This window comes from Cajanus cajan, chromosome 7 (assembly GCF_000230855.2).
Source record: "Cajanus cajan strain Asha chromosome 7, NIPB_CcT2T_4, whole genome shotgun sequence".
Lineage (NCBI taxonomy): Eukaryota > Viridiplantae > Streptophyta > Magnoliopsida > Fabales > Fabaceae > Cajanus > Cajanus cajan.
Window position 1 is genome coordinate 7,463,925 of NC_138523.1, and position 114,430 is coordinate 7,578,354.

At 32.2% G+C, this 114,430-nt stretch overlaps 7 protein-coding genes and 1 pseudogene across 17 annotated transcripts; 3 read left to right on the top strand and 5 right to left on the bottom strand.

The window, feature by feature from the left end:
* Positions 1-2,044: 2,044 nt before the first annotated feature.
* On the top strand, positions 2,045-4,536 carry LOC109808585 (F-box/kelch-repeat protein At3g23880). Its single transcript, XM_020371636.3, has 2 exons — positions 2,045-3,286; positions 4,190-4,536. The coding sequence occupies exon 1, from the start codon at positions 2,106-2,108 to the stop codon at positions 3,237-3,239; it is 1,134 nt and encodes a 377-aa protein (XP_020227225.1). The 5' UTR covers positions 2,045-2,105; the 3' UTR covers positions 3,240-3,286; positions 4,190-4,536.
* Positions 4,537-39,785: 35,249 nt separating this feature from the next.
* On the top strand, positions 39,786-47,570 carry LOC109807489 (protein RADIALIS-like 1). Of its 8 annotated transcripts, none has more exons than XR_014428133.1 (7): positions 40,585-41,446; positions 41,689-42,568; positions 43,056-43,271; positions 43,771-43,843; positions 44,621-44,803; positions 45,783-45,969; positions 46,091-46,761. XR_014428133.1 is itself a non-coding variant. In XM_020370017.3 (3 exons), the coding sequence occupies exons 2-3, from the start codon at positions 40,304-40,306 to the stop codon at positions 41,711-41,713; spliced, it is 285 nt and encodes a 94-aa protein (XP_020225606.1). In that variant the 5' UTR covers positions 39,786-39,850; positions 40,279-40,303; the 3' UTR covers positions 41,714-41,870. The 8 variants fall into 8 exon arrangements, 2 of the variants coding, with proteins under 2 accessions (XP_020225606.1, XP_082916654.1); XR_014428131.1 differs by adding an exon at positions 46,879-47,570 and having other exon boundaries at positions 40,598-41,446; positions 43,056-43,843; positions 46,091-46,164; XR_014428128.1 differs by having other exon boundaries at positions 40,598-41,446; positions 43,056-43,843.
* On the bottom strand, positions 46,915-47,643 carry LOC145949790 (protein DETOXIFICATION 18 pseudogene; annotated as a pseudogene).
* Positions 47,644-49,524: 1,881 nt separating this feature from the next.
* On the top strand, positions 49,525-55,176 carry LOC109789341 (uncharacterized). 2 transcript variants are annotated; one of them, XM_083061171.1, is made up of 11 exons: positions 49,525-49,849; positions 52,751-52,918; positions 53,008-53,416; positions 53,518-53,621; positions 53,704-53,791; positions 53,879-53,983; positions 54,073-54,162; positions 54,273-54,410; positions 54,492-54,601; positions 54,701-54,773; positions 54,883-55,176. In XM_083061171.1, exons 2-11 carry the CDS (start codon positions 52,797-52,799, stop codon positions 55,003-55,005), a joined length of 1,362 nt encoding a protein of 453 aa, XP_082917297.1. In that variant the 5' UTR covers positions 49,525-49,849; positions 52,751-52,796; the 3' UTR covers positions 55,006-55,176. The 2 variants fall into 2 exon arrangements, with proteins under 2 accessions (XP_082917297.1, XP_029125254.1); XM_029269421.2 differs by lacking the exon at positions 49,525-49,849 and having other exon boundaries at positions 52,779-52,918; positions 53,070-53,416.
* An 8,222-nt stretch (positions 55,177-63,398) lies between these two features.
* LOC109794992 (AP-3 complex subunit mu) lies at positions 63,399-64,594 on the bottom strand. 2 transcript variants are annotated; one of them, XM_083060533.1, is made up of 4 exons: positions 64,259-64,594; positions 64,042-64,141; positions 63,839-63,949; positions 63,399-63,763 (listed from the first exon to the last, which is right to left on the bottom strand). In XM_083060533.1, exons 1-4 carry the CDS (start codon positions 64,291-64,293, stop codon positions 63,755-63,757), a joined length of 255 nt encoding a protein of 84 aa, XP_082916659.1. In that variant the 5' UTR covers positions 64,294-64,594; the 3' UTR covers positions 63,399-63,754. The 2 variants fall into 2 exon arrangements, with proteins under 2 accessions (XP_082916659.1, XP_082916658.1); XM_083060532.1 differs by having other exon boundaries at positions 63,399-63,754; positions 64,259-64,586.
* A 542-nt stretch (positions 64,595-65,136) lies between these two features.
* LOC145949717 (uncharacterized) lies at positions 65,137-67,933 on the bottom strand. The gene is made up of 3 exons (XM_083060529.1): positions 67,703-67,933; positions 66,145-66,271; positions 65,137-65,524 (listed from the first exon to the last, which is right to left on the bottom strand). Exons 1-3 carry the CDS (start codon positions 67,916-67,918, stop codon positions 65,436-65,438), a joined length of 432 nt encoding a protein of 143 aa, XP_082916655.1. The 5' UTR covers positions 67,919-67,933; the 3' UTR covers positions 65,137-65,435.
* A 467-nt stretch (positions 67,934-68,400) lies between these two features.
* LOC145949718 (protein RADIALIS-like 1) lies at positions 68,401-70,228 on the bottom strand. The gene is made up of 2 exons (XM_083060530.1): positions 69,708-70,228; positions 68,401-68,582 (listed from the first exon to the last, which is right to left on the bottom strand). The coding sequence occupies exons 1-2, from the start codon at positions 69,965-69,967 to the stop codon at positions 68,558-68,560; spliced, it is 285 nt and encodes a 94-aa protein (XP_082916656.1). The 5' UTR covers positions 69,968-70,228; the 3' UTR covers positions 68,401-68,557.
* A 23,092-nt stretch (positions 70,229-93,320) lies between these two features.
* Positions 93,321-107,276, bottom strand: LOC109806737 (DNA binding protein). 2 transcript variants are annotated; one of them, XM_020369238.3, is made up of 14 exons: positions 107,078-107,276; positions 106,698-106,805; positions 106,438-106,572; positions 104,280-104,660; positions 103,851-104,004; positions 102,947-103,288; positions 101,806-102,288; positions 100,003-100,769; positions 99,555-99,640; positions 99,255-99,473; positions 98,311-98,439; positions 97,225-97,596; positions 96,819-96,934; positions 93,321-93,655 (listed from the first exon to the last, which is right to left on the bottom strand). In XM_020369238.3, exons 1-14 carry the CDS (start codon positions 107,198-107,200, stop codon positions 93,543-93,545), a joined length of 3,528 nt encoding a protein of 1,175 aa, XP_020224827.1. In that variant the 5' UTR covers positions 107,201-107,276; the 3' UTR covers positions 93,321-93,542. The 2 variants fall into 2 exon arrangements, with proteins under 2 accessions (XP_020224827.1, XP_020224826.1); XM_020369237.3 differs by having other exon boundaries at positions 101,806-102,291; positions 107,078-107,275.
* Between the last annotated feature and the right edge of the window lie 7,154 nt (positions 107,277-114,430).

Genomic DNA, 114,430 nt, shown 5'->3' on the forward strand with positions numbered 1-114,430 from the left:
ATGGTGGTCTCGTCGAATGGAAAAAACCAACATTCCCACATATGCAACAAAATTGATATATATCTTATTTGGTTGATTACATCAAAAAGAGGTTGACTTTATTTACTTTTTTAATCATTTACGTATTTATTAGTAAAATTTATTTACAAATTATATTAACCTCTTGCAGTTTCTATGGATGTCATATCAGAAACCTCAAATACAATGCTTAATTAATTTTGAGGTTTCTCCTATTGCCCATGTAAGGGTACCTCTTATATGTTTTGCAATTGTAAAATAGCATCCAGACAAGGTATTGATACAATTTAGATTATAACAAAATATTCCATAAGACCCATCAAACTTGGATCAACTCCATAAAATTGATATGTGCAGTAAAACAGACAAATATTGGCTAGACTATCATCGTCATTGGATTGAAATATGGAATGATCGAAATAATCATTTTGAAGAAGGTGAACAACATAGAGGTTTTTTATCTAAAAAGTCTAAATACATGCAATGGTTTATACTAAGAACTAGACATTATATATCACGTTTGGAGTCACCACCAACATCAAATGATGTACATTTACATATATATATATATATATATATATATATATATATATATATATATTTAGTATATTTTTTTGCATAACATATTATTGTCTTTGAACCCATTAGACTTATTTTTTTTAGGATGAACAACCACATGCAGAACACAATTCTTTCGATTATCATGCACAATCTAGATCTAGTGATCAACTAGCTGTAATTTTTGAATATATGTCCCAATATCAAGAATCACTTCCACAATTTACTTATCAATCAACGGGGTTTTCTGACTATATGCCCCTACATGGTGAACAAGATTTTCAACCACAAGGATTCTCTGCATATATGTCTCAATATTCATTTAATTCAATTCCATTCACATCAAATACCTCTATGTTATAATCACAAATGTTTGCAACTTCTTTCAACACACTGTCTACATTACCCTCGCAAATATTGTGACTTCTTTTAACACATTGTCATTTGCATACAACTCAACACCATCAATGGTGTATTGTTATCGTCCCATACTACCTATTGAAATGCGTAACATGGGTGATGATGATGAGGATAAGGATGAGAATGATGATGATACTAACAATGTTAGTGATGATGATAATGATGATGAAGATGGTTGTGAAGTTCATCAACATCTTGTGAACTCACTAGAGGGCATACAAGTCAAGTGCAACAACAAAGTGATCTTAGATTTAGAGAAAGAAGAGTAAGACCACAACGTGAGCAAAAAAGACCTCCATGTGGGATAAGATCCCACTATTCATTTCTTTTTTAATTGGTAATGTACGTATAAATATATTGTATATTAAAATTTTATCATGGATTGACATTATGATTGTAGTATTTTAAAAAAAAAGTAAAAAGATTATTTAAAATTATTTTAAATATAAAAAATATTAATTTAAAAGTTATTAAATTAAATTAAATTAAATATTATAAAATTAAATTACTATTATATATAAATATTTAGATTTTTTAATAGTAGTTTTAGAAAAATTATTTTATTTTTTTTAAAAAGTATACGTTTAGAGTTTAGAAAATTTATTAATAACAATGAAGTAAACAGTTTTTTACAAAATTTATTTTAATTTATAAAAATAGAAAAATAAAAAATAAAAAAAAACAAAAAGGAGACAAGGGAGTCGTGTTTTCTATCACGACTCCCATTTTTTTTATAAAAAAAAATCATAATATTAAACATGACTTCACTATTTTTTTTTGTAAAAAATTAAAAAATATATAATTAAAAGTTGTGTTTCAAAATCATATATTTTTTTAATTATACGATAAAATAATATTATTTTAATGTATCTATTATCTCAATCTCCTGCCCCTAGATCACTAGGAAATTGATTCAGAATTATCATATAGTATGCAAATTAAATTATTATTTTTAAATAAAAAATTAAATTAAGAAATTAAAAATATAAAATTAGTAAGTAAAAGGAATAAAAATATAAAATTGAAAATTCAAAACAGGTTGACATGCCTAGTTTATCTTAGTTTCCAACATGATGTAGGAATATTCAGAGTAGACCGAAAACAGCAAAATGAAGGAAGACAGAGACCAAGCATCAAGGTCAAGGGTAACGAAGAAGACAATGACTCTACCTTGGGAATTGATAATTGAAATTCTGTTGAGGTTGCCGGTGAAGACTCTTGTCCGATTCAAGTGTGTTTGTAAGTCATGGCTTCTTCTCCTATCCGATCCACACTTTGCAACATCACATTTTGAACTAGCTTCTTCACGCACGCACAGACACAGACTCGTGTTAATTGCACCTTCTTCTGTTCCTCAAATACTTTCCATAGATTTCAATGAATCGCTTCACAGTGATTCTGATTCCACTTCCTTAGGCCTCAACTTTCTACCTCCCGGCTCTTATCATAACCTTCAAATCATAGGCTCCTGTAGAGGCTTTTTGCTTCTCAACTCTTGTCAAACTCTTTGGGTATGGAATCCTTCAACAGGTGTTCACAAAAAGGTATTTTCCTCACCTGTTGAATCAAATATGAATGCCATGTTTTTCACCTTGTTCTATGGTTTCGGCTATGACCCATCAAAAGATGATTATTTGGTTGTTAAAGCCTCCTGCAACCCATTCTCGGGATGTAATGCTACCTGGGTGCAGTTTTTCTCGCTCAGAGATAGCACGTGGCGAGATATTGAGGCCTCCCATTTGTCTTATAATTTACTCTCCTCAGAGTGTTTCAGTAAAGGGTTGTTTTTGAACGGTGCTATTCATTGGTTGGGGTTTCCTAATGGTGTATCAATGAATGATGTTGTTGCCTTTGATGTAACAGAAAGGAGTTTTTCAGAGATACCTTTGAGGGTTGATTTTGAGGGTGACATTGGATATTGTGATTTGGGAGTATTTGGAGAATTGCTCAGTGTATATTGTGGGGTGGGGCGGGGCCATTCGGTGGAAATATGGGTGATGAAAGAATATAAAGTAGAATCATCTTGGACTAAGACTATTGTTGTGTCTTGTGAAGACATTCCTACTGGGTACTTCTTCCTGATTTCCTCTACAAAAGATGGTGACATTGTAGGGACTGATGGCAATTGTGGATTGGCAAAATGTAATGGCAAGGGGGAGCTGCTAGAGTATCGATCCTATTGGAACAATCCGTGCGGATCCCAGATGGTTGCGCATGCAGAGTCTCTGCTTTCACTCACGTGACAGGGAGCTGAATGAGATTACTAACTATAGTGAAAGAGAAGGACTAGGTTGTGAAATATTTTCTAGTATCTGTCCTATTATCTTGATACTTACTGTGTGTAATACCTAGAATGGTGAAATTACTATTTCATACTAAGTCTGTTTGCATTCAATCTTAGAAGTGTTTTTGAAAACTTCTCTAGTGAGAAATACTCTTTATTTCCAGTAGAAAAGCTTTCAAAAGTGCTTTTGTTTAGGATTCGAGCAAGCTCATTATGTTTTGTTTTATGGTTACTAGTGAGGTTAAGACATTCTGTGTCTTTATATTATTTATTATTTAATAAAAATGTTTAAGAATTACTAATATTTATTAGATGACCGGGTGTTGTGCATGCTTCTCAAACCTCAATATCTTGATTGAGTCTTGAATTTGTAAGAGTAGTTATTTTTTATTATTTAAAAATTTAAGGGTAAAATCTTCTAAAATAATATATATACCAAATTAGACTATTGTCTTTATATATATAGAATAGAATAGATATAGATTTCACCATAATGTTATTACTGTGTTATTGTTTAGTTCGACTCTTTCACTGCAATTTTAGCTTAGCCTTGCATTGTTAGCATGATATGTGGCCAAGTTTTGAATTGGGACAATGAGTTAATAGTTGACACTATTGATATAAACCGATACAACGCTTCTATTAATTTTGATGTCCAATTTAGTCTAGGCAACATGACAAGATGCTGTGATGTCAATATTATCAATCTTGCCTTCCAGGCTTGATTGAAGGTGTCTTAAGGCTTAGTGAAAGCATACTACTATGTGGATTCTAATCTCGTATCAATTTCAATGGCACCAATATGGAGGTTGGGCTTCAGCTAGCTCTCCTCTCACCATTTATTTTTTATTTAAAACTTATGAATTGATGAACTCAGTTTTCTCACTATTTCTTCCATGAATAATGCAGTGGGAGTATCAGCTAGGTATTGAAGTTGGTGATCATATATGATATTTAATACACATGCTTTAGGTAATTCAGTCACCTACTTCTGGCTATTAGTATAGTTTTGGAGCATTTGATACTGCAAGATCCATCTTTTAAAGAACCAATGCTACAGCAGCTAAATAATTAATAGGTTTCTGGTTCTGTATTATATCTTTTTCCTGGCTTTGGTTATTGTGAGGTTTTTATTATGTGTATTTTCAAGAAGTTGATTTGTACTAAGCTTGATATGCTGTTAATTGTGTGTTACCTGATAATGCACACCATTTTCCTGAAGTAGTAATATAATGGTCAACAAATAGTTATCTGTATCTCTTCCTTGACTCCTTCCACTTGTTCCACGGGATTTTAAGTTAAAAGGTGGAACAAAATACACATAAAACAAATCCTTTCTCTTTGCATCTTTTTTATACATTTCTTATTATTCTTAAGTCTTTCTTAGTTTTAAGATCCAAAAGTTATTTCTACATTGTTTAAAACAATTGTATGAGGCTGAGCAGGTGGATTGTTAATGATCTTGTGTAAACGAAGTTTTGTGTTGGTTGTTTTGTGAGTTCTTGCCCAATTCTGTTTCTTCTAAGTAAGCATGTAACTTCTTCCTGTATTCTGACTGATAATCACACTTAACAAGTTGGTGTTGTTCTCTAGGTTGATCCAAATCAAATAGTTACAACGATTACTATTTGAATGTGATGATTGATTTTCTTTTCAACAATAGTTACACTAAAGTTTTATGCCTTTCCCGTGATGCCACACCAATATCAGTTTTTTCAACTTTCCTTTAACTTGAATCATGATAGGTTGAGTCTTGGTAACTTATTTAATCAGCAAGTTGTTAAACTTTGCACCGTTCGTGAATTGACAAGGTAAGGAATTGACCTTGGTTGTACCTACGCATGACAATCTAACCCGCTCCCTAAGGTCCGGCTGAACCCGTCTTGATTTGGATGAGAAAAACTCGTGTTTATTGGGTTTGAGTTCGGGTTTGAGCTTTTCCCAATTGATAAAGTCGGGGGCGGGGGCGGGGGCGGGATGTTAATACCCACCCGTCCTCGCCCCCGCCACCGCCCCCCGCCCTCGCCCCCGCCTTGCTTAATAATAATTAAAAAATTATTTTTATATATATATAAACCAAAATTATAAATATTTATATGTAAAAATTTATATTATTTTACTTTTTTTTTTATTTTCTTTAAAATTATTCATATTTATCTAAAATAAAAAAAGAAGAAAAAAAGGAGCGAGGACGGGGCGGGGAAACCTTAACCCTGCCGGAGACGGGGATGAAACTCAGATTTTATCCCCAATAAGTATCGGAAGTGGGGGTAAGGGCGGTTTAAATTTGCAGGAGCGGGGGCGGGGAACGTAAAACCCGCCCCCACCCCCGTTGCCATGCCTAGTTGTACCGCACAATTGCATGAGTGTTTAGTGGGTAATTTTCGTCATCACCGGGAACACATTGGTGTTTATGGAGAAGGAAAAGTAAATGAGAAACGTTTGACCTGAAAGCATGACACAACTAACATTAATGCTTTGTTTGCTTTGGCTTTTTTACATATTCGGTATAAATTTTTTAAAAATTCCAAAATGGGTACTTTTATAATAAATAAAAAAAATTCCTGAATTGAGGTAAGTTGTGTTTCAGAAACACGACTTTGTTTTTTTTAATCTTTTCAAAGTGGTAAGTCGAGTCTCAAATTGAGACAGTGTATTTTATTTTTATTTTGTTAACGTTAAAATCATTATTTTTGTGTTAAAATAATATTTTTATGTAAATTATTTGTGAAAAAACTAGTTATGTTCCGTTTTATTTGATTTTCTTGAAACAAATAATAGCCGGTGTTTGGGAAACCGACTTTCACAAACACGACTTACACTAATTTCAGAATTTCTTAAAAAGTTACCCATTTTGAGTTTTAAAGAAAAAATTACAGCATGTGGATAAAAAAACCGTTTGATTTATGTAAGACCGGGGAGAAAAGTTAGATAAAGATAAAATAGAGTAGAAAATGAAATGATTATTTGATGTTAGTTGGACATGAGAAAAAATTGAAATGATTATTAAAAAACTAACTTAATTTTATAAAATTATAAAAATAATTTTAAGATAAAAATTGTTCTTTATGTATATATATTATTATAATTTTTATTCTTTGTTAATGTGGAATTTTTAATATATATTTTAAATATTTTAAATGTGAAATTTATAATGTTGGACATTGGTAAGTAATTTAATAATAGTTTGATAGCGGATAGATTGATAACTCTAACAATACTTGCTAGGACAATCATCAATATGAGTTGATACATGTAGATTAAAAGTTTAATTTAATTTTATAAAATCAAATATAAATAAAAAAATTTCTTTAAAAGACGGTCTGTAAATTATACGCAACGTGGTAAACTACGAATATTTCTTTTATGTACTAGAATAAAAAGTTGTTTATTTATAAATTATGGTAGTGAAAAGAATAATGATAATAATTATTGAAGGAAAAAAAATCCAGATAAATGTGGTGCAATTTACTAAATAACACGAGGAGAGTGTTTTTGTCATATCAATTACTTGTCGGCTCTCGGTTCCTTTCTTCTCAATATGGGAGGATTTTTTTTTTTTCTTTTTCGTGAAACTCCATTTATTTTCTTTCATAATTAATTGCGGTTCATGTGAGACCGAGAGAAAGTAGAAGTTTGATTGGATTAATTTCTTTATAAAGTATGAACACTTGTTCACATGTGTACCGGGGGATTTCTTTTCCATATATCTCCACATTAGTACAATATTATTTATTTAGATCTAAGTTTATTTTTAGTTATTTTCTAAAAGACTTCATATTAATAAGGCATGTTTATACTTTATAAATCTAAAACTCTTTTCTTTTTCAAATAATATGAGACTTTAATTACACATTTCAATAACAAATAAAAAAAGCCTAAGTCTCCCAAAAAATTTATGAAATATATCTTTTTATTAAAAAAAATTGAATTAGATATAATACTGATGCATTATTTTAATTAAAATAATAGTTTAATCATTAGATTTTGTAATTAATAAAATAATATCTTCTTGATAAGTCTTAAACTCTAAACTCTAAACATATTATTATTTAAAAGAATTTGATTTTAGCTTCATACCTGAGCAGCAACCATTCAGTTGCCTTGCGCATCATGTGTGGGATAAGGTTTTAGTTATTTAAAATTTCTTTTACATAGTTTTGGTAGAGAAAAGAAAGACACACTTTAGGTAGTTGAATAATGTTAATAAAAAATTTAACACATTTTTTTGAAACAATAAAGTAGTATCTAAAGTCTTACGAGTGCAATCAAAGAGTTAAGAAAATAGAGCATATAATATTTTTATATTAATTCATTTTAACCACCGACCAATTTTTAATCAACCCGATTAAGTTCAACTATTTTTTACAACGATACAAGTATGTTTTCATAAGTCACTTTTAGCTTAACCTAAGTGTTCTTTGACTTGTCTCTTTAAGTAACTATCTAAGTATTCTTTAGACACAAAGCCTCTCAAGACTTCAATAACTAAGTAAGATTTTATAGTTAAGTCTCTTTAGGCTTAAAGCAATAATGCAAACTTAAAGTTGAGAAATCACTTTGTTATTTCATCTTATTATCAAGATGTGATACAACTAGTTAAATCCAAGACTTTTTATAGAAAGAATACATATAAGAGTTTTTTACAATTAATGTTCTTTTTTCTTTATGAATCTTCAAGATTCTTTATATAGGTACTTCATGAAGATGACCGTCACAAATCCTTAAGAATTTCTCACAAGCTTGTTTCATCTGTCTTCATCTTCACTCCTTGTGGAGAAAAGAGTTCATTAGTGCAATAAATGTGAACACTAATGTGTTTCACCAATTTGTCACTTCTTATTTGATCAAGGAAACTACTTATCACCTTTAAGGTACCAAACGAAAGGAACTATTGTGTGTATCAATTAAAGACAAATTTTCTAAGACTTCGCATGCTTTGAGAGATTTATTGTTAACATGCATGTTTTTTTTTGTAGTGCGAGTATAGTAGAAGTTTTTTATTTTGTTCGATCTATTAAGGAATAACTAGACAAATATGATGGTTATCAAATAACATAAATGATATATATGAAATATTTTTTCTTTACAAGCAAAGTAATTCGTTTTAAAAACTTAATGTTAATATAATCAATCATCTATCACAATTAGTCTTATAGTATGATCTAAAAAATTACAAATTTATTGAGTTGTACATTTTCAGCCTACAATGTTTTAACCTCAAGTGGTTCATTGATTGTGGCTTTGTGTTGAGAATTTGAATATCTTTAGTAGGATCTAATAGATCATTCTTGAGTTTTTCATGTTTTATTTGGAACAATTGCAATTTTCTTCAAATTTTTGTACTCAAGAGTGACTATGTGAGAGTTTTCTAGAGAAGTTTCATATTACATTTCCTCTTCATCAAAACTATCAAAAGAACATGGGCTAGAGTCAGATTCTACCTTCAATCTCGTCTTGTCTACATCTACCATGAGACAGATGTTAGCCTCTTAATTGTCTAAACTGCTACTTCTATTGTCCAAATCTTCCCAAGTGGCCATCAGACACTTTTTGGCCTTCTTCTTACTAGTCCATTGCTTATTGAATGTTGTACATTCAACCTTCATGTGATCGAGATTTTTACACTCATAGCATAAGACATATTGATTTTCTCCTTGGATAGGTCTCTTGAACCTATCTTTCTTTTTGTGGAAGCTCCTCAACCTTCCTTTCTTTTTAAGCATGTTTTTAAACTTCTTTTACATGAGAGATATTTCATCATTCATACTATGCTTAGAATCAACTTTCAAAGCTTTGCCCTTATCCTTCTTCTTGTTAGTTTCACAAGTCCTCAAAGCAACAACATATTTAACTTTCAAATGATCCCTATTGTTCATATGGACTTCATGAACTCTCAAGGCTCCTAAGAGCTCGTCTAATGTAAGATTTTTAAGGTCATGAGTTTTTGATATAGTGGTGCCCTTTGGTTCCCAAATATTTAGAAGATTATCCAAGATCTTGAAATTGTTTTGATCTTTGGAGAACTCAGTTCCCATGGATTTTAGTCCTTTTAGAATAGTTTAGAAGCCTCCAAATATCTTTTCTATGGTTTTTTTTCTCCTTCATAGATAACAACACATAATGTCTCTAAAGAGTAGTAGATCGTCTGAGCCTTACATCTTCAATGCTCTCGAGAGTTACCTTGATGGCTTCCAACATTTCTTTGGTAGTTTTGCAGCTGCAAAACTTGTTTCTAGAGAAAAGAGAGATATAAAAAGGGGGTTTAGCAGTATTAATAAAAAAAACTCACTTTTTTGAAACAAAAAAGTAGTATCATTACAATAAGGGATGTAGACAAAGATATAAGAATATAAACGCAAGATATTTTTATATTGGTCTGTCTTAACCATCGACACTACATCCAATTTTTAATCCAACTTGATTAAGTTTCACTATCTTATACAAACCCAAGTATTCTTTAACTTTCCTTTTCAAGCAACTACCTAAGTTTTTCAACATAGAGCCTACCTAGGCTTAAACAATCAAGTATTGTTACAAACAAGCCTCTTCAGAATCAAAGCAAGAACACTAAGTTATAAATGGGTAAGATAATAATGTTGTTTTGTCTTACTCTCAACGTGCTACAACCAATATAATACAAATTTGATTTACATAAAGAATGTATATGAATACATTTAATAATGGTTGTTCTTCTTTATGAATAATCATGCTTCCTTATATAGGTTCTTCAATGAAGATAACTGTTGCAAATTCTTGAGCATTTTTCATAAGCTTGCCTTGTCTATCTTCATCTTCGCTTCTTATGGAGAGGAGTGTCCATTGGTGCATTAAATGTTTGCGTATTTGCATTTCACCAAATTGTCACTTCTTATATGATCAAGAAAATTACTTATCATCTTTTAGGTACCAAACAAGTGGAACCATGTGTATGTCAAGTCAGAGTGGTTTTGAACAACTTTATCAGGCACTTTTAGTGATTCTGAGAATCTGCTTGTCTTTTTATAGTGCAAAGCATGTCTTTTGCTCCTTTTTAGTTGAATATGAGTACCAAGAAAGTTTTTTCATTCTATTTGTTAAGGAATCATACAGACACAAGCAATTTTGTTATTATAAAATCATAAATGATATGAAATCAAAATGTGTGTCTTTTAGACTATGTACTTCGTCTGGCTAGATAACTTAATCGTCTTAGTGCCTTATCTGTCCTAGTGTTTTACTTGCAAAACTTTTCTCTAGGAAAATGTCTATGTTTGTTAACCTTAAAACTTGGAATCTTGAGAGGTGTAAGATCATCTTTTGACCTAACATTGTTGTACTTCATTCTTGACAAAGAGCAACCTTAGATATATCTTTCCTTTGTGTTGAGTTGTAGAGTGTTGTAGTCATCCTTTCTATTTTGGTTACTACAACATCACTTGTGATGATCTTTTAGAGACGATATTGGGTGGACTTGGTGAACATCTTCATCTTGTCCCTCCAGCATGGGTAATCTTCTCCATTAAAGGTTGGTGGCTTTGTGAGAAGCACCTTTAAGCAGGTACTAACTTTTACTACTTCTATTCTTAGGACCTTTTTCTTTAGCACTGTTAGATGGTCAACCCTATCAAAGAATGAGATAAACACACTAGAAGAGAGTGAATTGAATAGTGTTACTTGAAAACTCAACACTTTTTCAAAATAGTGAAGTAGTATCCAAAGCCTTATGAGTATCAATGAAGAGTTAAGAGAAAAGAACATACTATTTTTATATTGGTTTGTCTAAACCACCGAAACTACGACCTATTCTTGATTAACTCGATTAAATTTCACTATCTTTTACAAAGATATAAGTATTCTTTCACAAGTCACTGTGAACTCAACCTAAGTTTAATTATATTTAAAAGTTGTATAAATAGACACTTTCAAATATATAAATTATATTTTAGATTTATAATAAATAATTTAAATTGTAACACAACATTATTTTTATTTATTGATAATTTATATTAAAAATATTAAAATTTAATTCATAAATGATAATGATATATAAAAATCAAATTAGATAAGAAATCCAAAAAATATCTAGAAACCTTTTCATCAAAGAAATGCCCTTAAAAATGCTATCGCATAAGATAAATGTTCATGTTAAATATACGTAGGTTGATATGTTTTAAAACATCTATTTATAAAAATTTTAAATATAATATCTATATTCAAATATTGTATGTATATATATCTATATTCATATATTGTATGTATGTGTGTGTATAATTTAGAAGTGAAATTGACAAATAAAAAAAAATAGATTTGAAATATAGTGGTACAATTTAGCCTTGGTGACAAATTAAAATAACATATAATATTCTTGATGATTAAAAAAATGGTCATATGATACAAAATATATTACAACTTATTAATTTAGTCGCTAATTCGATCTCTAATAAGTTCTATTCTTGAAATAATTTAGCAACCGAACTTTTGTGTTTCAATATCGAGTGTAAAACACTTGGTTGTAATAACCAACTAAAATATTCCGTTGCTAAATGGAAATGAAGACATGAATGGCTACTGAAACATATTGATTGCTATATCATATAGAACAAGTGAAATATATCGATCACTAAGTCAGTCACAAAATTTCAACTAAATTAAACATAAAAAATCAATATTCAACATTGATTTTAACGATCAATTGCTAATTTGGTCCCAAAAACGTTTTTCTTACTAACTTTTTCAAAAACTTTAAATTAGTCACAAGATTTATCACTATCAATAACAAACTCAATTCGATCGCTATTTTGCCTTTTCTTGGTAATGAAGAACCTTCACTATTCAATATGAAACATTTAAGCTTATATATATGAAGTTAACCTTCTTGGATGAATACGTCTCAAAAGCATCTCTCAAGATAAGAATAATCAGACTTATCTTCAAATGCAACGATTTGCAATGGTGGAAGTATGATGTAAATTCCAATAGATATGATTTGCATAAGACCTATTTTAGAAACTCATACGATAAATTTTATGCAATAGATAATATTGGAGAAAGGATTAATTTATTGCACAACTAATTGTACTTAGTTAAAGAAAAAATACATACATGATGTAGAAAAATGTCATCAGTGAACAAATTCTACTGATGACTAAATTAGCAACAAACCAGTAATCATCCCGATATGAATAAAGCTTTTTCCTTACATGATCTTATCATTGAAATGTTCACATACAAGTTGTTTGTGAGCAAGATCCTACAACATCTTTCACATTTAACAACATTTAAAAAATGTTACCAAATTAAGAAAAATGTTACCAATCATAATTAGCAACACTTTTACAAATGTAGTATAAAGCTCATGTTGCTAAAAGGTTTTAGCAACATTTTAACATACCAATTGTAACATTTTATAAATGTTACAAATTGACATCTTTTGTAACATTTTAGCATATCACTTGTAACATTTTATAAATGTTGCTAATTGACACCTTTTGCCACATTTATCAAATGTTACAAATTTATTTTAAACATCTAAATTATAATATCTTTGAATCCATTGTTTCCTTATTAACTTCAAATAGTGAATTGAAAACTTACTATATTGTAACACTTGAAAGCATGAAGTTATGCATTTAATGAATTAAAATAAATATAAACTTCTTATTTAAATCCTTTTTGTCCATCATGGTATCATTCAAAAGGCAACACTAATTTGTTCTTTGTCAAAGATAAAACCAAAATCATCAAAGTTATTACATTTTTCTGTGAATTCTCATTTTGAGTTGTATAACTTCCATATCAAATAGTAAGATGTCTTCAATATACACACAATCTAAATTGCCACAACCACCACCACCACCATATTCACTCTAAAACCTGCAACATAAACAAAATAAAGGTATAAAAAATTAAGAACAAGTATAAAAAAATGGCTATTAAATATTGTCCTAAACTCTTAACTCATTCCTTAGAAATTAGAATTGGTAAATAAAGTTAATATTCTACATTTGCTATGACTTGTTCATAGAAAAATAAGGCTTAGACTTACCTCATTAGTCATGGACTTCCATGTTTTAACAGCCATTTTATTAACCTATATTTTTCAAAATAAATATTAATTGGTTTACAGCTAAATAAAAGTAAAAGTAATTATATCAATTTAATAACTTTCACTTACCCTTTCAACATTTTCTTAATCAAGATTTTCTTCATTGTAAAGGTTTTTAAATTTTTTCCTGTAATAAAACTTATTACTAAATAAAACAATAAAAAAAAATAGAAAAATACTTTAGAGAAAGAAGATTACGAGAAAAAGGGAAAAGACATATTGAGTAGACACTCAAGCATATTAAGATCTTTTTCAACGGCAGTTTTTTTAGCCTTTTCTTCATTTGATGTGTTGTATAAAAATAACAACATATGAACCCTAAACTCTAAACCCTAAACCCTAAACCCTAAACCCTAAACCCTAAACCATAATATATAAAAAAATCAGACAAAAAAAATATAAATAAACAATTTAAAGACTTAAGCAAGTGAGGTGAATTCACCTTTTGACTAACTTCTCAACTTCAGCTAGATTTTCCACAATTTGAATGAATTTCTAAATTAAGCAAGATAAGAAAAAAGTAAAATAAATCAATTTTATATTTTGTGACTAAAGAATAAATAATTTACTTTGTAATCAAGGAGAAAATGAAGAACAATAACTGCAAGCCTTTAAATAAGTGAAATAAATGCATAAATAAAATAAAATTATAAAAGATAATTCATTGTTCAACTCATCTAATGAATAAGAAAAACATAAATCATATTTCACTAATTTTTTATCAGCAAATAAAGGTATATTAAAAGAGGTACAAGGATATCTTAACACATATATAGATAGTTTTATCAAATTACCGAGTGACCCTTGTTTACATTCTTTTATAATTTTCACAACCTAGGATAAAATGAACCTCCTGTCATCAAATGAACCTCCTGTCAAACTTGCTGCATACTACACCCAACAAAACATCATTAAAATAAACACAAGCTAGCTAGGAAGTTCATCTAGCTTAAACTAGGATACAAGGCATACTTCAGAAGGCACACACAATCGCTCAAGAAGCTTATCAAGCTCCTCAATGAGAGATTTGTTATTTACCGATTGCATTTCCAGGTTATTATTGCGGGTTTCTATCTGAACATAAGAAAAGTTGATGAGACAAAATAAAGTAAGAGATTGTTGTTTTAAGAACTCCTACATTTGAAATTATATCACCTAGTTAATCTAGAAAAGTAAACAAAATTGAAATCTCATACAACAGAAAGCAACCTCCATGGCACCACAAAAATGGTCACTTTGTAGAAATAGTTGTGACCATAACCCAGCTTTTTAAAGGTAAAATCCTTATTTAGATTAATATCATTTTAAACTCAAGGAAGCTATTTGGAATGAACAACTCGGAAGATATTTGGCATGAACTAACTGTCCCAAAAGTTTAAGCTACTAGATGAAGGAAAACACTTTATTAGAAGAATGGGATGACAAGGATAGAACACTAGAGCATTTGGTCTCAAGCGACCTTGATATCATGTCATGAATCAAACATCTCAAAAACATAAGCTATAAGGTGAAAGCACATAAATGACATTATAGTATATCTCCAATAATTTTAAAAGGGAAAAGAAACCTGTTTTAGATATGTATTATTTTTAGAGAAAATATGAAATCTTATGAAAGAGAAGACAGTAAGTATAATGGGAGGAGGTTAAACTATACTCCGTGACTAATTAAGAGATAGGGCAGGGGAGGGCAAGAGAGAACATGAAGTTTAGTAGTACAATAAAGCTCTTCCATCCCTTTCTCCATCGAAACCCCTGATGGAGGCTATAGGACAAACCAAAGAGATTCCATATATACACTTGTATCTACATAACAGATCAAGAGGTAGCTAATATCTTTAAAGCACAATAATTTCTCATCCATCAATGTGGGACTAAACACATCTCTCGAGGTTGCAATTAAGGCAACTTGGAGAGGTTGCAATTGAGGCAAACCAAGGGTAACCACAACTTCCAACAAAAGGTCAGCTTGGAGAACAGAAATACCTCATCCATCAAAAGTTCACTTTCTAAAATAGAATGCACATTTGCTGCTTCTAGATCCTGGAGCTCTCTCTTCAACCTTTCAGAAAATTCCTCTGCTTCACCAATACTCATGACATAACATAACTGACGATCCAAAAAAGCAAAAAACCATTTATTTGTTCAAGACATAGTGAAGTAAGATATGATTAAGCAGAAGTGAATTATACATGTATCTAACCAACATAATTGTTTTCATTTGAGCTTTGAAAATATGTTACAATCATTATGTACAATACTTTCTAATAATTTATGCATTCCCTGTATCAATGTGTATCATAAAATGTGGCCAACAATGTTGAGGAGAGACTCTGTTTGACCCTATGATTTAAAGAACTCAATCCCGCAATTTACCAAAACATAGGTCATTACTTCAAGTACATTCCGACTCATCATAAATATATAACCTCAGCACCATTTCAAATAAAGAATAGCAACTACGTTCCCAAAAAGAGCCTCCATGTCCTCTTCCTCTGCCTGTGAGACCAGTTCCTTTTCAACATTGACTTTCAATTTTGTCTCTGTCATCAATATTGCACATTGTCCATTGAGGAGGAGCCACACTCTGGCTTCTAAGGTTAACAAATCCCTGGAAGATACACATGCATCAGCCTAACAAGCAAATGACTGAGAAGACAAAAAAAAACAAAAACAAAAACAAAAAACTCCAAAGCAAGGAATGGTTGGTTGCTTTTCATATTGCTAATGTGCTAGAAACTAAGGGTGTGTTTGTATTATTGTCACGTTCCATTCAACGCCAAAGCATTGTGAGAGAGAAGTTTTGTTCAACGTGTTTTGAAATTCGGGAATCGAATAAAACAAACATGCACTAAGAACAACATATCTAGAACCAAAACATAGAGATCTCTTCCATAATGGAAAATTACCAGAGTAAATGTACATCCACTGGGATCATTTGTTACAACTTCCACTTTTGAGAGATGCTCTAGCTTGTATAGTTTTGCAGGCCGCAACCACAAAAGTTTAACAAAGTTGGAAACACTAAACAGGAGGGAGAAGAAATTCCATAAAAAAAAACACGTGGCAATAAACAACAGCTAAAGAGGAATCTTTAACTACTCAGTGCATTTAATTTGTAAGGGGAGTGGGGGATCATGAGCTGAAACCCAAACCCAAACCCAAACATATCCCAAATAAATGAAAAAAATACAAATTACTTCAAGAACTCCTCCAGTAGAATACTTCAAAACTCGAAGAAAATCCATTGTCTGCTAACCCTTCGATTTCGCTGCAGGAAACACCACGTCGTCACCAACAACTACACAAATGTAGAGTTTAAAAACCATTAAAACAGCAACACAAGCTGAAGAAACCACACGCAATCACTCTCACCTCAAGATCAATAGACGATCCAATCCAACTAGCTATAAAGCATGTATCACAAAAAAGCACACCAAACGAAGCAAGCATTACTGCATAAGCCACAACTAAACCTAACACGACATTCGAGCGGAAGCTTCAAAGTGTTGTAACAAAAAAAACAATGTTCACATCAGAGTAGTTAATTCAATTTCATCCAAAATACCTGTAGAGGCATCCAAACGCTAAATTATCGCGATTGTTGGACGTTGGCCTTCGAATTCGTCCAAACTTAAATGCGTGGCTTCCTCGATCTGAAATCGTCGAATCTGCCTCTCTTTACTGATGATATATCCAAGCTCAATCGTGCCAGTGAAGAATTTAATTCGAGAAGAAGAATTTTGAAAAAAGTTTGAGAGAAAGAGAATCGTGAGTGCCCTAAGAATAAGAACAAGTTTTTTATTTTTATTCTTTTAAAAATAACAAAAATATATTTTTTAATTAAGGTGGCCACATGTGACATACAGGTATTTAAAGATTTCGATAGTTTTAAAACGCCAAAAATGTAACTTTTTTCTAGCAGTTAAAATAAACCAAAATTATAATATTTTGTGGTTCGAGAAACCGTAAAAAAAAAAATCCCTACTACTTACCTACTTTTTGTAGTGTAAAGACTATAATTCAAATTAATTACCTACCTTTTGTAGTGGAAAGAGTATGATTCAAATTACTTAGTAACATTTATTGTTAAAAATGTTACAAAAATATATAGTTAAGAAAAATTAGTAACATTTTGTTACATGTTGGCACATAAATGTTGCTAAATGTGGTATATGTAGTAGTGAAGTAACAATACCTCTATTGGAGTAAGCATCTTCTTGTACAAGAAATTTATAGGAAGTTACAGATCCAAAGGAATATTGTTACTTGTTTAACATTAGCTAAAATGCATAAGAATCTTTTAAATATAAACTATATTAAAGATATGAAAATTCTAGTATAATATGTTATCCATATGGCACGTACCAACAAAAATATGATAATCTTATAGGGAAATATGGTAGCATTGTAGACATTATCATTGTGTCCCTAAAATACATGAATACCATAGATCATTGGTATGCCCAATCTACTTTCCAAAGCTCCTTTCTTAAATTCATATACCATATTAACCTAATATTAGCAGTAGCTCGTGGAAGGGGTTCATTACCACCACCACTCAATACACTCCCTACATACAATTAAAAGAACCGGTTAATTGATAGTCTCTTAAAAATGTCATAATCTCCTTTGATTTCCTATTCTTAATTCAAAATTTCATCAATTACTTTTTCTTGGTTTTTTCCAATTTCCTATTTAGCTAATAAAGATCTTATGACTAAAAAAGATCCAAAATCTTATCAAGTCATTAAAAATAGTAAGACTCAAACATGAACAAAGAGGAAGACATGACAACAATAGAGTATGAGGGAGATAAAGAAACTCAAATTGAAGCCAAGGAAAAGATAACCCAAAGGTGGCAACTTTTCCCTCATTCTCAAGGATTCCTTAACCATGTGTTTTATTGTTCATATTTACAATATATAAATGCAATAAGCACAAATTAAAATGTAGATTAAGACTTAATATTAAATTACTTTTAAGAAATAGAAAAATTATGTTTATGTGGCAGAATTTTGGCCTTCTATCATCCACCATTGACAATCTTGGTTAGGATTCAAGGTGATGTCCATGGAAACCCTATGGTAACAGTGATAAAATATGTAAAAGAAATATAAATCAAATTTTGATACAAATCTTTTAACTAAAGATGGAAGGAATGCTAGTAAGCAAGCATTATCCCTCTCAAACATTTTTGCTAACACCTGTTTAAACCCATCAACTAAACCCAATTAACTTAGTATACATATCCATCAGTGAGTTACACACTTGACCACAAACATTTTCCATTTCCTTTACAAAACAAACCTAATATCAAGAAAAGTAGGGACAAACATTTTTGTACCTCATTTTTGTCCCACGTGGTTGTCAGTTTCTTTATCCTCATGGTCATTGGGTTTTCTAATCGAGTTTGTTGAAGAAAATGAATGTAGGTTTCATTGAAGAGAGGAAACACAAATAGGTTCATAGAAATTGATTGAGTTCGAGTGATGTCCTAGAGTGTTTGGGTTTCGGTTCATAGAAATTGATGGCTTTGGTCACGTGTAAAGGAGAATGATTAGGGCATAATTAAAGAGAACTTGGGAGAATGTAGAGGGTTTGGTTGCGCAAAGGACAATGTTCAAAGCATGAGGAGAACATAAGTAGAGATTTGGGATAAAGGGTTAGGGTTTGGCCATACAAGATTTTTTCCAAGCGAGACTACATCAGTCCCCCAAAAAAACAATATAACACAATATATTTACATTGTTTCCCTTTAAAATTGATGTAAATATGCTAACATTTTACATTTATTTACAAAAAGGCCACCACATTTTATTTCTACATCATTTTTATGTCAAATGATGTAGAACAATACTTTTGTAGTAGTGTGTGTTGATGAGAAGATGCTTGAATTTTTATTTTATGTTGAATTGTGAGAATTTTACTATAAGGATTGAAATCTTGAATTGAGATACTTTTTAGATTAAAATTTCTTGATGTTTACTATTGCATTCTTAATTTTTTTTGTGATTCATTGATCTTTATTCCATTAAAATCCCCTTTCAAATATTGTGTGATAATTTCTAATTCAATTGATTTTTGTTTCCAAGAAGAATGACCTAGGTTAGTTTCTATATTGCAAATTTAAGGGGAATTTAGTTGTTTTTAATAGTGACTTGGTAATGCTATCACCTATCTCCCCCAAAGCTCCTAGAAGTCATACCAACTTCCCTTAGTCAAGATTGTTGTCTACTTATTCCCTTTTAAAAACATGACACCTTATAGGTTGTCACACTTATCACTGAGAAGCTAAAACTAATGACCTCTCTTTAATGGAAATTCGATAGAGTTTCTTTTATGCCGTGACACATGTGACAACACCTTTCTACGGTAAATCATAATAATTAAAGATTTTCAAAAATCAACAGAAAATAAATTAAAAATATTATAAAACATTTAAACTAAACTCTTGTAGTAAAAGGGTTCACAATAGTTTAATTTAAAAACTCTTAATCCAAGACATAAATAAACCTTAACATGAATTCAAAACAAGGAACAAACTACCTATTTACACAAAGCTCCAATAGAAAACATAACATGCCATAAAATAAATTAAACTATATCCATAACTAAGGAAAACATAAATCTCTCTATAAATTCGATGTCATATTATTAGAGCAAGATCCTAGAATAACCATCAAAATACTAGGTCTCGCCTCCATCAAAAACTCATTTTCTTGTACCTGGTTTGTCCCTATAATGGTGATAAACCCAAAAAAAATACAACAACAAACATAGGGAGTGAAAATATATTTCATCTATGTAAAATATGTATAAGGTATAAGGATAATACTAAAAGACATTCATCGTAGTTAAACTTAACTCATACATTTACATTCATATCCAACATCCAAAGCAACACTCATCTCAACGACACCAAACACTCTACATCATTCATAATCAACAATAACTATTCATGTAATTCGATCAATCTCAATTATAATATAAAGATTTGTGCATATGCATGCGCTTAACTTTACATGTATGTAGCATCAATCTCCTCATTATCACCAGCTCAAGATAGTCTAAGAGCCATGGACCAAATCACCACACAGTAGGTGACCTTCTCAATCCACTCTCAATCAGGGGATATCTACCAAGATCTAGTCAAAATGTTATAATCGACCATGGTTACACACACATCTATTAGAGGTTCCCTACCATAACACTCTCAAGGTCATGGTAGATGAACATAGGGACCCTTTTTGCAGGGATTCACACTACCTTGCAAAAAAACATGTATGTATGGACTCTATCCACAACAAGACCACACCACAACACATGTCTAGTTTCTATATTCTCTTATTTTTAATTCTAACATTAATCACTCCTCATAGGCTCCTCCCCTACTAAATTATCCATATAAACATAATAAGTTTGAAAATGGTGTAGCACATGGCAAGACAAGGCTCACGCCTAGCATGGAAGGATCAGAGGTCATATTCATGTCTAGTTTGGTAGTGTCAACACCTATCATGAAGAGGTCAAGGACCTTTGTGTATGAATTGTTCATGACGTGGATTCCTCCATGCCCGGTGTTGAGGAGTCAAGGACCCCTCTAGAACAAAATCACTTAGCATGATCTAGGTCATGCTCCATGTCATCCATTCTCAAAAACTTTGTCAAAACGATGCTAGATAAGACACCTTTTGCCCAACACAGAGAAGTCAAGGACCTCTCTAACATCCTTGTGCCCAATGAGGCTCTCTCCACGTCTAGAGCAGAAAATTGGGTTCCTTGCACTTGGTGCCACAAAGATGCCCCCAACACTATTGCGAATTCTACACTTTGCAAAATTCGAGCAACATGATACCTAGACCTACAAACCCATACATATCCACCAACTTGTCATTTTTGCTCAAGCATATGGTAAGAACATCATATATCATTCATTCAACATCCGTAGAGTACCGATTCATTCAAATCATTCAATCAGATCAAAATAGTGTTTTAAAGAAAATATTACTAGAACTTCTCATAATCTTGATGTTTCAAATTTTTATACAAAGTATCTTATTATTATTAGTATATGTTTTTAATTAATGCCAATATTAACTATTTAAATTCCAGTATAGAAAAAAAATGACAACTCCAAGACTTAATAGTTTTATTTGTTAGGAAATCAACAATGTAAGTGATTTCCTTTATGCATGTTTCTGCAATAAATTAAGTTCCTTCCCACAAAGAATGAGTTTGATTTGATCACATGTCATTTTGATAGTTTAAGAAATTTAAAACGAAGTTAAGATATGTTTAGGTAAATTTTTCAAAAGCATTTATAGGAAAGAAAAATGAGATAATTTTCTCAAGAAACTAAAATTATCTTATATATAAGCTAATTTGTAAAAGTTCTCCCTTATTATATACTAAAAAAGAGCTCTCTCTTATTAACTTTTGTCAAATCTTATTTTAACTCGTAGATGAGTTAATTTTAACTTATAAAAATATTTATTAAAATTTTTCTTCCTTTTTTTTCTTTAATATATTTCTAGAGAAATTTACTCAAATAAACTTTTCAAATATAAAATCCATGTACCTTAGGAAATTTCCATAACATCTAGTTGAACTGTATTAAGTATTAGAGAATATCCAATTGGTTGCTTCTATAAAAGACTTCGGCTCATAATTGTACTCTCCTTTTCTTAGAGAATATCGTTATGGTATCCTAAAGATTTTCATCGAATTATATGAAAATGATTCCAACAAGCTATATATGCTAGATAAACAATAGTTGCATAGGGCGGGGACAGTCTACACCAATACAAGTTGCAACCTATATTTAGCCGTAGTATATTTATTTAACCATTTATTTGATTTTTCTTTTTTTAGTTTTATTCCAGAATCTAGATACACCAAAGTATATTTATTTTGCTGTATTTTTTTAACAACTGTAAATGTGGCACACGTAACATCTTGTGTTCATGTTCTCAGGCCAAATGCAAGTTGCAACAACTTTATACATTGGCACCAAGTATGGAGCTATCAAACCGAAGAAAAATAGATCATTATAAAATAAAATAGGGATGACACACAATTAATGTCTCTAAAAGTATACGACGATAACACGTATTAGTTCCTGAAAGCAAGGAAATCCAAAATAAAATAAAATAAAAAATAGTTTCTCAACTTTCAAGGTTTTAATTATTTCAGTTAAGTTCATAAAGTAATTTTATTTTAATTATTAAATATAATTTAATATTAACATTTAAGTCACAATTAATTTTTAAATTTTTAACTAAAGTGATTATTTTAAGGACTTCTCTTAAAAAAAATTTATACTTTCATGATCAAAAATGTCAGTGACATACATTTTTAAAGTATTTTACCTAAAAAAATAATGTCACGAAAATGAATCAATATAATTAAGTCAAATAATTCAATATTTGTATTCTTTAAAAAAAATTGAGGTTCAATCTCATTTGTACATGGAAAAAGTTATATCTACCTAATTTAAAAAGTATATAGAAAGGGAAAATGCATAATACCTCGCCACCAAATTGTGCAAGAAGGATGCTAGGGACAAACATACGTTGATTAGAAATAGAATAATACGACATTTAAGTTAAACCATTAGTCGAAGGATGCTTAGCTTCAATATAATAAAAATTGATGAAGATAGTATTCGGGAAAAACATGGAAAATACTGTCTTTTTAATTACTCATTTTCATGCGTAAGATTTTCATCTACATTTATAATGTCAAAAGGTTCTCTTTTTATTATAATTTTTTTTTAAAAAAATAATGTATATCTTGAGTAATACTATTGTTAAGGTCACTCGAAAACCATGTAACTCGAAAAGGGTATTTGTGAAAGCTACTCGAAACAAAAGATAAAAGTCAACACCTACCAGGATCGGATTAAGAGGCTAATTTGTTCGCACTTGAGATGTGGTCGAATAGAAATGATCGAATCAAACTAAGGAGTGCTCGAAAAAATAAATAAAGGAGGTTACTGGAGGTTTCCCAAATGGCTGAGTAGTTATACCAGAGCGGTTAAGGAAAAATAGGTCGAAGAGATAAAAAACACGTGGGAAGAACGGTTACGAGAAGTTGTATTCTAGACCACGTAATGATAGCTTAGTGGATGACAGTTACCTTCCAATAACGCACGTACATAATTAATCGCCCTCGATTAACTTTATAAATACGCAAGGCATAGTGATTTACAGGGTCGGAAATTTCACACTTGCATATTGTAAGCACTCTTTGCCTGCGTATATGGCTTCCGTGCGCGCGTTTGCTGGGTACTAATTTCTTGACCACATTTCTTTTCTTTTTTTTTTCTTTTAGTATTAGGATTAGTTTAGCCTTCTTTCTTCTTTTAATCACAGTTTTAAAATTACTCAAACTCTGAGAATGTTGTAATGATTGAATATTATGAACTATGATCTGTATTGGGAATATATTTATTGTTCATTCTGTTCATCTAAGTATTTATGTGCATGAACGTTACTTCTTGGTAATCATTGATGAACATTTGGAAACTAGTAACTATTAAATCTTTCTACTCCGTCTTTTGTTCTCCGTAAGGTTATAAACGCGCTAAATACCTAAATTGAAACACTCTTTGTGCTAGTCCGAATATAAAGAATCCTTAAACGAATTCCACAGTAAACAAATTGGCACGCCCGGTGGGACACGTTTAATTCCAAACATAATTGAACTAGTTTTAGGTATGCATGTTGTATGAGACTTAGGAGTTGAAGAACCATGTCTACGTCTAATAGTAGGAGAGAAACAAACAATGATAATCAAGTAGATGTAGAACAAGGAAATCTCAACCCTGATAATGTGACAAGGGGGGCAACGTCTTCTCCTGTTGTGCTCGAAAATGTGGCTAGACAAACTAATGTGTCACAAGAACTAGCAAATGTCACTAGGGAATATCCTTGGGGTATGCCACAGAATTGGCGAAATACCCAACTTGTACATGTCGAGATGCCAATACCTTATTTAGGGCCAAATTCACAAATGCACGTGTCTCCGCAAGGATATAATCCTGGACCAAATGGTTTGGGTTTTGTTATGCAAGACCCATATCAACATGTAGGGACGAGTCATGAAGGTTCCCTGATTCGACAGGGTAGTTATGTACCCACTAGTATTAGTAATCAAGCCATGATGGCTCTTCGACAACAGATTGTCAACTCAAATGCATAACATAATGACTCCTTTGTATGAATTGATAAACAAAATAGGAGACAAATTAGCAGATGTTCCGCCTTCGAGAGCTATGAGTGCGAATTTGAACGATATGGAAAACCTCGGAGGAAATGTAGTGTTTCCACAAAACGTAGGTCGACCTCATAGGAACCCTGAAGACAACCTAGATCAAATTGTAGAAAGGGTACTAAACAAGCATGGTTTCGAGGTAGGTCGAAATGAACACCCTTATTTTGTGTCAGCCTTTCCAGATTACATAACTCAAGTAGAATTGCCTAGGGGGGCAAAGGTCCCAAAATTTTCAAAATTCGCGGGAGAATTAAATGAGTCTACGGTCGAACATATAGCTAGGTATCTAGTCGAATGTGGGGATTTAGCGAATAATGAGTATTTAAAAATGAAGTATTTTCCGAGTTTGCTAACTAAGCACGCTTTTACATGGTTCACAACCTTACCTCCTAATTCGATAAACACTTGGGTTCAATTGGAAGGTAGTTTTCATGAACATTTCTTCAGAGGAGAAACTAAAGTCAGTATAGTCGATCTAATGAACGTTAAGAGACAAAGCCATGAAACGTTAGATGACTATTTAAATAGGTTCGGGCAATTAAAATCTCGATGTTATACTAATATACCTGAACATGAATTAGTTAAGATTGCAGCAACAGGGTTAGATTTCTCAATACGTAAAAAATTGGTAAATGAATAGTTGAGAGATATGGCTCAGTTAGCAGAAAAAGTAAGAAGGATCGAACAAATTAAGTTAGAAAAGGAAAGATTAAGAAAGTTTGATAGGTTTGTTCGAAAAGAAAAGGTAGCATATTTAGGAAACGCAAAGGTAGGTGATGATGCTACTTGTGAGATCTCGAGTGAGGATTTTGAGGTTAACATAGCAGAGTTATGTCCTGGTCCTACTTATCAATGTCAAATGTTAAAACTAGGAGATAATATGGAAGGGAGTTTTTTGACTAAGAAATATAGTTTTGACGTGACTAAGGCAGATAAAATATTCGATATTTTATTAAAAGATAAGCAAATTGCACTCCCAGAAAATCATAAAATTTCGCCATTCAAGCAAAGAAAAGGGAAAAAATTTTGTAAATACCATAATATGTATGGTCATTGGACTAATAATTGTGTGTGTTTCAGGGATATGATCGAGAAAGCGATTACTGATGGTCACTTGGCTTTTGAAGAAAAGGACATGAAAGTGGAAACTGATCCATTTGCAGCTCACACTGGATATGTGGAGCCAGTCTCGATGGGAATCAATATGGTTGAAGTTAATATCGAGGATGATGAAAATATTGAGCCTATTTCTGACGAAAAACTCGAAGAGTTGATGGATGACTTTGCTAAGGAAGAAGAACCTATCTATCCAAAAGAGGAAGATAGTTTGGTCGAATTTCTGTCGAAGAAGAAGGAGGTTGATAGAGAGGTTATGTTGTGTCCTCGATGCAGTGTTGTATTCGACAGAGTTGCTGCTAAGGCTTTCGAGGAGTCAGAAATCATGAAGAGCTACAAAGCTGAAAAACTTAGAGAAAAGGCTAAGCCTAATACTAGTTCGAATACTGGGTTAACCATGAGGCAGGTACATATGCCCTAGTATAATGCTCCTATGGGTAAGATGGAAATGCATAACTCATCAAAATTCGGTAATACTTTTGTGTCGAGTGCTAATGTCCCAGTAGGTAAATGGAATGCCCCACCAAGACAACTGATTGGAATGGGTCGAGGGAAGCAAGTTATGAATTATGCTGGGCCTACATTCCAAGGGATCCCTGGGAAATTCTCGAATGTACCTTCAGGACCTGGCAAATTCTCGACTGGAAGTTATGGGCGTGGTTTTCGATAGCCCTTTAATAATCTGACCAAAACCCAGTGGAGAAGGCAACAAAGAATGAGGAAAGCTACCTTTGAAGGTTTCAGGGGAAACCGTTTTTTCGATCCCAGTACCACAAAAGGGTGAGTCCTCCCGGAAATTCATGGAAGATGATGAGGATCTGATAACTGATTATTTTGAGAGTGGCTTCGATGACTCTCTGGAGGATATTTGTGGGATAGTGTCAATTCTGCCTTCTGAGTATGCTAGAGCTATGGAATCTGTTAATGAGCAGGAAGATATCCATCGAGAAGATTTTTTCGATGATCCCAACTATGAGTCTAAGATTGTTTGGGTCAATCAAATCTCGAGGGTTATTCCCAAATTTAACTATGCTGTGTTTGATTCCCCCATTGAAGAAATGAAGGGTCACCTTAAACCTTTTCTGTTAACCTTGATGATCGAAGGGCACGAGGTGAATAAGGTTTTGGTTGACGGAGGTGCAGCTGTCAATATACTGCCAAGGACAATATTGAAGAGGTTTAGGAAATCCACGGCCGACTTGAAGCCCCATAACATATTGATCTCAGACTATGCAGGAAAGTCATCACACCCTGAAGGCATGATTTTGCTTGATGTTCAGATCGGAAGCGTGAAGAGAACTACTATTTTTATAGTAACTCCATCGAAGGCAAATTTTAATGTCTTATTGGGGCGTGAATGGATTCATGGGGTAGGAGTTGTCCCTTCGACGGTGCACCAAAAGATTTTCTTTTGGAATGATGATGAAGGTTTGGAAATGCTCGATGCGGATCAGAAATAATATGAGGTAGGTATGTATTTCGCAGATCAGTAATTAACTGCATTTTCGAAAACAAGGCCTTTTTATGCCCATAGTGTTGGGGTTATGGATGAAGAAGAGGATGTTAAGAAAATATTTTGCTAGGATGTGAAGAGAGGTTTTGTGATTCGAGCTGAGAAAGACTCGGCTCCAGTGGAAGAATGAAGGGTCAAGATCCTTATTCGAGCTTTTTAGCCCGAATGTCGGCCTACATGGCCGATCGAACGGCCAACGTGGCTGAAGGATGTCGAGACGAGGAGGTAATGTCGAACAAATTTAAAGTTGATGAAAGTAGCACGGCCATTGTGGCCGAAGAAAAACAAAAACAAAGAAAGAGCGAATGGACCGCGAGGTCAAAAAGAAGGAACAAAAACAAAAAACAAAGAAAGAGCGAATGGACCGCGAGGTCTAAAAAAATGAAGAAAAAGAGGTCCAAAGAAAAATGAAAATCAAAAAACAGAAAAAGATAAATTGGACCAAAAGGTCGAGACTACAAAAGAAGATGGGGAGCAAGAGTTAGAGCTCAAGTTAGATTGTATTTTCGATGATTCACCATTGGGATTCGAAAGAATGACCAGTGAATAGCATAAGTTAGAATCTCAGGACCCACTCGAAGAGATCAATTTGGGAACTGTCGAAAATAAAAAGGTTACTTATATTAGCAAGCTCTTGCAAGGAGAACTGAAGGAGGAATTAATTCGAGTATTGCATGAATATAAAGACTGCTTTGCATGGGATTACAATGAGATGCCGGGATTGGATCGAGGATTGGTAGAGCATAGGCTACCCATGATTCCTGGAAAGAAACCTGTTAAGAAGAGTCCTCGAAGGTTCGCTCCTGAAGTAATCGAAAAGATAAAAGAAGAAATCGAAAGATTACTGAAAGCAAAGTTCATCAGAGCCTCAAGGTATGCTGAGTGGATATCGAATGTCGTGCTTGTTATAAAAAAGAATGGAAAACTCAAGGTATGCATTGATTTTCGAGATCTCAACACAGCAACCCCCAAGGATGAGTATCCTATGCCTATTGCTGAGACTATGATAGATGCCGTTGCAGGTAATGAAATTATGAGTTTACTTGATGGTTATTCTGGATATAACCAAATTTATATTGCAGCTAATGATGTATCGAAAACTGCTTTTCGTTGTCCAGGTGCTTTAGGCGTCTATGAATGGGTGATGATGCCATTTGGATTGAAAAACGCAGGTGCTACTTATCAGAGGGCAATGAATTTAATATTCCATGATTTAATTGGTAAGTTTGTACAAGTGTATAATGATGATATAATTGTTAGGTCAAAACGAAAGGAGGACCACTTATGCCATTTAAAATTATCTTTCGAGAGAATGAGGAAACATGGTCTAAAAATGAATCCACTAAAATGTGCTTTTGGTGTTACAGCAGGAGAGTTTCTGGGATTTGTCATACACCAGAAAGGGATCGAAGTGGATAGAAACAAGACTAAAGCTATCATGGAAACTAGACCTCCATCGAACAAGAAAGAACTTTAGTCTCTCCTAGGTAAAGTAAACTTTCTAAGAAGATTTATATCGAATTTATCTGGCAAAACTAAAGTATTTTCTCCTCTTTTGCGTCTGAAAAAGGAGGAAGAATTTCGATGGAATGAAGGACACCAGAAAGCGTTCGATAAAATCAAGGCTTATTTGGCTCATCCTCCGGTGTTTGCACCACTCTCTAAAGGAAAGCAACTGAAGTTGTACATTTCAGCTAGCGATTCGACTGTTGCGGGCATGTTGGCGCAAGATGATGATAATGGCATCGAGAGAGTCATTTATTATTTAAGTCGAATGCTAGTAGGAGCTAAGATTAGATATACTCCTTTAGAGAAGTTATGTTTAAGTCTTTATGTTGCTTGTACAAAGTTTAAGTATTACCTTAGACCCTGTGATGTTGTAATATTTTGTCGAAGTAATGCGATTAAGTATATGTTGTGTAAACCTGTCTTACATTCTCGAATTGGCAAATGGGCACTTGCGTTAACTAAATATTCATTAACTTTCGAGCCATTAAAAGCAACTAAGGGACAAGTAATTGCAGATTTTCTTGCATACCACTCAAAAGAAACTGAAGAAATCGATTACTTAACCACTAAGCCTTGGGAGTTATTTTTCGATGGCTCAAAACATGAGTTAGGCACTGGGAAAGGTTTGTTAACCATTTCCCCCGAAGGGATCCCGACTAAACTATCATTAAAAACGAAAAAAGGATACTCGAATAATAAAACTGAGTACCAGGCACTCATAACTGGACTCGAGATGCTCAGAGAGTTAGGTGCTAAAAATGTGTTAATTCAAGGAGATTCACAACTTGTCATTAAACAATTGACTCAAGAGTATAAGTTTTTAAATGGAAAACTGCTTGAATTCAAAACTCGAGCTGTACAACTACTAAATACGTTTGATGAGGTTGAGTTACAACATGTTTCTCGACATGCGAATACAATTGCAAATGAGCTGGCTCAGGTGGCGTCAGGGTACAAAGTAAGTAAAGAGTGTCTCGAATCTTTCATTCATACACAAAATGAATTGATATGCCAGCTAGAGACTCTAAGTGTTAGCTCCTCGAATCAACAAGATTGGAGAAGCAAATTGGTTGAATACTTGCAAAATCCAAATTAATTGAAAGTCCAAAGAAAAATTAAACTCCAAGCCCTCAATTATGTCTTGCTAAATAATGAATTATACAAAAGAGGTTTCGATGGAGTTTTGTTCAAGTGCCTCGGGAGTCATGAAAGTTATATAGTTATGGCAGAAATATATGAAGGTATCTGTGGAGCACATCAAGCAGGTGAAAAGATGAAATGGACCTTGTCGAGAAAAGGTTTCTATTGGCCAACCATGATTAAAGATTGTATCGAATTCGCAAAGAGTTGTGAGGAATGTCAAAGACATGGGTCAATACAAAGGGTACCTGCAAGTGAATTGCATTCGATCATTAAACCCTGGCCATTTCGAGGTTGGGCAATTGACATAATAGGGCAAATACATCCACCCTCCTCGAAAAATCATAAATATATATTGGTTGCCATAGATTATTTCACAAAATGGGTTGAGGCAATTCCCTTGAAGGAGGTTGAGCAAAAAGATATAATTGATTTTGTCGAGGATCATATTATAACGAGGTTTGAAATTCCCCAAACAATTACTACTGATCAAGGCACAATGTTTACGGGTCAAAAAGTTGCTCAACATGTTGAATCACGGGGAATTAAGTTGATAACTTCGACACCATACTATGCACAAGAAAAAGGACAAGTAGAAGCCGCTAACAAACTTATTATTAGTTTGATTAAGAAGAATATCTCGAGCAAGCCTCGAAATTGGCACGAAACACTTGTTCAAATTTTATGGGCTTATAGAAATTCTCCTAAGGATGCCATGAAGACCACTCCATATAAACTGGTATATAGGCATGAGGTTATTCTTCCTATAGATATTAATTTACAATCAATTCATATACAAAAACAGGATGATTTACCCATTGAGGATTATTGGAATTTAATGTATGACGAGTTGATATCTTTGGAGGAAGAATGGTTGTTGGCATTACAAAATATGGTTCAACAAAAAGTAAGAATCGAGAAGACAAATAACAAGAAAGTCAAAGCACGTCGTTTTCGAGTTGGGGACTTAGTATTGAAAGTCATACTTCCCATGGATCAAAAATATCGACATTTAGGCAAGTGGTCTTTTAATTGGGAAGGACCCTTTATAATTGAGTAAGTATATTCGAAAAACGCATACGTGATTAAAGAAATAGATTCGAATGTGAGCAAAGTAATGAATGGAAAATACTTGAAATGCTTTTATGAAAGAGCAGAATATTAAAATATTTGTCCAATACAAAGAGAAATGTAAAAATCAATGTTCAGAAATTTAATTATTACAAAACTTGGACTTGAAATCTTTAAAAGCATTATAAGCTTCATCCAAGTTCTGTCTTCGAGTGGCACATTGACTCTCCAAGTGTTTCTTGTGCTCCAAAGTCTTTGCGAGTTTTGAAGAAATCACTTTGCCTTCATCCTTCAAGCCCTTTTGATGTTGAACGACCTCTTGGCTTTGGGCTTTTAGAGTAGCCTGTTTCAAACGGAGGTTATTCAACTCATGCTTCAAGGCTTCGATTGATACTGTGCAATCCGCTTCCTCCTGTTGTAATTTCTTTAAAGCGGGGATCATCTCCTCAGTGGCTTTCCGGATGGAGAGCAACTCTTCACGAAGCTTCTCGAGTTTAGCGCGATCGCCTTCGCTCTCAACTTCAATCTGAGCTACCTCTTAAAAAGCGTTAGACCACTTCGATCGGAGGTCCCAAACAAGAGTGAAAGACTTGATAAACTCTTGTAGCTCAACATGGATAGCAGGAGGAAGGTCAGAATAAGCAAGCAAATCTTCGACCATCTGTCCAACTTCAACCTTGAATTCTGGGTCGAGGAAGGCCTGATCCAGGTCATCTACGTAGGCCTTTAACCTAAAGGATTCGAGCAAAGATTGAAAAGACGGGGTTGTCTCAAAAACTTGTTCAATAATTTTTTCTTTTTCTTTTTCCGAACCAGAAGGACCACTCGTCCAGTTGTCAAGAACATCAAAAATATTGTTGATATCATCATCCTCTTCATTGAAAAAACTCATCAAGTCTAAGTCAGTTGAAGGGATTGAGAAAAGTGCTTGTACAGAGGATTTGACACCACCTTGGGTCGAAGGAGAAGCGGTGAAAGGTTTAGGAGACTCAGTCGAATCTATACAAATGAGACAAACAAGAGGTGTAAGAAAGACAGTTTCGTTAAGAATCATGATAAAAGTTTAAAGTTAAAAGAGATATACCCTTGTTCGGACTCAAGGGAGGTTTGAGAAGAAGGAGCTTCACCTTGCGAAGACTGATGGAGAGTTTCCAAATTCACCAAAGGTTCCGATTGGGGAACCTTTCCCTCCTCAACTCGAGGGGGAATCTTTATTGAAGCCATAATCGAGGCCATCTCGACAACATTTAGTTGAGGAATAGTCAACTGCAAAGTTGGAGAAGTTTAAAGAAGGAACTAAGGGAAGATATAGACAAGTGAAAGCCGAAGAAAATCGAACCTGCTGAGATGCCCCAGTAGAAATAGGAGTGTCCTTTGACATCTCCCGAGAAGAGTCAAGTTGAATTATCTCGACATCCTGTAATCAATGAAGAAGCTTTCGCAAATCGAAGAAATATGAAAATGGAAATGGGAAACCAAGTGTAAAAGATAAAATAATACCTTCGGGACAGATTTCATAGCATCCTTGAGAAGCTTCTCAATAGGAGGTTTTTGAGTCTTCTTGGGATGAGGAATCACTAGCTTCCCCTTCCCTTTGTCCTGTTTCTTCATGGTCGAAACCTGAAATGAAAATAGTTAGGGTCGAGACATAAAGGAAATGTACAACTAAGAATGAATTACTTACAGTTTTAGTACTTGATGAATCAGCCTTTTGATTTTTAGAGGTTTCGAGGCTCTGATAATACAACAAGTATTAGGAAAAGAATGCGAATGCGCGAATCCAAAAGTCAATCAAAAGGAAAGATCGAAAAGAATGGTACCTTGGAGCGCAATGAAACCTTGTCAGAAGCAGTCTTCCTCTTTCAACTTTTCAATGAAGACCCCTTATCCTCATCTTCATCGCTTTCCCAATTGGGAGTCTCTTCAGCATGTTGAGGAACCCGTTGAGGGATGTCGCAACCCGAAAATTTCCGATCTTGCGACCTATGGTTTAGACATCCTTTTAAAGATCTCATCAATTAAGGAATGCCCAAACACCAGACTAATCCTTAATTAATGGTTTTGAAAATAGGTTCATGGAGTCGCCACCAATATTTTACTCAAAACATTGGAAAAAGAAAAGGTTTTTAAAAGTCCAATAATGGCCTTGATAACCAGAATTGGGTTCGAGGGTCGGTTACGTGTAAGGAAGGTATTAAGCACCCCTACAACGCCCTTAATCGGTACCCTGTGACGAAGTTTAACATTATAAATAATAATAATATAAATATTAAATCCCCTTTTATTGATGACTATTTACATGCTTGAAATTTAAATTAAACAATTGACTCTAAAATATCTACATGATTATTTTTATTATAACAATGTAAAATAAAAGAAGAGAAAGATAAAACAAGAGATTGATGAGTAATACCTCGTAACAAGCTTTATTGGATCTTCAACTATGGGGATTTTAGGTGCTTTGTGGCAACCTTTCACACTACAATAAGCCTCACAAAACTCAAGAAGTACAATAGGAGAGAGAGAAAAAAAAAAAAGGGAGAAATTTCGAGCTCTATGGAGCTTTGGACGAAATTTTGGAGCCCTGGAAAAATGAGCCCCAGCTGTCTATTTATAGACTTCGGGGAAGGGGTCCAGAACGGGCCGTTCCAAAATTGGAACGGCCGTTCTGGATATGGCCGTTGTGCCTTAATTTGGACCCTGGAACGGCCCGTTCTGAAACCAGAACGGCCCGTTCCGGGGAACCAGAACGGCCCGTTCTGGTTTCAGAACGGCCCGTTCTGGTTTCAGAACGGCCCGTTCTGGGGTACTGGTTTAGCCCATTTTTAGGGGCCGTTCCAGTTTACAAAATACAGGCCTTTTAAAATCCTTGGAACGGCCGGTTCCAATTCGAGAACGGCCCGTTCCAGTCTTGGGAACGGCCCGTTCCGATTTTGGAACGGCCCGTTCCGGGACATTGAAAATGTCTGATTTGGGCTTCTGGGTCCCCTAATGTCCTATCTTGTCGCTTGCACTCTTCGGAAGCTCCTTCCCTTCATGACAGAGATCCATGTCCTTGTTTGTGTGCCCCCGGACGAAATTGGGTGTCTACAAGGGATAGTAGCTACATAATACAAATCAAGGATGAGATGAGTGTCAAATGGAATTCGAGAAACTTTCTCAGTTAAGATTATTTACCAGGGGGGGGATTGGTGTTATCGACCCAACACAATGGTCACCATCTCCTTCGAGGAAAATCGTACACGGAACATCTCACATAAGTAACTCGATTCTTTACGAGAATCTCTTTATGCTCAAGGTAAAACGGATCGAGTGTCTTCACCCAAGGAGGGCGAGATAAATGTTTAACTAAACCAAAAAGAGAAATTGGAAGAGGGGGCATATTTTTAGGACAAAATTTTTCGAAATCAGTTTTTCCTCGAGAATTGATTACCTTTTTCGCGCAGATGTTCCTTTGTACCATTTTCGATAAGGAGACGGACGCATCAAAGATAGTTCGACCAATATTTTCAGGTCGATAACAAACTTTAAAAAATTGCTCGAATTGATAAATAATAGTTTGGTTCTTGTAAGTTCCTGATTGTTTCAGGCCCTGCGAAGAAAGAGGAGAATTAATCAGCTTTTTCAAAAAAGCATCAAAATTGAGAAGTTTATCTACATAATAATTACAACACCATCGAAGATAGCACTTCGAAACTAAGAAGGAAGGAGAGAAATTGCATGGGGAGAGCTTAAGTTCTTTGTCGGGACGTAAAATAAACTCCAAAACTTCCTCATAATTCCCAGTCTCAACACAAATATCAGCGTCAATGCTTTCCTTTTGTCGAAGAGGAATGGGCTTCATCTGACACAGACCAAATTGTCGAGAGAAAAGCTGTGGTTGATAAGGATAGATCCTAACATCCTTTTGTCTCATCCCGGAGATTATTACGTCCCAGGAAAGGAATCCAAACCCCATCTCACTCGAGTCTGGGGTTATGTTTCCAACTTGGTTATTTTGACGAAGCCAAGGTGGACCCATCAAAGTAGTTCGAATGAAAGGGGCTAAATCTTCATTAAATTCAGTGAAGCTGAGAATAACGTCAATGTATGTTGCAAAGTTATTAATCGAACGTTTCCGAGGAGTGAGAGTTGTCAAATGGGCTCCCTCGAGTTCACATGCTGGAATAAAGGTTGAAGTTAGAGAAAACTTCTTTTCGAGAATCGCATTGAGCCACAATTGAAGTAACCAGAGTGGTCCAGAGAGGTTCTGAGGTCCAGTCTCGCGGAAAAGGCTTTCCGAAGCTTCATCGAGACAAGTATATAGGGAGGCCAACAGAAGTTACTTAAGCAAATTTTCTTTTTCGAATGAAGAGCTTGAGCCAACATGTAATAGTATTTGGGAACTTGGAGTGAAGGAGTACAGAAAACGCAAGTGGACAACCAATACATCAGAAAGGCAATGTGCTCTGAGGTCGAAACAGGAGTACCCGATGTTCCCATGTGAGCATTGATGAAGGCTAAGTACGTCTTCTTATCCCAAGATATCGAGGTCTCCTTAATCGAAACCTCCTCCTCGAAAACATCGGGATAAAACCTATCCCCAATAGGTGCCAAACCCGTGATGGCAGCAATGTCGAGAAGGGTAGGGCAAACAAAGCCACAAGGGAATTCGAAGGCTCAAGTTTCTCTATTCCAAAAGAATATAGCGGAAAGAAGCATTTGAGGATCGAATAAATGTAAATCAAACTTAGCTAGTTGGATAAATTCAGAGATACCAATCTCTTTCCATAGGGAATGCATCGAACTTTCCACACGCGCTAACCAGGATGAATGTCTATCTTTAATAGGAGGGAATGCCCTAAAAATTTTAGTGGTGTCTCTGAAAAGGGCTAAGTCTATTTTCGTAGAATGAATGAAAGGAAGTGTGGAGGGGTCTTCAGGTAGCAAAGAATTCCCAAATTTTTTCTTATTTTGACCAATGAAAGGGCCTAAGAAAGAATGAACAGAACCATTCTCTAAAGAGAAGGGAAGAAGTACCTGGGATTGAAAAATTTTCAGACTTGCCTCTTCCATGCCTGGAATAGGAACGAAAGTATCGTCTCCGTCTTTGACATTGCAAACTTGGGCATTGGCCATCAGTAAAGGAGCAGTCTGAGTAGAGGTTGCAGTAGCCATGGTAGTTGCAGTGGCCATGATAGGAGACGTTGCAGTGGCCAGGATAGGAGATGATGCAGCGGCAGTAGTAGGATAAATTGCTTATGCTACGGCGGCAGAGGTTGATGCAGTAGAGGAGGCCATGACAAACGAAGGTAGAGAGCTCGTGAATGAAAAATGGGGAGGTGCAAGATTGCCGGAGAAGAGAACCAAGAAAACAGAGCAAGAGAAGACAAGAAAACGTAGGCGCCAAGGAAGAAAGTGGTGAAAGTAATTTTCACCTTAGGGTAAAAAGAGTTTTAATGGGCTTGAGATGAAACGGGCCCATAAATTAATTTAAATTTCAAATCAAAATGATAAAAACGGCCGCCAAAACGTCTTGGATAGGTAACATTTACGAAAAAACGCAAGCATGCGCCGCTAGAGCCATCAATGTCATATCACCAAAACGGTCATTTGCATTAAATAGGAGGCCAGATTAGGTTTTCATCGAAGGAAGATAAGTTATTCATTAGTTAAGAAGACCGATGAAGAATTGAAAATAATACTCGATAGGAATTCAAATCTCTCTCATCGCAGTGTGCTCATCAAGACTGAATTCCTAGGGGGGCATTTGTTAAGGTCACTCGAAAACCATGTAACTCGAAAAGGGTATTTGTGAAAGCTACTCGAAACGAAAGATAAAAGTCAACACCTACCAGGATCGGATTAAGAGCCTAATTTGTTCGCACTTGAGATGTGGTCGAATAGAAATGATCGAATCGAACAAAGGAGTGCTCGAAAAAATAAATAAAGGAGGTTACTGGAGGTTTCCCAAATGGATGAGTAGTTATACCAGAGCGGTTAAGGAAAAATGGGTCGAAGAGATAAAAAACACGTGGGAAGAACGGTTACGAGAAGTTGTATTCTAGACCACGTAATGACAGCTTAGTGGATGACGGTTACCTTCCAATAACGCACGTACATAATTAACCGCCCTCGATTAACTTTATAAATATGCAAGGCATAGTGATTTATGGGGTCAGAAATTTCACACTTGCATATTGTAAGCACTCTCTGCCTGCGTATATGGCTTCCGTGCGCGCGTTTGCTGGGTACTAATTTCTTGACCACATTTCTTTTCTTTTTTTTTATTTTAGTATTAGGATTAGTTTAGCCTTCTTTCTTCTTTTAATCACAGTTTTAAAATTACTCAAACTCTGAGAATGTTGTAATGATTGAATATTATGAACTATAATCTGCATTGGGAATATATTTATTGTTCATTCTGTTCATCTAAGTATTTATGTGCATGAATGTTACTTCTTGGTAATCATTGATGAACATTTGGAAACTAGTAACTATTAAATCTTTCTACTCCATCTTTTGTTCTCCGTAAGGTTATAAACGCGCTAAATACCTAAATTGAAACACTCTTTGTGCTAGTTCAAATATAAAGAATCCTTAAACGAATTTCACAGTAAACAACTATTATTAAGTGTTTAAGGATCAAGATGGCAGTAATCAATTGAATTTAAAGACTTAGGATTTAACAACTGATATTTTAGTATACTTGTTTAAAATTTCGTTAGTTTTGAGAATTAAGGGACATTAGGTTACACGTTTTTGGATAGCCTTAGAGTAGTTTCATTCCAGGGAGAAGTACCAATGATAACGCAATAGTGCTTCAAGAAGTGGTTTATCATATGGGTAAGTCTAAAAGTAAGAATGGGGATTTGATAGTCAAGTTGGATCTTGAGAAAATTTATGACAGGGTTGACTTGACTAGGATTTTCTGAGACAAACTCTTAGGTTGTTTGGTTCCTTGAGAAAATGGTCACCTGATCATGCATATGGTATTTCTTCTTCTAATATATCTCTATCACGGAATGGGATAATAAGTGTGTAGATGCCCTAGCTTGGATGGGGACCTAGAGAGATGCGAGTGTTGTTATGATTTATGAGCAACTTGTGTCTCTTGGAGAACTTTTGTTAGATGACTCTTTGGACAAGACCTTCGAGAGAGAGTAGTTAATTTGTTTTTATGTTCTTGCTTTTGTTTTTCTTTTTGTTTACAAAAAGGCAATTATAAGATTAAAACTATTAATTAAAATGTGATAAGATAGTCAAGTTTAAGTTTTTTTTTTAATATTTTTACAAGAATCATGCTTAGGTGTTATGATATTGATAGTTAAACATTAATTTATCTAATACAATTTAATTTTACAAATATTTTTTATTACGTTAAATAATTTAATTAATCTTTTTTTAGAATCTGAATTTGAACTTAAATCAATTCTATAAAACTGATTTCTCTAAAATTAACTTGTAACATTAGAATTGTCCTCAAATTATATATATATATATATATATATATATATATATATATATATATATATATATATATATTGTTTTGATTTTATTATTGAATATCCAATATTTTTTTAGTGATATATATAAATAAGTATATGTAATATTATGTATGTGTTTTTTTTTCTTTTCATATTCACTGCTCGTATGTGTGGCTGACTGTTGGCAAAATAATTACATGGATATAATTAAAAGAAAAAGAAAATAACATTATACATTAGCTTTCTAAGTTAGTTATATTCACAACTTATGTAAAAAGCATATCAAGTTTTATCAAAAACAATCACTTCCTATATTAGTTGTGACTATAATTAATCTAAAAAGTAACACTTGCATGATCAATTATGTTAACAGATGTAAAAAGTATTTTTTTACATTGATTCAATGTTCAATATAAAATGTTTTCACATTTTATATACTTTGAATTATAGTATACATACATTACAAGAAATATTTATTAATTTTTTTTACCAATATAAAAAGTGTGATCTATGTATCTATATATTGTATTTATTTTAAAAAATTTTATTAAAGTATTAGCTTTCAATTTTAAAAAAATCTCTTACCCGTATTTTGCCCATATCCATGTAACTTAGTCTATCATTTTTTATAATCTATAGAGAAAACGGATGTATATATAAATATACTATGCCCGGTCTTTTTATAAATAAATAAATAGTAGTGTATTTTAAGCTATCATTTACTTTTTATGAAAAGGCTTGCATTATCATTTTTTTATTTATAAAAAATCTCGAAGAAGTATTAATCAGTTTATTTGACCTTTCCTAGTCTCTTATGTAAACTAATCAACAAACAAAGAATCTTTGTACGTAGAAAACTGGCCAGATAGAGAATGTTGTTATAGGGACAAAGTAAAAGATCAACACCATAGGAACATTGTTTTGAACAAGATAATATTGTCGCTGTTAGTTGCATATATATAATATATGAAGAATTGTAATGTTTTAGAGATCTGTTTTTCAAACACATCATTAACCCCATCCTTAATATATATCACTTAATTATTATATCTATATTTTCTTTATTTTATTTCTTTCTTCTCAAGTGTCAAATAGAATTTTAGGTGTCCAAAAAGGTATGAGCAATATGATGTCATAAAAATAGAAAGAAAAGTGTTAATGAAATATTTGAAAAAATTCAGTATCCAAAAAAATCATTTGTCTAATAACATGTTTAGATACAAGTTAAAAATATTTTTAAGAGTTTATCTATTATAAATAAAAAGTAATTTTTTGGTAGAAAATTTATGAAATGTACTTACTTGTAAACAAATTTTAAGAAAACATTGATACTCACCAGGTTGAGCTTGACCCACCGAAGATCTTGCTAGCAAGAGAATAAAATAAAGTCAGGTATCGAACCTAGGGGCTCTCATATACGTTCTAAGGATCAGAATCATACAGCTGAAATTTACTGTTTAATTAATTGCAAGAGTTTGGACGTGTCCATTTGGTCAACCACGAGATATCTACATATTGATTATAGTTTCAAATATAATTTATATATCAATATGTATTGTTTTCTTAGGCTAGTCTTCTATATACTTGTTCATCAATTTTCTTAATTTTGCAACGTTGGAAGATACTGATTCTCCCATATTGGTGCTCAACTTCTTGGTCCTGCTCTATTATGTGGTTCCTGAGTAGACAAATCATTGAAATTCTGCTTCATATTTGCTTATAAAAGGAACACGCATGTGCTTCCTCTCTGCACATATCAATATTATTCTCAAGTCCTAGAGTCACTTATAATACCCTTTCGTTGTTCTTAAACACTATAGGTGAATATCATAGTGATTAATCAAAATGGCATCAAGCTCAATGTCAGCTACAGGATCATGGAGTGCTAAGGACAACAAGGCCTTCGAAAGGGCACTTGCTGTATACGACAAGGACACCCCTGAGCGATGGAACAACGTTGCCACTGCTGTTGGCGGGAAAACCCCTGAGGAAGTGAAGAGCCACTATGAGCTTCTCCTCAGAGACATTGGCCACATTGAATCAGGCCAAGTTCCATTCCCCAATTACAACAAGAGTAGCGCAGAGACTGATCAAGAGAAGAAAAGGTAGAGCATATGTTTCAACACTAAAGATTAAATATGTTTTTACTTTTTAGGTTTTTAAATTTTTTCTTCCGGTTTCTATTATCATATTTTTTTGGTTCTTAGAGAAAAGTTTAATTAAAGACTATTAAACCCTAAATAAGATTTATTTAGAGACTAAAAATAATAAATGACAAAAGTTTTTAGACTAAAAATATATTCAATCTTACCTATAAATAATTAGTCTCTACATAATGCTACCAACACTTATAATATTTTCTTGTTAATATTCTTTATTATTGATTAAAAATCATAAATTTTAATTAATTGTCTTGCTATTAAATCAGAGGAAAACTTATTTAAATAAAATTTGAGATATACAAAATTTGTAATTTGTTACTAATAAAGAGAGTGCTGGTTAATAGTATGGGCCGGGGATGACAAATATACCCGTATCCGCAGGTAATACCCGAACCCGTTTCGACTTTAAAAAGAAATATTCGGTTTGACCGGGTACGGGTATGTACTTACCCGTACCCGTACCCGTCCCCGTTCTTATTTTTAATTTAATATCCACTTTCAATTTAATTATATTAAAAAAATTTAATATTTTTTATGTGTGATTATTTATTATAATATGAGATAGAGAAATAACCTAATTATAATTATAATATAATAAAAAAAATAATTTAAAAATATTATATTTTTTTTATAAAAAATAAAAATAAAAAAATTGACAGGTATGGGTATGGGTACGGGTATATCCGATACCCGATAGGGAGGAAAATAAGGATGAAAATTATATACATGACGAGTACGGGGATGGGGACGGGAACGAGTTTGACTCGCGGGGACGGGAACGGGTATCATGAAAACCGGACTCGCCCCACCCCTGCCATCCCTAGCGGTAAGTTTTCGTCTTTTCGGATTCTCAATAGAATGCTTATTAAACAAATGTTATCGACTACTACCATTAGCTTACTAATGAAAGGTTTGAGTAACATACAAAGGATCGTAGGTTAAAATTCCGATATCATTATTATAATTTTGATAGATAAATAAATAAATAAAAATTATCATCTTTATACTTTTGTATTTTTGCCTTTCTGTTGCTGGGGCTAATTAATTTCTTATAACTCTGACTTGCAGGCTGAAAAACCTGAAGCTCCAGTGATCGGCCATAGGAATCAACCATTAATAATTTGTGATTTTCAGCATCAACCCTAGTGTTACGTACGTATTAATATGTCTCATGATTCCATGATATAAATGTCTTGTCGTTGACGACTATGTTGTAGTTCCAATCCATAATAAAGTTTTCATTTTAGATATATGTGCTTTACTGATTCGTTATCATATGTTGAAGTTAAAATGCACTACAACTTCTCAAATAACACAAAAAGCAATCAATTCGGTAGAAAATCGAATTTCAGTATAGAACAACTATTGCCCCAGAAAAAGAAAAAAACAATACCCTCATGGCAAATCATCAACCAACTATATTCTAACTTTGTGATCGACAAAGGTTCCTTAAACAATTAAATTAGGTAATTTTAACCAATGATTACGTATGGCCAAACCCATTATCATGCATGTGGCTCGGATACAGTGACCACGATGGAAGAAAGTTAAAAACGATAGTGTTTATAAATGTTTTGCGGGAGTTGCTACTGTACCCCTAATAAATGAGGGGTACCGGTACTGTCGATGACGTATCGATGACGTGTCAATGATGTGTAAATCTAAATTATTTATAATTTTTTTAATTATTTAAAATTTACGTCCACGTCAGTTATATGAAATTTTATTGTTAATGGTAAACGTATGTTCCTTACGAGATTTTCTCACGGTAGTTCCTTTCTTTCGTAACAATAGCAACCCCCTTCACTGTCCCACCAATGACACCAACCTTCACTCTCCTCTTCTCCCTCTTCGCCATTTTCCTCATAACCGCCGTCACCGCCCTCGGCTCCGCCTCCACCATCGCCGTCACCTACGCGACCGCCACCGTCTGCGGCATAGGAAGAAGGTAATATTGTGTATTTAAATTTTTACATTATTTTTTTTTATTAATAATTATACGATCTCCTCTCCCCTCCGTCTCCCATCTCTCCCTCGCCCCTCCGACCGTCTCCCACCTCTCCCTCTCCCCTCCGTCTCCCCTCCGTCTCCCCTCCGTCAGTGGCTGCATATTGGGTGTTTGTTTATTTTTTTTTTAAATAATCAGGGTTTAACTTGTATTGTTTTCCTAGTTTCTTTATTTTCATGCCAGCAAATTCTGCAGGTTTGTTAACTTTCCCCTCATTTTTTTGGCTAATTTGAATATGATTATAGCTTACATTCTTTGTTGGGTTCCTACCAGCAAGTGTTTTTACTTCTAGTTGTTGTGTCTGTACCCTGGATGCTGATCCCAAAACCTTTTATTCCAAAGAAGCAACATGAAGATGTATGCTTTCTTTTGAACTTTGATTGAGCTCTCTGCTTGTTCCTACAATAAACTTTTGTCTTTGGTTTAGTTCCGATAGTTTGTTACCTCAGAGGCACCGGGGTGAATCCTACATACCACTTCAAAGCACAGAAGAGAGCTTGCTAGTGGAGTCTAATCATGATTCCCATGGTCACGAGGAATTTGAATTCAGTGAAGTCTTTGTGCATCAACTCATACACACCATAGAATTTGTTCTTGGAGCAGTCTCTAATACAGCTTCTTACCTTCGTCTATGGGCTCTTAGGCATGTCTCTATAGTCTCTAATTCTTCTCACAAACTCATTCATAATAGTATGCTCAATATTACAAAACAGCAGCTTTTGTAAATAATAAAAAAAAATGTTTTTTGGCTGCCTATATAGCAAGTAAGTGGGGCATTATTCTTGTCTTGCTCATTCAGAATTATCAAGTGTGTTCTACGAGAAGGTTCTCATTATGGCATAGGGGTATGGCAAGTTTATGAATTGCTATTTAAATTTTCTTGCTTTCAACTCATTATATATATATATGGAAGATAGGAATAGTGAGCATTCGATTCATGATTGAATCACGAGAAATTGTTCAGGATGTATCTATCATATCCTATATCTATAATATCCCAACATCCTATATCTATAACACAGAAACCAGTTGTTTGAACTTTAAAACTTTGGCTTTTATAGTTGGAGTTTTCCCACCTGTTTTTTAACTCTCAAGTACGATTAACTACTATTTATGTAAGGTTTTCTGAATAATCTCATCAGGTTCATGGTTCATTCTCAACCGTCACTCTTTGTTCCCGCAAATCAATATGAATTTCTCACCCTGATGTGACAGGTACACCAATGTGATCATCCTTATAGTTGGTTTTATTATTTTCGCTTTTGCCACCGTTTGGGTGTTGCTTGTCACGGAAACTTTGAGTGCCTTCTTCCATGCTCTACTTCACTGGGTGGAGTACCAAAACAAGTTCTATGAGGGTGATGGTTACAAGTTCCACCCTTTCTGCTTCTCATTGCTAGATGGGGAGGATGACCGATACTTTTAAAACAAAGTAGTGGGAATTCATAGCTTTGAACCTGTGTAGTAATTTTCATTTTGGTGAGGCAAATCCGTGACTGCATTCCGCGGCATTGTATATTCCTAAGCTTCATTTTTAATATGTTTAAAAACATTTTTTTTAACTTATCTACCAGAAAAATACTATTTATTTTTAATATATAATTTTTCCAAAACATTTTTAACTTGTATTTAAATAGACTAGAAACATTTAGTGTCAAATGTCTTACATATTAATGCTGTAAAATAATTATATTTTTTAATCATGTAGTATTTATATTTTAGTATCTTGATAAAATTTAATCAAACTTAAATCTAGTATGTGAAACATTGGGGGTGTTTGCAGATGTGTTTGGTTCGCTTTTGAGTAAAAAACTCGTTGGATTCAAAGATTAAAATCACGAGCGGTTCGGTTTGAATTCCTTCACTAGCTAGAACAAAAGCTATGCAATGCATATTATCAAACACTTATCTGAACAAAAGCTATGCTTTTCCAAAGTGTAGTTTAGGGTCTGTTACTCTCAAACATTTAGCTAATGTATATATGCTCTTCAGGTCATAATTACTAGTATAAGACCAGTTTTGATTGTCCAGAAATGCGAGCAGCAGGTTATGGAATTGAAGCTCAGTTCCAGCTTCCTGTTCCGATGGATGATTTTATGCAAACATCTCATCCAACAGATAGTCTCTTTAACAGGCCTGGTTTCCAGTGCTTTAATTTCCAACCAGCGCATGATGGTATGTAGCATTCTTAATTATATTGGGAATGTGATTTGTTGTATACTTTATTTGAATAGGACTATAGGAAATTTGTTTGTATTCTTCAAAACTTCATTTAAGAACATGCTTAATTTGAATGATGCCTATGCTGAAATTTGAATGCCAAACCTATTTTTTTAAGGTTGGGGTGGAGTTGGAATAGGGATGTAGGTATCTTGCATATACATGATTGTTTCCTCAATTTTCCTATATTTGTAAATCCCAATATTGCCATATTCTAATGAACATTAGAGAAACTGGGAAAATAAAAATTAAAGGGTACAGCTTGTTTATTTTCTTTATATCATATAGCGTGACTAAGTCTCTCAAATATGATGGTACTTTATCCTTTTGTTGTGCTAAGTATCAGCTCCCAACATAAGCTAGGTGATGAATAAAAGAGTACTGTCCATGAATTACTGGATGAAGGAGATGAGTATATTGAAGTTGTGTATTGTGCTTGAAGTCTGTTTTAGTCAGCATTGGAAACTTACATAATGTTGATCATGAGTAAACATTCTGAACTTGTGATTGGTGGTGTTCTTTAAGCTGCATTCTAGCATTACATTTGTCCTCTATATAATAAGTAGTTCATTGTTTTAACTGTATCTCATATGTTATTTATGAAAAATGTTCCAAATTGTCACATTCAAGATGGGTAGCAAGATAAATTATATTATTATTGTTTGACCAACTTGTAGTCGGCTTCTTTCATTTATATTAGTAGTACTTGGCTCAAAGGAATGCCAAGGTGGAAAAAAACATGTTCAGATGCTTTTAGGAGAATGCTTATTTGCCTAAATAAGAACAAGGATATTGTTTGAAATTTAAACTTAGTTTACTGTATTTGGTATTTCATGAAAATTTTAATTTTTTCATTCATGAGTGTGATTGCATTGAGATTGAATTAGTGTCAATTCTGCTTTGAGAGTCGTCCTTACTGCAAAGTTTTTAACAGCAGGTCCTTGGATCGATGAAATGCTGGTAGAGGATCTATGAAGACTTTGATGCGAAGAAGGAAGCAAAATCCCAAAAGCAAACCTTTGCCACCTTCCAAGAGGTTAAGGCTTGAGGCGCAGAGAGTTTTGAAAGAAAGGGTCCACGATATTGCAGATAAGAAAGGCATCAAGCTGTCAGTTCCAGAGGTATGATGGAATATTGCTGTTTTAATATAAAAGAATTATTCCATGACATTGATTTGTCGCAGTTGGTTTTTGTCTCTTTCTCATTGTTTGATGGAATGGAATTTCTTATTCAATATTGCAGACTCTGGATCTGTGGGACCTATGCGAACAAGCTGGCTCGGCAGCATAAAAAACAAACAAGAATGTGCAAAATAGGTAGGTTTTGGTGTGCCATCTGTTGTGTGGTTTTGGCAGATTTTCCGTGAAGCGTAAGCTTGGAAAGTAGTTTGTTTTGTGGAATCATCTTGGGGGAAGTAAAGGAAGCGTGTTGAAAGAGTGAGAGACCCTGCTGAATAAATGTTATATCATCCCCAGAAGATGCTTTGTAGCTGTTGCATGACGTTTAATACCTTTGTATGATCAAGTACATACTTGATATGTGCAATCAAAGAGACGAATGTTTGTACTAGTAGTAAAACATGAATTTTTGTTAAACTAAAACCAAAAAAATTAAGAGCTTCATGTATTTCGTAACTCTGTATTGAGTTGGTCGAAGTGATCTTTTATTTTATATATCCGATCAAAATGATTTATGAAATCGAACCTTAAAGAGGATACACATTGAAGGAGGCCAAGGCCGGAAATAATGGATACAGCAGCTGATAATTAGATAGAATCTAATTAACTTGAATCTAATTCTGATACAATTAGATAGGATCTGTTTAACTTGAATCTAATTGTCTTTTGGGTCATGTAAGCGGCCAATTTTTTTTCCCATTGTCTAAATCCCCTTCTCCGATCTGTTTCTGTCAATTCCTCTCGCATGTTTTTTTTGTTTTCTTTTACTTAATTGCAGTTTGTTTCTAATTTTTGATGCAACATTTTTAATTGAATTTTCTGCAATTGATTCTGATCTGTCCTAACTTCCAGTGAGAGTGTTGATGTTGCTCATTTTGACCATGCCCTTTACAAAGAAGCTGACCACTGAACCAAGCCATATGCAATACCAATATGAAGCAACAATGGAAGAGCTGATAGTACAATCAATGGCATTACTGCAGATTGTGTCTGAAGAAACCTCAAGATGTTATGCAAAAAGCTATATGCAAACAATCCCAGGATAAAAAACTTCATATAAAGAGCAGCTGTTCTTGCAATGTCTTGAGATTGATGAAGCAACACTAGGATGGGTTCTGTATAGAACCAAATAATTGATATAATGAAGGAGAAAATAAGAGGTATGATGCAAGAGACTTGTAGGTAAATTGCCAGCATTTGGTAATCCTTTGCACCAAATCCTTGCTGGCACAGTGTTTCCAGTGCCCCACTCAAACCAACCTAAGACAACAATAAGGGTATGAACTAGGAATTTAATCTAGTAACAACATTTATCTTGTTGCATTGAATTGACACAGGTTTGAGACAAATGTTATGATGTTAAATTTGCACCAGTGTTTATAAGGATAAATTCAGGTATAGAAATAAAGAATGGAAACAATCATTGACATTTAACCAAAAAATTGTATCTTTGTTAATCTCCTCTACAGGGTATGAGATAATGTTTACTATGTATATGAGGCATGCTTGTTATGATATAATGTTTTCATGTTCTCATGTTTCCACATTCCAATCAATTTATAAATTCTCATCTTTTCTCCTGTTTTAGAAACGTACAATTGTACAAATTCTAGACATAGTGAAGACAAAAAACACAACCTAAGTCTTCTATATTTTAATTTTTAATACTAGTAATTAATTAATTAAAAATATTTATAAATGGATGATATTAACAAATAATAAATTATTTAATATAAAATAATAAAATGATTTTTAAGTATAATCTACTTGGAATTTTAATTTTCAATTTCAATTAAAAAGTGTGTATGTTAAATTATTAATTAACATGTATATACTCGTATTTACTAATTTAATGCATTATCTTTTTTGGTACATGGTTCTTCATAACAAACTAAATAATTTAGAAATCAAATTACTTATTTATTTCTATTACCTTGAATTTCGTTTATTCTAAATTAACATGATATATATATATATATATATATATTAAAATTTATGAAAATAAAAGTAGTTTAATTATCAGTTTATTACTGTTTAATTTTATTAAAATATAATTACTTTTATATAGTTTAATTGATGAAAATAACATTTTATATAAAATATTAATAATGTGAGAATAGGTGTTATAATTCATTGAAATTCAAATTGTGATAGATGCACAGTATTATTTTCTCTGTCTAAGCAGAAGTAACGGGACTTAGATGTTTCTCTTCAGATAGGGAGAAAGAGAGAAGTCTATTTTTGATTTGACGTATTGGAGACCATGATCATCTTTATAATTTTAAACTTGTTAAGGTTCTCATTAACCCCTAATGGGCCAAATCTGGTTTTCACTTGTCTGGGCCTATATTATTTTTTCTAGGTTGATGATATATACACCTCCTTTTTTTTATAAGTACACCTCCTTTTAAAAAAAATAATTAAAATTTTAATTTTTTTTTTTAAATTTTTTTTAATTTTACACCTATAACATTTTATTTAGTACCTTTTTTCACACATTTTTCCTATATATTTTTTTTAATTTTTATATGTACCCCCTTACCTTTCTTTCATCTCATCTATTTTGTTAATATGTGAAAATTGAAAGAGAACAAAAAGTGTATGAAAAAAAGAAAGTAGAAAATTAAAAGTTGAAGGTGCAAACTTAGAAAAATTAAAAAAAAAATTACAATATTTTATATTTTTTTAAAAAAATAAAAGAGGTGTACTTGTAAAAAAATAGAGGTGTATATATCATGAGCGTTTTTTCTATTCAAATCAGATGACTTTTATTGAACCCAACTAAATGTAAATAGTTAATATAAAAATTACAAATAATATATGTAGCCCACATTAATTATTAGAAATAAAATTTCTACCATTTTTTTTGTTAACAAATTGATTCTTTGCTACCATTTTTTTTCAACTAAAATAAACAATTTTCTACTTATTTAACCTGTTGGTCTAAATTGGTATTAAAAAAATGCTAGTCTAAATTGTTTAAAAAAAATCGTTTATTTTCTTTACAAATAGTTCTCTATTTTTTAAGAAGTAAATCTTATTTGAAAAATCACTTTTTAAAAAATTAATTTTTTAGAATTGTTTTTGTTTATTTTAAACAAACTAAGTCAATATCATATCTACAATTGTCATTCCATAATGTTTGATTTCACAATTTTAGTTCTTCAATCAAGTGAAATTTACAATTTTGGTTCAATGATTAGATGCAGATTAGTTAACTATTAAAATGATAATATTAATTATGATCTTATGTAAAAAATATGACATTAAAAATATACCAATTAATGTATACCTATTATAAAGATAATAAATTTTGGTGACTACCATTTTAGTTTTCATTTTTATATTAGACACTATTATCCATATATTTATCTTGAGACACTTTAATTATGAATTTTTATCCATATATTGGGTGATAAATATTATTTCTTTATCTTGAGACACTTTAATTATGAATTTTTATTTTTAAGTTGCATTTTTATTTTTGTACTACTCACATCTGTACCACATCAGCTTATCAAGTCGGACCGCTCCCCAACCGATAAGATAAACTGATAAGATCACAATCTTATCAAATCGTAACCAATCTCATTATCACTTATAGGAAAAGTTGTTATCTGCATCAAGGTATGTGCATTATATATATGACACTTACATATCCACAAAGATTAACTTAAGCATTAAAGTCTCTTTTGCATATGCAAGCCCCATCTTCGAGTAGCCGGCGTATCAAGCAGAACAGGCTCACCAAACTTGCCCGAAGATCGTAAAGCAGAAAAGGCTCACCGATCTTGCCAGAAGATCATCTTACCACCAATCACAGGTTAGAATAATTTTAAATACTACTGTGCATGCTAATATTTTATGAAAAATCTTCAGATATAGTTTTTGTTCATCTTTATTATAGTAATTAATAAATTAAAAAAGATATTAAATTTAGGATTTAGATTTTTAAGGTTTAGTGTTTAATAGATTTTTTATACATTATAATTATGTTTTTAAAGATTTTGTAATTATTGTAGTGATAATTTGTTTTTGAAACTGACATATAACAATTTTTGGTTTTAAAATATCGTATTTATTTCAGTCATTTTTTTAAACCGAATCATTTCAAATTTAAACTTTAAAATAATTTAATAAATTTAAAAAATAATTTTTTAGATTTTAAAGTTTAGGGTTTAGTAGATTTGTTTATATATTATAATTATATATACCTATTATAAAAGGTCTATAGGGGTATGTAACTGGTTTTGGTCTTGACTTTTTAATGGACCATTATACTCTTCAGATGTTAAAAAATGTTATATAGTCTTTGAATAACTATACATAACTTTCTAATATTATGTCTATGTATAATTATTAAAGACACAAACAATCCCTCTAGTTTTTTTTTAAATATTTTATAATTATTCTAGTCATTTTGTTTTAATAACTAAAATAAGGTTTTATGAATATTATAATTATTATGATAATTTTTTACCTATATTATTTCAAATTTAATTTTTTTTATATAATTTGATAAATTAAAAAAGCATTTAAAATTTACGGTTTACAAATTTAAGTTTTAGGGTTTATTAGATGTTTTATATTAGAATTATGTTCGAAGGAATTAAAAAATTCGTTAATATTATAGTAATTTTTTTAAACTGACATATAACAAATTTTTTATTTATAAATATAGTAATAAATTTGATGAAATCTGAAATATTTAAAATTTACAGATAATTTATTAAATTAAAAAAGGATAAATTTAAAAACAAATGTTACTTAAAAATTAATTAATTAATCCAAATTTGTACACATGTAAAATAAAGAATTTCAAAATATCGATAATTTTTTATTTATCACATATATCTTTAAATTGAAATATAATATTTTTAAAACAAATTTAACAAAAAATATTTTAGAAATTATTTTCATCTCCTTATCAAATATAATTTTATTTATTATCTAAATTATCGATAATTCAAAATAATGGTATAGTTGTTGATTTTGTTTTTGGAACTGATATATAACAATTTTTTATTTTAAAATATCATAATTATTTTGGTGAATTTTTTTTGTAACTAAAACAATTCAAATTTAAATTTTAAGATAATTTAATAAATTTTAAAGAAATGTTTCTAGAGTTATATTTTAGTATATATATATATATTTTTATATTAGAACTATCTTCTGATAAAAATAATTTAAATTTTTTTTATTTATATAGTGATATTTTGTTGGTAACAAGAAAATATAAAAGATTTAATTTAAAAATTATAAATGATTTGATAACTAAAAACAGGTTTAATGAATATTATAATTGGTATCGTAATTTATTAACTATATTATTTCAGATCTAAATTTTTTTATATATAATTTGATAAATTAAAAAAATATTTAAAATTTACGGTTTAGAAATTTAAGTTTTAGGATTTATTGCAGTTTTTATATATTAAAATTATGTTCTATAAAAAAGGATTAAAAAATTCGTTGATATTCTAGTAATTTTTTTTAACGGACATATAGCAAATTTTTTATTTAAAAATATCATATAAATTTGGTGAAAGCTGAAATATTTAAAATTTATAAATGATTTGTTAAATAAAAAAATGTTACTTAAAAAATAATTAATTAATCCAAATTTTTACACATGCTGTAAAATAAAGAAATTCAAAATATGGTTAATTTTTTATTTATCACATATATCTTTAAATTAAAATTTAATATTTTTAAAACAAATTTAACAAAAAAAAAATTAAAATTATTTTATCTTCTTATCAAATATAATTTTGTTTATTATCTAAATTATCAATAATTCAAAAATAATTATAAAGTTGTTGTTTTTGTTTTTGTAATTGACATATGACAAATTTTTTATTTTAAAATATCGTAATTATTTTGGTAAAAAGAAATTTTAACCGAAACATTTCAAATTTTAAGTTTTAAGATAATTTAATAAATTAAGAAAAATGTTTATAGAATTAAGGTTTAGTATAATTCTTTTTTTATATTAGAACTATCTTATGATAAAACAGATTTATAATATTTGTTGGTAACAAGAAAATGTACAAGATTTAATTTAAAAATTATAAATGATTTGATAACTAAAATTGATGAATATTATAATTATTATGATAATTTTTTAACTATATTATTTGAAATATGAATTTTTTTTTATAATTTGATAAATTAAAAAAAATTACGATTTATAAATTTAAATTTTAGGGTTTATTAGAGTTTTTTTATATTACAATTATGTTCTATAAAAAAAGGAATTAAAAAATTCATTAATATTCTAGTAATTTTTTTTAACTGACATATAACAAATTTTTTATTTAAAAATAATTTGGTGAAAGCCAAAATATTAAAAATTTACATATAATTTGTTAAATAAAAAAAAGGTTAAAAGTAAAAAACAAATGTTACTTAAAAAATAATTAATTAATCCAAAATTTTATACATGCTGTAAAATAAAAAAATTTAAAATACGATTAATTTTTTATTTATCACATATATCTTTAAACTAAAATATAATATTTTTAAAACAAATTTAATAAAAAAATATATTAGAAGATGTTTTATCTTCTTATCAAATATAATTTTGTTTATTATCTAAATTATCAGTAATTCAAAATAATTGTGAAGTTGTTGGTTTATATATAGTTATTTATTAGGTCTTTATTCATCATTCAATTATGTATTCTAAGTCTAATTAGGATTATCTTAAATTTCTATATAGAACACATTTTGACATCAAACCTGTTCCAAAAACGTCTACCAAAACAATGGCTCCAAGAAACAAATGTAGTCGGTCAACAAACAAATCAATTAAGATACAACCAGTTGCTCGGAAGGAGATGAAGAAAACAACAAAACCGCTTCAAGAAATTGTTTATATTTCTTCCAGGTTCTTTCATTTAAAACTCATTATTTAATTTTATTATTTTATGTGATTTTTAATTAAATTTTGTAATATTTTTTTTATTACAATTATAGTACAAGTGGTCATCAAGTGTCTCAGCAAAAAAATGACAACGAGAAATATTATAATATCTCAGATGCATCATCTCCCATGAAATTGGATGGAAGTAGAATTCATAAGGATTTGGAACAAGCTAGTGCCAAGGATCCACTAATAGAGACTTTCAATAGCTTAGCGAGAATGATAGTGGATAGATATCCCAAATGGAAGTTCGCGATTTCTCCATCAGGACTTCAAATATTAATTGATAATAACCAGCAAAGTTCTTCAACTAATTCACATCCTTCAGCAGTGGATTGTCAAAATGAAAGTAGAAGGAGGTTGATCGATCATTATGAAGAAGATAATGATTATTATATAAATTTTCAACCAATGCCTCCATATATGATTGATGGAAGGATTATTGGTGTTCAAATGCCAAAAGTAAGTTATATATATATTAATAATAATTAATTTCATTATTAATTTATTGTATTAAATCAAATGTTGTTTACAGTAACATAGATTAAATATTTTTTTTGCAGAAAATTCCTATCATATTTAGACCTCCTTCCAATATGAAACTAGACGCAGATGATACATATTTTGCAGCGTATATATTCATGCGCGACGAAGATAATCTTCACGGGCATGTAATAAATTAAATTATTATTTTTAATATCAATAATTATTTTTAATATCAATAATTATACATGATATCTTTGGTGTAGAAACGAAATTCTTGTCAAATGCAAATCTTTCGTTGGAGATAGGAAAACATTAAAGACCCTTACGCCCAATGATTGGTTGGATCAAGAGGTAAGACAAAACCTATAAATTATATACCTATGATTAAATTAATTTTTTTTATGTGAAGTTAATTGATTTTTTATTTATCAATTTTAGGTTATTAATTTGATGGTTTGTAAGCTTAGATTCTTTGAGAGCTTATCGGCTCAAAAGTCAACAGTCATGGAATATAACACTTGGTACTTGCCAACTACATTTGCGGTGAGAATATACTTGTACAATATTTTATATTTTATTATTAATTTTTTAATATATAACCTTCCAATTTTATTTCTTTTGTATCATAATAGCAATATGCACTTAGTAAGGGTTATATGCATACAAAAGCAATGGATTTCATCAAGGAAGAATTTATGGGAAATTTGAAGTTTCTTCAAAAGGTTATTTATTATGTAACTAGTTTATATTTTATGTTTTCACATTTTATAAAATAAATTTTATAGGTGTAAATTTTTATCCCTATTAATGATGAGAAAAATTCTATTTGCAGATTTTTATTCCTATCAACGACAATAACGATCATTGGTACCTACTTGTAGTTGACATATATGAAAGGAAGTTGTTAATATTAGATTCCTTACCATGTGTTGCAAGAGACAAGCACAGAAAGCTACAAGTGCATAGACTGGTATTTATAAACTATATTTTATAAACATTATATTTATCCATGTTACCTTTTATATTCTAACAAATATTTTTATTTTTGAAGGCAATATACTTAGATGAGTTAAATGATGACGATAAATTTATATATAAACATGTCATATCAGACTTTCCTATCGTTGTGCCTAAAAATCTTGGTCGTCAAGAACATGGATCGTAAGTCTTATTATTTGATTATATATATTATTTATAATTAAGGTATATCATTAATCAAATAGATTAAACTTACATTAAAAAAAATTCATTGCATGTTAGTGGTGACTGTGGAGTTTGGGTTTGCAAATGGATGAAAGATTGCGGATATTCAAATGATTATCATGAAGTACAAGTAAGTATATTATCTGTTGCAGTATAATAAAAATTATATTTATCCTATAACATATTTTTATAAATAATTTTTTTAATTGTCATAACTTGATTTGTATTATGTTTGATAGGTTAACCCGAGTACAAGAATGCAGATTGCACTTAATTTGGTTAATTGTTGTTACAATGAGTTGAAGGAGGATATATTTCGAAAAGCAGTTCAACATTGGGATGCTAGTATGGCAAAACCTTGAAGAGTTTTTTTGATTTTAAATGTTTTTAGGTTCTTTATTTTTTATTTATAGATTTTGATTTTTATATTTTTTTAGTTGGCGTTTATCACTATTATGGATTTGTAAATTTATAAACTTTATTATTCGCAAGTTTATACTTTATTAATTAATAATTATTTTTTCTTTTTATTATTATTGAAAGTGTGAATTTCATTGTTTAAGTAATACGCTTTTTTTATTATTTTAAACTCGAATATATAAGTATTTTTTTTATAAAAATAATATAGTTTATTTTCAATGACTAATATAATATAATTATAATAGTTATCGACTAAATTTTGTTATAATTAAGTGTAAATTAAATATATTGAAATAGTATATAATTTGATTACAATAGAAATATATTAAATAATTATTTTAGGTTAAGTAATATATCACTTAAACATCGGTAAAAAAAATAGATAATTAAATTGTAATAGCTAATTATAATAATTTATCGCAAGAATTTCATAAAAATTAATTTTTTATTACTAATTATAATATTTATGAAATTTTTTTTATTTATCAAATTATTTAAATTTTTAAAATATGTTAGTTACAAAAAAAAATCATTAGAATCAATTTTGTTATGTTAAATACAGATCTCTATCTTATAAAATAATATTTTTTGGAATCTTTTTTCGATGAAATTTTTTAAAGAATTTTTTAATAATCTTTTTATATAATATCATTTTTATTATCATAATTATTTATGAATTAAATTTTATTATTTTAAATTTTTTTTATCAATTAATAAAAATAATATTACAGGTTAATATAAAATATTTTTTGTTAAATTTAAAATACAATTTATATATTTAAAATATTTATTTATTCAAATTTCAAACTTATATATTTAAACGTAATATTTATCTTTATATATAATTTATTATAAATTTTAATTATATATAATTAATATTTTGTTTGTTCATTGCATATGTTAAAATACTATAAAAAAATTTATAAATCTTTTTTAACAAAACATAATTCTAATATAAAACAATATGCTAATTGTAAAACTCTAAATCCTAAATTTAAAATCTTTTCTTTTTAGTTTATCACATTTTTTTAAGAATATTAATATTAAAATGTTTAGTAACAATAATTTTATGTATAATATGTAACAATACATAAAAATATGTAACTTTGATTTCCACAATTTTAAGACAATTATATCTATTTTTTAAACAGTATTTTGCTTTGCTATTTTTTGTAATTAGTATTTTAGTATGTAAAGCGTAATAATATATGCATGCATAATCTTATGTTTAAACTTGTCACTGGCATCGTAATTATTATAAATAAAAAAAATTGATAAACGTAACTATATTAAATCAGTAAATAACTCGTGTATATTAGAATAAAACATTAAAATAAAAATATTTATAAAGAAAATATATAATGAAAACTTTATATTAGACACAAAATAAAATTATATTTATAAGTTATTATAACATAAAAAATTGACATTATTCTACATCTAATAAAATTATTAATTAAAAATATAATATTATATAAGATACTTCATACAAGATAAATAAGTTATAGAAATCTCACAATGTTTATGACTTATTAACTATACAACGCATTAATAGTTAATTTAATTTTTAAAGGTAAAAATATATTATTTATTTTAATTTCAAAGTATATTTTTGTTGTCAATCCAATATTTTTGGTTATCATAACATAATGATACAATACAAATGTAACAAACAAAAATCAATCAAATAGAAATATTATCTCGTTATCCAAGAGAATGATGCTCTATTATTTAAATTCAATTTGAGAGAAAGAAATATTTTTGTTTTACATTTTTATTTGATCTTAAACATATGAATTCTGATTCAAAATTAAAAATAATGATTTTTTTTACATTTATCTTATAGCCTAATTGTAAAAGATTAAAATAACAACTAAAGACAATATTTTAAAACTTAGTAATTCATTATGTTATCTTAAAAATTTAAATTCATATTCAAAATCAAAGATAAAGTTTTATTTATTTATTATTTATTTAAAACTTTAATCTTATAACTTAATTGAAAATTCAAACTAACAATTGAAAACAATAAATTTATTATCAAATTAGGATTACTATTAGGATTACTAAAAGACTATCTTTACATTTAATCTATTATTCTCAACTTTATTTTTAAACTGAATTTAATATACCTTGAAAAAATCAACAATCAATTCAATAAATTTATTATACTATATAAATTATTTATCATAAATTTAAAATATAATTATTATAACTAGTATTTTATATATAAATATTACTTATATATAATTAAAATTTATAACGAATATATATATATATATATATATATATATATATAATATAATGTACGAAGAATTTGTATAAATAATTTTTTTAAATATATTAGTTATATTTTATGTTTATCTATAAATAATTTAATTTTTTACATAATACTATTTTTAATTATTAATTAAATAATATGCTAATACTACAAGAAAAAAAAAATTATAAGTTTCACAATTTCTAAAAATTTAAATTTTTCTAAATTTCCCTCTCTGTGACTCTTTCAAATTAACCTTATTTTTAACCTAAGATTTCCGCCTTATTTTCTCTCTTTCATTCTTCTAAATTAACCTAACACGTTCATCTTCCAGTATCTCTAACATTTCTCTCCTTTTCTTGTTCAGCATAACATCTGTTAGGATTTTTATTTTCTCATATCTCAGACTCAGATGGAGTTAATTGGGAAGCCCTCGACGCTCTCTTAATCGATTTCGCTAAATCCGAAAACCTAATCGAAGACTCCTCCGCCCCTTCAACCTCCTCCTCCTCCTACCACTCCGGCCTCCTCATCCGCCAGATCAGACACTCCCTCGAGACCCCCGCCATTGACGCCGCCCTCCACCTCCTCCGCCTCCACGCCCCCTCCATCCTCTCCGACCGCAAAATTCTCTTCCGCTTGCACAAACAGGTTCTCATTCCTTTTCTTTTCTACTCGCATCGCAAATTCTGACCAACCCTATACCTAACTTCATTTTTTTTTTCCTTTTTGCAGAAATTTATTGAGCTTCTTCGGAAGGGGACCGCGGAGGAACGAGACTCTGCTATCGAGTGTCTCAAAACGGCTCTCGCTCCTTGCGCGCTCGACGCTTATCCGGTATTGAATTCGTCAAATTGAATTCACTCTGTTTTTTTTTTTCTTCCTTTTTTTGGTGTTGTTTGGTTCTGACGGTTGGCTTTGTATTTAAGGAAGCATATGAGGAATTCAAGCATGTTCTTCTCGCATTTATTTATGACAAGGATGATAAGACTTCTCCCATGGCGAATGAGGTTGGGGGCTTCAGAATCAAAGCCATATCAATGGAAAGCAAACATAAGTTTTGACTGCGTTATTTATTTATTTATTTTGATTCTCTAGGATATCTTCTAACCGAAAAGTTTATTCAAATATTTAGTTAATATATCTGTATGCTTAAAATTTGAAATAAAAATCATTGGTTAAAATTTGAATTAAAGATCATTGGTTAAACTGAAAAAAAAAAAAAAAAGAATCTGATTAAAGAATTTGCTATTTATCAAACATGTTGAATTTTGTTGGTGTTTTGTTCTAAAATTAAAGTAGAGTAATGTCTCATTCATTAATAAATAAATTTTAATCATTGGATTACAGCTAGTTTTATATATATATATCTCCCATTTATATATCATACTACTGTTGGTGAGGATCCTGGGATGTTATTTTCGTGGGTGCTCTTTTGTTGGGATTGTAGAGGGCATAGAATTAAAAGTTTGAATAAGTTTGTATACATGATTCAATTCCCTCTTTCACTGAAACCACATGAACTGAAATCAGTGGGGTATTCACTGCTCCATTCACTGTCACCGTCTAAATTAAAGTTGTTGTTCGAGGAGGATCGTATATCCCATTCAAGTGTTGCTGAAAAAGAATAAATCAATGCATAAATAAGTTAATGGTTTTTATTTGCTGGAATATTCATTTTATAATCCAATGCTGATGATGCCATTACATTCGGGCTTGATTCTGTTATATATATATATATATATATGGTTGTTAGTGTGTGTTAAACTTATTCAAACTTTTGTGTAACTAAATTACACCGTTCACAGCTTCTCGAAAGGCTGAAAGTTGAATCATTAGGAATACAATGAGTTAAAACGAACCCTGTATAAAGAAGAGAATTTAAGAAAAAATTGGAGGAGTTATGAGGAGGGTGATATTTGAAAAAGGTGTATTACATCATATTCTATTTAGTTTCTTGTCCTAACATATTTGATTTGTGTCTTGAATGCAATAGATTAAATCTTTAGTATTTATTTTTTTTCCAACTGTGAGTGTTATTTAATTTAGTGGTTTTTTATGATGACATTGTTATAATGATGTTAAATGAGATCTTGACCTTTTATGTTTATAAATCAGGAATTAACATGGACTGGAATTAGACTGAAAGAGTTTCAGCCATCTTGCTTTGAGAAGGTTATTGTCACTGCTCAATTTTTTTTTGCTTAGTTTTGATTATGATGATAATAGGTTTAAACTTAAAGAGTTCAGGAAAGTTTTGGTCATCCAAATTTGAGAAGGTTCTTGTCATTGTTTAGTTTCTTTGCTTGGTTTTGGTTAATAAAGTGATGACACACATTATCAAGTACATCATCAATGTTTTACATTCTATGATATGGGTATTGAGTTAGTATATGCTTCAGTAGTTTATATATGTGCTTTCTTTTTGTTATAATGGGCCTTGGTGGTTAATCAATGTTTTCACTAAACCTTGAAAAATTATTTATGTACTTGAATGAGTGAGTTAAGGGCTTTGAGTATGATTATCAAAACAAATTCTTGTCTTGAATGAACTATGCAGTATGCTTGAAATTATGAATGAACTTGCAGGTAAGTATCGTACTTAGGAATCTTTCTTGCCTGATCATGACTGTGTCTGTGAAACACCGTCTTAAAACCATCAACCTTAACAAGTGGTGTGACCAATACACCTTCCTCTTCATTGAAATCTTCAAGCACTTCCACCATATCATACTTGTCCAAAAAATCATGTTTCGAAAAAATGCATGAAGAAGGTACTATTTCTACCGATGATGAGTAGAGGCCATGGTCTGTGTATTGGCAAGTTGCAGGGTTAGTAACAATATTATTGTGGTTAATTTCTAGCTTCACACTTTTGGTTCCTAATTAATAAATTTCATGACAGTAAAGAATTAATTAATTGTGTGTGTTTTGTAGTTATACAAAGAGATAGAAAATGAAATCGTATAATATAACATTTGCGACTGTAAAGGTACGAAAGTGGTTTAATTTGTCTATGAATTTGTTAAGATTTATATGTACATTTTTTTTATATGATTATATAATTTCTGTAGCTATGGGAGCAGGATTTTATGAAAAGGCAGGAACCTGCAGTTAGGAAACTTAAGGAACCTATCTTGGATGACATTGCATCTGCATTGATTTGGCACCATGGGCTGAATTTTATGAGACAAGATAATTCTCTTATCTGCAGTTTTTATGTAAACAGGTCATTGCAATTTTTTTTTAATTTTTTTTATTTTTTTTATGTTTTATTATTGGCTCCTTTTGGTATTCAGTGTTCTTTTAAGAGTTCAAAACTAATAATTTAACTGAGGTTGTGGAGATTGGTAATTTTGTTTCCCTTCTTTCCAATTGCCCAATTTCTACTGCTTATTTTGATAGGCAGTATCCTTGTTGGATATAACTAATCAAGCGTGTAGTCCTATTAGTCATACTCAAGTACTTCTGTAGTGCAATCTGTGATCTAATATTAACATATTCCTCTTTATAAGTATGTGAATATTTAAGTACAGAATAAAAATTTATATAGCTGTCACGAAATTATTTTATTTCAGACCGTATGATATATGAAAGAATATTTTTAGAAATTTTTTTTTCGATGAAAGGATTTTTAAGATTTTTTTAATTTATAATTTCTTATTAAATTTAATTTTTATTATCATAAATTATTTATGAATTAAATTTTATTATTCTAAAAATAATTTATAAATTAATAAAAATACTATTATAGAAGATAAAGAGGGTGGGTTAGGGGTAGGTATGGAGTTCTATTTAGTGGGTTTAGGATTTATTGGTGTAGAGAAGATTATCCATGGAAGTGGTGGTAGCTTTTCAGGACGGAAGGTTCAGGAAGTGGTAGTGAAGATAACTAAAAGAGGCAGGATTTTAATTAGTTGGACGCTTAGGCGGACAGATAACTTTTCTATGAGGAGTCATAGGCTCTGAGCAATTTATGCAGGGTTGAAAGAGAGGATTTTTATTAATTTGTTTGATGCTGATTACATACTGCCTGAGAGCCAAGGTTGCTTCTATGTCTATTGTCCATACAGGAAATATACAATGATATGTAGTTGCTTCCATTTTGCTATGCTAACCATTCACTAATATTTAAAGCTGAATAAATTTTACTATTAGTAATTGTCTATATTAGAACTCTTTCGAGAAGGAATATGAAGGGTGAAATCCCACCTGAGCTTAGCAACATGGGGGCATGAACAAGGATGTAAGTACATTGATCTTCAGAATATAAATGCTTTTAGTTTTTCTTTAATAAGGTTTCTTTTGTAATTCATTCTGTTTCGCTTAGGTGGTTAGATGACAAGCTGCTTATTGGACCATTACTTGACATGAGTAAACTTATAGCATATATGATATATTTGCCCAAAGTGGAGGGTGATGACCGTGCACAAGCACAAGCACGTGCTTTGGCAACTCTGTACTCACATCCAGTTGTAGGTGTTTGACTGCTGTCACTTTTGCTGTACCACTATTCATTTTTCTAATTCAGGACAATTCATAATTAACAATCACTGCATGAGAGACAGATAAGCATAACATTTTTTAAGTGGTCAGCCGCATCAATACTTGTAAAGTATGACTATAATGTAAGCATAATATATATAAAGTGGCTCTAAACAAAATGTTCAAGGAAGAAGGATTAAAACTATAAGCTTAATACGTAGTTTGTACTCAGTTTCTACCAATCAGGTAAATATACTAGTTTTACTTAATCAATATACTAGAGGCCATGGTCTGTGGATTGGCAAGTTGCAGGGTTAGTAACAATATTATTGTGGTTAATTTTTACCTTCACACTTTTGGTTCCTAATTAATAAATTTCATGACAGTAAAGAATTAATTAATTGTGTGTGTTTTGTAGTTATACAAAGAGATAGAAAATGAAATCGTATAATATAACATTTGCGACTGTAAAGGTAAGAAAGTGGTTTAATTTGTCTATGAATTTGTTAAGATTTATCTGTACATTTTTTTTATATGATTATATAATTTCTGTAGTTATGGGAGCAGGATTTTATGAAAAGGCAGGAACCTGCAGTTAGGAAACTTAAGGAACCTATCTTGGATGACATTGCATCTGCATTGATTTTGGTTCATAATTGTTCCATTTCTAACCATCAAAGATTACAATCTAAATTTTGTAAGTATCATTTATGACCCTATTGACCACCAACAAATTTTCTCCTGTAACTTTCTATCACATAATTAAGCAACATAGCACCTAACCATATGTATATTCTCCCGTGGCAGTTGATAGTCATTATGCACTCAATCAATGCAGTTTTCCTTATAGGTGATACAGCTTTAAATTGTCTGGTGAGTTTCTGCATTTGATTCCATTTATTTGTCCACTTCCAATTCTTATGCATCAGAAAATTCTTACCCTTTATTTTTTTATTCCTCTTCAGAGATTCCCTTGGTTCAGAATAGGATACTTTTGCCTATGGACAGTCACATATGTGATTCTCCAGTGGATTTTTCATGCTTGCATTAATCTCTGGTATAAAGTCTTTGACTGACACTATTGAGTTTGGCTTGAACTACTATGAAGACATCATTGTCTAATGTAAGTTTCTTCTCTGGAAAAAACAGGTGACCGTATCCATTTCTTGACTTTTTCAAAATCTTATTGTAATTTATGCATAATTTATAGAAAAATTTATTTTAATTATTTTTTATTGTTCTGTATTAAAAACACTTTTAAGAAGCTCCGAAATTGCTCTAGTTCTTGTTCTATACTAGCTTTTAAGATACCTGATTCTTATAAATTATTAGAATTGATTTGCTGATTTCTTTCCTCTTTTTTTTTCAATGCTTTGAAATTGATGTGTAGGTACTTTGCGGTGGCATTATTGCAGATTCCATGCTATGGAATTTTCGCTTTGTTAATGAAGCTGAAACAGTATGTCTTGTCAACACGGTATCCAGACTCGTATCAATGTGTTAGATGAATTCAGCTTAGTACTAAACTACCTTTGATTCAGCTTAGTACTAAACTATACAAATTTAATTTATGTTAAAATTGTTTTGTTCCCCCTTGCACAGAATTCAATGCAGCTGAATCTGACACCAGGATCTAACAAAACTTGCATTCATTTCTGTTCTTGTGTGATTACTTATGGTAGATAGATAATTGAGCTGCTGTAGCCTATAAGCTAATTAACTATTTGTCATTTGACTCATTTCTTGCCTCAGTTTAAGGATATAGCTTCCTTGATCTTAATTGTCTCACCTTTCACAGTGCTGTAAACATGTATTGCATATCATGGAGTTGTGGGGTATGGTATACAACTCCTGTGTAGATAAGTACCTCATACACAATGACAAAGTTGTCTTTAACTATGTCTTCATTCAATGCCCCAAAATAATCATTGAGGACATCAGCTACCCTACAAAAACTAAAAATCATATAGTTAAGAGAAAATAGAAAAGTAAACAAAGTGGCTTCACATCATGAGTTGCAAAAGGTATACCTCAATGGCCATTAAGGGTGGCATTTCAACTTGCGTGCACCCCAGAAAAGTGATTCCCTCGCGAAAAACATGGAAAATATAATGCGTGGGAGAGGCAATCACTGGTTGTTGCTGAAGGACACGAATAAATAAGGTGAATGAAATTTTAAATAAATAAATAAATAAAAAAGTGAAAATGAAACAAAATAAAATAAAATAAACACCTTGAAGGAGTCGCCTAGTGAAATGGTTTGTTCCCAGAACCAGGCACAAATGGAGCGATCCAGGCGGTGCCCCGTGAGCTGCTTCTCCAGCATTAACTCTCTACCCATGAAATTAAATTCAAATTGCAGTCAAATTAACACTGAATTTCAAGCAAGTGGAGCAGACTCAAAGCATACATGTGAAAAATAATCTAATACATAATTTTGTTTATCTTACCCGGCATCTGAGACGAGAAATATGCACTGCAACATCACTCTCTTACTCTCGAGTGAACCCCAAATCGGAAGGAAGAAAAGTGCGTAAAATAACTTACAGTGAAGCAATGAGTCATCTTTGAAATGATTCCAACCAGAAGAAGCTGGCAAACTTAGCTGCTGACATGGATATCCAATCTCTATCTTATTAATTTAATCTTTAAATACTTTAATTTTCATATATTTATATTATCACTGTATTGTATTCTAATCAATCCTGACAGTCCATGCTGACTATGACCAATCTTGAGAGAAAAGAAGACAAGACAAATTTTTATTTAAAAAATTATTCAGAATTTTGATAATTTTATCTACGAAAAGATAAAGTGATAAATTATGTAAAGTATCCGTTACCGTCGATTACTTGATTCTCTTAAATAGGATTGGTAATAGTTGGAAAAAGATATAAAAATTAGTATACGAAAACTGAAATTAGTACCAAACTAAAATCAATTAAATATGTATTCTTTTATTTACTGTTATAAACAATATATAATTCATTTTAAAAATAGAATATATAATCCCGTCTCCCTTGCCCTCCAAAATCCATTTCTCAAATTTATCTTTTTTCTTTTTTTTCTTTTTTGTTGTTTAACAAAATAGCGTAAGTGCAAGTAATCTACATCAACATTACTAGTAAAATATAGGTTTTTTTTTTGAAAGTGCAGTAATGGATTTCGCAATGTTTTGGTCATTGAGACAATTATGACCGGTTACTCGTGATGATGCAACATCGTCGTTTATTATTATCCTTCAATTTGCATGAGTCAATATCACCACATCGTCTTTTATAATTATCCTTCAATTTGACAATTTCCATGAGTCAATATCCTGATCATATGCTGTAAAGATTTGTTGCAATTGATACAGTCATACATAATATGAATCGTAGCCCTTCGATGCAAAAAGAATACAAGAAAAAAAGATTTACAACTAAAAACAACTGTTCTACTATGCAATTCGATCGTCAAAGTCTCATTCAAGCCATTTCATATAAAAAGTACAAAATTTTGCAGTTGTTGTATTAGTCACTATGCAAGTTCAATGAATCCAATCCGATGCTAGCCGAAATAATCATGTACAACCTTCCACCGCATCTCAATAATGCACGGTTCAACTTGCATTTCCATTTTTGACAATCAGACGACACTGAATGCTGACTGGAGGGTAGACGAGAACCGAGAGGCAATTGTCTGAGAGGCAAATTGTTGAATCTGCTTCTTGGCATCTGAAAAACAACCAATCAGTTTTAGCCATTGCGAGTTTTTCCATTAAAGCTTAAATGGTATATTGATATTCATTTGGAGTACGAAGAAAAATCCTTCCTGTTGGGTGGGAAGAGGACACACAGAAGGACAGAGCTAATAGAACCACTATTCTCAAGATATGGAGTAGAACTAACCTTGAAGAAACTCCTAACTTCTAAGGCATGTATGTTTCACAAACATCCAAATTATTCGAACTCAAACATGCATTCACGGGAGTACGATCAATTAAACCAGATGCAATGCAGAAAATATTGATATAACAAAAAAAAAACACGACCCAGAGTTCCCAATCACACCAAAACAGGGTACTACTACAAGGAGTTATTCCTTTTCACAAACTATGTCCAAAATGGTGCTTCTCGTTACTTAACCAACACCCTACAATTATTTCTAGTTATAATAACAATAATACCTTCAAATTTGCCCTTTTTTCCAGCAGGGAATTGGCAAAAAAATATCATAAATTGCAATTTGACAGATAAAAGATGGACTCTAAACATGAGTTATTTAGTCAGTATACTCATTTCAAACAACTTTAGGGAACATACATTTTAACAATATTATCAATAAACTTGCGCACCTTTTTTGCACTTGGTAAAACCAACAATATTTGCAATGCTGAGGGTCAGACAAACTCCTACAACAAGCAGATAATCAGCTTGAAGCCTTATGAGTGAGAATATTGCCAGCACAATCCATGCAACTGCCTGTAGAACAATGCAAATAATAAAATTATAAAAAAAAAATCATTTCTTATGCTGAACTTGATTATGATTGTACCTTTTGGGAGGGGGTGGTATCAAAACTACAAGCAATGTTGTTAATGGCAGTGGTAGATGGTGGAAGCAAGCAAAAAAAGCCCATAAAAATATGCTAGATAGTATAGCAGGTTAAAGTGAGGTGGCTATAACAAAATATATACCAAAAATACCCCAAAAAAATGTACAGTCTAGCAAAAATCTAACATATGTTACAAAAAAATAAACCAAAAATATTGCAATTCATAACTTCAAAGGCAGAACACTAGAGCTTAAAGGGGGAATCAATAGGGGAAAAAAAGGAAGTGAAATGAAAAAATTGTTGGGTAGCTGGAGAAGGTAACCAGAATATGGAAAAGAAAATGGGGGGTGCACGGGCAGAAAAACCAAAAACAGGGAGGGGAGTGCTAGAAAACCAAGGTTATCAATGGTGGAAGCAAGAAAATTTAAATAGCAATTCATAAACTTGCCATACCCCTATGCCATAATGAGAACCTTCTCGTAGAACACACTTGATAATTCTGAATGAGCAAGACAAGAATAATGCCCCACTTACTTGCTATATAGGCAGCCAAAAAACATTTTTTTTTATTATTTACAAAAGCTGCTGTTTTGTAATATTGAGCATACTATTATGAATGAGTTTGTGAGAAGAATTAGAGACTATAGAGACATGCCTAAGAGCCCATAGACGAAGGTAAGAAGCTGTATTAGAGACTGCTCCAAGAACAAATTCTATGGTGTGTATGAGTTGATGCACAAAGACTTCACTGAATTCAAATTCCTCGTGACCATGGGAATCATGATTAGACTCCACTAGCAAGCTCTCTTCTGTGCTTTGAAGTGGTATGTAGGATTCACCCCGGTGCCTCTGAGGTAACAAACTATCGGAACTAAACCAAAGACAAAAGTTTATTGTAGGAACAAGCAGAGAGCTCAATCAAAGTTCAAAAGAAAGCATACATCTTCATGTTGCTTCTTTGGAATAAAAGGTTTTGGGATCAGCATCCAGGGTACAGACACAACAACTAGAAGTAAAAACACTTGCTGGTAGGAACCCAACAAAGAATGTAAGCTATAATCATATTCAAATTAGCCAAAAAAATGAGGGGAAAGTTAACAAACCTGCAGAATTTGCTGGCATGAAAATAAAGAAACTAGGAAAACAATACAAGTTAAACCCTGATTATTTAAAAAAAAAATAAACAAACACCCAATATGCAGCCACTGACGGAGGGGAGACGGAGGGGAGACGGAGGGGAGAGGGAGAGGTGGGAGACGGTCGGAGGGGCGAGGGAGAGATGGGAGACGGAGGGGAGAGGAGATCGTATAATTATTAATAAAAAAAAATAATGTAAAAATTTAAATACACAATATTACCTTCTTCCTATGCCGCAGACGGTGGCGGTCGCGTAGGTGACGGCGATGGTGGAGGCGGAGCCGAGGGCGGTGACGGCGGTTATGAGGAAAATGGCGAAGAGGGAGAAGAGGAGAGTGAAGGTTGGTGTCATTGGTGGGACAGTGAAGGGGGTTGCTATTGTTACGAAAGAAAGGAACTACCGTGAGAAAATCTCGTAAGGAACATACGTTTACCATTAACAATAAAATTTCATATAACTGACGTGGACGTAAATTTTAAATAATTAAAAAAATTATAAATAATTTAGATTTACACATCATTGACACGTCATCGATACGTCATCGACAGTACCGGTACCCCTCATTTATTAGGGGTACAGTAGCAACTCCCGCAAAACATTTATAAACACTATCGTTTTTAACTTTCTTCCATCGTGGTCACTGTATCCGAGCCACATGCATGATAATGGGTTTGGCCATACGTAATCATTGGTTAAAATTACCTAATTTAATTGTTTAAGGAACCTTTGTCGATCACAAAGTTAGAATATAGTTGGTTGATGATTTGCCATGAGGGTATTGTTTTTTTCTTTTTCTGGGGCAATAGTTGTTCTATACTGAAATTCGATTTTCTACCGAATTGATTGCTTTTTGTGTTATTTGAGAAGTTGTAGTGCATTTTAACTTCAACATATGATAACGAATCAGTAAAGCACATATATCTAAAATGAAAACTTTATTATGGATTGGAACTACAACATAGTCGTCAACGACAAGACATTTATATCATGGAATCATGAGACATATTAATACGTACGTAACACTAGGGTTGATGCTGAAAATCACAAATTATTAATGGTTGATTCCTATGGCCGATCACTGGAGCTTCAGGTTTTTCAGCCTGCAAGTCAGAGTTATAAGAAATTAATTAGCCCCAGCAACAGAAAGGCAAAAATACAAAAGTATAAAGATGATAATTTTTATTTATTTATTTATCTATCAAAATTATAATAATGATATCGGAATTTTAACCTACGATCCTTTGTATGTTACTCAAACCTTTCATTAGTAAGCTAATGGTAGTAGTCGATAACATTTGTTTAATAAGCATTCTATTGAGAATCCGAAAAGACGAAAACTTACCGCTAGGGATGGCAGGGGTGGGGCGAGTCCGGTTTTCATGATACCCGTTCCCGTCCCCGCGAGTCAAACTCGTTCCCGTCCCCATCCCCGTACTCGTCATGTATATAATTTTCATCCTTATTTTCCTCCCTATCGGGTATCGGATATACCCGTACCCATACCCATACCTGTCAATTTTTTTATTTTTATTTTTTATAAAAAAAATATAATATTTTTAAATTATTTTTTTTATTATATTATAATTATAATTAGGTTATTTCTCTATCTCATATTATAATAAATAATCACACATAAAAAATATTAAATTTTTTTAATATAATTAAATTGAAAGTGGATATTAAATTAAAAATAAGAACGGGGACGGGTACGGGTACGGGTAAGTACATACCCGTACCCGGTCAAACCGAATATTTCTTTTTAAAGTCGAAACGGGTTCGGGTATTACCTGCGGATACGGGTATATTTGTCATCCCCGGCCCATACTATTAACCAGCACTCTCTTTATTAGTAACAAATTACAAATTTTGTATATCTCAAATTTTATTTAAATAAGTTTTCCTCTGATTTAATAGCAAGACAATTAATTAAAATTTATGATTTTTAATCAATAATAAAGAATATTAACAAGAAAATATTATAAGTGTTGGTAGCATTATGTAGAGACTAATTATTTATAGGTAAGATTGAATATATTTTTAGTCTAAAAACTTTTGTCATTTATTATTTTTAGTCTCTAAATAAATCTTATTTAGGGTTTAATAGTCTTTAATTAAACTTTTCTCTAAGAACCAAAAAAATATGATAATAGAAACCGGAAGAAAAAATTTAAAAACCTAAAAAGTAAAAACATATTTAATCTTTAGTGTTGAAACATATGCTCTACCTTTTCTTCTCTTGATCAGTCTCTGCGCTACTCTTGTTGTAATTGGGGAATGGAACTTGGCCTGATTCAATGTGGCCAATGTCTCTGAGGAGAAGCTCATAGTGGCTCTTCACTTCCTCAGGGGTTTTCCCGCCAACAGCAGTGGCAACGTTGTTCCATCGCTCAGGGGTGTCCTTGTCGTATACAGCAAGTGCCCTTTCGAAGGCCTTGTTGTCCTTAGCACTCCATGATCCTGTAGCTGACATTGAGCTTGATGCCATTTTGATTAATCACTATGATATTCACCTATAGTGTTTAAGAACAACGAAAGGGTATTATAAGTGACTCTAGGACTTGAGAATAATATTGATATGTGCAGAGAGGAAGCACATGCGTGTTCCTTTTATAAGCAAATATGAAGCAGAATTTCAATGATTTGTCTACTCAGGAACCACATAATAGAGCAGGACCAAGAAGTTGAGCACCAATATGGGAGAATCAGTATCTTCCAACGTTGCAAAATTAAGAAAATTGATGAACAAGTATATAGAAGACTAGCCTAAGAAAACAATACATATTGATATATAAATTATATTTGAAACTATAATCAATATGTAGATATCTCGTGGTTGACCAAATGGACACGTCCAAACTCTTGCAATTAATTAAACAGTAAATTTCAGCTGTATGATTCTGATCCTTAGAACGTATATGAGAGCCCCTAGGTTCGATACCTGACTTTATTTTATTCTCTTGCTAGCAAGATCTTCGGTGGGTCAAGCTCAACCTGGTGAGTATCAATGTTTTCTTAAAATTTGTTTACAAGTAAGTACATTTCATAAATTTTCTACCAAAAAATTACTTTTTATTTATAATAGATAAACTCTTAAAAATATTTTTAACTTGTATCTAAACATGTTATTAGACAAATGATTTTTTTGGATACTGAATTTTTTCAAATATTTCATTAACACTTTTCTTTCTATTTTTATGACATCATATTGCTCATACCTTTTTGGACACCTAAAATTCTATTTGACACTTGAGAAGAAAGAAATAAAATAAAGAAAATATAGATATAATAATTAAGTGATATATATTAAGGATGGGGTTAATGATGTGTTTGAAAAACAGATCTCTAAAACATTACAATTCTTCATATATTATATATATGCAACTAACAGCGACAATATTATCTTGTTCAAAACAATGTTCCTATGGTGTTGATCTTTTACTTTGTCCCTATAACAACATTCTCTATCTGGCCAGTTTTCTACGTACAAAGATTCTTTGTTTGTTGATTAGTTTACATAAGAGACTAGGAAAGGTCAAATAAACTGATTAATACTTCTTCGAGATTTTTTATAAATAAAAAAATGATAATGCAAGCCTTTTCATAAAAAGTAAATGATAGCTTAAAATACACTACTATTTATTTATTTATAAAAAGACCGGGCATAGTATATTTATATATACATCCGTTTTCTCTATAGATTATAAAAAATGATAGACTAAGTTACATGGATATGGGCAAAATACGGGTAAGAGATTTTTTTAAAATTGAAAGCTAATACTTTAATAAAATTTTTTAAAATAAATACAATATATAGATACATAGATCACACTTTTTATATTGGTAAAAAAAATTAATAAATATTTCTTGTAATGTATGTATACTATAATTCAAAGTATATAAAATGTGAAAACATTTTATATTGAACATTGAATCAATGTAAAAAAATACTTTTTACATCTGTTAACATAATTGATCATGCAAGTGTTACTTTTTAGATTAATTATAGTCACAACTAATATAGGAAGTGATTGTTTTTGATAAAACTTGATATGCTTTTTACATAAGTTGTGAATATAACTAACTTAGAAAGCTAATGTATAATGTTATTTTCTTTTTCTTTTAATTATATCCATGTAATTATTTTGCCAACAGTCAGCCACACATACGAGCAGTGAATATGAAAAGAAAAAAAAACACATACATAATATTACATATACTTATTTATATATATCACTAAAAAAATATTGGATATTCAATAATAAAATCAAAACAATATATATATATATATATATATATATATATATATATATAATTTGAGGACAATTCTAATGTTACAAGTTAATTTTAGAGAAATCAGTTTTATAGAATTGATTTAAGTTCAAATTCAGATTCTAAAAAAAGATTAATTAAATTATTTAACGTAATAAAAAATATTTGTAAAATTAAATTGTATTAGATAAATTAATGTTTAACTATCAATATCATAACACCTAAGCATGATTCTTGTAAAAATATTAAAAAAAAAACTTAAACTTGACTATCTTATCACATTTTAATTAATAGTTTTAATCTTATAATTGCCTTTTTGTAAACAAAAAGAAAAACAAAAGCAAGAACATAAAAACAAATTAACTACTCTCTCTCGAAGGTCTTGTCCAAAGAGTCATCTAACAAAAGTTCTCCAAGAGACACAAGTTGCTCATAAATCATAACAACACTCGCATCTCTCTAGGTCCCCATCCAAGCTAGGGCATCTACACACTTATTATCCCATTCCGTGATAGAGATATATTAGAAGAAGAAATACCATATGCATGATCAGGTGACCATTTTCTCAAGGAACCAAACAACCTAAGAGTTTGTCTCAGAAAATCCTAGTCAACCCTGTCATAAATTTTCTCAAGATCCAACTTGACTATCAAATCCCCATTCTTACTTTTAGACTTACCCATATGATAAACCACTTCTTGAAGCACTATTGCGTTATCATTGGTACTTCTCCCTGGAATGAAACTACTCTAAGGCTATCCAAAAACGTGTAACCCAATGTCCCTTAATTCTCAAAACTAACGAAATTTTAAACAAGTATATTAAAATATCAGTTGTTAAATCCTAAGTCTTTAAATTCAATTGATTACTGCCATCTTGATCCTTAAACACTTAATAATAGTTGTTTACTGTGAAATTCGTTTAAGGATTCTTTATATTTGAACTAGCACAAAGAGTGTTTCAATTTAGGTATTTAGCGCGTTTATAACCTTACGGAGAACAAAAGACGGAGTAGAAAGATTTAATAGTTACTAGTTTCCAAATGTTCATCAATGATTACCAAGAAGTAACGTTCATGCACATAAATACTTAGATGAACAGAATGAACAATAAATATATTCCCAATGCAGATTATAGTTCATAATATTCAATCATTACAACATTCTCAGAGTTTGAGTAATTTTAAAACTGTGATTAAAAGAAGAAAGAAGGCTAAACTAATCCTAATACTAAAATAAAAAAAAAAGAAAAGAAATGTGGTCAAGAAATTAGTACCCAGCAAACGCGCGCACGGAAGCCATATACGCAGGCAGAGAGTGCTTACAATATGCAAGTGTGAAATTTCTGACCCCATAAATTACTATGCCTTGCATATTTATAAAGTTAATCGAGGGCGGTTAATTATGTACGTGCATTATTGGAAGGTAACTGTCATCCACTAAGCTGTCATTACGTGGTCTAGAATACAACTTCTCGTAACCGTTCTTCCCACGTGTTTTTTATCTCTTCGACCCATTTTTCCTTAACTGCTCTGGTATAACTACTCATCCATTTGGGAAACCTCCAGTAACCTCCTTTATTTATTTTTTCGAGCACTCCTTTGTTCGATTCGATCATTTCTATTCGACCACATCTCAAGTGCGAACAAATTAGTCTCTTAATCCGATCCTGGTAGGTGTTGACTTTTATCTTTCGTTTCGAGTAGCTTTCACAAATACCCTTTTCGAGTTACATGGTTTTCGAGTGACCTTAACAAATGCCCCCCTAGGAATTCATTCTTGATGAGCACACTGCGATGAGAGAGATTTGAATTCCTATCGAGTATTATTTTCAATTCTTCATCGGTCTTCTTAACTAATGAATAACTTATCTTCCTTCGATGAAAACCTAATCTGGTCTCCTATTTAATGCAAATGACCGTTTTGGTGATATGACATTGATGGCTCTGACGGCGCATGCTTGCGTTTTTCCGTAAATGTTACCTATCCAAGACGTTTTGGCGACCGTTTTTATCATTTTGATTTGAAATTTAAATTAATTTATGGGCCCGTTTCATCTCAAGCCCATTAAAACTCTTTTTACCCTAAGGTGAAAATTACTTTCACCACTTTCTTCCTTGGCGCCTACATTTTCTTGTCTTCTCTTGCTCTGTTTTCTTGGTTCTCTTCTCCGGCAATCTTGCACCTCCCCATTTTTCATTCACGAGCTCTCTACCTCCGTTTGTCATGGCCTCCTCTACTGCATCAACCTCTGCCGCCGTAGCATAAGCAATTTATCCTACTACTGCCACTGCATCATCTCCTATCCTGGCCACTGCAACGTCTCCTATCATGGGCACTACAACTACCATGGCTACCGCCATCTGTCGCCACCGGCCCGAAACGGGCTTTCGGCATTCGCGAAGGATGGTTGGACTCGTTTATTTTAAAATATGGATTGCTTAGAATGACTTATTCTCAAACTGAGACCTCGTCAAACGAGCAATTTTATTAAAAGGCTCACCAATCCATGTTAATCCCAAGCGGGACCCTCTATGGATTAGTGGTTTTCGCAAAAGGAGGGTTCGTGGAGTCGCCACCAATGTTTTACTCAAAACATTGGAAAAAGGGATAAGGCAATTGATTTTATAAATCAACTTTGGCCATTACAACCAGAGTTGGGTAAGGGAGTCGGTTACGCGTGGGGAAGGTGTTAGCACCCCACAGCGCCCCTTTCGGGTTCCCTATGACAGATTATTTCTAAAATAATAGCGTAAAATTACTAAATTACCCCTATTTATTATAAGCGATTATAAATTAACTATCTACATGATGACAGTTTAAATATGCACACAGAAAGCAGTAAAAGGAAGGATTTAAGAAGAAACCTCTTGAAGCGTGCTTTTATATATTGAGTAAAACTGGGAAGCTTTTTGGCGTTCCCTCGCTCTACAAGCTCGCTCGCTCCTTCCTAAAAACTTTTGACTATGGAAATCCGGAGGATTTCCCTTCGACTAGGTTCGAATCTCCAAGCTAAGTGCTCGGAATTCCAGAACTTCGTCGGATCGACTCCCAGAGAGATTTCTAGGGCAGAACACTGCTCAAAAACCCCAGAATACTCAAGGAGGGAGTCAAAACTGAGTGAAAAAGTGTGGAATGACGTCCAATTGACGTCATATTTATAGGGAATAGGCGCAATACGGCCTACAGGAGCAATACGGCCGTATTGAAATTTTTGAACTTCAATACGGCCGTATTGAGTTCAATACGGCCGTATTGAAGCTCAGAAATTTCAATATGGCCGTATTGAGTTCACTGCGGCTGTATTGAAACTTCAATACGGCCGTATTGATTTCAGTACGGCCGTATTGAAGTTTCAGAAACTTCAATACACCGTATTGAGTTCACTGCGACCATATTGAAGCTTCAATACGGCCGTATTAAGTTTAGTACGGCCGTATTGGGCTTCATTCCCTCCACTTCCTTATTTTAAGCTATTCTAAGACCTCTAGACCTACAGAGAACCCTCCTAGGGCCTTCCAGGAGTCCTTCTGGCTGATCTTCCTTCAGTCTTCGAGAGTCTTCAAGCTTTATTTCCGACCCGGACAATTTTAGGGGTCTACAGCTGCCCCCCCTTTACTTAGTCGGACGGCCTTTTGGTGTACCGGCTGACAAGTAAAGGAGTTGACCCAATTGTCCGGGTGATGTGCCGACCTTCTGACTTGTAATGTCTTCCGGCGGAAAATTGTTGAGTAGCCTCTCCAGGTGGGTGCATACCTCGGCGCTTCTGACATCCTCGGTAGCTGAGTTTAACACCAACGTGCTTCTGACGACGCTGATGGCTTAGAGTGAAGGTTGGTGTCATTGGTGGGACAGTGAAGGGGGTTGCTATTGTTACGAAAGAAAGGAACTACCGTGAGAAAATCTCGTAAGGAACATACGTTTACCATTAACAATAAAATTTCATATAACTGACGTGGATGTAGATTTTAAATAATTAAAAAAATTATAAATAATTTAGATTTACACATCATTGACACGTCATCGATACGTCATCGACAGTACCGGTATCCTTCTTTTATAGAGGGTACCGTAGAAATTCTCATGTTTTGCCGGTCCTCTTGATTATAGTTTAGAAGTGTAGTTGTTGGTTTTAATTATGAGGGTCCAATTTTTTGTCTCTCATATTTCAAGATAAAAAAATATATAAAAAAATATTATGTATTTTTATATTTGTACGTATCTTACCATGCCACTCTGAATTTATTTTATATTTTAAACGTTAAAAAAAAAAAAAAAAAAAAGGATCTCATTTTCATGTTTTAACTGTCATTCAATTTATTTATTTTTTATGAAAAAGAATTATCTTTCAACTTCTGATCGTTATAGCTGTCTTTCAATTTCGTATTAAACGACACTGAAAATATATAATAAAAAAAAGGTTTGGAAATATACAAATCCACACTCCATAACATATTTCATCTATTCTCTAAGTTTGATATATCCAAAAAAAAAATTAAAATTGCATATAATGAAATTTGTAATCGATACTTGAAGAAACTATTATAAATTTTTTAAAATAAAAAACTATACTATATATTATAATCATATTTATCTTTTCTAAAATTATATTATGTACTTAATATAATAGGATATATAATTCTCTTAATAAAATTATATATTTATTTTTTATTAAATATATTTTTAATTTATAATTATATTTAAAAAGTTTTTTTTTTTTTCTAGTACGCATAAAATGTCAGGATGGCATGTTTAACACAAGAAAGGGAAACATGCAATCATTGAATTTGTAAATTTAGCTGGCATATGCATGGGACTGTTTCTACATGATACTAGTGATCTTGAGTAGTGAGTTATAATGAAAATGAATGTTAAAATTCTATAAGGGGAGAACTTATAAGTTAGCTGAAGTAATTTATAAAAATGAGTTAGAACTAATAAAATAAATGTGTTTGAAACAAACTTATATTATTTTGGTCAATACATTTTCTTAAGACCCAAGATTATAAATATGTCATTTGACATGTCACGGAGGTTTGCTTTCTAATATTCAATTTGTTTTGCAAGGCATACACAATGAGTAAACGACATATCTTCATCTGTGATTTGAGGCCGAATGAATTAAAACATAAAAAAGATTTTTTTTCTTAGGACAACAAAACCAAAAAGAAAGAGATCAAAAAATTATATTATCTATACTAATATATTAATATATATATATATATATATATATATATATATATATATATATATATCGGTTACCTGTATCAAAATTATCGAAATGTACTTTATTATCAAAGATAATTTGATCACACTTTCGTCATAATTATTATAAAGAGTAGCATCCGATTATTATAAGACAATAAATATTCTTGAATACATTTAATGAATAGATCCTCAACATGAATTTTTTTTTTATACTTATAAATATACATGTATCAGATTTTTCATAAGGTACTTAATATATACAATATACTTAATCGCTCTAGATACTTGCTAATTTCGGTATTGATGTCTGTCAAGGATTTCTAATTGAAAATTTCTTACACTCATTTCCTAACAAGAACAAATGGATATTCCTTTTAATAATTATTTTGTCTTCACATTTGATAGGCTATTAGACCCTTCTATAATTAAAAATATTTAAAAATTAATATTTTTAACAAACTTTATGATTTAAACTTAAAAATCTTGATACTTGAATCCAACTAAAACATCCATTAAACCAACAAACATTAATTTTTAATTTAACTATTTTTTAAATATTTTAAATAAAATAGAGACTGGAACTACTTCCACTCCATTAGTATTATATATAATATGAAGTATATGACATTCCAACCATTCTTCGATAATAAGTTTTCAATTCTCCTTCGAGAAGTCCTTGATATTCTCAACAATTGTGAGGTACACAAGCATATGTAACGCTTGCATAGACTACTTGATGAGAATAAACTAAGATGAAGAATCTAATTGAATTAGATAATAAGTTTATTAACCATTCTTAGTTTAATAATGCATGTCTCCTAAACACATGCACATGGCATAAAGTTCTTAACTTTTTCTTTATTTCTAAGTTAATTATTTATAGTCGTTAATTAAATTAATCATACTAGATTATAAAAAGAAAAGAAAAAGGCTACTGAAAAGAGAAAATAAACAAGAAAAATAATACTCATATCCACAGTAATGAGTCTAATGACTATATATTAAAAGGTAAATTAAGTTTTTGTCTGAAAAGAACAAAAATGTCATTATCTTCACAATTCACACTATATATATATACAAAGAAAATAGAATTTTTATTAAAAATTTATTATCACTTAAATGCAAGTATTTCATCAATGAAACATCAAATAATTAATGAATATTATTACTATTAGTGTATACTTTGAATGTCTATTATTAATAGTTTGATTTTCCATTGAAAAAAAAAATCCTTGTGAAGAAATTAAATTTGAAGATAGTAAACCGGTGTAAGTATTTCCTTCCCACATCTAATTGAATTACATGAAGAATCGGAGAATATCCTTCAGTTGCTTCACAAACACATGGGATCATAATTTTCCTCTCTTTTCTAAAAAAGGAACAATAATGCTTATCATAACGGCATCATAAAGATTTTCAAATCGAATTATATGAAATGAATAAAGAAGATATTATAATCCAAGAATTTCAACTAGCTAGAGAAACAAAAGTTACTTAGGGAGGGGACAGTCTACACCAAGTTGCATTGCAACCTATATATAGCCTAGCCGTAGTATCAATACACCGACCTCGGAAATATGATGCTTTTGTTTGCTTTTGCAATATGCCAAAACGGAATAAATACTTAAGCTTAAGAAAGAATATGTAAAGAAAGAGAAGGAAAAAAAAATAATAAGTCATATATCTTACATCCTTAATCCAACATTCATCTTATAGGTAAATAATTATATATTAAAGACATGTTAGATAGTTATGTATTTGAAAGGATACGAGACCTTAAATGTGTGGTAACTAATAGATAGTTCTATTTTGTGATTGGTAAAAAATAGAAATATTAAAAGACCTTATGATTGTTTATAGATAAATTAGGTCTCTAGATCACGCGACTTTTTTTTTCTTTTTTGACATCTCATTATCATATATATATATATATATATATATATATATATATATATATATATATATATATATATATATATATATATATATATATATATATATATATATATATGAGGGGTTATAATTATACCAGTGTAACTTTTACTAAGTATTACACCGCTCAATAATTTTATATTAAATGTGAATTTTGTAAATCTTACCGTTAGATTGAAAGTTCATATCACTTTATACGTGTATATCAAATTTTGTTAAAATTGAACAACAACTTGAAGGTAATCAAAGTGTTCATATTTTAGTGTATTTTGAAATGAATATATTACGTCAATTTTTTCTTATAAAAATGAAGTATCAAATCATCTTGGATTAATATAAAATTTTGTATATATGATCTAACAGATATGAATTTTCAATCTAATGGTTTGATTTACAAATTTCACATTTAATATAAAGTTATTGAGCACTGTAATACTTAGTAAAAGTTACACCGGTGTTCAAACGACACCAGTGTAACTTTTACTAAGTGTTACACCGCTCAATAACTTTATATTAAATGTGAATTTTAAAAATTCAACCGTTAGATTAAAAGTTCATATCTCTTAAATCATATATATCAAATTTTATATTAATCTAAGATGATTTGATACTTCATTCTCATAAAACAAAATTGACGTAATATATACATTTCAAAATATACTAAAATATGAACACTTTGATTACCTTCAATTTGTTGTTCAATTTTAACAAAATTTGACATATATGATCTAAGAAATATGAACTTTCAATTTAACGGTTGAATTTACAAAATTCGCATTTAATATAAAGTTATTGAGCGGTGTAATACTTAGAAAAAGTTACACCGGTGTCGTTTGAACCCTCCTCATATATATATATATATATATATATATATATATATATATATATATATATATATATATATATATATATATATATATATATATATATATATATATATATATATATATATATAACTAAAGAGTTTCCTCTAGAATCAAGAGTTCATCTGGAAGGCCAAATCGTATTATACTCTCTTATCATCATGAGTTCAAGTACGTTTCTACTTATTGTTTCTAGTGATATTTTTTTGTTCGTCCCTGGAGTATCCACCGCAATCGTACTACTCTTTTATCATCATGAGTTCAAGTATGTTTCTACTTACTGTTTCTAGTGATTTTTTTTTTTGGTTCACTCTTGGAGTATCCACCGCAATCGTACTACTCTTTTATCATCATGAGTTCAAGTATGTTTCTACTTATTGTTTCTAGTGATTTTTTTTTTGTTCGACCCTGGAGTATCCACCGCAATCGTACTACTCTCTTATCATCATGAGTTCAAGTACGTTTCTACTTATTGTTTCTAGTATATTTTTTTTTGGTTCGTCCCTGGAGTATCCAGGGCCGATAACAGTGACTAATCTCCTCGCTATGTTGGAGGCACCTAAAAGGGTGAGATAGTTGATCCCAAGATTTAACGCGACTGCATACACAAGGCAGGATTCGAACCCCTGACCTTGTTTAAGCGTGGACCAACTCCTACCGCTGAACCACACGCTTAGGGTTATTGTTTCTAGTGATTAACAAGATAGATTTTGTGTTTTATATAAATCATAGTTTTCATTAAAAATTTAAATTTGATTTTAACAATTGATATCAAAGTTTTATCATATTTGATCATTAGGAATATTTTTAACATATTTCTTCATCATAGAATTATATATAGTGGTTGGGTAGGGAGGGGTTAGGGTAGTAAGAAGCATGAGGACCTAGGTTCAATCCTCATTACGACCATCTTTGTAATCTTTCCTATCTTTACCAAAAAAAAAATTCAATTTAAAGAAAATTCAGTAATGTACATGTTCCTGGTGCTAGGATACACACTTCAATTATCCTTGTTGTAACGGGTCTGGTCTTGGATCTAGGTCTTCTCGTCCTGCTCCGAGTAGTCCGAAGTGAGAGGGGGGGTGCCTGCAAAGACACTCCAACGCTTAAGTAAGTGCTCGGCGTAATAAATGCGGTAGTTGAGTTCAATTGGTACATACCTCGTTAGGGTCCTATTTATAGTGGTTCTTATTGGACCGTGATTAGGGGTTGGGCTGCGGAAAAATAGGGGACTAGTCCGATGCATTATGTTAATTAATCTCTATAATTATCCTGACGTAGGTGCGGAGTTTGACCGAGCATACCGACCTATTACGCTCAAGTTATGAGTGGTCGGCGGTTTCGGCGCTCGGCCTAATTAAGCATCCGCGGGTTCGGGTGTCTGGCCTCGGTCTCAGGTGTTCAGACTGTTCGGACTGGTCGGCTGCCATACGGTATACAACCCCCATAGCATCGAGGATTCAAAAGACTAGGACGTTTACAAATATATAGCGTTGTGGTTTTTCGTGGGGGAGTAAGGGTCGGTTTCGACCGCTGGTGGTGCTCGTTTGCCGCTGGTGTGCCGAGGTCTTCGACTAATGAAGCTTTTACCGAGGACTCGCCCGGGGAGGTATAAACCGAGACCTCACCTGGAGGGAGTTTATGGCGCGGCCTCAATTGGAGAACCGAGAGCGTGACTGGGGGAGGTCTTTTCCGAGACCTCAACTGGAGGAGGTCTATGTCGTGACCGCAATTGGAGGAGGTCTATGCCGAGATCTCAATTGGAGGAGGTCTATGCCGAGACCGCAATTGGAGGAGGTCTATGCCGAGACCTCAATTGGAGGAGGTCTATGCCGAGATCTCAATTGGAGGAGGTCTATGCCGAGACCTCAAACACTGAGAACCAGTGCCGAGAACTGTATGGGTGTGGTGTGCCACGTTGGCCCTAGCGGTTACGGGTCCAACGGTTACAAAATCTGGACCGTTGGATGGTCCAGATCAAACGGTTGTGGTTGCGGGGTGTCTTTTCACCTCCCCCTTTTACCTCGCCTATAAATAGGGGGGTTTGGAGCATTTACTTGCTGTAAATTCTCCGAGGTCTCTAAGTTAAAGAGTTTATCCGAGCTCACCGATCAAGGTACAATTTTGTATTTTTTAATTTGTGGTAATAAATGGATAAGGGTTACTTTTCGGCAAGGAGTTGGACGTCGTCAGAGGTGTCGGGCGCTGCGTCAGATGGGGAGGGATCGAATTCGAGCGAGATATCGAGGCTGCCACCGTTGTAATGTGAAGTGGTGTTCCCTTCTGACCATCCAGAACAGGAAGACAGTGGGGATGACGTGGTCGAAGTATCGCCTCCCGTGACCTTGGCCGTGGCTTTGGCACGGGCGACCGAGGTAGACGATAGAGGCTTAGGTCGGGTCGGTCAGTCGAACCCGTGTGCTGAAGCCATTCATGCCGAGATAAGCAGGGATGAGTTGGAGGTGCTTGACGATGCACGAGGCAAGGGTGTGGTCGGCCCGAGTGGTTGGTCAAAACCAAAGATTGAATACGGCACGGTGGAAATGCCGGGGTATGAATGGGTAGACGGAGAGGTCGGCATCTACTTCTCCAAGTTATCCGATCAAGGGCTGTTAGACACATTCGTGTCTTTAGAAAAGTGCTTCGAGAGCGGGGAGGATGAATTTCCGTTACTCGCCGAGGCGTGCGCAAGACTTCGTGTTTTTGGAGCCTGGGCCCGATGAGGACGACTACTTTTACGCTTATATGTGTTGGTTCGAGGATCTCGGCATACAGTTTCCCTTCGACGATTTTCAGATGGGAGTGCTCCGAATACTCAATGTGGCCCCGGCCCAATTGCATCCGAACGCCTGGGCGGCTATGCAGGCGTTTCGGAACCTGTGTCTATGTTTGGGTGTCAATCCCTGACCGTTGGCCTTCCTTTATTATTACATCTGTCGTCCAGGAAATCCGGTGAAATGGGTGTCATTGGCTCAAGTGCCGAAGCGAGGATTCCTCCGGGCTTTCACCTCCTCTTACAAGGGGTTTAAGGATGGCTTCTTCAAGGTCCGTTGGGGGTCGGAAATGAAGAATTGCTTTTATGACCAAGACGGGTCTCCTCTATTTCCCTTCTATTGGACGAGGCGCCCGACACACTTCGAGGCCATACCCGAATCCAAACTCCCTGCCGAGGACAAAGAAATCGTGGAGCTCCTTGACAAGTTACCGAAAGGCCTGCCTGTCCGAGGCCTTTTGGACATTTTTGAGACGTCTCATTTCGAGATGGCCTTGCTAGGTATGTGTTTTAGGCTTCGGCGATTTTTCAGTGGTTTGAATTGATGTTAAGGTTTATTTTGTTGTAGGTTTAATGGTCGGAGGCAAGCTAGATGTTACTGCTATTCTCGCTCAGAGGGCGAAGGAGGCGAAGGCTAGCGGGAAGGTCCCGCCGGCGAGATCAGCTTTGAAGAATCCGCGGGAGAAGCCGACCAACGTGATCATTCCTCTGGCCGATGCCAGGAAGAAGGGTAGCACTTCTCGGGTGAGGGCTGCCGAGCACAACATAGAGCCGGAGCGTCCGAGCTCTTCTAGCAAATGCCCGAAATAGTTATCCCTGGAGTAATCGGGTTGCGGTCCTTTCGCCATTCCTGCTGTCGTCGCCGGGTCGAACTTCCTCGCTCCTAATGTACAAACCGAGAACCTGGTCGACCTGGATATTGTTACCGGGGGCGGGCTGCAATACTTGGAGGGCATGTCTGTCGAGGCCGCGTATAAGCTCTTCTGTGAGCTCGATACTCGGACGTCTCTTGTTACCAAGCATGTCATGAACCGGCATGTCGTTTCAGAAGAGAGGATCTATGGTCGGCTCAAGGAAGCCGAGGGCACGGTGAAGGAGGCGTTGGCTGCGAACGCCAAGTTAACCGAGTCGGCCGAGGAACTGAAAAGGGTTGCCGACGCCCATAGAAGGGAGGCTGACGACTTGAAGTTGGCCGTTCAAAAGATGAAGACTGATGCCTCTGCCTACGCCAATGAGATTTCTCGGTTGAAGGAGGTTGCTGCCAAGTTTGAGGCCGAAGCCACCGAGCAAATTCTCTCTCAACACGATGCTGACTTCCAGCAAGCCGTCAGGCAAGCTTACCAGTATTGTGATGTCCCGGTCGGCTTCCAGTTCGATGTCAGCCGAGACTTCCTGGGGGGTAAGTTTATGAGCTACGCTGAATTTCCTCAAGGGGCTCAGCCCGACACCGAGGCCCCTCGTCAGGGGAGCCTGACCCGAGCTCCCGTACAGTCGACTGAGGAGGAAGATCTTATTATCGACGTGGTCGGCGACGGGAATCCCGCGAACTTGGCAGCCGTGTAGGGATCGGCTTTGGTAGTGTTAGGATAATTAGGACTTTTTTCCTTTTGTAACCGGGCCGTCAGCGCCTTTTGTAACTTTGGCCATTAGTGCCGGTACACAGATGATATTTTTTTGTGTAAGTAGCCGTTTTACTCGGCCATACTTAATGAAATACTCTGCTAATTATTATAAGCGTGTTAGGTTTGAAAATGGTCAGCCGCAAGATTGTATTTGGTATACGGTGCGGAGTCGTCTTGGGTAGAGAGGGTTGCTTGCGTTAGGAAAACATTCAAGTGTTCTTCCGGGTCGGTAGATCCATCGTACTTCTCGATTGGGAGACTTTTCCAATGGTCTAGTAGGGTTGCTTCCATTATCCTTCGTGAGAAAGGGTGTCTCAAGGAGTGGGCGCAGGTGTCGGCCTTGTTACCGATCAAAGAAGTGACTGGTGTTCGAGTGACCTGGTCGGTTGGTGCATGATAAGCTGACTCTTCAGCGAGTGTGGGGGTAGATGGTACATAAGTTTGGTTCAAGTTCCGGAGCTCGGCATTTTGCCGACGCAACTCAGCCAGTTCTCGGGCATCAACCTCTCTTTGTCTTCGGATGGCTGCCATTTCCTCGCGCAACGCGCGCAAGTCATCTTGGAAGTCGGGTTGAGCTCGGTCAATATTCGGCTGAACCTGTTGTATCACAGGTTCCGGTTGGGTTTGAGGCATTCCGTAGGGGTAACGTTCTTGGTTGGCCATGACGGGATTGCTTTCAGGGTTAGGGATCGGTTGAGTCATTCTTGATTGTCCTTTGCGCGTAACTACCATGTCTCGGTCTCAGTTGTAGAGTAAAAAGGGGCTGAAACGTCTCTTCGACCCCACGGTGGGCGCCAAATGTTCCTGGTGCTAGGATACACACTTCAATTATCCTTGTTGTAGCAGGTCTGGTCTTGGGTCTAGGTCTTCTCGTCCTGCTCCGAGTAGTCCGAAGTGAGAGGGGGGTTCCTGCAAAGACACTCCAACGCTCAAGTAAGTGCTCGGCGTAATAAATGCGGTAGTTGAGTTCAATTGGTACATACCTCGTTAGGGTCCTATTTATAGTGGTTCTTATTGGGCCGTGATTAGGGGTTGGGCCCCGGAAAATTAGGGGACTAATCCGATGCATTATGTTAATTAATCTCTGTAATTATCCTGACGTAGGTGCGGAGTTCGACCGAGCATACCGACCTATTACGCTCGAGTTATGAGTGGTCGGCGGTTTCGGCGCTCTGCCTAAGCATTCGCGGGTTCGGGTGTCTGGCCTCGGTCTAGAGTGTTCAGACTGTTCGGACTGGTCGGCCGCCATACGGTATAGTACTTGCTCGCTACTAAAGAAAGAAATTTTGGCCTCGTACCATAAGATGAATTTTGATTAACAAGATGGTGGATTTGATTTGTATCGATGAAAGTAAAAATATAATGTATTTATTTCTTTATTTTTGAATTCAATCCGTTTTAGTCAATTGTAAACCCTTTGCAGGGAATCAATTCTGAAAACTGTCCATTGAATTCAATTATAATAATAGATAAATGCGAGAAACGTACTTAAATCATTATGTGCATTGACAATTATGTGTTCGGTTGGAATGCGAAGAACCGAATAAAAGTCTAAATATTTTCAAATCAATTATTCGATGATTCTGAGAAATTCTTAATTAAATGGTATATTGTTCTCTTTTATGATAATTAATTTCATAATTAATGTAATATAATTTTATATTATTGTTGTCAACCCATGCATATATATGAATTCGAATGAATATATTGTTATTCGTTACAAAATTCTGCAATCAAAATATCATTTTTATCATGTTGAAAGTTAATTTAAGTGTATCGATTTTTTTTTTTAAGAAATTGAATTGAGACATTAATTTAATATATAGCATTGATTGATTATCGTACAAATTTTTATTTGGTTTTATTTTTCTTTCAGTTTTATAATATTTATAATTATTATATAATAATTTGTATTCAGTTTTTAAATTTTAAATTTAAATACTGAAAAAGGTTTATATATATATATATATATATATATATATATATATAAGGATTAATTAATTGAAACATGTCACCAAAGTGATCTCTCTTGTGAAAATTAATTTATTTTAAAATATAAAAAGTTATGATCTTGTAAATTGTGTATGTACTAGTCCGTTCAAAGGAAGGTTAGTATTTTACATGATTGCATGTGCACTTGTGGTGATAAATGCGTAATAATTCTTCTATTTTTTGCATGTAAATATTAAATCAATTCAAATGAAGGTTTATTATTTGACATGTTCTTATTATTAACGTTTTACCACATCAAGGTATCATTGAATAGTTAAAATTTTATCTAAAAATAAAATATTAATGTATTATCGGTATCTTGAAATGGGATTTATTTGTATTTGAATTATTTTGAGACTTATATGAGTGTGTTTTGTTTGTTGTTCTCAATTCAGTTATGAATGGTCCTACCAATATCACTACTAATGTCAACTCAATTCCTACATTATAAATGGCTCAAACTTCAAGTCCTAGAAAGACAATGTCTTGATAGTTCTTGGAGTAATGGATTTCAACCTTGGGTCAAGGATAGACTCACCCCCACCTCTTAAGGATATGAGTACCTCTAAAAATTAAGAGGGAAATGAAAATGTGGGAGAGGTCAAATCGCATGAGTTTGATGATCATGAAGAAGACTATTCTAGAAGCATTCTAAGGCACAATATCTAAAAACATAATTACAGCTAAGGAGTTCCTGGTAGAAAATGAAAAGTGGTTCGTTAAGAATGAAAAGTCTGATATAGGTACACTCTTGGAAAACCTAATTTCAAAGAAATATATGAGTAAGGGCAACATTAGGGAGTACATCATGGAGATGTCTCATATTGCTTTAAAACTGAAAGAACTTAAGCTAGAACTCTTTGAGGACTTGTTGGTACATTTAGTTCTGATTTCTCTTTTGACACAAATTGGTCAATTTAAGGTGAGTTATAATTGTTAGAAAGAGACTTGGTCTCTAAATGAACTCATCTCACATTGTGTTCAGGAAGAGGAAAGATTGAAGCAAGATACGACAAAAAGCGCTCATATTACCCCTACCTTAAAGTATAAGGGTAAGGGACTGAAAAAGAAAAAGGATAAGGAAGTTGCAGTTATAGCACCTAGGAAACAACAAAAGAAATCAAATGAATCTGAAGGCAATGATTGTTTCTTTTGTGGAACTATAAGGCACGTGAAGAAACATTTCACGCATGGCATGTTAAGAAAGGTATGTTTTTCAACTTGGTTTGTTATGAAGTTATTTTAACTTCTATACCTAGACACACATGGTGGATAGATTCTGGTCAAACAACTCACACCAGTGTGTCTATGCAGGGTTGCCAAAAACCAAATGATGGTGAAAGATACATCTATGTAGGTGACAGCAAGACAATTCAAGTTAAAGCAATTAGAAAATTTAGATTATTGTTAAAGACTAGTTTTTATTTGGATCTTGATGAAACTTTTATTGTACCATCCTCTAGAAGAAACTTGATTTCCATTTCTGCTTTGGACAAATTTAGTTATTCTTGTTCTAGAGAATTACCTAAAAATTAAGGGGACAATTTTGGGGACAATTACGACTGTCATGAAATACATATTAGCCACAAGCTTTACAATGCCTTGTTCTTTTTCGTTGTTGTTCAATAGCTTTATCTTTGTTACCTTTTATTCGTTTACCACTTCCTTTTCTCTTTGAAAATTGCGGTGGAAGAATTTCCACTTCTTTAGGAATATTAGATCTAATAAAAGCCTGAAAATCATTTATCTTGGTTTGTTCATAATCCCATTTATACTCATCCAGTTGCTTTTCAATGTTCAACACTCCATTCACCACGAGAAGTAATTTTTGTTGGGATTGGAGAGCCTGAGATTGATCACCTCTGAAGTTTGAAGAGTTTTGATGATAACAAGTGTGTACCAAGGACATCAACAACAAAGAAGTCAAAAACAAAGTCAAAGGAAGATGCTATGTAATAGGAGTAGTTTATAGTGTATAAAATTGTTTTGATTGAGTTTATCTTTTATGTGTGCTGTGTGCATGAGCTAAATCTATATCTAATCTGATTAAGGAGTGTATGATGATGAGTTAAAAGGATTAAGAAGTTATTTTGAGACTTAAAACAAAGTTTTGAAAACTAACTCAAAATAATCGATTATCATTAAATATAATCGATTATTCCAGCAACAGGCAAAAAGGGATGCCTTGTTGCAATAATCGATTATTTGTGAAATAATCGATTGTCCCAGAAATGACTCTCTGGAATAATTGATTATCCAGCAAAATAATTGATTAAATTGTTCTTTGTGGATTTCCAGAAAATCTGAAGAACAAAATAATCGATTATTCTTTAAAATAATCGATTATCTGGTTCTGAAACTTTTATAAATAGTTTGAACATTTTGAAACTTCAGAACAGAGTTAGAATTGAGAATCAAAATTAGAAAAGCGTTTTTTGTGAAGTCTTTGTGACAATCTTGGAGAGTTTTCTTTGTGAATCCAAGAAGAAAAACGTTTGTGAAAAACTTTGAGAAAAGATCATCATCATCACATTCTTGAAAGGGAAGAGATTAAGATTTTCTTCTGAATTCCAGGTGAATTCGTTTCTTAATTCTTTGTGAATACTTGTAAATCTTGAGAGGGTTTCTCAAGTGGTAAGGAATTCTTGTAGTGGGTTTCTACAAGGGGTGCTTTCTTGAGGTCAAGAAAGTGGTTATCTTGAATGTAGGAGTGTATGCATGTGTGGTATGCTTGTAAACCTTCTTCATTAAGATAGTGGAACAAATTTTGATCAGGTTATGATTGAGGACTGGATGTAGGTCACATGTGGAGTGGTTGAACCAAGATAAAAGACTTGTGCAATCTTCTCTTACTCTTATCTTTTACTTTGTGTAATATTTTGATTGTGCATTAAAGAAGATTGTTCTTGATTAACATGTGTGTATGAATAACATTGGTTTGAACTGAATCAAAGCATTACATATTAATATTATCTTTGAACCTCATTGGTTAATCAAGAAAGCATATAGGATTCATTCTTCAATGACAAGTCTTTAAGAAACTTCATTGAAAATTTATTTTTAGAAAAGTTTAATTGAAATAAAGATCCTAAATACTCTAAAAAAATTTAAAGTGTCATAGAATCCAATTCACTCCCCTCTTGGATTGAGCCATTCTTTTCTAACAATTTTTCCTTACATTGTACAGCCTTGTTCGTACACCTCAATAAATGGTTCCATACATATGAAATGAGCTTACTCCCATTTTCTGGTTTGGAACACCTATCTAGGACATTATCAACAATATTTAAAATAGGTTTTCTATTTGCCAACTTAGTCCACCTGTGAACAATGAATAACTTGGTATCTCATTTAAACCTTTTCCTTTTAGGACACAAAGTATGTGTCTATAAGGTATGCCTTGAGATGAAAACATCTTGCATGAACAAATTGCATTGTGATCAAAAAGATTATATAAACCAATTCCTGTAGTTTACCATTTGACTCACTATTATCACGCACATGCAATGTTTCCACTCCATCTCCCTCTTGCTAATTTTCAACCCCACAATAAACACAAGCATCCCATAACTCTTGTTGGAATATATAAAAACTCTCACGAGTATAAACATATCTTTCATACTTCTCTTAATTATGATCTAATTTTAGTTTTGGCATGGAATGAAGTGAATTATTGTCGGCTAGTAACTCCTTCTTCCTTTGTGCATCTATTGTAGAATCAAGCCTTATCCAAAATTCAACCAAGCTAACATTAGAGTTCAAAAGGTTACCAAAAAGATAATTTTCACTTTCTGATCTTGATGTTGTTCTCAATATCCCAGCCAAAAAATGTCTTTAAAGTAAGTTGGGATCCACATGCTTTGAATATCATACATATGTGAAAGTCAATCATTCTTTTCTAACTTAAACTTAGTCATTATATATTTTTATGTTGCCTCAAAGTCATATGATGTCTCTGATCTCCCAACACATGACTTGAAATTATTATTGAACTCCTCATTAACATTCAAAGAAACACCTACCTTTTCATAAACTTTTTCATGATGTGTCACATACAAAATCTTTGAGTTGAAGAATATCAACTAAAATTCTTGCACCAAGAGTAACACATTGTCTATGGTGGTTTATTTCGGTAAATGGGGGCAAAAATCATCAAATATTTATTTGTTCTATATGTAGTTTCGAATGAGACCAATCCCCATATAATGAATAATTTTCTTGCAAATACCATCAACTCAAAAAACTTTTTTTTATGCGACCTTCTCCATCCATCTCATATGCATAATAAAATGATGGATTTACTTCTTGTTTTCTGTTAAAGTTATCAATAAAAACATGTGCATCAGAATCTTTGATCAAGGTCTTTAAATCTCTTGAATAGTTTTGGAGATCCCTTTGTGTACACCCAACATTTTCATAACCCCCAACTTGTTCTTTCAATAGGTGAAATGTTTTTGAAGCCCCAACATGCAAGTAGTAAACTCTTGTGCACAGGACTAACTTTCTTGCTGATCTCAAAAATTGTTTCTTCGTAGGTGAAGCAATTGCATGTGTATGACTTTCATGAAATCCAAAGAGTTCATATTTACCTTCATCTACTAGTCTGAAAATAGTTTTTGCTTCGCATCCTTCTCTTGTAAGGCTCCTTCAATTAGTCTTAATAATTGATTTACTTTCCTTCACCACCTTTATCTTATTTGGTTTGTAAGCTCCTTTTGAGCAAACAAAATACTTCCAAAGCTTCAATCCATTTTTATCTTTTGTTTCTTACGAACAACGCACATTAAATCAAACATTATGTGCATAATTTTTGTAAAATTGTTCTGCTTCTTGTAAAGTATCAAATACTTGCCCAACTTTAGGTTTTAATTTCTCATCACAATTGAGCACCGATTCATTTCCCTAAAAACAACAATGTAAATAACATAAATGAAATAAGATATTAACAACATAGCAATGACCACAACAAAAGTTGTTATTAACAACATAATACATTATTTATGGTTTGATAGAGGTTACCACAGGTGGCGTAAGACTTATTGAGTTGTTGCCAGAAGTGGCATGAGGTAGAAAGCTTTGCTTATCTTCCATAACAATGACCTAGTATATGTCAATGATTATATTAGTGAAAAAAATTGTATTTGAATATATTAGATCATATAAAGAATTTCAATTTTATTGTGGAGTCGTACTTCTTGAATTTAAAATTGTGTCATTTACAAAATTATAAAATCTAAAAATTCTCAATTATCATTGTTTTATACTTATTTTTACGATATACACAAAATAAATTCATAGAAAGTAAACAATGGGTTTCCATCCACTCACAAAATGCTAAGTTTCTTACATGGTAAACAATGAATTTTCCAAAAGAACACACCACTAATTAAGAGCACTAATAACCAAATAAATGCTGTAATATAATAGGATTGTTGACATGATTAACAAGAAACAGAGGAATGCCATGGTGAGAGAAAGAAAGAGGAGTGACAGTGAAGGAAAGAGGCAAATATACTTTTTGCTAGAGTGTACCTGACTTTAAAGGAACCAATACTTGATTGTATGTGAAAAATATATGTGAGAGAGAAGAACATAGTCGAGCAATAAAAAGAACATGTGGTCGAAGAAAAGCATGTAAAGAAAAAAATTGAGATTGAATGTACTAGGAAAAACATCTGACAAAAGGAAGAGAGTTGCGTGAGATGTAGATTAAGCGTGAGAAAATAGAAAGATAAATCACGTGAGATCTTAAAATAAACTTTTCATTTCTACCATTAAATTTCATCTGATGTTTAATGTTAAACACTGTCATCTCTCATAATAAAAAATCTTTCTCACCTGATATGATATATATATATATATATAAACATTTTGCATGCACTAACATTCAACATAAGATTCGCTTCTACAATTCGCACATGGGTCATCGAGGAAGTAATTTGATGCGTGTTTTGAAAAATAAGCCCGCTACAAAAGAAAAATGTGAATGTTTTGAAAGATAAACTCTACCAAAAAAAAATGTGAATGACAATTTTTTCTCAATAATGTTATTTGAACATTGTCATAAAGTCTTTAAAAACTTTGTATACATTAGAATAAGATAAAATGCCTCTGGCTCTTTAAAATCATCTATAGTTGCATAGGTAAAAGTTAGTTATTGTATTAAATATTTTTGGTTTTATAGTGGATGTTTTAGGCAAAAACAAGACTCATTTGTTGCATAGGTGAGTTACTAGTTTATACAAAGAAATGCACGTCAACAATAATAGTACTATAACAATAACAATCAAAATTGAATAGGCAAATATAGTTTTATGACAATTAAATTACATTTATATTAAATACAATTTTTTATCATTAATATATATTAAATAATTTTAAATTTATACATTTCAATTATTAATTTACTAATTTAATTAGTAACTCATTAACTTAATAGGTCGATAGAGTAAAACACAGGTCATGAATTTATAAGAGACAATGAATTGCAACATCTACGTATAACTTTGTTATATATATGACAATTATTAAATTATATATTTAATTATAGATCAATTATTCAACTAATAACTCAATAGTTTAATCAATGATCCACCAATTCAATATTTTGATTAAGTCAATCATAGTAATTCTGATAACATTACTAAAGAACTTGTATGTTCAAATAGTAAACCAACTTTTCTCCAATCTCCCTAGACTTAACCAATTCTATCAATTTTCAACTGATTTTAATACAAGCCAATTTTGTGATTATTTCAAACTAGACACTAGGCCTATGTATTATTATTTTTGTTTCAACTAGTAAAACCAATTCAATTTCCATATACATATATATATATATATAGAGGATCCGTTTATTCTAGGAGTAAATTTATTAAACTTATTCCATTCAATAATTTTGAATTTAAAGTTTTTAATGCATAGATTAAGTCTGCAAATATTTAAAAAAAATTAAAAATTATTTGATACTTTATTTCATTAATTCAAATCAATGTATAAAATAATTTTATAATTATTCATTAATTTAAATTAATGAAACAAAATTTTATGATTTTCAAATTTTCTAAAAATTTACAAACTTAATTTATGTATTAAGAACTTTAAATTCAATAGTTAAATTATTGAAATTTGATATAAAACATTAGTTATTAAACAAAATAAATTTGTATAGACTTATCCCTTGAATAAATTGTTCCTCTTTATATATATATATAAAAGAAAGAGTTAGGATCCATTAAGGTGTATGTCCTTACTCAAATATACAATAGAACATATGGAAGACTAATTTGGGTAATAACTATGGACACTATTTGCAATTCCACCAAATGAACACTGTTTGTAATTCAAATGAAAAAAAAAATCTTGGAAGTATCGTTGAGTAAATAATAACACTGTACAGTAGTTAATTTGAATCTAGCTCAGGAAGGTGTAGATAAAGCAACAATTGGCCTCCACCACCAGCCACTCCCAAGGCACCACTCGAATCATCGGTAGCAACACATGTAACATTGCCATCTGACACAATGGTAATTTTTATAATTTGAAAAAAAATAATAATAATAACTTGGTAGATATCTTCCTCACGCGAACAAAACAAATAAGAGAAACCAATCAACATTTTGCTTATGCATCCATGAAAGCGTATTAAAGCCAGCCAGCTATCGAGAATGACCTTATTATAAGCAGTGTAGAAACGTATATGTATTTTCTGTAAGTGCATCCTCAATTCAAATTGTTAATAATGTTTTCATATTAATATATATACAACTAATTTAGATTCCTCCAATAGTTAGATGTTTAGTTACAGGTGACTTTATTGTCAACATTAGGTCAAATATTTACGCAATGGACTCAAGTTTTTTACATGCAAGATGAAAAATACCAAGTATGCTAGCCACCTTTTCAACCAAAGAAGCAAAACATTCTATTCAAAACTACCACTCTTCTAATTGATGATGAGGAAATTGTTTGAATTTGGGATTGAATTGAAAGGGAAAATATGTGCATATAGGTTTGGTAGGCATGTGGGATAAATTATGAGAGTGAACCTCTTGGGATAGAAATATGATAGAAAACAGTCAAACACTGAATATAGTACATGTTTGAATGAAAACTCGTTTACAGATAAAGTGGCGAGGCACCCAAGACAGAAACCAACTCTCGATTTCAAACGTTCACATATGCAATAAATCCACCAAACCCTCTTTCTTCTCCCTTTCTGCGTATAACTACCTTACCTTCTCTCCCAAAACTAACTCATCTTTCCACTAATCGCTTGATAGAGCTAGAGCAACTAATAGTTTTGGGCTTTAATTACTTTTGGCCTCTTAGTGTAGACTATCAATGGTTTTCCTACTATGCACTCGACATTTGGGTCTTGCACTCTCATGATTTGGAACCTCTTTAGATACAAGGTAGAAGCTCTTTACCAAGCTTCCTTATTGGAAATAAAGAATATTTTCAGTAAAGAAACTTTTAAAAGAGCTTCTAAACATGTATCCAAACACACTCTTCATCAAATTCTAAACACCAAGTTGAAAAGAAAAATATTTCGTGGAAATTCCTAAATAAACTTCATTTAGTTCCCCATCACCGTTTTTGGTCAAAATTATATAGGGAATCACCTAATACAAAACAATGTTTTAAGAAAAATTATGATGTACCAATTTTACCTTTATACTTTTCATAAATTGTCAAAGGAGGTAAAAATATTACTTCATAACCCAAAACTAATACACTAGTACACATAGTAATGATAAATAACAAATTATAAAGTTAACGAGGTGAGGGAGAAAACATTGATAAAAATTGATAGATATAGTGCATACTACTAGTACACAGTAATTATATAGTATTTCTCAAATTTTCTTCTCTTTATTCAACAACAAAGAACACATACTCACAATCTTTAATAGGAGAAAAAACTAATGTTTTATAGAAATAATAAAATATCTTATAATGAGAAGATAATTTGATAAATAAATATTCTCTTTTGAACTCTCTTATTGTCATTTATCAAATTATTGGTATTGGTATATAAACATTGATATGAAGAAATATTTTCACCTCTCATGACAATTTAAGGATAAGTAAAAGGTAAAATTGATAGTTCATGTTTTTTTTTATAAAATCAATTAAAATAACTTTTTATATTGATTTGTGTGATTCTATTACAAGTGTCTTATAATAAGAACTCGAGAGAATATATTTTATACATATTATAAATTCTCAAAAATGGTAAAAAAAAAATACTTAAAATTAGTGAAATTCATGATTAGTAATCAAAAGTCACAACTGTGTTAAACAAAACATACAAGTAAATATCAATAAAAGTCAAATACAAGTTTTCTAGATAGAAATCATCATCATCTTCTAAATCAGTGTCTTCTTTACCTTTTTCCTTATTATTACATCTATAGATTTCATTTTCGGAAATTAAAAAATCCCAAGAATAGCCTTCAAAATAGGCCCTAATTTTTTAGTCAACATATAGCGCTGCTATAGCACCCGCTATGGCCACTAATCAGCCTGCTATTTGGTCCATATGGATGCTACAGTAAACTGTTCAGCTATGGCAACCCTGTAGCGGGGAGGGGCAGCTCCACACCGCTATTTAAAACCCTGATGCGACAATATTGAACTCCTTGGACACTTTAAGTCGCTTAATAATTTTTTACTAACTTTTGAACTACACTTGATCATTTAGACCCCCTAGTTACAAGATTGGACTTTTCTGGGAATCAAAAACAGAGGATTCTTGAGTAGCTAACACACACTTATTTAAGATCAAAACTCAACTAGTAAATTCTTGTTGACATGAATAAGGCTCATTTATTTGCCATCATTAATGCACAATTCAAAACATTTATATATCATGCTCATGTGTAACAAAAGTTTAGGAATATATACTACAAACTAATAATCATGTACTTTCTCACTTATGCATGAGTATCTACTCTAGTATACCTTTTTTATATCATTACCAAGGAATTGTGTATAAGTGATGTTCAATTCCCCCACATCCCTATTTATCATCCCCTTTTAAGTCCAATAGAACCTTCCTAGAATCCCACGTCATAAGGGAATGGCAATTCCTACCTATACAGAAAGCCTAGATATGTATTGTCCTTATGTCACTTTCACTGCGAAACTAAGCTCATTAATTTGTGTTTTCATTTCCTGTTTTCACATTTTAATTACAAAATTTAATATTACCTTGTTTTCAATTTGTTTCCTGTTTTCAAGGATTTGTACGGAAAACAAAAGCAACAAAGTTGTTCAATGGTTTCTGTATAAATCTTTGAAAATAGGAAACATATTGAAAACAAAGTGACAAACTTTATAATTACAAAATGAAAACAGGAAATGAAAATACAAATAATGGCCCCTAAGAATTCTCTGCATCACATAATAGCCGAAACAAAATTATCATCCTAACATCATGATCACCTGATTGTCTCAAGTGAAACTTTGGTTTAATGTTGCCAAGCGTAACTGTTGGCAAGGCATATTGCACAAAATATGTGGCTGGTTTCAAGGAAAACAAACCAGAATCCAGAAATGAACCCTGGCACTAAATAGAAGGTACACTTTGATCACAAGTACCATTGACAATAAGCTAAAGCAACTGCTAAATGGTATTCAGAGCATGCAACTGAAAGAGCAAATTGCAACATACCGTGGAAATGATGAAGAGTACCAAGCTTGGATCCTTTAGATAACTCCCACATATACACCATTCCATCACTTGTACCAATGATTCCATAACCACAAGAAACACCAATACCAGAAGTCCTGCACAAGTGTTAATAAATAGAAAACTGTAAATCGATAAATCTGCATTGTAGAATGAACAAGAACATGGCAACTGTTAAATAGTATTATAATGAGATGTCGTCATTCCTTCATATGCAATTTCTTATATCCATCCATATCACTCAAAATGGTATATAAATACAACTAATGGCTCCTTACAATCTTTGTAATTAACCCTAGATTCGAAAGGAAGAAAAAAAAAATAAAGATCTTCAAAGAATTAAGCAACACATGATGAACTATATTCAAATTCAAAAACTTTATAGCACCTTAGATCCAAGGGACTTCCAAAACTTGTTCTATTTTTCATCAAAAGTGCAAGCCGCCAACTTTTCGCTGCATGTGTATCATAACTACTTGAAGTTGAAACATGATTCTGGCAACAATCAAGGTCAGATGTCGTCGAGACAAAAAGCCACAGAGCAACATCTTCCTCTGATGGTGAAAACCAACAGGCCTCTCTTTGCTCCGAGTACCACAAATCAGTTGCTTCTAAAATTTTATCAGATTGTTCCTTTATGCTAGTATAGCTGAATCCTGAGCCTTTTGTTTTCCACTGGAACAAACTTATTGGAAAGAACTCATTTATTGGACTTTTTAAAGCAGAGAAGCTTGTAACACAATTACGCTTTGCAATATCCCTGGGAAAAGTGTTGATAATAGTAGATGAGATACTATCATATTACTATAACTGTATAGATTAAAAGTTACTTAATCATTACCAAAGTGATTACTTCTCCCTTCCCTTTCCAATTTCTTAAAACTGTTGATTTAGGTCATAGGTAATTTCAATAATAAACAGGAATAGAAGATGAAATGATGGAATGCAAAATGGAAGAAAAGCCATAGTTAACATCTCCTAAATTTTGAAGTGTATAAATCTCATAATGGAAACCTCCTTTTGCTGAAGATTTACAAGCAGAAGAGGGGATCATGTATGGAATTAAACAGACACAAAATTCATGCTTTGAACAACCTGTGACTCGTATAAAACAGATAATAAGACCAAATAAAAATATTATCCAACGACCTAAATGTTACTGACAACACAATGGGTAATAGTGCAAGTGAATTGATGCAACAAATATGATAAATTGATCAAAACATCTCATAAAAATGTAAAAACCCCACATTAGTAAACCCCCAAATTCATTCATGAACAATTTGGCATAGACATGTTACGTCTTGAGAATATATAAATGACCACATGGTCCCTAAAAACCACATTAGTTCTTGAGAAGGACTGGTGCATTAGGCTCCTAACAGCTAATATGAATAACATTTTTGGGTTAAAGCCAGTTGAATGATGTTAATACAATGGGAAACCGTTTTTCAAGGTGAATGAAATAGCATACCATAAACTAAATTCCCCGCAACTATTATGACCAACAACCAAATGAGTACACTTCGGAACCCTCTTCAACTCCACAATGCCAGGGGATACAGAACCATCAGCTGGAATAATGAAGTACTCTATATTTTCACTGCCAAAAATGTGAATAAAAAGGGTGAACAAGCCAAGCCAAGTTGTATGCCCCATAACCAAAAATATATATTTAATTACTCTAGCTACAAAATCAACAATATTTATAGAGTACATTATTGGCCTACAGGAATAAATTCTAAAATCACACATGCATAACTCATCAAATCGAAGGGATGAAGCTCTATTTATTTTGATAATATTAATATTTCAGCAATCAACCTATAATCCAGTGCAGCATGATAAGAAAGAGCATATTGAAATTGATAGACATTTCATTAAAGAAAAGGAAGAAGGCCTAGTGTGTATGCCCTATGTTCCAGCAAAACAATTGGCTGATGTTCTTACAAAGGGGTTGAACAACTCATTTTTCCATGATCTTATCATCAAGCTGGGAATGGATGCATCTATTCCTTGGCTTGAGGGGGAGCACCGAGCAATAAATATGTAATTATTACCAATAAACATATTATTAGGAGAACCAACCTAAAACCCTTAAATCAGGGGATTTATTTAGAAAGTAATTAGGCACTTTTTTATTCCTCTTTATATGGATTGGTTCTGTTTCTGGTTTTATTTTATTGTATCACATTGTATACTTGGGGTACTATCTCATTGAATCAATTACAGAAAATGTATCTGCTTTCATCATTTTCACCAAACTCATAATCATATCCATATTTTCAGGTACAAAAGCAAACATATAAGAAATCAGCAAGCTAATCAAAACAAATTAAAAAATTTATATAATCATATTCTTAAAGGAACATAAATGGCTCTAGGGCAAGAAAGAGCAAAAAGAGTCACTTAAATCACCTCCATGTTGAATTCATGACCCACACCTGCAGTCTCCCACTCTCTCCAACAGAAACAAGTAGGTTAGGTTCACAAACCAATATACAATGCACATTGTCAACAGTTTTGAATGTTCTTACACCAGATACATAACCATGTTCTACTTGGACAATCTTCAAAGCATTCTTCTCAGAGCAGACTGATGTACATGTTGAGCAATAACAATCAATTTTTCCTTCCCTGGCATGAAATTCTATTTAGTTATTATATTTGATTTTATGGATATTACATATCAATTAAAAACCTGTACAAAAAGTTAACCTGCAATAGGGGGTTTTTATGCTGCCTATTAAGACGATATACTTTCCATCAGGAGTCAACTGCACCCCAGATCTTTCCACCATAGCCTAGTATAAAACATGATAGATTTCATCAAGTATGTAATCATGAATCACTAGGTTACATTCTGTTATGTCTGTAGTGAGCATTTATCTAAATAAACAGTTAGTAATTGTTACAGATATTGTGGATATATTATAGATATTGTGGATACAGATATTATGGTTATTATTCTCACTAATCACTATCAATTAGGGATATGATTAGATTAGTTTCCATAATATTAGAGATTAGTATCTTTATCATTTATTGTATTCTTTCTATAAATAAGATTGGTGTGTACAACAATCTACACAATTCCTAATCACAACAATAATTAAAAAAAAAAGGAAGAAGGGGTTGAGAACAAACCAAGCAAAAAATAACTTACTTCCTTTATGAAGTTATGTTTTGGATTTGGCAACAGTATTGAGCTGTGAGCCATGACAGAAGGGCAACCTAAACTTGGTTCAGTAATAGCTACCTTGTAAGTAAACAGGGTCTTGCACTGATCTGTCAGATGGCCACATAAGACACAAACATGGATTTCATCCTCTCTTGTTCTTAAAAATAATGATGAAACAGGCTTTGGGTGCAAATAACCTCCCACAAACTTAACATTGCTGCCCAGATTATTCTTGAGCTCCTGGTTTTGCAGGGGCATTGATTCTGAAATTAATTGAGCGTCCTTGGCACCAAAGCACTTATTTTCATCAGCAAACAGGGTTGGATTTTGAGACGTTATTGGGTTTGGTTCCACTAGGTTGATATGATCCCCCAGAACATCATCACTATAAGTTTGAGGTGTTTCTACACATAAACCTGCAGAATTATCTGGTTCACATGGTTTATCCTTTGAATTGTTTATTAGAACAGTTTCTGTGGGAGGTAAAGTGTCTTTGGCAGTGTAAGTTTCAGGAGCAACCAGTTCAAACTTGTCATATTCAGTACAATCAGTGACTGAACAAGTTTCTTGGAAGGGAATAGCCTTTCGAAGCTTTTTTCTGGTGTATACTAATTTTGGCTCTTTAAAAGACATAATCATTTCAGCATTGCCAGTTTTACCCACAACTTCATCTTGTGTCTTTTCTACAAGGGTTTCCATGCTTTCTAATTGACAGCTCATAGTTTTTACACCTGAGAATGCATTACCAGAACCTGCATTATGTTATAAAATTTGTAAGAAATGGTAATGATTCAATCAGACAAAACAATTAAAGTAATCCTCAGTCTCAGCTTGTTAATATTACCACCGATACTTTATATTAGAAACAAATGTATACTCTATTTTGATCCTAATCATAAGAAACACAGACCCACATTAAGATGTATTGATTACTAATTTCCCCTTATACCCGTCATTTATGGTGAAATCTATTAATGAAAAACCTACCTAATACTCATATAAGTAGATGCATTTATTTTCTATGAACACAACTCACACTCATTCGTGGAACTTTTGAATTAGGAGTAATGTCACTAAATATAATCATTACTAAAACAATTTAATTCAAAGGGTATTTCTGGTTAAAAAATTAAATTAATGGCATTATTATTTAAAATTAGCTAACGTAACTATTCTTATTATTGACCATGATGAATTAATTATTTGTTTCTTATATAAAGAACCAAAAGTAGTATTTTGCTGCAACCATGACCAGTGATGTTGGATCATGTGTTCAGGTTGATACGAACTCAAGATCAGTGTTCCATGGGATATGAGTTCCATTACCGGTAAACGTATCAAGGTCCAATATATAATATATCATATAATCATTAATCATATAAAAATAAAAATATCAATAAAGCATTAAAATTATAAATTTTCATAATGTTCTGATGCAAGCAAAAATATTTAAAGGCACAAGTTCTTAAAGAAGTGAAGTAGCAATATATTTCATTTATTAACAAATTGATATCCATGGACCAATTTATGCTTGAGTTATAAGTGGGTATTGGGTAGCCATGTGAACCCAATAAGTAGAGGAATCAATCACACACCCAGTGCAACAACTATTTAGGAAGACTTCTTAGCTTGACATGAATCTCAGTTCAAATTAGGAAGACTTCTTAGCTTGACATGAATCTCAGTTCAAAACAGACTGAATTAAAATGTAAACTTAAACCCTCATGATCATGTTTATCCATATTTCAGGGTTTATTTTCTTGATGCCATATATCATAAACACATTACCTCCAGTAAAATCCTGAGCAGTTGGCAGGTCCTTTTGCACAGAACTGAGACCAACATGAGCTGGATTTTGATTCAAATCTGAGCAAGCATCACCACTTCTTTCAGAAATAATTAGATCCTTAGGAGACATGTCATTTAGAACAGATTCAGAAATGCATACATTACAATTCTGAGGCAGGGGCCTGTCTTTAAAGTCCAACCCTGAAGCATGGCATGTGGATGTCCCATTTGGCAAATCATCAACAAGATGCTGTTGAGAAGATATTTCTTTATTGAAACTATTGAAACTAGATCTACCAGCTTCCGCAATATCAGAAGATAATATTTGCTGATTGGTTTTATAATCATCACATTGACTATATTCAAAACTGTCAGGAACAATATACTTAATATGTTCAGAATTAGGAGTGTATGAATGTGGGTCTGTATACCCATGTATCTTTTCCCCTTGTTCCCCATGTGCAGCCTCTATCATTATTACATCTGCTGTAAACATTTTCAAAATGTATAAGGATACATAAATACACAAACATGTGGAAACAAAAGGAAGATTTAAAGGACAACATACTATAACAGACATACTGATCTATGCCAGACAGCATGGATGTCAAACTCTTGAGTTAACTTAGATCAACAATTTTACAAGTCTACGTAGACAAAATGAGTTAAATCACTGTCAAACTCCTTTTAGAATGAACTGTCAGCACAAACTTTCAAGCTAAGAAGAAATTCAGCAAGTTTGAAATCAAATAGTATTTCTTTCCCCCATTGACCCCATAGTAAAATTAACTCCTTTTAAAATGTTTTCACTTTATTAACTTATGCTTTAATGAATTAATATATGATTTGGCCATTTATACAGTTTGGTCTAGTTTAGTACTAATGTACTACCATATTTATTTATGGTTTGCTACTTTGCTTTATTATGAAGTTGAAATGTTGAAATTTTGTTGTGATAAAAGTATTGTGTTATGCATATATGTTATTAATAGTTTTTTAATAGTATATTTTGTATTCGATAAATTTTTATGAGTTTATGAGTCAAGTCTAGAAAAACTCCATGTAGACTCTTGAGTTTGACAACCTTGTCAGACAGTAACAAAAAATGCTCAGAAAAAATACCATAGATAGGTATATTTACCAGATGATGGTACATTCAAACTATATCCAATTTTATTTTGTTCGTCCTTGGAATTCACCCGAGAAGACAACATATATGAAGGGCTAATGGTAAACTCCTTATCTGTTGAAACATTCTTCAGTAGAGGAACTGCTTGAGGAAGCAGAAGTGACATCATTGACTTTGCCACATCCTGGCCAGCTGAACCAAAATAATTTTTCTCAGAGCATGGATATGAATTAGATTTGAGCATTTCTTCATGTTCTGCATTTAACAAATCTCCAGAGGTGACCTCACTCTCACATGCTGTCTCATTGTAAGCATTTTTATCCAGTTTAATTGGGGCAGAATCAGGAGTATTTTCTGCAGTGAATAGAGTAAGAGATCCAGAATCAACAGGAAAATGGAGAAGATAAAAGAAAAATATGAAAGAGGAAGTTCATATTAAAGGAGTGTTGTAGAGCACTCAAATATTAATAAATAGAAAAATTAAACATAGTGATAATAAGCTTTACTGAGCTTTTCAAAAGATGATTGATTGTTATGTTGAGAACTAAATTAGAAAAATTAAACACCACCCATAAATCCATAAATATTGTATAAACATTAGTAGAATTCACAAATGTCATATTTGACAATATCACAAGACATTTCACATTTTTATTATGTAAAGAACACACTATTCAATATTGCCAAAGCTATTGAGCAGTATCACCAAACCTTTCATACCCAAAGTGTAAAGGTTCAAAAGTAAATATAAATCCCAAACATTACAGCAAAATCAAATAATTATGAGAATGTCCAACATCTAGGCCAAACAGTCTTTCAATCCAACAACAAATAAAATGAGCAGGAGGATGAAAGTGTCAAAAATCATTAAAAGTGAAAAGTAATAGCTTCTACAGTACTAACAAAATAGAAGTACCTTGCGCAAAATCTAGGGTATCAGGAGCACAAAGATCAAGGTCAATACAACCAACAGGCTCTTTAGAACATGACTGCATCAGCTTCTTGTCTTCTGATTCTGATGCCACCAACAAATTAGATATCTTCAACTCCACATCATACGACCTATGAAGCTGCAAGAAGTTAAGAGATTTTCTACTGTAACAAAATAGACTACTAAAGTGATTTATACAGTCTCTTGGAAACTTATAAATGCAATATCTCAAGAAGCATGAGATAATAAATCACTTCTAAGCATTTTATACTTTTAGGTTTATCAAGAATCAAGATTGTCAAAATTTAGGATGTCTTTCCGACAAAAACTATTCAATAGACTTACGATTTATGAAGCAACATGTTTCCAATGAATATTGTTCAATAGAATATATAAGTTCAAAGGTATGCTTACAGGTTCTTCTGTGGACAAGTTTTCAGTTAGTTCTGTAGTTTTGCAATTTTCAGAATTGAGAAAACATGTCGGTCTCTTTGAAGGTACAGCTCCAACTTTCTTATTGTCAGAGATTTCAATAGGATTTAATAGCAACTCATTTTTGGATGAAATGCAATTACTGCTTTTACAAACGGAAGATATCGTTTGCAATGAGACTGGCACACCTATCTGATTTGCAACCTCATGCACTTCTGAACCATAATGGGTTGTAGAACTCCCCTGACCAAGACTCTTCTCACAGATGTTTGGGGATACCAAACTCTGTTCTGCTATTCCATTTATATCTTTCACCAGTTCCCTGAGCAACCTCTGGATAAACTGATTTTTGAACCCAAAAAGCTGCATGTAAAAATAGAAAAAACTATATTAAGCACAATGAACAACTATCATAGAAGAGATTAAAAATAATACAATACAAACAAAAGATGACTGATTGTTAAATAATAAAAGAGGAAAAAAAATATTAAAAAAAATTATGAGATTGATTATCACATTAACTCCTAACCAATAGGTCAAACAGTCTTATATATTAGCTGATACAAACCTTGGGAGAAGTAAACCCAAAAGCTAGCTATCAAGGTTGGAGAATCAAAGGTCATATAAACTCTAAATCAGAATCCCTAACTTCCACTGTGGAACTCGAGTCCCATACTTGGCATTTGGATCCTAAATTTCCATCACACTCCACACCCCTTGCAGCTACACAAGTTGTCTGTGTTTTAGTAGGCCCATTACACAAGTATATAGAAGGAAAGGGAGAAGACGAGGTAAAGGAATAAGAGAAGGGGTATACTGGCCTAAGAAACATGGCTGCTTCTGTAAGAAAGAAAGATATGTCTCACAGCAGTTAAGAAGGAATTAGAAAAGAGAAGAGGAGCATGACATAATTGACAGCTGGCAGATGGAGGTTGGAAGGGAGGATACAGGAATCATGCAGCAATAGAAGAGAGGGGTATATATGACGGAGATGAAACTGATTGGGGGAATGAATCATTTGGAAAGTAATTTGGTTGGCCAGGCTGAAGAAACAGGTCTTACTCAGGAAAAAGGGGTTCTATAGTCTATATTTCTTATTTTCCATTTCTGCAAGGAGCTGTGCTCCAACCATTGTTCATTTTCCCTAACTGTGTCCCAATACTTGTTCTGTACCAGGGATTCATCCCTCTTTTGTAGCTCATTCAATGTTATTACATCTCAGATTTTCTATTCATATTGTTGATACTATCAGTTTTACACCACTAGAAGCCCTAGGAGAACATTGTAATGCTGGAATCACAACCCACAGTAGTATGTGCAACTAAGAGGCATGGTCAATGTCTCGAATACCATATAAAGGACCAACTCTTTTAAGCAGTAATGTGGTGGCTTATGAATGGTTTTATCTCTAAAAAGAAATTCTCTTGAGATAAAATAGCAGATTTTCTAGCAATGTAAAACTGCTTCTTGAAACAAAATTAATCAAATAAAGAATTGTGCCAGTTTGTTCATCATTGCATGCAATCATGAATAGCAGCTACAATTAGTTTCTAAGCATAAATAATCATCAAAGTATGCAGGAGAAAACAGCATGCTACCAAATTACTCTAACCTTTCTTGATGAGAAAATTTTATCATAATCAACAAAACAAATGAAGTTTTACATTTTACCATTTAAATCCTCAATTTAGTATTCCTCTCTATTACTGACCTTGTTTCTTTTAAAATCAACAATGAAATTGTTGTAAATATCATAGATATTTTAGGATATGCAAAAACATCTCATTGTATCATGATATTAATTTTTTTTTATGTTGTTTCCTTATTTCCTTTTCTTAGGCTTAGTTGTTTATCCTATAAAAGGGAGATTAAAACTTGCATTAAAAACATATACAAAATATATCAAAATTCTTTTTCTTTAAACTGATATCATCGTTGATGAAGAATCTATTTCGCCCATGATTGACTAAGGAAAGATAATATAAAAAAACGTATGCTATGGATAACATATATATTTTATTTATATCAAATAAAAAATGAAGTAATACACTACATCAAGACATAAAAGGGAAATTTCTGGAAAAACGAGAAATTTTCTGAAATTTTACAGATAGATTTCATCAACATCACCAATTTCTACCTCCAAGCCATCCATCTTAGATGAAAGTCTCTTCCCATGCCAAATCTTCATGCGGGGGCAACCTTTCTTCTGAAATTCCTCCCATGCTTGATCAGGAGTTTTCCCAGAAGACGAACTCCCAACATCAGAAGAAATCTGCAATGACAGTACACAACAGAATCTGCTTAATAAAACTCAAAGCAAACAGCGAATCTCTGGTATATGGAATCTAAAGCCAAACCATATATCATATATCACATAATAGAAGCCGAAATACGAACCAAAAATTTAGGGCCATTGACACCTTCACAAATTTCCATCTTATAAGCGGTCCCATTAAAAGCTCTAACAGCTTGATAACCAACTGGATATGGATACCGATCTTTTCCCTATAATGTAGTCAATACATTACATCAATCGGCAAAGGAAAGCACAAATATCAATCCAAAGTGTGTCATCAAAATTTAAATCTTCAGTTAAATTGCAAAGGAAGCATAAAACAAATAATTGCCGCAACTTCTTAATTTTAAGAGAATAATCCAAAAATACTTCACTTAATCAGCGACGGATCAGAAACAAAAGGAAGGCGTCGAAAGGAAAGGAAATCGATTGCATGAAATTGCATTTGCAGGGAAAGGAAAAGGAGGGGATGGAATCAAACCCTAGAGGTGGTCCAGTATTTCTTCTCCCAAACTCCTCTGTAGAGAGAACCGATGGAGATTATTTCGAGGCCATTCTCCGCATCAGCTTCCGCGCCTTTTTTAGCGTTTCGAGTCTTCGCCATTGAGTGAGAAAGTGAGAGCGTCTAAGAGTGAAAGTTGAAGAAATTAAAGAGTATAGCGGGAAAATCCACCCTTGTTTCCCTCCATTATTTCTTTTTCTTTATACAACTAATAAATAAATTGTATTTTTGTCAAGCTAATATGTTTAAATATGATTTTAATATTTTAAATTTAAGATAAATTTATTTTTCTTTCTAAAGTTAAAATTGATATTTTTAATCTATGTAATTTTTAAAAATTTTATTCTAATTTGATTAATAACATATTTAAAAATAATAAATTAGGATAATTATATAATATTTTTATTAACAATAACACTAATAGGTAAATTTTTTATTATAGTATTTAACAAATTTTTAACAAAATTTGAGTATTAGAACTAAAAAAAAAATTAAATTATAAAACTTAAAAAGATCGATTTTAAACCTCAGTGACTAAAATCAAATTTATTTTGAAAGTAAATAAAAATATATTTAAGTCTAATTATTTTCTTAATTTTAATTTTTAAAATAACTAAATCTAGAATAAATAAATAATGTACAATATAAAAAATCATACCATTACTTTATTATTGTATCCTCTCCGATATTATCCAACTTGATCATGCTTACATAGTAAACCACATTGTCTATCTAAAGGACGCTCCAACCTAACCCATATGCCTTTTGGCCTTGAGATTGGTGGGCAAGTGTACTTTCTCAAATATTATCCAACATTAGTATATCAATATGATTGAGCACATCATTTATCTAGAGAACACTCCAACCTAACCCTTATGCCTTTCATGCTCAATGTCAATGAGCAAGTGTACCTTCCTAAATACTTTTCGACATAGACTTATCAAGTTGGATTAGGTGGAGGCAAGTAACAAATTGAGTTGATTTTAAAGTCGATCAGGGTTAGTTCAATCTATATGCATAATAGGTAACTACCAAGATTGGCATGAGGTCAATTAGAATTAGCTTGACCTTTATATCTAGCATAAAGCCAATCAAGTCATTCTTAAGGTCAATCGAAAATAATGTGAACCCTTTATCAAGTACAAAACCTTATCTTTAATAATTGTGATCACACATTAAGATGCAACACCTAATGGGTAAAGATCCCATAAAATCATAAAATTCTTGGACCATAAAGTCATAATGATCAAATATAAAACTTTAACCCTGAGACTAAGAGAGACAAAATACATTTTTGAATGCCCTTCCTTTGGTTGAATAACTAGATTAATCATAGTACATTTAACTAGATTAACTCAAACTATATAGCCTAATCATTACGATTATCAAATTAATGATTACATTTAACATGTTGTTGAGATGTCACTATTAAAACCATGTGACTTAATTAATTTATAACTTGGATGACAAGCTTGACTTGGTTTGGATGTTTAAACCACTTGTATAAACAAGTGGACGTCTAATCTTAATGGGCCAAATGAAGTTTGGGCCATCTAAGCCCAAGTAAGTCTAACAAGTCTTAGTTAGTTACACCTCCCATAATCTACTAGTTACACCTTCAAGTAAAAATAATATAAGGACAGGATTATCTACTTGACCCAAAATACAAGGTTAAAATAAATGAAATATTTACAAGGAAAATATACACAAAAAAGATAAAGTAAACTATTAAAATACCCAAAGCTTAATAAGAGCTTGAACCTTCTTCCTTTAAGTCTAGCTCACTCCTCTTAGTTCCTTTTTAGATTTAGCCTCTAGGCATGATGTCATCATTATTTGGTCAAAGAAGCTACTTATCACATTTTAGGTGTCAAACGAAAGAAACTATGTGTGTCAACTCAAATCAACTTTATCTAATGTTTTTCATGCTTTATAAGATATGTCATAGTCCTTTTTTTTATGAAAAAACATGTCTTTTGTTCTTTTGTGAGTTACGAGTACCAAAGAAGTATTTTCTATTTGATATATTAAGAAATCATGTAGACACAAATGATTTTATTATCAAACATCATAAATGATAGAAAAAGAAAATGTGTATCTTATATATAAAGTACTTCATTTGTGAGACTTTTATGTTTAGACAACTATTCTTCTTATGATTTATCCATCTTATTGTTTGTTAAAAAAACTTTTTTTAAGAAAAATATTTATATTTGTTATCATTAAAACTTAAAAATCTAAGGAATCTAAGATCGTCTTTTGATCTAACAAGTAATATTTTAATTAAGGCAATTAAGACAATTTCAAATTGATTGAAAAAGTTACAATAAAGATATATACTTATTTTTCTTTTGGTAAAGGAGGAAACTAAATTACCAAGTAAACTAAAAACAAGAAGAAGCTATTCAGTGCAATGAAACAACACATGTTATCTTTTTACTTAAGATTAAATGATGATCCAAAAATAATAGAAATCTCTCAAGATACTATTTAACTCTCAATTCGCTCATGTGTTTAGGTTTGTATTTGCACTCAAGCGTATCATGCAATCTAACATTTTTAAGCTTTGACTAGCCTATAGTTTTAACATATTGAAACACATGCAGTTAAATATTAAAAGATTTTTTATTTAGCTTGTAATATGACTAAGGTAAAGATAGAATGTAAGAGAAGTTTTTAAACTATAAACCAAAGGAATGAAGGTGAATTTAAGTCCACATTTACATTGTTTGAATTTATAAAAATACGAACGTAATAATGGAAATAATTTCTTTCACTTGTTTAGTTAAAGTAATATGTAGAAGGAAAAAAAGTAGGTACACTAATAAAAAAATCATTTTTTTTCTTTTGTATATTCTAATAATAAACGCGTGTATTCAAGATAGAACCAAGACAAAAACTCATAATAAAACGAGAATGGACCCTCTCCTGTAATTTGTATACAATGTCTCTCTATCTATCATCATAACTGTTCATTTTTTGTATGTATCTAAGGGTTACAAATGAAAGTCCATTATCACACGTCTTCCTCTAACATTTTCACGCCACTATTACATAAAATTTGCTATAGTTTTGTAAACAAAACAGAAAAATAGAGCACACCTTTGGGACCAACTCAAAGTATAGTTTTTGGTGATCACAAAGCACCCAAATTGCTTGTCAAAGATAACAAAGATTGTTGGGAATTATCTTGAAAGGTAAAAATTTATGTATGTGATTATTTTAAAAATTCTTTCAAGTTTCAATAACTATTTGAGAGTGAAAATATGGTTGATAATAGAAACATTAGTAATTTTTCTATTAATGTTACATTATTGATGAAAGAAAAATAAATCGGATATTTATGCAAACTAATAAATCTTTAATTGTTTAGAATGATTGTCATATATGTGCCTCTATATCTCATAATATGTTCAAAACTATTTTTCATTTATAACAATACATGCTTGAAACGTTGACAAATCGACTTTGAAACATTAGCATCTTGATTAATAATTTTATGTTTGTTTATATTATGGCAAATGCATAATTATTGATTTACGATGCAAGAAGATTGGAAGCCAAAATTGGTTATGATTTTTGATAGCCTTAAGGATGCTTGGAAGTTTTGGGTTGATTATGGTGGGAGAGTTGGATTTGGAGAAAGAAAACAACACACACACACACAAAATGACTCAATTTCATGTTGTAGGTTTGTTTGTTGCAAAGGAGGTTCGCGAAAGCCAGACAAACGAGATTATAAAACAATTAATCCAAGATCGGAGACCATAACAAATTGTAAAGCAAGGTTGGGACTTAAAAACATGTGTGGAAAATTGATAGTGCATGATTTTGAGGAGGAACACAACCATATTTTACATATACAAGAAACAACTCATGTTGTCATTTCAATGAAATCTTTCAAAAGCTCAATGTCAGCAAATTGATCTAGCAGATGATGCTGACCTACAATAAAAATCATTTGATTTGATGAGTAAAAAAGTGGGAGGAAGAACTAACTTGGGATATACTTGCTTTGATCAAAAGAACTATCTCCGAAAAAAAAAAGGCAAAGGAGCTTGGTACATAGGGAAGCCAGTTATCTTTTGCAATACTTTTAAAGAAAGTTGGTTGAAAGTCCACCTTTCTATCATGCCTATCAACTAGATGTCGAAGATCAAATTACTAATGTCTTCTGGGTAGATGTGGGGATGCTAATTGATTATGGATATTTTGGTGACGTGGTTTCTCTTGATTCAACATATTGCAAAAATAGTTCCTATAGACCACTAGTAATGTTCCCAGGATTTAACCACCATCGAAAAGCAATGATTTTTGGGGTTGCATTATATATAATGAAACAATAGAGTCAAATAAGTGGCTTTTTGAAACATTTTGGAGGCACATAAACAGAAAAGACCCCAAACAATTTTTATTGATCAAGACCAAGCAACGACAAAAGCACTAGTTGAGGTTATTCCTGAAACTTACCATGGCTTATGTGAAGGGGAGGATAAAGCACAATTCAAAAGTGCCTAATATAAATGCATCCACATGACTTAATGATGCATACAAACAACAACAATTTATGGTAAGCTAATAGAATTTTAACTGAGTAAACCGAAAAAATATTTGGTGATTAATTGATATTGTCTTTTGTGTAGGAAATCAATGACATTTCAAGTCAAGTTAGTGTTACTAGTTTTACTAGTTTATTGATGGTAAGTTTCAATAACTTGGATAGGGATATCACAAACATTTCAGCAACTTGTAGATTTTACTGGTTTTCATATATGTATTTAAAATATTAACATGTGTCTTTTAAATTGTAGGCACCATTTGATGGGGATATCACAACTTTGACCAACCCATAGAGATGTAAACTATAAGCTGCAACAACAAGCTACTTGCAATGCTTTTTGACCATTTTGTTATGTTATTCAAAGCTATTTGCAATTTTGTGTTGTCCCTAATTATGCAGTTTAGTTTATGCATTTTTGTTATTACACATTCTTTGCAATTCAGTTGTTGCACACTCTTTAAAATTCTGATCTGCCACTTATTATGCAATTCTATTTACAATTTAGATTATGCAGTTCCATTTGACCAATCCATTTTAGTTTGTGTTGTCAATCTGTTCTATTTACAACTCAAATTATGCTAAGTTTATAACAGATTATGCCAATCTGTCCTTTGTAGTTCCATTTAACCAGATTTATTTACAACTCATATTATGTTAAGTTTAGACAACAACCATTAACAAGTAACTTATAGTTGTACGCAAAACAAATGCAATCAACAACCAACTCAACTTAAAATTGTTACATAAAAAGAATTGAATTTCAAATGAATTGGAGCAGTGCAATATCATTTTCAATTGAAACTAATGTCTGTTACAACATTGCAATTACATTTTTCACCCTCTATGAACTACAAAGACTCGGTGCAAAATCAAGAACTTGGGCATTTCCTAATAATTGCCATAGATGCTAATGGCTTGTGCTAGCTTTGCCTAAACTAAATCAAAGGACAGAAACACATGCGAGGATCATCATTAGTGATCGAAAAGATTTGGCCCAAGTTCAGAAAAGATCAATAATGCAACACAGTTACGAACTAGGCAACCAGGCAACGGGGAAGAAACACAGTTATGGACTAGGCAGCCAGGCAACGAGGAAGAAGCGCAGTCACAGGCAGCAATACCACTGCCAACAACGCCTACCAACTTGTTGGGATGCAAACAAAGTCCCACATCATTCAAACAAGAGGATGGACATGAGTTTATATACACACATGCAAGCAAAGTCCCACATCATTCAAATAAGAGGATGAACATGAATTTATATACACACAGTTGTCTCCATTGGTTGAGAGGCCTTTTGGGTGATGTCCAAAAGCAAAACCGTGAGGGCTTGGACCCAAAGCGGACAATATCTCACCAATGTGGAGACATGTGTATATGTGTGGTAACCCCCGGTGCACAACAAGACTAAACACGTAAACCCTTTTCACTTCCTTAATTTCCAACGCTTCCTCTGCCGAATTGTTGAACACCACCATGGGAGCATCCTCCTTCGACACCGTGTGTGGGCTGTTCATGTGTAGGGGCGACGTGTCTCCCGTGCGTGGTGAATGCCACACAGTGTCTCTTCTCCGAATGCGCTTTGGCGAGTGCGTGGTACGTTACTCCAACTAGTCTCTCTTCTCCACGGTGGACATGCGGCCACGCGTTGGTCTCCTCAACAGTGCCAACGTCACCAACTAGGAATCCTTCATGTGCTTGCTTTTCAAAATCATAAATGAAAGCGCTGCACTTTTTAGATTTAGAGACTTAGAGCACACTCATGTAATGATCCCCTGCGCGAAAATATTAGAAGAAGACATGTGGTAGTGGATTTTCATTTGTAGCCCTTAGATGCATAAAAAAAATGAACAATTATAATAAGAGATGTTGAAACGCTATAGACAAATTGTAAGAAAAGATCCTGATTCTAATAAAACTATTGTAAATTAATTAGCTTTTTGGCATATTTTACATGCAATTTAAACTACTATTATTAATTAATTAGGCCCCTATATCATTCAACGACTGATATATTTATAATAAGTGATTAATTAATGCTAATAGTAACGAACTCATGACCAATAGTTCTACAAGAGATTAAAAACAGAAAACAAGTATAATCCATAGACTCTATGAAAAGATTTCATTTTCTTTATTATTTTGACTCTAGAGAAGCAAGTGAAATATATTATCATTATATCCTTCCTACTTCACTCATTTCTATTTCAATCTTCCTAACCAAACATATTGATAGAAATCTTCTATTTTTTTTTAACTAATGCATAGATATTTGTTATATATTTTTCTTGTGTTTATATATATATATATATATATATATATATATTATGTGTATGCTGACATCTTGCATGAGAATATTAAGATAGAAAATGTCTATGTTTTAAATGTTAACTTTTAAGATGGAAAATGTTTTTATTAAAAATGTATATTCTATGTGTCGACTTTTCGGATAGTTAGATAAATAAATAAAATATAAAGTTTCATATTCTATCAATATTTTGTATCTATTGCGGGTCAGAATAAAAAATCCACTCAAGATATAATCCATAAAATTATTTTAATAAAATATTATAAAAATATACTTCAATTCATTATGAATAATATATTCAACTTAATGTTGAATTGTTTATATAATATTCAAATTTATTTAAAAAAAAATAATTTTTGACTAAATTTTATATATTTTTTAACAGAACTAAATTATTTTAAGACAAAATCTTAAGACACTAATACAAAATTTTTAAAAATATAAATAATGTAGATATATTTAT

Bases quoted from the DNA above. Each gene is read 5' to 3' on its own strand.
- LOC109807489 (XM_020370017.3), top strand. From the start codon at position 40,304: ATGGCATCAAGCTCAATGTCAGCTACAGGATCATGGAGTGCTAAGGAC. The intron at 40,564-41,688 runs GTAGAGCATATG...TCTGACTTGCAG, and splicing joins ACTGATCAAGAGAAGAAAAG to GCTGAAAAACCTGAAGCTCC.
- LOC109789341 (XM_083061171.1), top strand. From the start codon at position 52,797: ATGGCTCCAAGAAACAAATGTAGTCGGTCAACAAACAAATCAATTAAG. The intron at 54,163-54,272 runs GTTATTTATTAT...TTCTATTTGCAG, and splicing joins ATTTGAAGTTTCTTCAAAAG to ATTTTTATTCCTATCAACGA. The intron at 54,774-54,882 runs GTAAGTATATTA...TATGTTTGATAG, and splicing joins ATGATTATCATGAAGTACAA to GTTAACCCGAGTACAAGAAT.
- LOC145949718 (XM_083060530.1), bottom strand. From the start codon at position 69,967: ATGGCATCAAGCTCAATGTCAGCTACAGGATCATGGAGTGCTAAGGAC. The intron at 68,583-69,707 runs GTAGAGCATATG...TCTGACTTGCAG, and splicing joins ACTGATCAAGAGAAGAAAAG to GCTGAAAAACCTGAAGCTCC.
- LOC109808585 (XM_020371636.3), top strand. From the start codon at position 2,106: ATGAAGGAAGACAGAGACCAAGCATCAAGGTCAAGGGTAACGAAGAAG.
- LOC109794992 (XM_083060533.1), bottom strand. From the start codon at position 64,293: ATGTTGCAGTGCATATTTCTCGTCTCAGATGCCGG. The intron at 64,142-64,258 runs GTAAGATAAACA...TTTCATGGGTAG, and splicing joins TTTCTCGTCTCAGATGCCGG to AGAGTTAATGCTGGAGAAGC. The intron at 63,950-64,041 runs GTGTTTATTTTA...CGTGTCCTTCAG, and splicing joins CACTAGGCGACTCCTTCAAG to CAACAACCAGTGATTGCCTC.
- LOC145949717 (XM_083060529.1), bottom strand. From the start codon at position 67,918: ATGGTAAACGTATGTTCCTTACGAGATTTTCTCACGGTAGTTCCTTTC. The intron at 66,272-67,702 runs GTAATATTGTGT...ATTGTTCTACAG, and splicing joins GTCTGCGGCATAGGAAGAAG to GCAGTTGCATGGATTGTGCT. The intron at 65,525-66,144 runs GTGCGCAAGTTT...GTTGTTTTTCAG, and splicing joins TTTTACCAAGTGCAAAAAAG to ATGCCAAGAAGCAGATTCAA.
- LOC109806737 (XM_020369237.3), bottom strand. From the start codon at position 107,200: ATGGCGAAGACTCGAAACGCTAAAAAAGGCGCGGAAGCTGATGCGGAG. The intron at 102,292-102,946 runs GTAAATATACCT...AAATGTTTACAG, and splicing joins TTTGAATGTACCATCATCTG to CAGATGTAATAATGATAGAG. The intron at 96,935-97,224 runs GTGCTATAAAGT...ACACTTGTGCAG, and splicing joins GGAAGTCCCTTGGATCTAAG to GACTTCTGGTATTGGTGTTT.